This window comes from Siphateles boraxobius, unplaced genomic scaffold, assembly GCF_051911475.1.
Source record: "Siphateles boraxobius isolate OS27281-9 unplaced genomic scaffold, OSU_SipBor_1 206, whole genome shotgun sequence".
Classification (NCBI taxonomy): Eukaryota; Metazoa; Chordata; class Actinopteri; order Cypriniformes; family Leuciscidae; genus Siphateles; species Siphateles boraxobius.
The window spans coordinates 1-107,500 of record NW_027508818.1 but is presented as its reverse complement, the minus strand read 5'-3'; the positions used below and the strand labels follow the sequence as shown (position 1 = coordinate 107,500).

At 45.3% G+C, this 107,500-nt stretch overlaps 5 protein-coding genes across 6 annotated transcripts in view; all 5 read right to left on the bottom strand.

The window, feature by feature from the left end:
- Positions 1 to 5,901, bottom strand: part of pggt1b (protein geranylgeranyltransferase type I, beta subunit) — a 30,377-nt gene extending 24,476 nt beyond the window's left edge. The window contains exon 1 of the mRNA XM_077237690.1: positions 5,657 to 5,901. Coding sequence (XP_077093805.1) covers positions 5,657 to 5,772 — 116 coding nt within the window. The 5' untranslated portion in view covers positions 5,773 to 5,901. The remainder of the gene's footprint in view (positions 1 to 5,656) is intronic.
- ccdc112 (coiled-coil domain containing 112) lies at positions 5,870 to 36,336 on the bottom strand. The gene is made up of 11 exons (XM_077237689.1): positions 36,220 to 36,336; positions 35,545 to 35,642; positions 35,359 to 35,465; positions 34,647 to 34,736; positions 34,188 to 34,263; positions 32,634 to 32,780; positions 29,795 to 30,029; positions 26,602 to 27,012; positions 20,692 to 20,787; positions 19,493 to 19,611; positions 5,870 to 5,996 (listed from the first exon to the last, which is right to left on the bottom strand). The coding sequence occupies exons 2-11, from the start codon at positions 35,589 to 35,591 to the stop codon at positions 5,966 to 5,968; spliced, it is 1,359 nt and encodes a 452-aa protein (XP_077093804.1). The 5' UTR covers positions 35,592 to 35,642; positions 36,220 to 36,336; the 3' UTR covers positions 5,870 to 5,965.
- An 11,271-nt stretch (positions 36,337 to 47,607) lies between these two features.
- Positions 47,608 to 64,626, bottom strand: fem1c (fem-1 homolog c). Its single transcript, XM_077237680.1, has 4 exons — positions 64,023 to 64,626; positions 55,414 to 55,978; positions 51,286 to 52,259; positions 47,608 to 48,990 (listed from the first exon to the last, which is right to left on the bottom strand). Exons 2-4 carry the CDS (start codon positions 55,955 to 55,957, stop codon positions 48,664 to 48,666), a joined length of 1,845 nt encoding a protein of 614 aa, XP_077093795.1. The 5' UTR covers positions 55,958 to 55,978; positions 64,023 to 64,626; the 3' UTR covers positions 47,608 to 48,663.
- Positions 64,627 to 65,466: 840 nt separating this feature from the next.
- tmed7 (transmembrane p24 trafficking protein 7) lies at positions 65,467 to 76,665 on the bottom strand. Of its 2 annotated transcripts, none has more exons than XM_077237678.1 (4): positions 76,615 to 76,665; positions 76,224 to 76,390; positions 68,550 to 68,795; positions 65,467 to 66,066 (listed from the first exon to the last, which is right to left on the bottom strand). In XM_077237678.1, exons 2-4 carry the CDS (start codon positions 76,380 to 76,382, stop codon positions 65,830 to 65,832), a joined length of 642 nt encoding a protein of 213 aa, XP_077093793.1. In that variant the 5' UTR covers positions 76,383 to 76,390; positions 76,615 to 76,665; the 3' UTR covers positions 65,467 to 65,829. The 2 variants fall into 2 exon arrangements, with proteins under 2 accessions (XP_077093793.1, XP_077093794.1); XM_077237679.1 differs by having other exon boundaries at positions 76,507 to 76,630.
- A 13,513-nt stretch (positions 76,666 to 90,178) lies between these two features.
- cdo1 (cysteine dioxygenase, type I) lies at positions 90,179 to 104,778 on the bottom strand. The gene is made up of 5 exons (XM_077237677.1): positions 104,461 to 104,778; positions 102,687 to 102,764; positions 95,913 to 96,070; positions 94,676 to 94,845; positions 90,179 to 90,838 (listed from the first exon to the last, which is right to left on the bottom strand). Exons 1-5 carry the CDS (start codon positions 104,628 to 104,630, stop codon positions 90,809 to 90,811), a joined length of 606 nt encoding a protein of 201 aa, XP_077093792.1. The 5' UTR covers positions 104,631 to 104,778; the 3' UTR covers positions 90,179 to 90,808.
- Positions 104,779 to 107,500: the final 2,722 nt, after the last annotated feature.

Sequence of the window (107,500 nt, the reverse complement as noted above, 5' to 3'; positions counted from 1 at the left end):
CTATAGACACAAACACTATAGACACAAACAATATAGACACAAACACTATAGACACAAACACTATAGACACAAACACTATAGACACAGACCCTATAAACACAAACCCTATATACACAAACACTATAGACACAAACCCTATAGACACAAACACTATAGACACAAACACTATAGACAAACACTATAGACACAAACAATATAGACACAAACCCTATAAACACAAACCCTATATACACAAACACTATAGACACAAACCCTATAGACACAAACACTATAGACACAAACACTATAGACAAACACTATAGACACAAACACTATAGACACAAACACTATAGACACAAACACTATAGACACAAACACTATAGACACAAACACTATAGACACAGACACTATAGACACAAACACTATAGACACAAACAATATAGACACAAACAATATAGACACAAACACTATAGACACAAACACTATAGACACAAACAATATAGACACAAACACTATAGACACAAACACTATAGACACAAACAATATAGACACAAACACTATAGACACAAACCCTATAGACACAAACCCTATAGACACAAACACTATAGACACAAACACTATAGACACAAACAATATAGATACAAACACTATAGACACAAACACTATAGACACAAACACTATAAAGGGATGCACCGATCCGATACTCATTCTCTGCCGGATCAGGTATACGATGCCGATCCAAATCCAATTTTGTGCGTATACTATAGTGTTATTGTTAAGCCCAACAAAAGGCACAACAAAATTATGAAGCACAATAAAGTTTTCGTGCACTATATTATAAGTGTTCAGAAGCCATTCTATAGTATAATCTGTGGTAGAAATTAATATTTAAGTCGTTAAATTCAAGTTCACGCAAACTCTTCGCTCCGCTGTGGCTGTCAATCACACATACTCACTCACACACTAATTTTTCTGAAATTTAAAACTGTTAAAAGAAAAGGCTGAATAAACTATTGCATAGATAGATACTGTATAATACACTACACATCAATATGTTTTTCCTTGAGGCTCGGTTATACTCCAGCACGCGTGATTATTTTTCCCAAACCACTTCAGCGGGAATCCCCAGCCGATTCTTAAGTTTTCATTGGTCATGTCAATCACTGTACTGATTGCCTACACCAAACACTGATCCCTAAACCTACCCGTCACTGTAACCTAAACCAATGAAATCGGCTGCAGAGCGGGATTGCTGCTGAAGTGGTTTGGGAAAGAAAAATCATGCCTCCAGCGCGGACAGCACTGACTGAGATCCGCTCGGTGAACGCGTCCCACGCATGCGCAGTAGATCGGCGTAGGACGTCCGCAAGGAGCCTCCGCGCACACCCACCGATGACGATTTTTACGTGACGCGGACCCTCGCGGACGCGGAAAGTATAACACTAGCGTAATAGATAATAATACACTGTGATCCTCTGTCTGTGTACGTTGTATTATGCAAAAAAATTTTTTTAAAAAATAAATAAATAACACTATCTTGACTCGCTTCAAGTGCATCATTCTGCGCTCGGGATACGCATAAGCGCTTTGTGCCGCACTGTATCAAGCCTCATAGATATATACACTAGATGTGGCCTTGGCTACGGCAGTTCATTGGAACGAATGTGTCGATAGAGCCGCCATCATGGAACAGGGGAACACCTCCTCTTTAATGCATCAGCGTCAATGTAGGAAAAGCGGTAACGGAAATAAAATCATCATAAAGCGTCATGAATGCGATTTTCTAGTTTTTTTGGTTCGTTCCAACGGTCAGACATGCATTTATCATTGAGTCCTGAGAAATTGTAAAACATTTACAAAATTTCACATTCTTGTGAAATGTAATCCCTTGCTGTCTGGTTTTTAGATTTCGTTCGTGTGAACATCCATACGCAGCACAAAAGTCCGGCATCATCCATGAGTTCGAAGTACAGGCGGAGTTAGCAGCGTTACCTAGCTACTTAAGACCCGTTCCAAGATGGCGGCGGTTTTGACGCATGCTTAGAACCCCAAGGCGACATCTAGTGTATATATCTATGTTGAAGCCTTTCATATCATAATACTTTTGCGCAGTAAAAGATTATTAATAGACTATCTTGTTCCGTCCTATCATATGTTGCTGCCTCATTAATCAGCTGTGCTATACATTTTAAAAATCTCTTAATTTTATAGTAGGCTATAACCTAAATGTTTTTTAATCTTTTTTATTTCTGTGATCTTGTTTTTCATGAATGTGTTTTACAACAAATTCTACTTGATTTTAAAAAACGGCGCTGGTATCGGATCGGAAGATACTCAGAATTTTTGGTATCGGATCGGTTCTAAAAAATGGTATCGGTGCATCCCGACTATATAAACACTGCGGGTGGAGGAGTGTGTTCAGTCATCAGCGCTGTAAAACACACACTCATGATTAGGGCTGGGTATCGTTACAAAATTTTCGATACCGATACCTTGACTTCCATACCGGTTCCTGAACGATACTTTTTTCGATACCAATTTTATCAATATAACATTACCTAAAAAAAAAACTTTTATTTTTTCAGTTTGTTGACTTTTTTACACTCATATTTTGAGTCTGTAAAAAAGCACCAATGCTAAAGTTTTCTGTTTCCTAATCATGTATTCTTTACTTCAATGAGCTCATTGTTTCTGCCTTAACTTAATGCATTGTTTAACAATGAAACTGAATGAAAATTAATTGAAATGCATTACACACAGTCACCCCTGATAACAGATCACTCTAAATTGTAATTTAGACACATGCATTTTCTGTAAAGCTGCTTTGAAACGATATGTATTGTGAAAATGCTATACAAATAAATGTGAACTGAATTAAATATAGGCTACTGGGGTGCGGGATATATGCTCACGCTCAGCACACATGAAGCTTGCGTAAAGCACTGGCAGAAGTAGCCTAATGATTATGGATGTGTCGGGAAACGATAGCAAGGAGATATTTTAATTGTTTATTAATGAACAAGTGTTTCTAAACGTGTTGGCTGCAAGGATGATTATTGCGAATTTGCGATGCTGACTCGTCATCCCTGCAGTAGTGAACGCGCGCCTATATGGATTAGGTAATCAAACTATTTATTTCTAATTGTTTCGTTTAAAATTAGACATATTTTGAACATATATAGGACTATTTCTCATGTCTGTGATGCAAGTATCCTTACGCTGAGTTTTGGTTTATATGTGACGCGCTCCAGTTCTTGTAGTCGAAGGCGGATAAATGTTCTACTCTCGAGTGTATTCTGTGCGCTTTTAAGTGCAGATTTACAGTGTTACCGGTCTTGGCAGCAATTATCTTGTCGAAAATATTGCATCGTGTGCTTATGGCATCGAGTCGGGTACATAGGTACACTTTTGATCATTTCCACATATTTTCTATCTATCTGGGCGCGCGCGCGCGCACACACACACACACACACACACACACACACACTACAGCCACACGTGCGACGAGCCACGTCTCTGGGCAGACGCGTAAACTAGTGTTTTTCCGCCACAGCCAATCATGCTGCATGTTTATTGTTTCACTGACGTTGACGGGATTAACCACTTAGGTACCGAAACTTGGTACCGAAAAACAAGACATGTTTCGATACTCGGTAGTATCGAGTGCTCGAAGTGGGGCGGTACTCACTGGTACGCAGTACCGGCACTTCTACATTTTACTCTTAAGCGTACCCGCACTTTTTCTTGCGTACCGCTACTTCTCGCATGTAGCCGGTACTCAACCACTGACAGAAAAAGCGCCAGTGACACACCCGTTGATATACTTCGTTTGCAGTGCGTATGCAGTGCGTATTTTTTCCGCACCCATGTTAACAGGTTCGAGCTTTCACACAGCACGCGCATGCGGTCCGTCAATGCACTCCTGGTGCTGTGCGTATACAGCAGTGCAGAGATCGTTCCCAGTCTATGTGTGTATACAGCAGTGCAGAGATCGTTCCCAGTCTATGTGTGTATACAGCAGTGCAGAGATCGTTCCCAGTGTATTTCTGCTGTGCTGCACGCGCTGAATTAAAGTGACAGCTCATGGTTCGTGGTCAAAACACAGATTGACATGAAAATATAATAATCTCACCATAAATGCATTTAATTAAATAAAATGTAATAATCTAAATGTATTTTTGGACTTGCAGACTTGGAGGAGTTCCGTTTTCGCACGCATGTGCACACACGCACGACTTGTTTTAATAGGCTACATTTATGTTGTTAATAAATAACAACAAGTTTTGTTATAAGTGTTGTTTTTCACTGTAGAAATCTCAAATGTCATGATTTGCCAATGCAAGAGAGTACAGTCACCTTTCGCTTCCCACTTCAAGCACTGGTATCGAGGCAATTCGGTCGTACCTAAAAAGTACCGAACTCGGTACCCAGCCCTACTCATGGTAATAAGAGCAAACCAACAAGAAACACATCAGAACAGCGACCGAGGAAAAGTCGGAAAAATATACAAATAAATAAATAATATAAAAGATTGAAAAATTAACTAAAACAAATTTGACTCAACATTTGTAAGATATAAATTTTGATTTTTAAAATAAAACACATTACAGTACAGTCCTACAGAGAATAGATAAAAACACAATGTAACAATTGATAATATTAATTTTAGCTCAGCACTGATTGTACATGAAATTCTATAACTGACGTTTTAAATGTTCCAGTAAACAGTTTGAAAGTGCATTTTGATAATGTCATGTGATGTAGGAGCTTTAAACAGCGTAAGGAATCGACTCTGAATAAGGTTCATTTCTCTTCAAATGGAGTTTTATTGCGTAAAAATGAGGCTAAAGTCGAGGGTATCTGTGCAAACACTCAAAATACAGTTTCATACACCACATATTTACAGTAAATGAACATATCAATGATTCTTCAGCCACTAGAAGAACAATAATCATATTATAATGTACAATTATTACTGTATAATCAGATTAAAGGGAAACTTCACCCAAAAATGAAAATGTTGTCATCATTCATCATGTTGTTCCAAACCTGTGTGAGTTTATTCTGTTGGACACAAAAGAAGATATTTTGAAGAATGTTGAACCGAACAGCCTCTGACGATCGGAACAACATGGAGAACGACGACAACATTTACATTTTTGGGTGAACTTTCCCTTTAATAATGATTAATACACAATAATATTTTTATCCACCTGGCATAAGAACCAGGACTTTTTATTTGAAATTGATAATTATCACTGTATTATTATTAAGTCAAGTGGTAAAAATAATACAGATATGATTGCCTTTCTCTTTAAGGACAGTGAAATCCCACGTCATGACAGCTAGTGTTTATTATGTGATTTCAGTGTTTAATCACTGTATAAACATGGCTGTACATCATAAAATATACATCTATAATAATCAACTATATTGATCGATTAAAATGAAATGGAGAACACAATGATTTTATTATTTTAGTAAACACTTTTATATTTTCACTCTTTGTCGCTGCAACAGTTTACAACCTAACGCAGAAGAAACACACACGGATACAGTATCATCAGTTACAGAGGAGTGTGTGTGTGTGTGTGAGAGAGTGCTGGAGTGTGAAGCGCGGTGTCTCTGATGTGTGTGTGTGTGTGTGTGTGTGTGTGTGTGTGTGTGTGTGTGTTACCTGCTGGTCTCGTACGGCGCGTATCTCTCGGGCAACACGTGCAAGCAGCGCTGGAAGAAGCGCACGTGCCGCTCGCGCAGAAAATCTACCTGATCAAAATCCGCCATCATCATCATCACCACCACCACAGCATCAGGGAAACACTGCTGTCGGCGAGCCACTTCCGCTTCCGGTGCTCAAACACGCGCCAAAATAAGAGTCTCTGCTGCTGATCACACGAACTCTGCAAACCTCCATTATCCTGAAGAAAAACTTCCCCTAAACACGCAACATTTGAGTTCATTTGCTGCGGGAAGTGCAGAGGCTCTTTCACGAGTCTTGTCTCCATGCTGGAACAGCCCTGAGTGGAAACACACACACACACACACACACACACCAGGATCACCAGAGGAACAGAACACACTCACATTATAAGCAGGATGTGTACAGATAAAGAGTTTGCAATATTGTCAATAAATCACTGTTGAATCGCCTGTCTGCGATTCTGTCTCTGACTATTATTATGAATAAGGGACAAACGTCTGCGTTCAGCAATAATTTATTAGAAGCCATTATTGTTTCAATAGTTATCAATAAAGAAAACATATAAGTCAATATTATCAACAGGAATTAGAAAAGATAGAAAGAAAGAAGAGGAACAGATGTAGAATATATCAGTGAGAAGCTCATGTTTATGGTGGCTCTTCTGAACCTCTGGACTGTAATAATCACAATATCATGAACCTGTTTCACATGAATGTTGTAAATCTGCTGTGAAACTTTATGAATGATGAAGAACAGAAACAGAGACAGAGTCCAGCGCTGCATCTCGTTCACAGGATCCTGTTCGTTAACGTTGTATTTTGTGGCATGTAAAAGGTTTGTGTGTTAATGGGGGATTTGTGGAGTAAAAATCATAATGAGCATAATGTTTTTATTTTGAAGGGAAAAGATAAAATTGGTTCTCTTTCATCATCTCGTGTTCGAGATCCACCTATGGGAAGGGCATCCGTACCTGACCTCTGCAGAAGCATCCAATTGCACCAAGTCTGGCTAGACAGACAGAAGCGCGCAGCCAATGCCAGGTGAGGCCACACCCCCTCACCTAAGGGCATATAACATCTGGGCGCGCTGCTATTCCTCAGTTGACATTCGCTTCTCGCGATCTCTGCATCTCACAGCTCGGTTGGATTTTTACACTGCTCACCTCGTGTCTTCAGGAGGACATATCGACCAGATCAGCCTCCGCCGGACGTGACAGTTGTTTATTTTTCAACTACTGCTGCTTTGCATTCGGAGCCGCCCACGCTCTCGCTATTTTCACCGCTTCTCCTCGCGGCTGCCCGCCACGGATTTCTCCGTTTTCTTCGCTGGTATGTCACTGTCTAAGCCTGCAGCCTCTCCAGGGGATAGCATGTCACGGGCCTGCCCGGCCGCGTGTGGTGCCCTCATCGCAGCTAAGGATCTTCATCAGCTTTGCGTGGTCTGTTTGGGTCTTAAGCACGCTCGGGAAGCCCTTGAAAACCCGGAGAATTGCAGTTTCTGCCTCTTGCTGCCTAGGAAGCTGCTAAAACGCCGTCTTAAGGTGGCAGTGACACAGTGCACCGGGCTCAGCCCTTCTGACTCGGACGGGGGACACGGTGATGACGACGCGCTACCGGGGGCCTCCCGGGGCGCAACGTCTCTCGTCTGGGCTGACCAGCCCAATCCCGCCTTCCCCGAGGAGGACATCTTCGGGGACAACCTCACTCTCGTCCACGACCTGCCCGGTTCTGGCGAAGAGGAGGATGCGGCCATTCTTGGGGTTTCAGAGGACGAGGAGGCCATCCCGCCCTCTGGTGTTCCCCAGGCTACGGCCCACGCGGTTCTGCCTCAAGCCATCCTCCTGGAAGTGTGTGAGCGAGCGGCCGCTCGTCTCAACATCGAATGGCCGGCACCGCAGAGCGCCACCGACCAGGAGAGGGATATTTATGATGGGAAAGTGCTGGGACCCCCTCCCGGCCCGAGGAAACAACTCTTCCCCATCCTCCCGGCGTGCGCGAAGCACATGAGAAATTATTGGAGCGACCCGCTCGACTTCAAACACGGTCTCACGGGACTCGAGGTTAAGGACATGGCGGCGCACGGTATGGGCGAACCTCCCACCGTCGAACCTTCCATCGCCAGGCACCTTAACCCCGCTCAGGGCGGGCTGCTCGCTCCCCCCAAGCCGGTCTTGCCCAACAAGATGGACCGTTTTGCTGCCTCCGTTCACCAGGCAGCTTATAAGTCCTCGGCCGTGGCTGTCAGGGCCCTTAACGTTTCTTCGCTCCTCTCCGCCTACCAGGCGGAGATCCTTGAAGAGTTAGGGCAACAATTGGAAAAGGGAAATCCTTCTGAAACCCTGTGGAAGGAGATCCTAACGGTGAACGACCTCGTCCTCCGTAACGCTCGGCAGGCCGTCCAAGCTTGCGGGCGCTCCATGGCGCTTTCCGTGGTCGGAGAGCGCGCGCTCTGGCTGAACCTGTCGGGACTCCCTGACAGTGAGAAACGGCGCATCGCGGGCGCGCCGGTGGAGCCCGGCCGGGCTCTCTTCGGCCCCGCCGTCGCACTGATGCAACAACGGTGTGACGATAAGAAAAAGGAGGATGAGGCCTTCAAACTTTGCCTTCCTAGGAAGTCAGTCCCACGCCAGGCGCCCCCTGTGCGTTTGCCTAACCCACCGGCCACGGGACGACAGTTTCATCAGGGCAGAGAAAAGCCCCGCAACAAACCACCCCCTCGGCAACATAACCCAGCACCTACACACAAGCACTGGGGTAAGCCCGCTCCCGCCGCGGCCGCGGCCGGGAGACCTGCGAATTCCAACCCCACCGACTCGAAACGCAAGCGGCCTGCCTGATGTTCAGCCGATGGGGGCTTCGAGTCCATGTTCACGGGCCGCAAGCCCTTCGGACTCCCCTCCTCTTCTAGGACCCCCGTCCAAAAAACCCAGGGGGTCCCGCGGATGGGTCAGCTCTCCGTGTGTAAACGAGACTGCCCAGCTCGTGTGTTCGAGAGATGTGTGTTTTCCCCCCACGTTCAGGGGGCCCTTTGTAAGGGAAAGTTTAAGCTCAGTGACACCACACTGCCCACACTCTGTTCCCCTCACTCTCTCAATAAAGGCTTCGGCCCCAGTGTTTGCCCAACACAAAACACACAAAACACAAAAAAATACGAATCAAATGAATTCGTTTCGGTGGGAAAACCTCTCTCCGCAGAGAGAATTCATCTCACTGCAGAGAGAGGAAACCCCTCCGAACCCCTGCATGTCGCCTCTAGTGTACCCACTAGATGGCGCCATTGCATCACAAATAAACCTGTCGGTCTCACACAGCTCCGCTCTGGCCCGAGCGGGAGCTCTCGCGAGTCACGAAGCGGCTTGGCGAACCGTTTCAGCTCCCGAGTGGGTGATGCGTACAGTAATGCAGGGTTACAGATTGCAATTCGCAGTAAAACCCCCGCATTTCAACGGCATTCTCTTTTCTCACACGGAAGAGAACGCCTCTCACATTCTGAAAGAGGAAATTTCATCTCTCTTAAACAAGGGAGCGATTCAGGTGGTACCTCCCAATCTGATGAACCAGGGTTTTTATTCCCGTTATTTTCTGGTCCCGAAAAAAGGCGGCTCTCTCCGCCCTATCTTGGACCTTCGAGTGTTGAACAAACATTTGAGGAAATACAATTTCAGAATGCTGACACAAGGCGCACTCGCCCGTGCCATAAAACAGAACGACTGGTTCACATCAGTCGATCTGAAAGATGCTTTCTTTCACATAAGCATCTATCCTCCGCACAGGAAGTTTCTTCGTTTCGCCTACCAGGGCATATGTTACGAATTCACAGTTCTTCCGTTTGGACTCAGTTTGAGTCCCCGGTCTTTCTGTCTGTGCGCGGAGGCGGGCTTAGCACCTCTGAGAATATCAGGTCTGAGAATCCTGACTTATATAGACGATTGGCTCATCATAGCCGAATCAAAGGAGAAGGTGTTGCAGGACACCGACCGTGTGCTCGCGCACATCACATCGCTCGGGTTTCAAGTGAATGTGAGCAAGAGCAATTTCACGCCCAGTCAGAATGTCATTTTCTTGGGCTTGGAGTTGAATTCGGTCTCCATGCTAGCGCGCCTCTCTCAAGAGCGCGTTCGCTCTCTGATGAACTGTCTGACGCAGTTCAGAGAAGGGGCGAAAGTGCAATATCGCACATGTCTCAGGCTACAGGGTCTCATGGCTTCATCCACCCAAGTTGTGCCATTGGGACTTCTGAGGATGAGGGCGTTCATGAAATGGGTCTTGTCACTACATTTCAGCCCGATTCGCGACCTTTGCCGCTCGGTAACAGTGACACGCGCCTGCTCGGCGACCTTGCGCCACTGGGAGAGCGAGAACTTTTACGCACGGGGAACCCCTCTGGGGGCGGTTACGATGCGGAAAGTTGTGACGACAGATGCGTCCTTGACAGGCTGGGGTGCCACCCAGGAGGGCAGAACGGTGAACGGTCTGTGGCCAAACAGACTACGTTCAGCGCACATAAACTATTTAGAGCTTTTAACCATTTGGAAAGCTCTGAATCATTTTCTGCCTCGCCTGCAGGGACATCACGTTCTAGTACGGTGCGACAATACCACGGCTGTGGCTTATATCAACCGTCAGGGCGGCATGCGCTCGTCGAAACTCCACGCTCTAGCTTACAAGCTTTTGGTGTGGAGCAGACGGGTTTTCCTGTCGTTACGCGCAACTCACGTTCCGGGCATTCTGAACAGAGGTGCGGATCTGCTATCAAGGGGAAACCCAATCTACGGAGATTGGCGTCTTCACCCTCAGATAGTGGAAATGCTATGGATGAGATTCGGACGGGCGAGCGTAGATCTATTCGCCTCGCGCGAAAACTACCATTGTCCTATGTTCTTCTCTCTAAGGGACATGGACGCGCCCCTCGGGGTAGACGCACTGGCCCACCCATGGCCCAGAGTGCTCCTGTATGCTTTTCCTCCCCTGTGCCTGATAATTCCCTCATTGGCCAGGGTGAGAGAGCAGGGCCTGTCTCTCATTCTGATAGCACCCAGGTGGCCCAAGGCACCATGGCTGGCGGAGATAATTCCTCTGTTATACGCCGAGCCGTGGCACCTTCCCGTTCGCACGGATCTATTGTCCCAAGCCAACGGGGAGATTTACCACCCCCACCCGGACAGGGTGGCTCTCTGGGCCTGGCCCGTGAGAGGACGAACCTGAACGCACTTGGGCTTTCGCCGCGTGTGGTCGCCACTATTCAGAATGCCAGGGCCGTCTCTACACGGTCCTTATATGGCTGTAAGTGGCACGTGTTCGAAGGGTGGTGCGATGGGCGCGGTCTCACATCTTATCAGTGCTCAGTTCCTGATATTTTGTGTTTCCTTCAGGACCTCATGGAAAAAGGGAGGTCTTTTTCCACCATTAAGGTCTATTTGGCTGCGATTTCAGCCTGTCATGTGGGTTTTGAGGGCTCTACTGTCGGGCAGCACCCTCTAATCCGCAGATTCATGAAGGGTGCACGCCGCTCGTTGCCAGTCATCAGGAGAACTGTTCCGGAATGGGACCTCTCCATGGTGCTGGAAGCACTGTCTCAACATCCTTTTGAGCCCCTGGGGAGTATTTCCCTTAAGCTGCTGTCCTTCAAGACAGCTTTGCTCTTGGCCTTGGCATCTGCCAAACGTGTCAGTGAGCTACATGCACTCTCGGTTCACCCCTCGTGCACTAAGTTCTCCCTCAGTGGAGATAAGGTTTCCCTTAAGCCTAACCCGGCCTTCATGCCGAAGTGCTTCCCTGCGTTCACTTCGGAGGTGTTGGAGCTGTCCGCTTTTCACCCTCCACCTTTTACCTCTCTGGAGGATCAGAGGCTGAATGCTCTGTGTCCAGTCCGTGCTTTACAGGCTTATATGACCAGGACCAGCGCTTTCCGGAAGAGCGACCAGCTCTTTGTTTCATGGGCCCCTCCGCACAGAGGGAGTCCCATATCGAAGCAACGCCTCTCACATTGGGTTGTGGGCGCTATAACTATGGCTTATGAAGCAAAGGGAGTGCAGCCCCCAAGGGGCATCAGAGCTCATTCCACAAGGGGCTTAGCCGCCTCTTGGGCTTTGTTTAGGGGAGTGTCACTGCAGGACATCTGCTCCGCTGCCAGTTGGGCTTCTCCTCATACCTTTGTGCGTTACTACCGGCTGGATGTCACCAGAACCTCGGTAGCACATTCGGTTTTAGGGGTTGGGTCTTCTTAGCTCTTCCCTGTACCCTGTTGAAACCAATAAGAGTGAATGGCCCGGCTGGTCATGTTCATTCTTGCCACCAAACATTTACTTCCCGTTATGGGTTTAGTTTATGTGCCTTGGTGGGTTGGGGGTACTTTCATGTATGTGTCTCATGCATGCTTCATGTCCTGCGTGTCCACAGCAGTCGGTGTGGCGTCACCTTTGCAGGTTCATGATTAATGGACGTGTCAGGCACCGCCTCCCCGGGGTGACCGTCTTTCTCTGGCTTTCAGAACCTCACTGTGAGTGTATTGGGCAATCGGGGAGCTGTCCATGTCTCTCCCATAGGTGGATCTCGAACACGAGATGATGAAAGAGAACAATAGGTTACTATCGTAACCCCGGTTCTCTGAAACATCGAGTGGAGAGATCCACCAGCTTTGCCCCGCTTGCTGCACGAGAAGCGAATATACTTACTGAGGAATAGCAGCGCGCCCAGATGTTATATGCCCTTAGGTGAGGGGGTGTGGCCTCACCTGGCATTGGCTGCGCGCTTCTGTCTGTCTAGCCAGACTTGGTGCAATTGGATGCTTCTGCAGAGGTCAGGTACGGATGCCCTTCCCATAGGTGGATCTCTCCACTCGATGTTTCAGAGAACCGGGGTTACGATAGTAACCTATTGACTCTTGGGGTAAGATGGGCCACCAGAATCGAGCAGAATAATTCCATGAGTTAGATGTTCATTTCAGACATCATCGCTATTGAGTGTAATCATACAGTGTGAATTTATAAAACATGTAAATGTTCATAGAAATCATTGAATAAATGTAACTTTTCAGATTAATCTCTTTTACTGGGATTGTTTTATCTGTCATTGGTTAATCAATTGACCCTTCGCAGGGAGCTTGATTGACAGGAGATCTGACCAATCATACTTCGCCATCCGCCATTTTGTCCGACAAAGCAGTCAGGAGAGTTAGTAGATTAACATGGGAGGATTTGAACTTGAAAAACCGAATATACTGACGCCTTTCCGCGGTTAAAACAACATTCCTTCTTATGTTCATTCATGTTTATTTGATGCTATAAATGAACTAGAAGGAAGAGATGATCGGTTCACGAGCAGCTTTAACTGAGGCTCTACAGCGATCCGTCACGACACATTAAAGAGCCACAAAACGGTATTTATTGTTTAAATTTCTTTTTAAAAATGACCAAATTTGAAAGGTGAGACTTTGTTTAAAGTTTAATATCAAAAGTAACCTGGTCTGTCCTGTCTGTCAGCGTATTGTCAGTCTCCTCTCTGATCCGAGATGTATTTTTCACTGCGAGAGAACATGGTGTGTGCGTGAGAGCGGCGTAGCTTGTCGGACATAGCGACAGTAACTAAGGGGGGCGGGTCTTTGCGAAGGGTCAATTGTTCAACTAAATGGTTAAAATACTATTTAAAGGGTTGATAAAACACGATTTCACTTTTCTAACTTCAGCTAGTGTGTAATGTTGCTGGTTGAGCATAAACAACATCTGCAAAGTTACAGCGCTCTAAGTTGAAAGCAAGCGGAGATATTTGCTTTTAAAGAAATACATTTCGAAGGACTACAGCAAACGGCCGGTTTTGGACTACACCACATTCCTCCAGGGTTGCTGACGTCACTAACCCCAATATTTACATAAACCCCTTCTACGAGAATACGAAATAAAGAGTTATTGTGGTATAGGAGTTGTTGCCGCCGCAATGTCGTCGAAACGCTGTTATTTTCATCAGTGCCCGGTTTGCAGGTCCACTTTGTTCAGCCTTCCTAGGGTCGGGGGAGTTCGGGATCAATGGTTAATTATGACCCAAATCTCGCTCTCTGTGCTGCACATGTTACGGAGGAAAGCTTCCACAATCTTGGCGAGTTCAATGCAGGATTCGCACATCGGCTTGTGCTGAAAGATGGAGCAGTTCCAACTTTAAGAACAGAAGCTGTTGATTACGGGCCACAATCTTTAAGTATGATTTATTTTTCGTCTATGTGTTTTCCTGTAATAGTTCGTATTGTTAATTATACGTACCAAGGAATTAAACAATGGACAAAACTGTTTGGCTCTGCAAACCAGCTTTTTAAATGCTCATTCATAGTTAACGTTATCCGACAAACACCTAACGTTACACACTGTTTTTTATCTCAACAGCGAACTTGGAATTAGAGTAAATTATTCTTTGATTAGAGCTTTTATGTATTGTTTATCGCTTGTTTATCTACAGGCATGCTAAACATGGTTCTGTGTTTGATTTGGCTACTGTAGTAAAGCCAATGTTTAGTGTTCGTTTTGGGTTAATAGTTCTGGCGAAAGATATTTGGCTACAATCGTTTTAAAAATACAAAAGTAACGGTGGCATACAGTCAGTAACGATCACTATAGATCCGCAGTCTTTACTCAAAAAAATCCCTTTGAGAACTGTAGTATAATTTGTTAGAATGATTATATGAAATTCTTGTTTATGCTTATTTTTTGTAATACTATAATAATTAGTAATTAGAGTCCCGACTGTGAACAACTGTGAAGTGTGAACAACCCGACTGTGTCATCTCTTCATCATCATAATCACCATTACCTTCATCTTCATCATAATCACCATTATCTTCATCTTCATCATAATAGCCATTACCTTCATCTTCATCATCATCATAATCACCATTATCTTCATCTTCATCATCATCATAATCACCATTACCTTCATCATCATCATCTTCATCCTCATATTATTCATCATCCTCATCATCTCCATCATCATCATTGTCTTCTTCATCATCATCTTCATCTTCATCATCCTGCCCATGCTAAGCTGGTTTCTGGTTGTTCCTGTTCTCTTTCTAACATTCGTTGGGTATCTCACTATGGGAACGCCTCAGGCGTGACCGATCGCGGAAGCACCGATGACACCAAACGTGGCTGACCAATCACTGCAGCGATCAGGGAGTCCCGCCCCCCCCCCCTGAATAAAAATCTAATATTCTCCTGATCTCCTGTACCTGTGACAGGTGTGCAGCAGTGATACCCTAACGAGCTCATTATGATCTCCTGATCTCCTGTACCTGTGACAGGTGTGCAGCAGTGATACCCTAACGAGCTCATTATGATCTCCTGTACCTGTGACAGGTGTGCATCAGTGATACCCTAACAAGCTCATTATGATCTCCTGTACCTGTGACAGGTGTGCAGCAGTGATACCCTAACGAGCTCATTATGATCTCCTGATCTCCTGTACCTGTGACAGGTGTGCAGCAGTGATACCCTAACAAGCTCATTATGATCTCCTGTACCTGTGACAGGTGTGCATCAGTGATACCCTAACAAGCTCATTATGATCTCCTGTACCTGTGACAGGTGTGCAGCAGTGATACCCTAACGAGCTCATTATGATCTGCTGATCTCCTGTACCTGTGACAGGTGTGCAGCAGTGATACCCTAACAAGCTCATTATGATCTCCTGTACCTGTGACAGGTGTGCAGCAGTGATACCCTAACGAGCTCATTATGATCTCCTGTACCTGTGAAGGGTGTGCAGCAGTGATACCCTAACAAGCTCATTATGATCTCCTGTACCTGTGACAGGTGTGCAGCAGTGGTACCCTAACAAGCTCATTATGATCTCCTGATCTCCTGTACCTGTGACAGGTGTGCAGCAGTGATAACCTAACGAGCTCATTATGATCTCCTGTACCTGTGACAGGTGTGCAGCAGTGATACCCTAACGAGCTCATTATGATCTCCTGTACCTGTGACAGTTGTGCAGCAGTGATACCCTAACAAGCTCATTATGATCTCCTGTACCTGTGACAGGTGTGCAGCAGTGATACCCTAACAAGCTCATTATGATCTCCTGTACCTGTGACAGGTGTGCAGCAGTGATACCCTAACGAGCTCATTATGATCTCCTGTACCTGTGACAGGTGTGCAGCAGTGATACCCTAACGAGCTCATTATGATCTCCTGATCTCCTGTACCTGTGACAGGTGTGCAGCAGTGATACCCTAACGAGCTCATTATGATCTCCTGATCTCCTGTACCTGTGACAGGTGTGCAGCAGTGATACCCTAACGAGCTCATTATGATCTCCTGTACCTGTGACAGTTGTGCAGCAGTGATACCCTAACAAGCTCATTATGATCTCCTGTACCTGTGACAGGTGTGCAGCAGTGATACCCTAACGAGCTCATTATGATCTCCTGTACCTGTGACAGGTGTGCAGCAGTGATACCCTAACGAGCTCATTATGATCTCCTGTACCTGTGACAGGTGTGCAGCAGTGATACCCTAACAAGCTCATTATGATCTCCTGTACCTGTGACAGGTGTGCAGCAGTGATAACCTAACGAGCTCATTATGTTCTCCTGATCTCCTGTACCTGTGACAGGTGTGCAGCAGTGATACCCTAACAAGCTCATTATGATCTCCTGTACCTGTGACAGGTGTGCAGCAGTGATACCCTAACGAGCTCATTATGATCTCCTGTACCTGTGACAGGTGTGCAGCAGTGATACCCTAACAAGCTCATTATGATCTCCTGTACCTGTGACAGGTGTGCAGCAGTGATAACCTAACGAGCTCATTATGTTCTCCTGATCTCCTGTACCTGTGACAGGTGTGCAGCAGTGATACCCTAACAAGCTCATTATGATCTCCTGTACCTGTGACAGGTGTGCAGCAGTGATAACCTAACGAGCTCATTATGATCTCCTGTACCTGTGACAGGTGTGCAGCAGTGATACCCTAACGAGCTCATTATGATCTCCTGTACCTGTGACAGGTGTGCAGCAGTGATACCCTAACAAGCTCATTATGATCTCCTGTACCTGTGACAGGTGTGCAGCAGTGATAACCTAACGAGCTCATTATGATCTCCTGTACCTGTGACAGGTGTGCAGCAGTGATACCCTAACGAGCTCATTATGATCTCCTGTACCTGTGACAGGTGTGCATCAGTGATACCCTAACGAGCTCATTATGATCTCCTGATCTCCTGTACCTGTGACAGGTGTGCAGCAGTGATACCCTAACGAGCTCATTATGATCTCCTGTACCTGTGACAGGTGTGCAGCAGTGATACCCTAACAAGCTCATTATGATCTCCTGTACCTGTGACAGGTGTGCAGCAGTGATACCCTAACGAGCTCATTATGATCTCCTGTACCTGTGACAGGTGTGCAGCAGTGATACCCTAACAAGCTCATTATGATCTCCTGTACCTGTGACAGGTGTGCAGCAGTGATACCCTAACGAGCTCATTATGATCTCCTGTACCTGTGACAGGTGTGCAGCAGTGATACCCTAACGAGCTCATTATGATCTCCTGTACCTGTGACAGGTGTGCAGCAGTGATACCCTAACAAGCTCATTATGATCTCCTGTACCTGTGACAGGTGTGCAGCAGTGATACCCTAACGAGCTCATTATGATCTCCTGTACCTGTGAAGGGTGTGCAGCAGTGATACCCTAACAAGCTCATTATGATCTCCTGTACCTGTGACAGGTGTGCAGCAGTGATACCCTAACAAGCTCATTATGATCTCCTGTACCTGTGACAGGTGTGCAGCAGTGATACCCTAACGAGCTCATTATGATCTCCTGTACCTGTGACAGGTGTGCAGCAGTGATACCCTAACGAGCTCATTATGATCTCCTGTACCTGTGACAGGTGTGCAGCAGTGATACCCTAACGAGCTCATTATGATCTCCTGTACCTGTGACAGGTGTGCAGCAGTGATACCCTAACAAGCTCATTATGATCTCCTGTACCTGTGACAGGTGTGCAGCAGTGATAACCTAACGAGCTCATTATGATCTCCTGTACCTGTGACAGGTGTGCAGCAGTGATACCCTAACGAGCTCATTATGATCTCCTGTACCTGTGACAGGTGTGCATCAGTGATACCCTAACGAGCTCATTATGATCTCCTGATCTCCTGTACCTGTGACAGGTGTGCAGCAGTGATACCCTAACGAGCTCATTATGATCTCCTGTACCTGTGACAGGTGTGCAGCAGTGATACCCTAACAAGCTCATTATGATCTCCTGTACCTGTGACAGGTGTGCAGCAGTGATACCCTAACGAGCTCATTATGATCTCCTGTACCTGTGACAGGTGTGCAGCAGTGATACCCTAACGAGCTCATTATGATCTCCTGTACCTGTGACAGGTGTGCATCAGTGATACCCTAACGAGCTCATTATGATCTCCTGATCTCCTGTACCTGTGACAGGTGTGCAGCAGTGATACCCTAACGAGCTCATTATGATCTCCTGTACCTGTGACAGGTGTGCAGCAGTGATACCCTAACAAGCTCATTATGATCTCCTGTACCTGTGACAGGTGTGCAGCAGTGATACCCTAACAAGCTCATTATGATCTCCTGTACCTGTGACAGGTGTGCAGCAGTGATACCCTAACGAGCTCATTATGTTCTCCTGATCTCCTGTACCTGTGACAGGTGTGCAGCAGTGATACCCTAACAAGCTCATTATGTTCTCCTGATCTCCTGTACCTGTGACAGGTGTGCAGCAGTGATAACCTAACGAGCTCATTATGATCTCCTGTACCTGTGACAGGTGTGCAGCAGTGATACCCTAACGAGCTCATTATGATCTCCTGTACCTGTGACAGGTGTGCAGCAGTGATACCCTAACAAGCTCATTATGATCTCCTGTACCTGTGACAGGTGTGCAGCAGTGATACCCTAACAAGCTCATTATGATCTCCTGATCTCCTGTACCTGTGACGGGTGTGCAGCAGTGATACCCTAACGAGCTCATTATGATCTCCTGTACCTGTGACAGGTGTGCAGCAGTGATACCCTAACGAGCTCATTATGATCTCCTGTACCTGTGACAGGTGTGCAGCAGTGATACCCTAACGAGCTCATTATGATCTCCTGTACCTGTGACAGGTGTGCAGCAGTGATACCCTAACAAGCTCATTATGTTCTCCTGATCTCCTGTACCTGTGACAGGTGTGCAGGAGTGATACCCTAACAAGCTCATTATGATCTCCTGTACCTGTGACAGGTGTGCAGCAGTGATACCCTAACGAGCTCATTATGATCTCCTGTACCTGTGACAGGTGTGCAGCAGTGATACCCTAACAAGCTCATTATGATCTCCTGATCTCCTGTACCTGTGACAGGTGTGCAGGAGTGATACCCTAACAAGCTCATTATGATCTCCTGTACCTGTGACAGGTGTGCAGCAGTGATACCCTAACGAGCTCATTATGATCTCCTGTACCTGTGACAGGTGTGCAGCAGTGATACCCTAACAAGCTCATTATGATCTCCTGATCTCCTGTACCTGTGACAGGTGTGCAGGAGTGATACCCTAACAAGCTCATTATGATCTCCTGTACCTGTGACAGGTGTGCAGCAGTGATACCCTAACAAGCTCATTATGATCTCCTGATCTCCTGTACCTGTGACAGGTGTGCAGCAGTGATACCCTAACGAGCTCATTATGATCTCCTGTATCTGTGACAGGTGTGCAGCAGTGATACCCTAACGAGCTCATTATGATCTCCTGTACCTGTGACAGGTGTGCAGCAGTGATACCCTAACGAGCTCATTATGATCTCCTGTACCTGTGACAGGTGTGCAGCAGTGGAGCGGGTCCTGATCCCGACGGCCCGATGTTCCTCATGCGCTGCTCCCAGACTTCAGTGCGCCTCCACAGTCTGGAGGGATCGTGGCTCACCTCAACCTGACACACATGAAGTTAGTTTGTGTTAAAAGACTCTTTATATCCAGTAGTAATATTGATCTGACTGCACTGAAGCCTGGTTCACACGGCAGGATAATTAGGCCGATTTTAGCCCTGATTTACCCCTTCCGACAATCTTAAGTATGCTCCGATTATCGTAAAATAATCTGATCAGATATTCCTGCCGTGTGTGGTGTGTTAAGAGTGCTCTCGTCTGCTCGGAAGGACGTCGGGACCGCTCCGATCTCAAATCGGGGATATCCAACATGTTGGATTTTTTTGGCCGGATTTCTCCTGTTGTGGTGTCCCCCGGGGACAAACGAGCACGCAGCCTGTGGACTGTGGCGTGTAGCCAATCAGAAAGCGAGGTGACGAGGCGCCGGTAAACAAAATCAAAACAGCCGGCGGCATGGCGCACCAGAAAGTCCGGTGGACGTCGGAGATGGAGGACCAACTCGTCGACCTGTGGCAACACCGTGAATGTTTGTACAACGTTTCGTGTAAAGATTATCATAACCGAAATGACAAGGAGAGGAATTGGGCAGAAATTGCTGCAGCACTTGAGATACCAGGTAATGTTTATCTACACTACCCATCGCTAGCATGACGATAACATCCATTCATATAAATGTCTCGTGTCATGATTGTTTACTCTGAAGTCACGTTTGATCTCGAGGTATTTTGCGCGATTTTCAGTCTGACCTGGGAATGCTCGGGAGTCAAATCGGTTCGTGTGTGATGTGTTTATTTTGCCGTGTGGCTGCGCACCACACACTGTACGACCAAAACTGTTTGGAAAATCGGCCGACAATTTTAAAATCGTCCCGTGTGAACCAGGCTTGACGCTATCAGACGAGAACAAAACTGAGCTGATCTGAATAATGACTCTATTGTGCTTTTAGAACCGCATAATCTGAATATGCCTCGTAATTGATAAAGTTTGCATCACTGATTCTGTTATTTTCCTGTTTATCACTGTGAAGCAGCTTTTAAACGATCTTTACTGTATAAAGTGCTGTATAAGTAAAATAAGTCCACAGTGTAAGCTGTGCTTGTAAGATTGAGATTGATTCATCAAACCTTCTCCTTGAGCTTCTCCAGCGTCTGCTGCCGCTCCCAGCGCTCCTGCTCTTTACTCTGTTTCTCCTGGAGCTTTTCCTCCAGACGAACTGAATCCTGAGGAGATAAAGAACAGCAGTGTTTGGCGTTTCAGGATCTGCTGTATGGGATGATCACAAAGATCTCAGGATCATCAGATCTCAGGATCACACACACAGATTTCAGGATCATCAGATCTCAGGATGATCAGATCTCAGGATCATCACACACACAGATCTCAGGATCATCACACACACAGATCTCAGGATCATCAGATCTCAGGATCATCAATTCTCAGGATCACACACACACAAATCTCAGGATCACACACAGATCTCAGGATCATCAGATCTCAGGATCATCAGATCTCAGGATCACACACAGATCTCAGGATCATCAGATCTCAGGATCACACACACACAGATCTCAGGATCATCACACACACAGATCTCAGGATCATCACACACACACAGATCTCAGGATCATCAGATCTCAGGATCACACACAGATCTCAGGATCATCAATTCTCAGGATCACACACACACAGATCTCAGGATCATCACACACACAGATCTCAGGATCATCACACACACAGATCTCAGGATCATCACACACACAGATCTCAGGATCATCACACACACAGATCTCAGGATCATCAGATCTCAGGATCACACACACAGATTTCAGGATCATCAGATCTCAGGATCACACACACACAGATCTCAGGATCATCACACACACAGATCTCAGGATCATCACACACACAGATCTCAGGATCATCACACACACAGATCTCAGGATCATCACACACACACAGATCTCAGGATCATCAGATCTCAGGATCACACACAGATCTCAGGATCATCAATTCTCAGGATCACACACACACAGATCTCAGGATCATCACACACACAGATCTCAGGATCATCACACACGAAGATCTCAGGATCATCACACACACAGATCTCAGGATCATCACACACACACACAGATCTCAGGATCACACACACACAGATCTCAGGATCATCAGATCTCAGGATCACACACACACACAGATCTCAGGATCATCAGATCTCAGGATCACACACACACAGATCTCAGGATCATCACACACACAGATCTCAGGATCATCACACACACAGATCTCAGGATCACACACACACACACAGATCTCAGGATCATCACACACACAGATCTCAGGATCATCAATTCTCAGGATCACACACACACAGATCTCAGGATCATCACACACACAGATCTCAGGATCATCAATTCTCAGGATCACACACACACAGATCTCAGGATCACACACACACAGATCTCAGGATCATCAGATCTCAGGATCACACACACACAGATCTCAGGATCATCACACACACAGATCTCAGGATCATCACACACACAGTTCTCAGGATCATCACACACACACAGATCTCAGGATCATCAGATCTCAGGATCACACACACACAGATCTCAGGATCATCACACACACACAGATCTCAGGATCATCACACACACAGATCTCAGGATCATCACACACACAGATCTCAGGATCATCAGATCTCAGGATCATCACACACACACAGATCTCAGGATCATCAGATCTCAGGATCATCACACACACACAGATATCAGGATCACACACACATGATGAAGTCCTTGATAGATAATGCTCAGTTAATGATGACTACTGTATTGGACAGACCTCAAAATAGACCAATCACAACTCATAGCACACAAATTCTGTTGACATTCAAATTTAGTAGTCATCATTAACTGAGCATTATCTATCAAGGACTTCATCATGTGTGTGGCCCCTCAACTAAAGTGGTGACTATGTCACTGACCTAGACAAAGAACAAAGAAAACATAATGATCATGCATAATAAATCATAATTCATGATGATGTGCTCATCTTAGTTAATGTTTTAATTAAAGTGTTGTTCATCCATGAAGTCATGAATGAAAAACGTTGAACTTGTATTAGTTCCTGATGATTCATGAGATATTAATGCATGAATGAATGCAGAATTCATGATAATTCATGTACCCTTACCGTAAAGTGTTACCTTAAATGTTCAATTCTCTCTATACCTTTATCAGCTGTATAAAATAACTTCACAACTTTTACTTGCACTGATATACAGTAGCGAGACTTTTTCTTCTAGTTGTCCTCTTTCATAGACAGCTGTTTTCTTCTTGCTGTGTAAATTTGTTTAAATTCTTACTATTTTAATACTTTTATTTAATAAGTGAATTGCGCTGCTTCTCTCGCGAGAAATTAATCTCAGTTTCACTCTTTCTCAACGTGTGATTGGCCAGGGTTTCTGCAGGTTCACAAAATCAAATTTAAGACTTTTTAAGACCTTTTTAAGACCATTATGAATGAAATTTAAGACCTATATAACGACATAAAAAAACTTACAAAGGAGACGCTATTCTAAAGCGTGTAATGTTGGCCGTTTTATCTTTCTCGAACCTGAAGGATTTAGCGATGTCACAGTCCGGTAACATCGTTTGAAACAATTCCCCGATTTCCTCTTTCGCACAGTAGGACTGGTGTCTAGTCACCGTGTGGAGAACCCAGAGCACCTCCGCTTTTAGTGTTGTCTCTGATCCAAAAGCAATGTTAGATGTTTATCACTTTTTTCATGAGACTCCAGCACCAGCACATCAAATGTTCCCAATTTAATTGCTTTCTTGCATAAGAAGCAGTAGGCTTTAAATACGTTGTTTGCAACTGGCTTGCAAGTATCGCTAAACTTGCACTTCCCCATAACTGAATAAAATCCGTTTTACGTGTGTCTGTGGTATCCGAGAGACTCGCGCCAATAACACGAAAGCTCAAAGCTGATTGGCTGTTGCATGTTTTTCAATGAGCATTTCAATGAGATTTACATGGACGTAAGAAATTTAAGACATGTTTAAAATTATTTAAGACCTAGAACACAATACTTCAGCAAATTTAAGACTTTTTAAGGCCTTAAATTGTGATTTTGAAATTTTAGACTTTTTTAGACTTTTTGAGACCCCGCGGAAACCCTGTTGGCTGTTCGCTACTGATGTCTCACCTAAACTCCTAAACTCAGGATCAAAGCCTGGGTTGACAGAGAAAGTTGATGATCAGCATCATGTGACCAACAAAACCTGGTTGGATTGGTTTGGTTTTGTCAACTCGAAACTAATCCTGCAACCCTGAGTTTGTTCCACTACCATCATGGTACAGGCCCCAGATCTCAGGATAATCACACACACAGATCTCAGGATCATCACACACACAGATCTCAGGATAATCACACACACAGATCTCAGGATCATCACACACACAGACGTCAGGATCATCACACACACAGATCTCAGGATAATCACACACACAGATCTCAGGATAATCACACACACAGATCTCAGGATAATCACACACACAGATCTCAGGATAATCACACACACAGATCTCAGGATAATCACACACACAGATCTCAGGATCATCACACACACAGATCTCAGGATCATCACACACACAGACGTCAGGATCATCACACACACAGATCTCAGGATCATCACACACACAGATCTCAGGATCATCACACACACAGATCTCAGGATCATCACACACACAGATCTCAGGATCATCACACACACAGATCTCAGGATCATCACACACACAGATCTCAGGATCATCACACACACAGATCTCAGGATCATCACACACACAGATCTCAGGATCATCACACACACAGATCTCAGGATCATCACACACACAGATCTCAGGATCATCACACACACAGATCTCAGGATCATCACACACACACACAGATCTCAGGATCATCACACACACAGATCTCAGGATCATCACACACACAGATCTCAGGATCATCACACACACAGATCTCAGGATCATCACACACACAGATCTCAGGATCATCACACACACAGATCTCAGGATCATCACACACACAGATCTCAGGATCATCACACACACAGATCTCAGGATCATCACACACACAGATCTCAGGATCATCACACACACAGACGTCAGGATCATCACACACACAGATCTCAGGATCATCACACACACAGATCTCAGGATCATCACACACACAGATCTCAGGATCATCACACACACAGATCTCAGGATCATCACACACACAGATCTCAGGATCATCACACACACAGATCTCAGGATCATCACACACACACACAGATCTCAGGATCATCACACACACAGATCTCAGGATCATCACACACACAGATCTCAGGATCATCACACACACAGATCTCAGGATCATCACACACACAGATCTCAGGATCATCACACACACAGATCTCAGGATCATCACACACACAGATCTCAGGATCATCACACACACAGATCTCAGGATCATCACACACACAGATCTCAGGATCATCACACACACAGATCTCAGGATCATCACACAGACAGATCTCAGGATCATCACACACACAGATCTCAGGATCATCACACACACAGATCTCAGGATCATCACACACACAGATCTCAGGATCATCACACACACAGATCTCAGGATCATCACACACACACACAGATCTCAGGATCATCACACACACAGATCTCAGGATCATCACACACACAGATCTCAGGATCATCACACACACAGATCTCAGGATCATCACACACACAGATCTCAGGATCATCACACACACAGATCTCAGGATCATCACACACACAGATCTCAGGATCATCACACACACAGATCTCAGGATCATCACACACACAGATCTCAGGATCATCACACACACAGATCTCAGGATCATCACACAGACAGATCTCAGGATCATCACACACACAGATCTCAGGATCATCACACACACAGATCTCAGGATCATCACACACACACACAGATCTCAGGATCATCACACACACAGATCTCAGGATCATCACACACACAGACGTCAGGATCATCACACACACAGATCTCAGGATCATCACACACACAGATCTCAGGATCATCACACACACAGACGTCAGGATAATCACACACACAGATCTCAGGATCATCACACACACAGATCTCAGGATCATCACACACACAGATCTCAGGATCATCACACACACAGATCTCAGGATCATCACACACACAGATCTCAGGATCATCACACACACAGATCTCAGGATCATCACACACACAGATCTCAGGATCATCACACACACAGATCTCAGGATCATCACACACACAGATCTCAGGATCATCACACACACAGATCTCAGGATCATCACACACACAGACGTCAGGATCATCACACACACAGATCTCAGGATCATCTCACACACAGATCTCAGGATCATCACACACACAGATCTCAGGATCATCACACACACAGATCTCAGGATCATCACACACACAGATCTCAGGATCATCACACACACAGATCTCAGGATCATCACACACACAGACGTCAGGATCATCACACACACAGATCTCAGGATCATCACACACACAGATCTCAGGATCATCACACACACAGATCTCAGGATCATCACACACACAGATCTCAGGATCATCACACACACAGATCTCAGGATCATCACACACACAGATCTCAGGATCATCACACACACAGATCTCAGGATCATCACACACACAGATCTCAGGATCATCACACACACAGATCTCAGGATCATCACACACACAGATCTCAGGATCATCACACACACACAGATCTCAGGATCATCACACACACAGATCTCAGGATCATCACACACACAGATCTCAGGATCATCACACACACAGATCTCAGGATCATCACACACACAGATCTCAGGATCATCACACACACAGATCTCAGGATCACACACACACAGATCTCAGGATCATCACACACACAGATCTCAGGATCATCACACAGACTCACTCTGTCCTGGAAGCGTCTGATGGCCTCGTTCGCCCCGCGCTGTCTCTCCTCTCTCTCCGCTCTCCTCTTCTCCTCCTCCTCCATCAGACGTTGGTCCTCCTCCTCCTTCTTCTGCTGAACGAGAGCCTCGACCCGCAGCTTCACCTCCAGCTGGCGCCGCTGCTCTTCTTTAGCTCTCCTTCTCTGCAGGATCTGGTTCCTCAGCCGCTGCTCCTGCTCCTGCTCTCGCTCCTGTGTTCTCCGGCTCCTCCAGTTCTCGAGTCTCTCGGACGCCTCCCTGCGTCTCTGCTCCTGCTTCAGCTTCAGTCGCTCCTGCTCCTGCTCCTGGTCCGGCTCGGCTCCGGCTCGGTCCTGCTGATCTCTCTGCTGATCTCTCTCTCTCTGCTTTGCTTCCCTCCATCTCTGGACGGCCTGGAGGACCAACACACGAGGTTAGCGCTACACAATTATTGCCCATTTCCCCATCACATATTTCAGTAATCATCATAAACTAGGATCAACGACGACGCCAACTCCAGCCAAGACTTCAGATGACGCAACTCTGAATCAACATGCACCAATGCTACATTTTTCTATATACGTCAAAATCATTTGTTAACAAACAAGTATTCGTTACTTCAATGAGCTCATTGTTTCTGCCTTAAATTATTACATTGTTTAAAATAATATATTTTTAGCAAACATATTTTTGTATATGTACATTTCTGGAATACATAACTTAGTTTCCTCTGATAACAGATCACTCTAAATTGTAATGTGGACTCATTTTCTGTAAAGCTGCTTTGAAACTATGTTTATTGTGAAAAGCGCTATACAAATAAATGTGATTTGAATTGAATCATTGGAAAGCTTAAACACTCAAAATTAATCCTGTGGAAACTGTTTTGAAATTGGACAAACATGGAACGCGTTAACAAGGAAACGGTACTTTAAATCATGTTTGCTGGCCCCTCCCCCTAGTGGGCGCTGCATTGCACCAAGTGTTTGCCCAGGCAGCAACATGGTGTCGGCCCAGATGTGGCCCGGATCTGGAACACACGGCTTCCACACGCCCCGGATGTGGCCCAGATCTGGAACACACGCCTTCCACACGGCCCAGATGTGGCCCGGATCTGGAACACACGGCTTCCACACGGCCCAGATGTGGCCCGGATCTGGAACATATGGCTTCTACACGCCCCAGATGTGGCCCGGATCTGGGTCGACACTATTGGTGCTTCTCATTTCTTATTTGTGCATCCTCGTTTCCTTCCCTCGCTTCCTTTCCTAGCGTCTCAGCTCCTCCCCCTGTAGGTTGTGAGGGAAGGACGCAAGGAAAGAAAACGAGGTCGGAGGAATCGAATGAAAGCCTTTTGTATACATTGGAATACTTGATCACTCGAGCGTCACTTCACAGCGTCATCAGCAACGCTCAAAGCATCTGCCCTTATGTTGTTGAAGTTTGTTTATTTAAGAAATTCATAATGAATAATAATAAAGCAAGATACCCTGTTGAAATATGTGAGATGTGTAGTTTATATAAACTTCAAGGGTAAACTATAAATTAGAAAGATTGTGACCGATGTGAAGGGGGAGGAGAATGTATACGTGCGTCGCGTTTAGTCAATAAAACACTTCCGCATAGGCCTCGTTCATGACTCTAGTCCAGTCATTTTATGGAAAAAGGTTGAACAAATTGCAACAGAAGCAAACTCAACTGATTTTGTATCCTCAATATATCCTGAGTAAGGAAAAAAAGCCCAGAAGAATCCCATTAGGGGAAAGTTTCGAAAAAGAACCAAATAAATCCTATTCATTCTTTTTCTCACGTGAAAAGGGTAAAAATTTTAACCTTTAGATATCACCATGAAAATCACTGAGTTGATTACTTACATCAAGACAAACAAAAAATTTATTACAAGTTTTTTGAAATTGTTTGTTAACATGGACAAACGGTGCATAATATAATTACGTATTAGCTAATTTGCATAATAACCCAAACAGATCTAAACATTGAGTATAGCAGGTGAAAATGTCTTGTTGAATCTTGTTGAGATATAACAGTAAACTATTTAATATTAAGGTCTGAATGGAACACATTTAGGCTACCCATGAACATTAATACAGGAAGAAGTACTTTAGAAACCAGCCTTTATTAATTATTATTGCAGAGATGGGGTTTGGGCATTGAGTGCCTTGTGTACGTAACTAGATTTTTTGATCCAGACACTTTTTATTTCACCTACCTTTTGTCTTCTGCATTCTCCTTACCCGTGTCTCCTGTTCTTCCCTCAGACTCGTCCCCCAGAAACAGTCCCACTGACCCAGCCCCAAACCCCATCTCTGCAATAATAATTAATTAAGGCTGGTTTCTAAAGTACTTCTTCCTGTATTAATGTTCATGGGTAGCCTAAATGTGTTCCATTCAGACCTTAATATTAAATAGTTTACTGTTATATCTCAACAAGATTCAACAAGACATTTTCACCTGCTATACTCAATGTTTAGATCTGTTTGGGTTATTATGCAAATTAGCTAATACGTAATTATATTATGCACCGTTTGTCCATGTTAACAAACAATTTCAAAAAACTTGTAATAAATTTTTTGTTTGTCTTGATGTAAGTAATCAACTCAGTGATTTTCATGGTGATATCTAAAGGTTAAAATTTTTACCCTTTTCACGTGAGAAAAAGAATGAATAGGATTTATTTGGTTCTTTTTCGAAACTTTCCCCTAATGGGATTCTTCGGAGCTTTTTTTTCCTTACTCAGGATATATTGAGGATACAAAATCAGTTGAGTTTGCTTCTGTTGCAATTTGTTCAAAGTTGACCCCCATTTTGGCTTGAAATGACTGGACTACTTCCTCTGGAAGCCTCCTCACTCCTCGATCCTCGACTCCTCGCGCTGCAATTAGAGAATTAAGATGTCCTTCCAGATGGCTGTGCTTGGAGGACAGAGGAGCGAGGAGACGAGGAGGGATATTGAGAAGCACCCTATGTTGCTGTGTGGGTGATAGGGCCCCTAGACAGGGGCGCGGCTAGAAATGTTGGGCCCTATGAAAGAATATGAGGTTGGGCCCCCTACCCCACCCATTCCATTAATAAAATCGATCTCTGGGCGCCCCAAAAGTGTGTGGGCCCTTAGAATCGTCCTAACTTTTCCCCCCTTAGCGGCACCCCTGCCCCTAGAGGTCAGAGGTCAGCGCTCACCTCTCTCTTCTTCTCCTGCAGGCGCCGCAGCTCCAGGAACCACAGCTCGTGCTGCTTCAGGTCTTCCTCGCTCTTCCCAGGCAAATAAAGCCCTGCTTCCCGTATGAAGGAGTGTTTCCCGCTGTGCTTCGTCCACACGCTGAGGAAGCTCCGGTGGTCCAGCTCGTCCCAGCCGCCCCGTGAGCCTGTGCGCTGCAGGAACGAGTCCAGCGCCAACAGCTCCGCCGGGACACTCCTGACCTCCACAGGGACACGGACATTTACTACATTTACTGGAGGACTGCACTTAACTACACTTTTTGAGTATCTGTACTTTACTTGAGTATAATTTTTTTTGGAAACTTTTTACTTTAACTTCTACATTTGAAAGACAAATATTGTGCTTTTTACTCCACTACATTTCTGTCAAGTTCCTTGAGTAGAAAGTAGTTATGTTAGTTAAAGTAGTTACTATTCAGGGCATGATTTCTTTCCGCCTGTAAAACGTGATTGGATTGTTGCCGGAGACCGACAGCCTATCAGTAATCACTCTTAGGGTCACGTGTCGTGAAGTTCAGCGATTTCACATCGTTTTCTTTGAACAACAATAATCCACTGGATCAAGTGGAGGCAAAATAAACTTAGACCGATCCTCGGCGCATCCATGGCAAACCGCTCTTTCTGTTTCGCTGTTTGTTAAAGCAGTTTTGCTGTTACACAGATATGGTGGGTTTTAATCAGGATGGATTTTTACAGACTACTTGATTCAAATGTGCATGAATGGATACACACAGAGTGTGCACTTCTTTTGTGAAAGTGAAAGTGACACGTGATGGCAAAGTATGGTAACCCATACTTGGAATTTGACCTCTGCATTTAACCCATCCAAATAAGTGCACACACATTGGCCCTCATTTATCATTCTTGCGTAGAAACGGGCGTATATGTTGGCGTTAGATTATGCTTACACTCCTCTCACCGCCTGATTTATGAAGCTGTGCGTACCTCTGAAATCCAGGTGTACGCAATACCTGCCCATGATAAATGCCGCGGCTGAAAACGATCGTCATTAGAATAACACGCCCCTATATATTCAAGTCTCCGCTTCCCCCACGCCCTCATTTTACGCCATGGACACACGGAAGACGGCAAAGAGGAGACACTTCTCCGACGTGGAGATCGAGGCCGTTTCTCAATACCAAGTACGCAAACTTCGGACTTGCGTCCTTGGTAGTTCAGACTTGCGAAGTTCGACTCAGGAGAACGAACTCCCGAGGACGAGAGGACGCAAGTCCGGTTATTCTGCAAATGCAACAGCGGCGTTCTTGATCGCGTCACTCAGCTCGCTCTGGCTACTCCGGTTATCTCTTTATGTATATTTTAGGCAACAATAAAATGAAATATGGTATAATACAACTCTGCCTCTTTTCATCAACAATAAAACAAAATATGTAATAAAACACCACTCTGCCTCTTTTCATTTAAAAATTTTTTTTAAACATATTAATGGCCACACAAATTTGGTTCAGGCAACGTATATATTTATAACAACACGAAATATAAAACACAACCCTGCTTCTTTTTGTTTTCATTTTAAAAATATGAAACATTTATCATTAAAACTGACATCTAACTAACAGAGACAGGGTTGTGTCATTTTATTTGATTATACATGTAGGCTACATTGAAGAGAATGTATAGTAAAATATATATAAAAAATATTCTTTATATTTTAGAATATATAAATTTACACAACCCTGTCTCTTTTTTGTTAAATGTCAGAGGAGCCAGAGTCAGACTGGGGGAGGCCCACCGGACCCAAGCCTCCAGCTGACGCCGAACGAGGAGAATATTATTATGATTTTTATTATTATTGTTATTTAGAAGAAGAATGTCGTTATTATTATTATTTGTATTATTATTATTATTTAAAAGAAGAATGTCATTTTGAAACGTCAGGGTAAAGCACACAGGCTCGCAACTGAAGGAATACATATGCCTACAAATCAAATGCTTTGGTAAAGTCACACAAATTAAACATTGAAGTCCATGTTGCACAAAAATAAACACTGAAGTTTATAATTACTATGTTGTTGTTTTTTTCACAGTGGGTCATAATATGTCATATCTTTTAGTTTGTCAGTGCGTTTTGTGGTGTTAGGAATTGTTTTTCTGCGCATGTCCGCACTAACTCGAAACGTGCGTACATGTACACCACCTCCTGAGCTGGCGTAGGATTTGAGCGTGCCGTACGCCAACGTCCATATTGATAAATCTCAAAGTCACCGTGGTTTTGGGTGTACGCTGGAAATTTGGTGTACGCACTTTTGATAAATGAGGGCCATTAAGAGCAGAGTAGTGAGTAGTGAACACACACACACTGCAAACGTGGATACACACACCCGGAGCAGCGGGCAGCCTTGAGTGGCGCCCGGGGAGCGATTGGGGGTTAGGTGCCTCGCTCAAGGACACCTCAGTCATATTCCTGCAGGTACTGGAATCAAACCAGCAACCTTTGGGTCACCAGTCTAACTCTGCTACCATTAGGCCATGACTGCCCACAGACAGCCTGGGGTGGTAGGAGTGTTAAATATAAAAAAATGAAGACAATTCAGTTGTTTAATTTCTATAGGTTTTGTAACATTCTAAGCTCTTAATCCCACAGATTCTACTAACCGGTCGGTGTATTCACCGCTTCTGAGGGATAAGGCACTGTAACAATGCATTTACTTTATACTTTTGATACTCAAGTACTTTTAAAAACAAGTACTTCTGTACTTTTACTTGCAACTGAGTAATATTTGACCAGTAGTATCTGAACTTCACACAGTCTCTGACTGTAGTTGTGTATCTTGCGCACCTGTGTGTGTCGGCACTCCTGCGGGCCGGGCCGGCGCCGGGAACACGGACCTCGGCTCTCACAGGCACACGCCACGCCTCCGTCTTCCTCTCCAACACACTGATCTCCTGCCACACGATCCGCTCGTCCTTCAGCAGCTCCTCGAAACTACAGAGGTGTGTGTGTGTGTGTGTGTGAGAATCGACAGCAGCTCCTCGAAACTACAGAGGTGTGTGTGTGTGTGTGTGTGTGTGTGTGTGTGTGTGTGTGTGTGTGTGTGTGTGTGAATCTACAGCAGCTCCTCGAAACTACAGGGTGTTTGTGTGTGTGTTTGTGTGTGTGTGTGTGTGTGTGTGTGTGTGAGAATCTACAGCAGCTCCTCGAAACTACAGAGGTGTGTGTGTGTGTGTGTGTGTGTGTGTGTGTGTGTGTGTGTGTGTGTGTGTGTGTGTGTGAATCTACAGCAGCTCCTCGAAACTACAGGGTGTTTGTGTGTGTGTTTGTGTGTGTGTGTGTGTGTGAGAATCTACAGCAGCTCCTCGAAACTACAGAGGTGTGTGTGTGTGTGTGTGTGTGTGTGTGTGTGTGTGTGTGTGTGTGTGTGTGTGTGTGTGTGTGAGAATCTACAGCAGCTCCTCGAAACTACAGAGGTGTGTGTGTGTGTGTGTGTGTGTGTGTGTGTGTGTGTGTGTGTGTGTGTGTGTGTGTGTGTGAATCTACAGCAGCTCCTCGAAACTACAGGGTGTTTGTGTGTGTGTTTGTGTGTGTGTGTGTGTGTGTGAGAATCTACAGCAGCTCCTCGAAACTACAGAGGTGTGTGTGTGTGTGTGTGTGTGTGTGTGTGTGTGTGTGTGTGTGTGTGTGTGTGTGTGTGTGTGTGTGTGAGAATCTACAGCAGCTCCTCGAAACTGCAGAGGTGTGTGTGTGTGTGTGAGAATCTACAGCAGCTCCTCGAAACTGCAGAGGTGTGTGTGTGTGTGTGTGTGTGTGTGTGTGTGTGTGTGTGTGAGAATCTACAGCAGCTCCTCGAAACTACAGAGGTGTGTGTGTGTGTGTGTGTGTGTGTGAGAATCTACAGCAGCTCCTCGAAACTACAGAGGTGTGTGTGTGTGTGTGAGAATCTACAGCAGCTCCTCGAAACTACAGAGGTGTGTGTGTGTGTGTGTGTGTGTGAGAATCTACAGAAGCTCCTCGAAACTACAGAGGTGTGTGTGTGTGTGTGTGTGTGTGAGAATCTACAGAAGCTCCTCGAAACTACAGAGGTGTGTGTGTGTGTGTGTGTGTGTGTGTGTGTGTGTGTGTGTGAGAATCTACAGCAGCTCCTCGAAACTACAGAGGTGTGTGTGTGTGTGTGTGTGTGTGTGTGTGTCTGTGTGTGTGTGTGTGTGTGTGTGTGTGTGTGTGTGTGTGTGTGTGTGTGTGTGTGTGTGTGTGTGTGTGTCTGTGTGTGTGTGTGTGTGTGTGTGTGTGTGTGTGTGTGTGTCTGTGTGTGTGTGTGTGTGTGTGTGTGTGTGTGTGTGTGTGTGTGAGAGAGCGAAGCTACGGCACGAAACACATCTGAAACACGTCTCGTACCTTCGATGCTGTGTGTCTTTGAACATGTTGATGGACGTCTCAATGTCTGTCATGGTGTCTCTCAATCTGTCAACCACTGAAATTAAACACACCAGTTCTGTGGGAAACGGTTCTGAGTCAAATCTCCTTTATTTACAGCACTTTTAACAATATGGACTGTTTCAAAGCAGCTTTACAGAGATAACAGGAAAATAATGCCATAAAGTTTGTTTCCAGAAGAAAATAGCGTCACACACCAGCTTAAGTAAGTTCAGTGATGTTCATTTCTGCTGTAAAAAGTTATTACTTTAGTTAATTTCTATATACTGTATATATATATATATATAGCCTCTCTGGAGTAAACTGTGATGTCATCGCCCAATTCAGTTCAGTTCTCATATAATAGCCAATGCAGGAGATCAATATTATTTTTGAATATTAAATGAAATGTCCCCAATTTAATCTGATGGTCAGTCTTACCATCTGGAGACGGTTTGGTGTCCATGAGCTGCTGCTGGAACCTGAAGACGCCATTCTTGAGTTTCTGCAGCTGCTGCTGGACTTTCATGACTGATGGACAAACACTGATATTAATATTCCATCCTGAGACTGAAAGATCAACACACATTACTATGGAAGTCCATTTCTGCCACATAAGAAAAAAGACTCAAGCATTAGAAAACAAGTCTGTCGAGTCACATGACGTCCAGCCCCTCCTCTCTGGACGTCTGGAGGGATGAGTTGTGGGTGTGGTTGTATATTCTAGCTCCACCCATTAGGACCTGATTACATTCGCTGGATGTCTAGAGGAGGAGCGAGACAGAAGCTCCACCCATTTGTTCTGCAGAGACCTCTCTTGGTGTATCATAATTATTCTAAATTTTGAGATAAAAGTTGAAATTATGACATACTAAGTCATGATTATGAGATAAAAAAGCCGAAATTAAGAAAACTTTTTGTCATAATTTCTACTTTTGTCATCATTTCAACCCCAGACAGTTAGGTGTCTGCCCAGATCCGGCCCACATCTGGTACACACGGATTCCACACGGCCCAGATTTCATAAATATGACTTAGTACTTCATGTACTTTACAAAATGCATTTATTTGTTTATTGTGGCAGAAATGGCCTAACTGCACATAAACCCGTCAGTGAGGCGGGAAGCAGCAGGTCACGTGTGTGCGTGTTTACTGTCGGCGCGCAGGCGCAGATGCAGCTGATCGTTGAGCTCGTGAAACTCGCTGAAAGTCTCTCTGAGATCCTGTCGTCTGATCGCCTCGCGCTCCTCTTTACTCGCCCTGTGTGTATGAAGAGAGTAATGAACAATAAAGACACAAGAGACTCTCTGTTAAACAGAATATACATGAATTAACTCACAATCTTCTGAGACTTTCCGCTTCCCGTAGAAAATCCGAGGTAGGCATTCGGCCAAATGAACAGCGCGCCCGATCAAAGCGAGAGATGATCAATGTGAACTGCAGAATTCAATAATAATTAAGATAAAGCACCAACTATAATCATAACCATGTAGAGATATCGCGCTGAAATCATGTCAGTCAGCAGGAAATGATCCGTGGCGGCTTTGTTTGAACTGTTGCCATGGCAACGACTCATTTACAACTGCCCAAACTTCCTTAAAGCGACAGTTCACCCTTACATGAAAACTGTGCAAAAATAATGAGTTTCTTTCTTCTGTTGAACAACAAAGAAGATATTTTGAAGAATGTTGGTGACCAAAATCTGATGGCAGCCATTGACTTCAAGTCAAATCACCTTTATTTATTTAGCACTTTTTACAATACAGATTGTTTCAAAGCAGCTTTATGGAAGTAAAATAATGCCAAATGTTTTTGAAACAAAAAGCCTGATGAATTGTACTACTTGAAAAAAATATGCATTGCATTAACCCTGCTTGTATTTTAATGCATTGTATTTTTAGGGCTTGCATTTTCATGGGCTGAAATTTAGCATGGTTGAATAAGCTGCATATATTTAAATTCAAAACATTTCAAACAAATTTTCATTAGTAAAATTTCAATAATCCATATTCACCTTTCATATTTCACTTCCAAAATATTCAAACTGATTAAAAATACAACCTATAATATTCAACAGGCGGTTTTCGGTCCATTTTATTTCGCTTTGCAAATTCACTTCCTCTAATTCAGTGGTTCAAATTCGACAGTAAATTCAACTTTGACATCCAGGAAGTGCAGGAAAAGCAGTAGATTACCGATCATAATCTCCATCTGCTGTTAGTCGATCTCACCAGCAGGGGGTGCAAGCGCGTGTTGTTGACGAACACCAGAGCAACAGTTAGAGCAAGCCATTCATTCATAAACTCATTTACAACAATTGAGCATGCATTAAGTTTTTTGTGATGATTATCTAGGTCAGTATATATGCGGAGAAGATGATAAAGGCACAAAAGCTGTTTTTATGTTTCATTCATTAACTTCATTGTTACTTTCCTTGTGTTAGGCTACATGTTATCAACTTTTTCTACCATGAACGGGATTATAATCGGTTTCCCTCAATACCTCATCATACTCAAGGATTCCCCTTCCATCAGGACAAAACGACATAATATAATAGACAATTATATTTATATATATATATCAGCCCATACGATTGCTGGCCACTTCTTGTCATCCATAATCCAAAGATCGTCAGGTATTGCGTAGGGATCCGGCAAGATCTCACCATTGCTGAGAGTAAGTTTTTTAATATAATCGCCACGGTCGGAGGTACTACATAATCCATCGTCAAATCTTTGATTTACAGTACATTTACATTTATTCATTTAGCTGACGCTTTTATCCAAAGCGACTTACAATTGCTATATATGTCAGAGGTCAGACGCCTCTGGAGCAACTAGGGGTTAAGTGTCTTGCTCAGGGACACATTGGTGTCTCACAGTGGATTCGAACCCGGGTCTCTCACACCAAAGGCATGTGTCTTATCCACTGCGCCATCACCCGCCATCACCATCCTCTGGATCACCCCAGCCTCCACACACACACACACCCCAGGCTCCACACACACACACACCCCGGGCTCCACACACACACACACCCCAGGCTCCACACACACACACACCCCGGGCTCCACACACACACACACACACACACACACACACACACACACACACACACCCCGGGCTCCACACACACACACACACACACACCCCGGGCTCCACACACACACACACACCCCGGGCTCCACACACACACACACACACACCCCGGGCTCCACACACACACACACACACACACACACACACACACACACACACACACACACACACACACACACCCCGGGCTCCACACACACACACACACCCCGGGCTCCACACACACACACACCCCGGGCTCCACACACACACACACACACACACCCCGGGCTCCACACACACACACACACACACCCCGGGCTCCACACACACACACACCCCGGGCTCCACACACACACACACACACACACACCCCGGGCTCCACACACACACACACACACACACACACACACACACCCCGGGCTCCACACACACACACACACACACACACCCCGGGCTCCACACACACACACACACACACACACACACACACACACACACACACACACACCCCGGGCTCCACACACACACACCCCGGGCTCCACACACACACACCCCGGGCTCCACACACACACCCCGGGCTCCACACACACACACCCCGGGCTCCACACACACACACACACCCCGGGCTCCACACACACACACACACACACACACACACCCCGGGCTCCACACACACACACCCCGGGCTCCACACACACACACACACACACCCCGGGCTCCACACACACACACACACACCCCGGGCTCCACACACACACACACACACACACACACACACCCCGGGCTCCACACACACACACACACACACCCCGGGCTCCACACACACACACACACACACACACACACACACACACCCCGGGCTCCACACACACACACACACACACACACCCCGGGCTCCACACACACACACACACACACACACCCCGGGCTCCACACACACACACACACACACCCCGGGCTCCACACACACACACACACACACACACACCCCGGGCTCCACACACACACACACACACACCCCGGGCTCCACACACACACACACACACACCCCGGGCTCCACACACACACACACACACACACCCCGGGCTCCACACACACACACACCCCGGGCTCCACACACACACCCCGGGCTCCACACACACACACCCCGGGCTCCACACACACACACACACACACCCCGGGCTCCACACACACACACACACACACCCCGGGCTCCACACACACACACACACACACACCCCGGGCTCCACACACACACACACACACACACACCCCGGGCTCCACACACACACACACACACACACCCCGGGCTCCACACACACACACACACACACCCCGGGCTCCACACACACACACACACACACACACACACACCCCGGGCTCCACACACACACACACACACACACCCCGGGCTCCACACACACACACACACACACACACACACACACACACACACACACCCCGGGCTCCACACACACACACACACACACACCCCGGGCTCCACACACACACACACACCCCGGGCTCCACACACACAGACACACACCCCGGGCTCCACACACACACACACACACACACACCCCGGGCTCCACACACACACACACACACACACACACACACACCCCGGGCTCCACACACACACACACACACACACACACACCCCGGGCTCCACACACACACACACACACACACACACACACACACACACACACACCCCGGGCTCCACACACACACACACACACACACACCCCGGGCTCCACACACACACACACCCCGGGCTCCACACACACACACACCCCGGGCTCCACACACACACACACACACACACACACACCCCGGGCTCCACACACACACCCCGGGCTCCACACACACACACACACACACACACCCCGGGCTCCACACACACACACACCCCGGGCTCCACACACACACACACCCCGGGCTCCACACACACACACACACACACACACACACCCCGGGCTCCACACACACACACACACACACCCCGGGCTCCACACACACACACACCCCGGGCTCCACACACACACACACACACCCCGGGCTCCACACACACACACACACCCCGGGCTCCACACACACACACACACCCCGGGCTCCACACACACACACACACCCCGGGCTCCACACACACACCCCGGGCTCCACACACACACACACACACACACCCCGGGCTCCACACACACACCCCGGGCTCCACACATACACACACCCCGGGTTCCACACACACACACACCCCGGGCTCCACACACACACACACACACCCCGGGCTCCACACACACACACACACACACACCCCGGGCTCCACACACACACACACACACACACCCCGGGCTCCACACACACACCCCGGGCTCCACACACACACACACACACACACTCCGGGCTCCACACACACACACCCCAGGCTCCACACACACACCCCAGGCTCCACACACACACCCCAAGCTCCACACACACACCCCAAGCTCCACACACACACCCCAAGCTCCACACACACACCCCAAGCTCCACACACACCCCAGGCTCCACACACACCCCAGGCTCCACACACACCCCAGGCTCCACACACACACCCCAGGCTCCACACACACACCCCAAGCTCCACACACACACCCCAAGCTCCACACACACACCCCAAGCTCCACACACACCCCAGGCTCCACACACACCCCAGGCTCCACACACACCCCAGGCTCCACACACACCCCAAGCTCCACACACACCCCAGGCTCCACACACACCCCCCAGGCTCCACACACACCCCCCAGGCTCCACACACACCCCCCAGGCTCCACACACAAACACCCCAGGCTCTACACACACACCCCAGGCTCCACACACACACCCCAGGCTCCACACACACCCCCCAGGCTCCACACACAAACACCCCAGGCTCTACACACACACCCCAGGCTCCACACACACACACCCCAGGCTCCACACACACCCCAGGCTCCACACACACCCCAGGCTCCACACACACCCCAGGCTCCACACACACCCCAAGCTCCACACACACCCCAGGCTCCACACACACCCCAGGCTCCACACACACCCCAAGCTCCACACACACCCCAGGCTCCACACACACACCCCAGGCTCCACACACACACCCCAGGCTCCACACACACACCCCAGGCTCCACACACACACCCCAAGCTCCACACACACCCCAGGCTCCAGACACACCCCAGGCTCCACACACACCCCAAGCTCCACACACACCCCAGGCTCCAGACACACCCCAGGCTCCACACACACCCCAAGCTCCACACACACCCCAGGCTCCACACACACACCCCAGGCTCCACACACACACCCCAGGCTCCACACACACACACCCCAGGCTCCACACACACACCCCAAGCTCCACACACACCCCAGGCTCCACACACACCCCAAGCTCCACACACACCCCAGGCTCCACACACACCCCAAGCTCCACACACACTCCAGGCTCCACACACACCCCAAGCTCCACACACACCCCAGGCTCCACACACACCCCAGGCTCCACACACACCCCAAGCTCCACACACACCCCAAGCTCCACACACACCCCAGGCTCCACACACACCCCAAGCTCCACACACACCCCAGGCTCCACACACACCCCAAGCTCCACACACACCCCAGGCTCCACACACACCCCAGGCTCCACACACACCCCAAGCTCCACACACACCCCAGGCTCCACACACACCCCAGGCTCCACACACACCCCAAGCTCCACACACACCCCAGGCTCCACACACACCCCAAGCTCCACACACACCCCAAGCTCCACACACACCCCAGGCTCCACACACACCCCAGGCTCCACACACACCCCAGGCTCCACACACACCCCAGGCTACACAAAAACACTGGGCTAACCCACACCACAAAACATAACAAACTGTTCCAGCCAATAAGGGACAAGAAGGATTTGGGGGCGGGGTTTGGGGGGTTAGTGCGCAGATGAGGAGGGGGGGGTCTAGATCTCAAGATCTCAGATATCAGAGTGTGATGTTCTTCCGCTGACACGCACATGGATTCCAACTAGGGATGGCGAAAACTAAAAATTTTCTTGACCGACCACCGAGCCTCATTAGCCCGTTGAAACCGGTTAACTGATTAGTTTGAAATATGCCACGCTATTTGAAATAACAGCCATTTCGACCCGCGCCTGCAATTTCGCAACTCTGTCGCATCTCTCTCTGCCTCCCACTCACACACACACACACACACTGCCCCCCGCTCACACACACTGCCCCCCGCTCACACACACACAGACACACACTGCCCCCCGCTCACACACACACTGCCCCGGCGCCGACCTTCCACTCACGTCACTTTTTTTAAATTCCCTACAGTGCGAAACATTAATCCCGCAAAGTAGCCTACGCGGCGCCGAGGAACTTGTATGTAATCGGAGGACAAATGGCTCCTTAGTTTCGAAATGGTTTGGGTACAAGGTGATCGCGTTGAAAATAAAGGCGTTAGTCTAGCGTTAGAAGCTCATTTGAAACATTGCCGCGGCTCATTTAAGAAAATGGCAGCTCCGAAGAGTTTGAGGTAACGTTAGTGCTAACAATAATAAAGAAAGATGATGATCATCATCACCTTATCTGTAACCACTGAAATGTAGATGTAATGTATTTCCAAATCTAAGCCCATCTTATGTGGAGTGTTGCCTAATAGACTGGAACACGATAAAACCAATGGATAAAACAGGCACCTTCAGAATGCGTAAAAGACGCACCGTCTGAGACAGGTCTAACTCACTGTGTGCCTTCTAATAACGGACAGAACAAGTCGCGTTTTCAGGTGATACATCATAGATGATGTAGGCCTACTGTATAAGCACTGTATCACACAAGTTGCAACTTACTTTGTCATTTTTTTTGGTGAAATGGTCCCACACACTACTTTTCTTTGCACGCTTCATCCTGTCGTCTGCCCTGGCTCTAACCTCCAGTGTTTTAGCCTGTAGTTTACTTTTCGCAAACCTTGTGAGCGCGCGAACCCAAACGCTGTGACCTCGCGCCAAATGTTTTTATTGGTTTATTAAGTACAAACACGCGAGTTATGAAAAATTAAGGTTGAGAGATTTGTTCACTTCACACAAAAATATCTTGGAATGAGATGGCTAACTGTAGTAGCGTTCAGTCCACTGTCTATAATAGTCTAATTTAGAGATCACTTTTTTTTTAACCGACTACCAACAACTTTGATCTGTTAGCGTTGATACGGTCAACCATCGGTCAAACGGTCATCGGTTAGCATCCCTAATCCCAACACACCAACCACATGGATCCCAACACATGGATCCCAGCACACATCAAGCACACGGATCCCAGCACACATCAAGCACACGGATCCCAGAACACATCAAGCACACGGATCCCAGAACACGTCAAGCACACGGATCCCAGCACACATCAAGCACACGGATCCGAGAACACGTCAAGCACACATCAAGCACACCACACGTCAAGCACACGGATCCCAGCACACATCAAGCACACCACACGTCAAGCACACGGATCCCAGCACGTCAAGCACACGGATCCCAGAACACATCAAGCACACGGATCCCAGCACACATCAAGCACACGGATCCCAACACACATCAAGCACACGGATCCCAGCACGTCAAGCACACGGATCCCAGCACACATCAAGCACACGGATCCCAGAACACGTCAAGCACAGGGATCCCAGCACGTCAAGCACACGGATCCCAGAACACATCAAGCACACGGATCCCAGCGCACATCAAGCACACGGATCCCAACACACATCAAGCACATGGATCCCAGAACACGTCAAGCACACGGATCCCAGCACACATCAAGCACACGGATCCCAGCACACGTCAAGCTCACGGATCCCAGCACGTCAAGCACACGGATCCCAGAACACATCAAGCACACGGATCCCAGCACACATCAAGCACACGGATCCCAACACACATCAAGCACACGGATCCCAGCACGTCAAGCACACGGATCCCAGCACACATCAAGCACACGGATCCCAGAACACGCCAAGCATACGTCAAGCACACGGATCCCAGCACACGGATCCCAGCACACGACAAGCACACGGATCCCAGCACGTCAAGCACACGTCAAGCACACGGATCCCAGCACACGGATCCCAGCACACGACAAGCACACGTATGCCAGCACACGTATCCCAGCACACGTCAAGCACACGGATCCCAGCACACGTCAAGCACACGGATCTCAGCACGTCAAGCACACCACACGTCAAGCACACGGATCCCAGCACACTGATCCCAGCACACGTCAAGCACACGGATCCCAGCACACGTCAAGCACACGGATCCCAGCACGTCAAGCACACAGATCCCAGAACACGTCAAGCACACGGATCCCAGAACACGTCAAGCACACGGATCCCTGCACACATCAAGCACACCACACGTCAAGCACACGGATCCCAGAACACGTCAAGCACACGGATCCCTGCACACATCAAGCACACCACACGTCAAGCACACGGATCCCAGAACACATCAAGCACACGGATCCCAGCACACATCAAGCACACCACACGTCAAGCACACGGATCCCAGCACACATCAAGCACACCACACGTCAAGCACACGGATCCCAGCACGTCAAGCACACCACACGTCAAGCACACAGATCCCAGCACACGTCAAGCACACGGATCCCAGAACACATCAAGCACACGGATCCTAGCACACATCTAGCACACGGATCCCAGCACACATCAAGCACACGGATCCCAACACACATCAAGCACACGTATCCCAGCACGTCAAGCACACGGATCCCAGCACACATCAAGCAAACGGATCCCAGAACACGTCAAGCACACGGATCCCAGCTCGTAAAGCACACGCCAAGCACTCGGATCCCAGCACGCGGATCCCAGCTCGTAAAGCACACTTCAAGTACTCGGATCCCAGCACACGGATCCCAGCACACGACAAGCACACGGATCCCAGCACACGTATCCCAGCACACGTCAAGCACACGGATCCCGGCACGTCAAGCACACCACACGTCAAGCACACGGATCCCAGCACACGGATCCCAGCACACGTCAAGCACACGGATCCCAGCACACGTCAAGCACATGGATCCCAGCACACGTCAAGCACACGGATCCCAGCACACGGATCCCAGCACACGGCAGAGTTTCCGCTAGAAAAAAATGGTGCCGGTCAAAGTGACCGGCAGAGGTTTCGTTTTACTGACATTTTGATGATATGCCGGTCAAATATCGCCTCTTAATTAGTCAAGTTGAGGAAAACTGGAGGCAGTCTATGTAACTTAAAAAATTACATAATCAGACCTAATAGAATGCAACATGTTATTATTAGCTTAACTTTCAAATAAACGGAAAAAAACATGAACGTCCGATTGGCTGCCAACTGTTTTTTACGATGGTTTCACACACATTCACTTTTTGAAACATTGAGGCACGGATGTACCTAATACAAATAAATAAAACATCTCCAGTTAACTAGCAGATCATTCATTTAGTTTGCTATTAAATAAGAGATCTAGCAATAAAATCTTTTGTTTTTGAAATCAAGCAGAGCGCTCGTGTCCGCTGCTATCAGTTGCATGGACGACGCGCTGCGCGGGTTGCGCAATCTTCACTCGGACGCGGGTTTCAATCTATCGCCGTTGCGGAGACTCTCTATTCATTCCGGTGAAATCACAGAATAAAATGCACACAAACGTGTCCTTGCTTGATATAGACTAACTATGCACTGATGAACATATTCAGTTTTGATGAGAGAGAAAAAAAAACGAGTGCGCGGATTAGAACCACTGATCTATAGGCTATATGAGATGTTCCTGATTCACCATCGTCTGGCCTCTGGAAAAAAGCTTTTAAGGCTAGTCTGCCTGGGCCTGGCCATATTTGAAACGTCTCACTCAATCGTTCGTTGTTTAGGTCTATATTACAGCCGTTTTAGGCGTGCGCTTTATTTGAAATGCAGCATGCGATGTTGTTTCATACCTTTCAAACGGTAGAGCCTGTTCCTTTATATTTATAACATAGCCAAATATCGGTGTATTTTTGTTTTATACATTTTAGACTTATTCTCAAATTCAGATTGTGTTAGGGGGGCGGGATTATTAGGCAATTTTAATCGGACATTTTGACCGGACAGATTTAATTTTGTCGGACATTTCATTTTTTTACCGGCCAATGTCCGGTAATTACCGGACATCGGAAACCCTGGCACACGGATCCCAGCACGTCAAGCACACCACACATCAAGCACACGGATCCCAGCACGTCAAGCACACCACACGTCAAGCACACGGATCCCAGCACGTCAAGCACACCACACGTCAAGCACATGGATCCCAGCACGTCAAGCACACGGATCCCAGCACGTCAAGCACACCACACATCAAGCACACGGATCCCAGCACATCAAGCACACCACACATCAAGCATACGGATCCCAGCACGTCAAGCACACCACACGTCAAGCACACGGATCCCAGCACGTCAAGCACACGGATCCCAGAACACGTCAAGCACACGGATCCCAGAACACGTCAAGCACACCACACATCAAGCACACGGATCCCAGCACACGTCAAGCACACGGATCCCAGAACACGTCAACCACACCACACGTCAAGCACACGGATCCCAGCACACGTCAAGCACACCACACATCAAGCACACGGATCCCAGAACACGTCAAGCACACGGATCCCAGAACACGTCAAGCACACGGATCCCAGAACACGTCAAGCACACGGATCCCAGAACACGTCAAGCACACCACACGTCAAGCACACGGATCCCAGCACACGTCAAGCACACCACACATCAAGCACACGGATCCCAGAACACGTCAAGCACACGGATCCCAGAACACGTCAAGCACACCACACGTCAAGCACACGGATCCCAGAACACGTCAAGCACACGGATCCCAGAACACGTCAAGCACACCACACGTCAAGCACCCAGATCCCAGCGCACGTCAAGCACACCACACATCAAGCACACGGATCCCAGAACACGGATCCCAGATCACGTCAAGCACACGGAACCCAGCACACGGATCCCAGAACACGGATCCCAGCACACGTCAAGCACACGGATCCCAGCACACGCTCGTCTGCACCTGTGGAAACTGATGTAGGCCTTTATGTAGGACAGAATCTGAGCGGGACATTATTCAAGGTTATTTAAAGACATGACAAAAGTAGGCTAAGTGTCACGTGTCGACTCCCGAAAGAAAAACACAGAAAGTCAAGCGGTATGATCCTCAAGATTAATAGAAGACAGCAATATTGAAGATAATTGTCCATAAATCCAGCATTAGAGGTGGTGTGGTTTAGCAGTTAGATACGCATTTAAACCCTCTCATGTGTAAATCACTATATATGCCTGTCGTGCTCAAAGTTCACTGTATAAATACCACTTGATGTTTGTGATTCCAAGCTTTATGTCCCTCCAGCCTAAAGCATCTGATATGGACATTTTACTGATCTGTGGATCCTGAGAAATCAGGGTTTGGAAGAGTAAACGATGACAGAGATGACAGACTCGAGGAATATCTGACTGGATCTGGGATCTTTTTGAATGTTTGGGTTAGTGTTAGCAAGCCTAGCATCATGATTAAACACTACTGTAAATTGCTCTGCAACAAATAAAGCTTTTTGTTGTTTCCACTGAGACATTTCCAGGGTAAACGATTATAAAACAAGAAAAGGGTTTGAAGGATTTCATCCATCAGTTGTTGATTGGCTTGTGAAAAGTGAGTCCATGACAAGAGGACATTATGATTAAAGATTACACATATCAAAATAAATGCACAGATAACCATGTACAACAAGACCAAAAAGAAAGAAAATCGTTTCATTCTGACTTAAAGCATATTTCAATCGAGAAAGAGTGCAGACGGTCCCACGAGGAAATGAAGGAATGGAACACGGAGTCATCGCAAAACACTCTGAGCTCCGGCCAATCAGTCTTCAGAGATAGCAAGGAAAACAAGCGAATAATAAAACTCCTCCCATCACTCTATTTTCTAGACATATACACCCAAAAACACATTGACAAAATATAAAATCCCTTAAATGAGTAAAGCACTAGTTTCAGGTCATTAGCTGTGATGATACGGTCCTATGCAGGTGTTTCTGTCTGAAGAAGATTAAATCATCATCAAATGTAGTCATTGTAAAAGTGAAGTGAGCGTTGAGAAAAGCACTGATGTTTGTCACACGGCTGAATCTCTGTTTCTGATGCAGAAGTTAGGAGGGAAAATCAGGGACCAACACTCGAGTGCAACAGAGGTTTATTATCAATTATGCTCTAAGGACATCAACAAGCTTTATGCTATTGTAATATCAATATCAAATTTCACTGCAATAAAGTGCAAGTCCTTTTGACTGTACATTTGTTTCATTTACTAGTGTATTGTGCCTGTAAAATAATCAGAAGCCCTTGAGTTCAAACTGCACAAATGTAAAGTTGAACTTAAACTACACAGAGCTGAAGATTCATCATCATCATCATCATCACCACCACAAAATAAACTCGACTTCAAGCTAACGTCGGTACAATATTTCTATGTCTGATCAGTTCAGACGGGTAAACCGTTAAACTTCAGCTCATGCGGTGCAATAACTATAGGGCCAATGGTTTGGTTTTTACAGCTCGTCCGGGTTCAAAGATCAAAGATTCAAAAGAGACACACTTCCTCGGTCCTGACGGCTAAACAGGCGATTTAACCAGTTCATGATCGAGATTAGGAGACGGTGAAGAAATAGATTAATGTATAGTAACAAAAAAACAGGCATTGACATGAACACGTGGCACAATCCAGTAACACAGAACAGTCCCGATATACAGCCTGTGCATAGGAAGAATAAAAGCACTTATGGTATCTGCAAACATTAAGCACACATCATCATTGTAATGCTTGTTTATGCTGGAGGGGAGCGATGACAGCATTCCAGTCCACTGGAGAAACGGACCCAGCGCAGGGAACCGGCGGGTCGAGGACGGGTCTGGCGGGTCCTACCGTCTTTGCATAGAGATAGAAAGAGAAAGCAAACCTGTCGACAAGCGGCAAGAAACACAGAACAAATTCAACAAGAATCCAAGCAAAGATGGTAGGACTCTGTTGGAAGCGTTGCATGCCAATCAGCAGAGCCGGAGCCCAGCCAGAGCCCAGCCAGAGCCCAGCCAGAGCCCAGCCAGAGCCCAGCCAGAGCCCAGCCAGAGCCCAGCCAGAGCCCAGCCAGAGCCCAGCCAGAGCCCAGCCGGAGCCCAGCCGGAGCCCAGCCGGAGCCCAGCCGGAGCCCAGCCGGAGCCCAGCCGGAGCCGAGTCACTATCTGTGGAGGAGCACGAAGGCCTCGAGCCGCTCGGGGATGTTTCCGCGGTACGCCAGGCCGTGTTTGACGATGGCGCGCGCGGCCAGACACTGCAGGGTGGTGTGGTTGATGGGCTGGATCAGGTTCTTGGCCATCTCCTTCTCGTCCAGCAGATCGCAGGCCGTCTGCTTGAAGGAGTTGGTGCTGTCGAAGTGCGTGCCGCAGGAGATCAGCAGGTTCATGATGTCGGGGTGGTTGTTGGACGCCGCCACGTGGAGCGGGCTGTTGTCGTCCTGATCCCGAGAGTTCACGTCCGCGCCGCACTCCAGCAGGATCGACGTCACCTGGGAGGAGGGAGGGGCGTTTTCAAAAATACTGTATTCAAATATATGACCTCATAAAAATTTTATATTCAAATTTTCGTTTATTTAAATGACGTTTAACGAGAAAGAAGTTCTTTTTTAATTCATCAAGTTTACGATTCGGCAATTTACAAAATAACCTTATATGTTATATATATATTTTTTAATGTCTTCACCTAAAAAAAACTCAAGAACAAAAGTATCTAAGCTCAAGCAAGGCCAAGTTTCTAACAGAACTTTGTGTTTTCTGTTCTTAAACCGGACTCCCTCGACTAAACTTAAAGGAAGCGGATCATATGTCTGAGATAATTTTCTCATTAGAGGAATTATGATCATCTGGGCTCACTCGTGTTCGGCTGAGTGCCTGCAGTCGGGGATATGGACACTCTTTCCTCAGTCCACACGTGGTTTTATTATTGTGGTGGTGATATTGGCCCTCATTTATCATTCTTGCGTATATGTTGGCGTTAGATTATGCTTACACTCCTCTCACCGCCTGATTTATGAAGCTGTGCGTACCTCTGAAATCCAGGTGTACGCAATACCTGCCCATGATAAATGCCGCGGCTGAAAACGATCGTCATTAGAATAACACGCCCCTATATATTCAAGTCTCCGCTTCCCCCACGCCCTCATTTTACGCCATGGACACACGGAAGACGGCAAAGAGGAGACACTTCTCTGGAGATCGAGACCATCACCATCATGAAAAATTATTATTAAATCAAACAACAATATTGTTGATGATAAATTCAAAGTTAATTGTATTTTTTTTTTAAATTGTATTTTTAAATCCATCCATTTTTGTCTAAAAAACAACAACAAAACAAAAAAAACAAGAGAACATGCAACATATAATCAGGGACTCATACTATAAATGAATATAAATTAAATAAGTGCAACTGCATGAAATAAATAAAAGCCAAACAAAATAAATAGTAAAATAAATTAAATAGTAAAAATAAAATAAATATTTCCAATGTCACGTTCCAATATTGTCCACCACACAAAACAAATAATTTAAAAATAACACACAAATACAGTCCTTAAATACAACAATGTTAAAAATACATTTAGTAACACATTTAGGCTAATAGTCATTCGTGCCGAACTTGAAAAAAGTAATGATAACAATATTCTGGCCTACTATTAGGCTACGTGTTGTAGCCATTAACTAAGTGCATTTAGTTTCATACTTGTCAAAAAATTATAATGTTATTTTTTCCCCATCTATGTTGATTATGAAAAGTGAACATAGGCTAAGATAGGATGCGCAATATATCGGGAGACATGCTCAGACATGATTTTGGCCACTTAATTAAGTTTTGTAGAAAGCCTTTCTTTAAAGTGAATTTCGTTTTGTATAAATTGTATCTTAATTTTAATATTTTTTTCATCAACCAATTGCCTGGATTTAATAAATAAGAAGCAAATAGCAGACAATATAATCCTGAGTCATGACATGGAGGTGCGAGCGCGGTCCCTTGAATTGCACGTGAACTGGAGCGCATCTCATCACAAATTAACCGAAACTCAGTATATGCCTCACAGACATGAGGAATATATCTATAAAGAAAGCTTGAAATGTCTTTAAACAAAACAATTATAAACGAAAAGAAATAGGCTACTCTCTCTATAGGCGCGTTCACTACGGAGATGGTGATCATCAATTTCATCTTTGCAGACACAACACTAGTTTATTAATAGAAATAAAATACACATTTATTTTTAAAAATGGCGTTTATCGCGTTTTGGAAAAGAGCTCCTCATATCTTTTAGTTTGTCAGTGCGTTTTGTGGTGTTAGGAATTGTTTTTCTGCGCATTTCCGCACTAACTCGAAACGTGCGTACATGTACACCACCTCCTGAGCTGGCGTAGGATTTGAGCGTGCCGTACGCCAACGTCCATATTGATAAATATCAAAGTCACCGTGGTTTTGGGTGTACGCTGGAAATTTGGTGTACGCACTTTTGATAAATGAGGGCCATTATGATAACTCCGTTTCATTCATTCATTTGATCAAAGTGATTCAATTTTATAAGATCATTTTCATCAAAGTAATTCCAAACTTTGCGAGGAAGACGACGACATTATGAGATCAAATACAACCAATGCTCTACAGCGCCACCCAGTGCATTTAATCAGAACTGTGCGTTTTAGCACTTGGGATTTATCACGGATTCACTGCATTTACGGCCAGCAAAGCAACGTGCTAAAAATCAGTATTTTATTTTTCGAATGATAATTACAGATCGATTATTCATGTACAGCCCTACCTGGAAGGAGGGGAACTTGCAGACGGGGTATCGGCCCACACAGGTGGTGTTCCGGTCCACGGCCAGGTGAAGCGGGCTGAACCCGTTCTTCCCACATGCCTGCAGCTTCAGGAACTTGTAGATGGTCTCCTTCTTGAAGTGGTCCTGCTCCACGGCACACGGCACCTTCTCCAGCAGGCAGATGAGGTGCAGGATGATGGACAGAACCTTGCCGAGCTGGGTCGGGTCCGGGCCGGGCCTCTTCACGGCTCGCTCGATCTCCAGCACGCTCTTGCTGAGGATCTCCATGAGCTCGTCGAAGGACACGGAGGTTCCCAGCAGGCCCTTGGCCCGGTCCTGCAGCATGAAGGAGAAGAGTTCTGCGAAGGAGAGGAGGCTGCTGGCCGTCATCGGGCTCAGCGGGTCCAGGTTGTTCTGCTGCATGTCTAAGGCGTACTTCCACAGCTTGATGCATCTCTCGAAGTTCCCCGAGTCCGCGTACACGGCTCCCCGGTAGCGTATGTAGTAGGAGGTGTCGGGGTGCGCCGGGCCGAGGATGCGCTCTCGGATCAGCAGCGCCTGCATACGCATGTCGTCCGGGTCCGCGATCAGCGCCTCCAGCTCCTCTAAACTGTTCACTTCTCTGGTGTAATCGTAGGCCGGCACCGGCTTGGGTTCGTCCTTCGAGAGCACCTGGGTCGAGTCGCTGTGCCGCGAGTCCATGGCTCTCTTCCAGTACTTCAGCGCTCCCAGCAGATCCCGCTTCTTGTCCACGAACGTGGCGCCCAGCAGCTCCAGGGCATTGATGCGCTCGGCCCGGCCCGTGTGCGGGTGTGTCGTGAGGAAGTCCACGATGTTGGTGTGGCCCGTCACGCTGGCGGACAGCAGCGGAGTCATCCCGTACCCGTCCTTCTCCATGCCGGCGCCGTACTTCAGGAGCATCTTCATGATCTCCAGGCTCCCGGACTCGGCGCAGTCGTGGAGAGCCGTGTTCCCTGCGGGACAACAGGCCGTCAGAGACACACTGACCAACACAGCAAACACAACACACACGGCGCCGCACAGGGATACACTGCAAAAAACACTTTTCTTACTTAGTATTTTTGTCATGTTTCCAGTCCAAATATCTACAAATTCTTAAAGGGGTCGTCGGATGCCCATTTCCCACAAGTTGGTGTGTTTCTTATGGGTCTTAGTGTAAAGTTTGTAACATACTCTGGTTAAAATTCCTCAATGGTTGTGTAAAACACGCTTATTACCTCGTCAAACGCAGCTCTGTTCACAGCGACCATTTATTACCCCAGAAAACAAGACATAATATCTCATGGCATTTTACTCTTCTAGTAAATGCATCTTGATTTAAGAATTTTTTTTAGTTATTTGGACTGGGAACAAGACAAAAATACTTTGTTAAAAACTAAAAATACGTGTAATCACCATGGGAAAACTCAGAGTAAAACTGTGAACATTCATTTTATAACTGTACCATATTTCCCCTTTAATTTCTTTTATAACCGTTTTAATTTTCCTTTTTTTGTGATTATTTTCATTCCTTTCTGTAAAGCACTTTGAATCGCCATAGTGTGTGAAATGTGCTTTATAAATAAACTTGCCTTGCCGAAGAAAAGCATTTTTGCAGTGTAGATTTAAATGTGCTGCATAATAAGAAACCAAACGTACTCGCTTACAATCTGAAACATCGGGATGACCTGATCACAGTGAGTCTTATTGATAAAATCCAAAATATTGGCAATGCTGGGAATTTATGTATGCCATTCATATCTGGGAGAAACGCTGCTTCGTTCATATTTTGCCAGTTGTTCAAAGAGAATAAACATTTGTGTGAATGACTGACAACAACACAACAGAGTTAGGCCTGTTGCGATTCTTAACCGTCTGATTGTGATTATTTGATCTAAAGTCACAACAATTGTGCAGTTTACATTTTAATCAAAGCATTTGAAAAGGCTAAAGGTAAATAGCAACTAAAAGTCTTATTTTTGCCCCAGTTAAATGATATTTATACTGTGTAAATAGTGCCAGATTTTATGAGCACCTAAGTGTATTGTAGAATATTATAAAAAAATATCTCATAATAACAACATATTAAGTGTATATCATTATATTTGTAAAAATCATAAATGTCTGCTTCCTTTTTAGGACATTACTTGTCCCTGTCCCCATACCCGTTAAACACTGTATTCCCACTATTAAATCACATTTAGGCACTTTATTTCCACTTTTCCTAATTTTTGTGTGCTCTCTGTGCTGATAAACGAAAGGAAAAAGAACGAGTTCATAAACAGGCGGATTCAGACTCGGCGGCTCTCGCTCTCGGTTGATCCTGTTATCAGACAGGTTTCTCTGGTGAAAACAGCCTCTGGCGACAGGAGGCATTTCAAAAACGCTAGAATAATCAAAGGTCTTCATTTCAGACTGCATTATATTATTCATTTTTACAGCATTAAAGTAAATTTTTTATCGTCATCATCATTATTATATGCCTATGATTCCAAGAAAACAAATAACGTATCAGGCTGACATGAACAAAACAGAATTACATTTTTAAATCGCAGTCATTTGTATGACAATTAATCATCAGCACAAAGGCTTGCATAGCAGGGGTGTCACAATATATCTCAATTAAAAAATGCATCAATATGCATCATGGATAGTTTCAATGTATTGTGTATAGTTCAACCACAATTAAAATTACTGTATGAGAATAAAATTCAAGTTTTCAGAGATTTAGTGTCAGTACTACATTAAACTACTATATATAGTGTTGAATATAATGTATAATAATGTAATGGGGGATATTTGTGGCTCCTGATACTGTAACGCCAAATATCTGATGTTACCAGTAAAAAGTGGCCTACATTATTTTAAATATATCTAGTCAGTGACAGAGATAAAGCATTTTCATCTAAAATAATTCTGTATTTTCAGCTTCAGAATCATGAATATTGTTATTCTAGTGTCACTGTTGGGTTTCAGCAACAAGTCCAAGAGTATTAATTTACACACACAATGTAATATCAAATTTAGGATTTTAATCAACTACATTTTTTGTAAAGCCATTATCATGTTCAGTTTAATGTGACACTCGAGGTCGGCCAGATCTGAGGGGACTGGATCGGTTCCCTTCCTAGAGCTCCTCCTGTCCGATTTTAGGGAAAATCTGATCTATTGAAGACGTGTAATAGATTACTAAAGCGCGCCGAAAGAACTGCACAGACACAGTACAATCAACATGGGGAAATCTCACAGTAAAACAAGCAGCTGTGGACGACATGACGAGAAGATTATCCATGCATCATCTTTTTACTCTTTTAATTCCTTTTATAACCCTTTAAATTTTCCTTGCTTTTATTTTGTGATTATTTTAATTACTTTATGTGTAAAGCACTTTGAATTACCATAGTGTATAAAATGTGCTATATAAATAAACTTGCCTTGCCCATCATATGTCTTGAGTATCGTAATATCGTATCGAATCTAGTGATGTGACGGTGAGGATATTTTCCCACCGGTTAATCGAAGTGTGACAACACCGGCAAAAGTAAAATAAGCGCGTCCGCACGGGCATTCATAATGGTGCGGAGCAGCACTGTTTTGTTGTTGTGTTTTTCATTAAGAATAATAGGCTAATGAACTCAGAATAGAGCAAACGTTTTCCATAGGAATGAACTGAAGCGCCGGCTCTCTTCCGCTCGCTCCCGCGGACACGATCGGCCGTGCGCATTTTAGCTTCACTTTCAAATTAGCGCCAATTCTGGCGCAGATTGCTTGAATGCTTAGTTCTTTAGCCTATTATTCTTAATGAAAACCACAAAAACAAAACAGTGCAATGACAATGGCCCTTTTATATTTGGCTTTTACACCAAATGTTCCGCCATCCTCGTGTCCTTCAGCTCCTCGCTCTCGTGAGTAATGAGATCTGAATCCTGCGACTCTCGCTCTGCTCACGCTTTATTAAGCAGACTCGTTCAGTTTATTAGTGTCTGTTCTCCAAGCGAACTAAATAATCACATGGGCAAGTGATGTTACCGGTGCTGCTTCTGAACACCGACTGTCGTAGCAAGCCTAACTGAATGGTGACACGAGGCTATCGTTACACCCCTACAGCGGAGAGTTAGCGCCTGGTACCTTTGACGCTCTTGCGGTTGACGTCGGCTCCTCTCTCCAGCAGGAACTGCGCGATCTCCCGATGGCCTTTATAGCAGGAGATCATCAGACACGTGTGTCCGTGCCGGTTGGCCACCTCCAGGTCCGCCCTGTGCTCCACCAGGTAGCGCACGATGTCCAGGTGCCCGTCGAAGCAGGCGGCGCGCAGCGGGGTGGAGTTGGTGAGGGTGGTGTTGTTGACGGAGGCTCCGTGACCCAGTAAAGACTGCACCACCTTCAGGTGTCCGGCGGCCGAGGCGGCCCACAGCGGAGGCGCTCCCTCGATGATCTCGCCGTCAAAGTTCACGGAGCCGCCGAGCTCCACCGGCGCGCAGCAGCGCTCCATCAGGAACTCCACCAGCTCCAGGTGGCCGTAGCGGCTAGCCATCAGCAGCGGCGTCGCGCCGCTCGTCTTCTCCGCCATGAGCGTCAGCACCTCGTGATCGCTCTTGTTCTCCAGGAGCTTCTGGAGGAGTCGCAGTTTGCCGTCTCGGGCCGCGTTGAAAACAGCCGTTTTTAGATCCATGGCATAGAGTTGCTCTCTGTCCTGCAGACAAAATCACACACACGTTAATAGCGTCGTCAAAAGTACCGACTTCGGTGCTAAATTTTTAAAAACGTGCCGCTCTGGGCGCTGTTGAGCGGAATCGTAAACGCCTCTGATTGGCTGTTGTGTTCACGAGCTCATCGGATGTGTCTGCTATTGGCTGCAATGATCCGCACACGAGACCGTTTGTCTATCAGTGGACCAGTGTGTGTGTGTGTGTGTGTGTGTGTGTGTGTGTGCAAGCGCTCCCTGGAGAGCCTCATTGATGTATATTTAACATGGTTTTGAGGCACTGATCATTGTAGCCAATCACAGACATATCCGATGAGCGCGTGAACTAGTGTTGGGTCAATTCATGAACGATCTGTTCATTGCGTGCGTCACATGACAAATGAACCAAAGACTCAGATGCTAAATTAAATATTTATTTCCCCTGTAAATTACCTTTGGCTGCATTATAATGATTTCTTAATTCAAAATATGATCAAGATTGCATAGGTGGATGTTTTCGGGGAATTTGGCTGTTAAAAGCATAACATTTAAAGCCACTTAAATGAACAAAATGACTCGAATAAAGATTCACTCGAGTCAGTAAAACGATCCGAACTTCCCATTGACTGTCCTTGTGAATAACTACCTCAGTGATGGGGGTGTAACGATACACTCATGATTCGATACAGATCACGATACTGACCTCACAATGCGGTATTACAAGACTATGATAAAAAATTTTTTTTACTAAAAATACACTGTTGATTAAAATGATACATTTTATATTACATTGTGTGTGTAAATGAATGTTCTTGGACTTGTTGCTGAAACCCAACAGTGACACTAGAATAACAATATTCATGATTCTGAAGCTGAAAATACTGAATTATTTTAGATGAATATGCTTTATCTCTGTCACTGACTAATGTGACGGGATATATTGTGACGGATATATTGTGACGGGATATATTGTGACGGGATATATTGTGACGGGATATATTGTGACGGGATATATTGTGACGGGATATATTGTGACGGATATATTGTGACGGGATATATTGTGACGGGATATATTGTGACGGGATATATTGTGACGGGATATATTGTGACGGGATATATTGTGACGGATATATTGTGACGGATATATTGTGACGGATATATTGTGACGGATATATTGTGACGGATATATTGTGACGGGATATATTGTGACGGGATATATTGTGACGGGATATATTGTGACGGGATATATTGTGACGGATATATTGTGACGGATATATTGTGACGGATATATTGTGACGGGATATATTGTGACGGGATATATTGTGACGGGATATATTGTGACGGGATATATTGTGACGGATATATTGTGACGGGATATATTGTGACGGGATATATTGTGACGGATATATTGTGACGGGATATATTGTGACGGGATATATTGTGACGGGATATATTGTGACGGGATATATTGTGACGGGATATATTGTGACGGGATATATTGTGACGGATATATTGTGACGGGATATATTGTGACGGGATATATTGTGACGGATATATTGTGACGGGATATATTGTGACGGGATATATTGTGACGGGATATATTGTGACGGGATATATTGAGACGGATATATTGTGACGGATATATTGTGACGGGATATATTGTGACGGGATATATTGTGACGGGATATATTGTGACGGGATATATTGTGACGGGATATATTGTGACGGATATATTGTGACGGATATATTGTGACGGATATATTGTGACGGATATATTGTGACGGGATATATTGTGACGGGATATATTGTGACGGGATATATTGTGACGGATATATTGTGACGGATATATTGGGACGGGATATATTGTGACGGGATATATTGTGACGGGATATATTGTGACGGATATATTGTGACGGATATATTGTGACGGGATATATTGTGACGGGATATATTGTGACGGGATATATTGTGACGGATATATTGTGACGGATATATTTTGACGGGATATATTGTGACGGATATATTGTGACGGGATATATTGTGACGGATATATTGTGACGGATATATTGTGACGGGATATATTGTGACGGATATATTGTGACGGATATATTGGGACGGGATATATTGTGACGGGATATATTGTGACGGGATATATTGTGACGGATATATTGTGACGGATATATTGTGACGGATATATTGTGACGGGATATATTGTGACGGGATATATTGTGACGGGATATATTGTGACGGATATATTGTGACGGATATATTTTGACGGGATATATTGTGACGGATATATTGTGACGGGATATATTGTGACGGATATATTGTGACGGATATATTGTGACGGATATATTGTGACGGATATATTGTGACGGATATATTGGGACGGGATATATTGTGACGGGATATATTGTGACGGGATATATTGTGACGGATATATTGTGACGGATATATTGTGACGGGATATATTGTGACGGGATATATTGTGACGGGATATATTGTGACGGATATATTGTGACGGATATATTTTGACGGGATATATTGTGACGGATATATTGTGACGGGATATATTGTGACGGATATATTGTGACGGGATATATTGTGACGGATATATTGTGACGGATATATTGTGACGGGATATATTGTGACGGGATATATTGTGACGGGATATATTGTGACGGATATATTGTGACGGATATATTTTGACGGGATATATTGTGACGGATATATTGTGACGGGATATATTGTGACGGATATATTGTGACGGATATATTGTGACGGATATATTGTGACGGATATATTGTGACGGATATATTGGGACGGGATATATTGTGACGGGATATATTGTGACGGGATATATTGTGACGGATATATTGTGACGGATATATTGTGACGGGATATATTGTGACGGGATATATTGTGACGGGATATATTGTGACGGATATATTGTGACGGATATATTTTGACGGGATATATTGTGACGGATATATTGTGACGGGATATATTGTGACGGATATATTGTGACGGATATATTGTGACGGGATATATTGTGACGGATATATTGTGACGGATATATTGTGACGGATATATTGTGACGGGATATATTGTGACGGGATATATTGTGACGGGATATATTGTGACGGGATATATTGTGACGGGATATATTGTGACGGGATATATTGTGACGGATATATTGTGACGGGATATATTGTGACGGGATATATTGTGACGGATATAGTGTGACGGGATATATTGTGACGGATATATTGTGACGGATATATTGTGACGGGATATATTGTGACGGGATATATTGTGACGGGATATATTGTGACGGGATATATTGTGACGGATATATTGTGACGGGATATACTGTGACGGATATACTGTGACGGATATATTGTGACGGGATATATTGTGACGGGATATATTGTGACGGGATATATTGTGACGGGATATATTGTGACGGATATAGTGTGACGGGATATATTGTGACGGATATATTGTGACGGGATATATTGTGACGGGATATATTGTGACGGGATATATTGTGACGGGATATATTGTGACGGGATATATTGTGACGGATATAGTGTGACGGGATATATTGTGACGGATATATTGTGACGGATATATTGTGACGGGATATATTGTGACGGGATATATTGTGACGGATATATTGTGACGGGATATATTGTGACGGATATACTGTGACTGGATATATTGTGACGGATATACTGTGACGGATATACTGTGACGGGATATATTGTGACGGATATATTGTGACGGATATATTGTGACGGGATATATTGTGACGGATATATTGTGACGGGATATATTGTGACGGATATATTGTGACGGATATATTGTGACGGGATATATTGTGACGGATATATTGTGACGGATATATTGTGACGGGATATATTGTGACGGATATATTGTGACGGATATATTGTGACGGGATATATTGTGACGGGATATATTGTGACGGGATATATTGTGACGGGATATATTGTGACGGGATATATTGTGACGGATATAGTGTGACGGGATATATTGTGACGGATATATTGTGACGGATATATTGTGACGGGATATATTGTGACGGATATATTGTGACGGGATATATTGTGACGGATATATTGTGACGGATATATTGTGACGGGATATATTGTGACGGGATATATTGTGACGGGATATATTGTGACGGGATATATTGTGACGGATATATTGTGACGGATATATTGTGACGGGATATATTGTGACGGGATATATTGTGACGGGATATATTGTGACGGGATATATTGTGACGGGATATATTGTGACGGATATATTGTGACGGATATATTGTGACGGATATATTGTGACGGATATATTGTGACGGATATATTGTGACGGGATATATTGTGACGGGATATATTGTGACGGGATATATTGTGACGGGATATATTGTGACGGGATATATTGTGACGTGTGACGGGATATATTGTGACGGATATATTGTGACGGATATATTGTGACGGGATATATTGTGACGGGATATATTGTGACGGGATATATTGTGACGGGATATATTGTGACGGGATATATTGTGACGGGATATATTGTGACGGGATATATTGTGACGGGATATATTGTGACGGGATATATTGTGACGGATATATTGTGACGGATATATTGTGACGGGATATATTGTGACGGGATATATTGTGACGGATATATTGTGACGGATATATTGTGACGGATATATTGTGACGGGATATATTGTGACGGGATATATTGTGACGGATATATTGTGACGGGATATATTGTGACGGATATATTGTGACGGATATATTGTGACGGGATATATTGTGACGGGATATATTGTGACGTGTGACGGGATATATTGTGACGGATATATTGTGACGGATATATTGTGACGGGATATATTGTGACGGGATATATTGTGACGTGTGACGGGATATATTGTGACGGGTATATTGTGACGGGATATATTGTGACGGGATATATTGTGACGGGATATATTGTGACGGGATATATTGTGACGGGATATATTGTGACGGATATATTGTGACGGATATATTGTGACGGGATATATTGTGACGGGATATATTGTGACGGATATATTGTGACGGATATATTGTGACGGGATATATTGTGACGGGATATATTGTGACGGGATATATTGTGACGGGATATATTGTGACGTGTGACGGGATATATTGTGACGGATATATTGTGACGGGATATATTGTGACGGGATATATTGTGACGGGATATATTGTGACGGATATATTGTGACGGATATATTGTGACGGGATATATTGTGACGGATATATTGTGACGGATATATTGTGACGGGATATATTGTGACGGGATATATTGTGACGGGATATATTGTGACGGGATATATTGTGACGTGACGGGATATATTGTGACGGGATATATTGTGACGGGATATATTGTGACGGGATATATTGTGACGGGATATATTGTGACGGGATATATTGTGACGGGATATATTGTGACGTGACGGGATATATTGTGACGGGATATATTGTGACGGGATATATTGTGACGGGATATATTGTGACGGGATATATTGTGACGGGATATATTGTGACGGGATATATTGTGACGGGATATATTGTGACGGGATATATTGTGACGGGATATATTGTGACGGGATATATTGTGACGGGATATATTGTGACGGATATATTGTGACGTGACGGGATATATTGTGACGGGATATATTGTGACGGGATATATTGTGACGGGATATATTGTGACGGGATATATTGTGACGGGATATATTGTGACGGGATATATTGTGACGGGATATATTGTGACGGGATATATTGTGACGTGTGACGGGATATATTGTGACGGATATATTGTGACGGGATATATTGTGACGGGATATATTGTGACGGGATATATTGTGACGGGATATATTGTGACGGGATATATTGTGACGGGATATATTGTGACGGGATATATTGTGACGGGATATATTGTGACGGGATATATTGTGACGGGATATATTGTGACGGGATATATTGTGACGGGATATATTGTGACGGGATATATTGTGACGGGATATATTGTGACGGGATATATTGTGACGGGATATATTGTGACGGGATATATTGTGACGAGATATATTGTGACGGATATATTGTGACGGGATATATTGTGACGGATATATTGTGACGGGATATATTGTGACGTGATATATTGTGACGGGATATATTGTGACGGATATATTGTGACGGGATATATTGTGACGGATATATTGTGACGGATATATTGTGACGGATATATTGTGACGGGATATATTGTGACGGGATATATTGTGACGGGATATATTGTGACGGGATATATTGTGACGGGATATATTGTGACGTGATATATTGTGACGGGATATATTGTGACGTGATATATTGTGACGGATATATTGTGACGGGATATATTGTGACGGATATATTGTGACGGATATATTGTGACGGATATATTGTGACGGGATATATTGTGACGGATATATTGTGACGGATATATTGTGACGGATATATTGTGACGGATATATTGTGACGGGATATATTGTGACGGATATATTGTGACGGATATATTGTGACGGATATATTGTGACGGATATATTGTGACGGATATATTGTGACGGGATATATTGTGACGGATATATTGTGACGGATATATTGTGACGGATATATTGTGACGGGATATATTGTGACGGGATATATTGTGACGGATATATTGTGACGGATATATTGTGACGGATATATTGTGACGGATATATTGTGACGGGATATATTGTGACGGGATATATTGTGACGGATATATTGTGACGGATATATTGTGACGGGATATATTGTGACGGGATATATTGTGACGGGATATATTGTGACGGATATATTGTGACGGATATATTGTGACGGATATATTGTGACGGGATATATTGTGACGGATATATTGTGACGGATATATTGTGACGGGATATATTGTGACGGATATATTGTGACGGGATATATTGTGACGAGATATATTGTGATCATGGACTGATCCCCATATATTGTGACGGATATATTGTGACGGGATATATTGTGACGGGATATATTGTGACGGGATATATTGTGACAGCGCTAGTGTTTGAGGAATATTCTGTGTTAAACTAAAGCGGATTTACGGAGTGATTCTTCACTGAGAAACAGTCACACAGTAAATGATGGCAGAAGTGTTTGTGTATCAGGTGTAAATGTGCAATCATCAGAACAATGAAGCTTCAGGACTGTAATATTAAAAAATTCAATTAAATAATTAAAAAGTTAAATAATTATTGAGAAGACTAATCTTTTCAATAATTATTTAATGTTATCTAAAAGACACTTGATATTCAGTAATATTATTGATCTGACTGCAATTACACTATCAGATTTATTATTCTTGTATTCTGTAGAACTGCTTTATAACAGAATCGGACTAATTTTATAATTGATGAAATACAGTTATTGATCTGAACTGAATCAACAAGTCAAGTCAGCTTACAAATAGACAAATTCAGTCATTATTCAGATCTAAAACAGTGTCAATGTTGAAAGATTGGTCAATTATGAAACAAATCTGATTCAGCTATAAAACTATAAACTGAGCTGAATGATGTCATTAATCAGTCTTATGTTTGATGAAGTTTGCATCATTGATTCTGTTATTTCCGGATTATTACTGAGAATTTGAACTGTTATAGAAATAAAGCTGAGTTGACAAATAAATCATTTGAAATGTTTTTGTCACGTGACAATCTACGTATATAATCATATACTATACCAAGACGATCAATTATACAGTTTAGTGTCATTATATACACCAATATCTGACCAACACAGAGGGTCATTATTGTCATCAGTGTTTCATGTCATATTTCCTGCAATCATCAGCAGTGTTTATCTGCTCTTTTCCCCCATTAAACGGTGTTTATCTGCTGGTTTCCCTCATTAAACCGTGTTTTCCGCGGTTCCGAGGCCGCAGCTCTTACCGCTCGTGCTGATTGATCGTGTCCGTTACCGGGCCGCTGGTTCGGGGTTTCAGACACACAGACCCTCACGGTTCTTTAGCTCATGTCGAGTCCAAATAATACAAAAAGATAAAAATAGAGTCGCTGCGGCTCTTCCTCCCCCGCTTCCTGAAACATCGAGCGAGATCTTCCTCATCAAACACACGCGATGGTCACTGAGGCACAATCAGCTTCAGCAAATAAACATAATTCTGGCTTTATGTCCATTTCTGCCTGTAATCGGTGTGTTTCAGCTCGTCGAATCTGTTGCTCTACTGCTGGTTTTCCCCGTCAGTAACGGAAGGCCCCGCCCCCTGCAAGTGATTGACAGCCGGGCGGTCCAATCACGCTCCCGTTCAAACCTTCTCCATTTAAAGATAAACGAAAACAGTCACGACGCGAGACCGAGCGCTTTTAATAACGCGCACGCGCACATCACGTTTTTCGTGGATTTATCTAACAGTATTTTACTCAGTAATAATGAGCCTTGAGAGACTAAATGAACAGAAATGAACGAGGCGATTTGAAATGTTCCTCTAGATGTGGCTGTTGCCTGCAGTGTTTCCTCACAGCGCCGCTAGAGGCCACGCGAGAAACTGCAGCAGTGAATGATGAGCAGAGATTATACTGTACACTTCCTTTACTTGTGTTGTGTAAATACTTTGGCAATACTGTATGCAAACACAATAAAGCTCTTTAAAATTGACGAGTTTGACTAATTCTTGCAAATGAACGTCCAGAACACATTAAAAGTGTGTTTTCTGTTAGAACGGTGTGTGTTAGCGGCCGCTAAGTTAATAACTAATGATCTTTACAACAGAAGTGAATCAATCAAAACTAACTTTATCTGGACAATAACTTTATTCTAGATCTGCTGTAAAGCCTAAACAATCTCTGTAACTGTAATCTCCTATTATCACTGTAAAGCTGCTTTGAAAAGGTCTATATTGTTAAGGCGCTGTATAAATGGAGACTCGACTTGATACTGAACGTGTCTGTGCTATTTTGGAAACTATTAAAGAAACTGTAGGAAGAAAATGTTTGCTTTCATGCCAGAATAAAAGAATATGGCATTCAGAGGACAAGATGTGATTTAATTCTGAATAAACATGTATAGACATTACACCAATGTCTTGAAAAGAAAACAGTGACTAGGAAACATTAGCAAGGATGCCTGTCATATATGCATAATAGACATTATGAGTGATCATTAGAGATCTGCTTTACAGAGCGACTCAAACAGGACCAGTGCAATGCAAGAAACAATCCTCACACCAGAGATTTGCTGTAGTGTACACACATCTGAACCACACACAAGCACAACCAGATCTGAAAGGAATAAATGAAGCCGTTTTCAGCCTCCGCTGATCAGAAGTGCTGTGAATCACATGATGGAGAGACGGCGGGTTTAAGAAGAAGAGACTGAGACGTTCCTCCACACATTTATTAGCCCATTCAAACAGGGTAAAGAAATCAATGCACCACTATTAAAAAATAAACAGCTACTATAAAACACACATTACACCAGTGTCTTGAAAAGAAAACGATGACTAAGAAACATTAGCAAGGATGCCTGTTTTATACAACAAATAAAGCTCTCTTGCATTCAATAGTGGCTCTATGAAAACTGAACTAACGTTTGAAACATCATGTAATAATGAGTGATGATGATGATGATGATGATGATGATGATGAGCGGGTCTACACGACTCACATCCGCTTATGTTCACACACACGTCATGTGTAAAGTCAACACAAAATAAATAAGCGTCAGCGGCGGGCGGCTGGACTACGAGCCCAGGCGGGTGGTGGTGGTCTTCTTGTCGGAGAAGAAGCTCCTGAGCAGGAGCACCTGACTGATGCTCACCACCAGGAGGATGAAGGCCTCGCCCACGGACCAGAAGGCCACGCGAGTGTTGAGGTCCTCGGCCCGGCTGCGGCCCTGAGCCTCGCGCAGCCGGAAGTGGGTCTGGTAGTCGATCACAGACTTCAGGGCCTCGTGGATGGAGACGCAGGCCGACTCCATCTGAAACACAGCAGCACACAGGTCACATGATCACCTCAGGTCACGCGATCACCTCAGGTCACGCGATCACCTCAGGTCACATGATCACCTCAGGTCACGCGATCACCTCAGGTCACATGATCACCTCAGAGATCACCTCAGGTCACATGATCACCTCAGAGATCACCTCAGGTCACATGATCACCTGAGGAACTAAACCGCGTGATGCTCGTAGTGCTACATTATTATTATAATCTAATAACATTATTACCAATGTTGAAAACTGTTCATTTTTTGTGGAAACTGTGAAACATTTTATTTCTCAGGATTCTTTGATAAATAGAAAGTTCAAAAGAACAGCATTTATTTGAAATAATCTTTAGCAACATTATAAATGTCTTTACCGTCACTTTTGATCAATTTAATGTGTCTTTGATGAATCAAAGAATTGATTTTTGAAAAATCTTACTTACCCTAAACTGTTGAATGTTCATGTATGACGGTTTCCACAGAAATATGAACTATTTTCAACACTGATAATAATCATAAATGTTTGTTGAGCATCAAATCATCATATTATAGTGATTTCTGAAGGATCATGTGACACTGAAGACTGGAGTAATGATGCTGAAAATTCAGCTTTGATCACAGGAATAAATTACACTTTATTATATATTCACACAGAAAACAGCTGATTTAAGTTAGAATAATATTTCACAATATTACTGGGTTTGTTTTGTATTTTTAATCAAATAAATGCAGCCTTGGTGAGTAGAATAGACTTCTTCTTCTTAAAAACATTAAAAATCTTACCGATGCAAGACTCTTTCCGAAACAAAAAAAATTATTATTCAGAATTTTTAACCGTCACTGTAAACCTCGACCCATCCTGAATAAACCCGTTTATGGGAAATGTTCAATCCCAGTTTCTGCTGGTTCATAATATCAGTAACAATATATCCTGTCACAATATACATAAAACTACTATATATAGTGTTGAATATAATGCATAATAATGTAATGGGGGATATTTGTGGCTCCTGATACTGTAACGCCAAATATCTGATGTTACCAGTAAAAAGTGGCCTACATTATTTCAAATATATCTAGTCAGTGACAGAGATAAAGCATATTCATCTAAAATAATTCTGTATTTTCAGCTTCAGAATATGAATATTGTTATTCTGGTGTCACTGTTGGGTTTCAGCAACAAGTCCAAGAACATTCATTTACACACACAATGTAATATCAAATTTAGGATTTTAATCAACAGTGTATTTTTGTTAACCTTTTATCATTTGTTACGTGTCGTTTCACCCCTAAATATCAGCGTCACACGGACAATGGCTTTACACACTCGATCAGACTGGAGTGTTAGATATGAAGCCCAGGTGTGTGAGTGAGTGTGAGTGAGTGAGTGTGAGTGAGTGTGTGTGAGTGAGTGTGAGTGTGTGAGTGAGTGTGTGAGTGAGTGTGAGTGAGTGTGTGTGAGTGAGTGTGAGTGTGTGTGTGAGTGAGTGTGAGTGAGTGAGTGTGAGTGTGTGTGTGAGTGTGTGAGTGAGTGTGTGAGTGAGTGTGTGTGAGTGTGTGTGAGTGAGTGTGAGTGTGTGTGAGTAATGTGAGTGTGTGTGTGAGTGTGTGAGTGAGTGTGAGTGAGTGTGTGTGAGTGAGTGTGAGTGTGTGAGTGAGTGTGTGAGTGAGTGTGAGTGTGTGAGTGAGTGTGTGAGTGAGTGTGTGAGTGTGAGAGTGAGTGAGTGTGTGTGAGTGTGAGTGAGTGTGTGTGTGTGTGAGTGTGTGAGAGAGAGAGAGAGAGAGTGAGTGAGTGAGTCAGTGAGGAGTCAGTGAGTGAGTGTGTGAGTGAGTGCGTGTGTGTGAGTGCGTGTGTGTGAGTGAGTGTGTGAGTGAGTGTGTGAGTGAGTGTGAGTGAGTGTGTGTGAGTGAGTGTGAGTGTGTGTGTGAGTGTGTGAGTGAGTGTGAGTGAGTGTGTGTGAGTGAGTGTGAGTGTGTGAGTGAGTGTGAGTGAGTGAGTGTGAGTGTGTGTGTGAGTGTGTGAGTGAGTGTGTGAGTGTGTGAGTGAGTGTGTGTGAGTGTGTGTGAGTAATGTGAGTGTGTGTGTGAGTGTGTGAGTGAGTGTGAGTGAGTGTGTGTGAGTGAGTGTGAGTGTGTGTGTGAGTGAGTGTGAGTGTGTGAGTGAGTGTGTGAGTGTGAGAGTGAGTGAGTGTGTGTGAGTGTGAGTGAGTGTGTGTGTGTGTGAGTGTGTGAGAGAGAGAGAGAGAGAGTGAGTGAGTGAGTGAGTCAGTGAGGAGTCAGTGAGTGAGTGTGTGAGTGAGTGTGTGAGTGAGTGCGTGTGTGTGAGTGCGTGTGTGTGAGTGAGTGTGTGAGTGTGTGTGAGTGAGTATGTGTGAGTGAGTGTGTGTGAGAGTGTGTGAGTATGTGTGTGTGTGTGAGTGAGTGTGTGAGTGTGTGAGTATGTGAGTGTGTGTGTGTGAGTGAGTGTGTGTCACCTGCGTGAGCGCCGTGACCCGGTTCTCGTTGGGGAACAGCGGGGGATCGTCGCCCACTTGGAAGTCGAAGTACACGGTCTTGTGTGTGAAGGTGGAGAACTCGTTACTGAAGCAGAACTTGTGTGTGCCGTTCCTGGAGGCGGTGAAGGTGAAGCTGTCGTACTGTTTCTTCATCTCTTTATACAGGACCGTCCCGTCAGGGTCCTCGAGACGGCAGTCCACGTCATAGTGTCCGCCGGTGACCACCTGCACACACACACACACACACACACACACATTAGTGTCCGCCGGTGACCACCTGCACACACACACACACACACACCTACATTAGTGTCCGCCGGTGACCACCTGCACACACACACACACACACACACACACACACACACATTAGTGTCCGCCGGTGACCACCTGCACACACACACACACACACACATACATTAGTGTCCGCCGGTGACCACCTGCACACACACACACACACACACACACACACACACACACACACACACACACACACACATTAGTGTCCGCCGGTGACCACCTGCACACACACACACACACACACATACATTAGTGTCCGCCGGTGACCACCTGCACACACACACACACACACACACACACACACACACACACATTAGTGTCCGCCGGTGACCACCTGCACACACACACACACACACACACACATACATTAGTGTCCGCCGGTGACCACCTGCACACACACACACACACACACACACACACACACACACACACACATTAGTGTCCGCCGGTGACCACCTGCACACACACACACACACACACATACATTAGTGTCCGCCGGTGACCACCTGCACACACACACACACACACACACATACACACACACACACACATTAGTATCCGCCGGTGACCACCTGCACACACACACACACACATACATTAGTGTCCGCTGGTGACCACCTGCACACACACACACACACACACACACACACACACACACACATTAGTGTCCGCCGGTGACCACCTGCACACACACACACACACACACATTAGTGTCCGCCGGTGACCACCTGCACACACACACACACACATTAGTGTCCGCCGGTGACCACCTGCACACACACACACACACACACATTAGTGTCCGCCGGTGACCACCTGCACACACACACACACACACACACATTAGTGTCCGCCGGTGACCACCTGCACACACACACACACACACACACCTACATTAGTGTCCGCCGGTGACCACCTGCACACACACACACACACACACACACACACATTAGTATCCGCCGGTGACCACCTGCACACACACACACCTACATTAGTGTCCGCCGGTGACCACCTGCACACACACACACACACACCTACATTAGTGTCCGCCGGTGACCACCTGCACACACACACACACACACACACACACCTACATTAGTGTCCGCTGGTGACCACCTGCACACACACACACACACACACACACACACACACACACACACACCTACATTAGTGTCCGCTGGTGACCACCTGCACACACACACACACACACACACACACACCTACATTAGTGTCCGCCGGTGACCACCTGCACACACACACACACACACACACATACATTAGTGTCCGCTGGTGACCACCTGCACACACACACACACACACACACACACACACACACACACACACACACACCTACATTAGTGTCCGCCGGTGACCACCTGCACACACACACACACACACACATACATTAGTGTCCGCCGGTGATCACCTGCACACACACACACACACACACACATACATTAGTGTCCGCTGGTGACCACCTGCACACACACACACACACACACACACACATTAGTGTCCGCCGGTGACCACCTGCACACACACACACACACACACACACACCTACATTAGTGTCCGCCGGTGACCACCTGCACACACACACACACACACACATTAGTGTCCGCCGGTGACCACCTGCACACACACACACACACACACACACATTAGTGTCCGCCGGTGACCACCTGCACACACACACACACACACACACACACACACACACACATTAGTATCCGCCAGTGACCACCTGCACACGCACACACACACACACATACATTAGTGTCCGCTGGTGACCACCTGCACACACACACACACACACACACACACACACACATTAGTGTCCGCCGGTGACCACCTGCACACACACACACACACATTAGTGTCCGCCGGTGACCACCTGCACACACACACACACACACACACACATTAGTGTCCGCCGGTGACCACCTGCACACACACACACACACACACACACATATAAGTGTCCGCCAGTGACCACCTGCACACACACACACACACACACACACACATTAGTGTCCGCCGGTGACCACCTGCACACACACACACACACACACACACATATAAGTGTCCGCCAGTGACCACCTGCACACACACACACACACACACACACACACACATTAGTGTCCGCCGGTGACCACCTGCACACACACACACACACACACACACATTAGTGTCCGCCGGTGACCACCTGCACACACACACACACACACACATACATTAGTGTCCGCCGGTGACCACCTGCACACACACACACACACACACATTAGTGTCCGCCGGTGACCACCTGCACACACACACACACACACACACACACACACACACATTAGTATCCGCCAGTGACCACCTGCACACGCACACACACACACACATACATTAGTGTCCGCTGGTGACCACCTGCACACACACACACACACACACACACACACACACATTAGTGTCCGCCGGTGACCACCTGCACACACACACACACACATTAGTGTCCGCCGGTGACCACCTGCACACACACACACACACACACACACATTAGTGTCCGCCGGTGACCACCTGCACACACACACACACACACACACACATATAAGTGTCCGCCAGTGACCACCTGCACACACACACACACACACACACACACACATTAGTGTCCGCCGGTGACCACCTGCACACACACACACACACACACACACATATAAGTGTCCGCCAGTGACCACCTGCACACACACACACACACACACATTAGTGTCCGCCGGTGACCACCTGCACACACACACACACACACACACACATTAGTGTCCGCCGGTGACCACCTGCACACACACACACACACACACATACATTAGTGTCCGCCGGTGACCACCTGCACACACACACACACACACACATTAGTGTCCGCCGGTGACCACCTGCACACACACACACACACACACATTAGTATCCGCCAGTGACCACCTGCACACGCACACACACACACACATACATTAGTGTCCGCTGGTGACCACCTGCACACACACACACACACACACACACATTAGTGTCCGCTGGTGACCACCTGCACACGCACACACACACACACATACATTAGTGTCCGCTGGTGACCACCTGCACACACACACACACACACACATACATTAGTGTCCGCTGGTGACCACCTGCACACACACACACACACACACATACATTAGTGTCCGCCGGTGACCACCTGCACACACACACACACACACACATTAGTGTCCGCCGGTGACCACCTGCACACACACACACACACACACATTAGTATCCGCCAGTGACCACCTGCACACGCACACACACACACACATACATTAGTGTCCGCTGGTGACCACCTGCACACACACACACACACACACATACATTAGTGTCCGCTGGTGACCACCTGCACACACACACACACACACACATACATTAGTGTCCGCCGGTGACCACCTGCACACACACACACACACACACATTAGTGTCCGCCGGTGACCACCTGCACACACACACACACACACACATTAGTATCCGCCAGTGACCACCTGCACACGCACACACACACACACATACATTAGTGTCCGCTGGTGACCACCTGCACACACACACACACACACACATACATTAGTGTCCGCTGGTGACCACCTGCACACACACACACACACACACATACATTAGTGTCCGCTGGTGACCACCTGCACACACACACACACACACACATACATTAGTGTCCGCCGGTGACCACCTGCACACACACACACACACACACATTAGTGTCCGCCGGTGACCACCTGCACACACACACACACACACACATTAGTATCCGCCAGTGACCACCTGCACACGCACACACACACACACATACATTAGTGTCCGCTGGTGACCACCTGCACACACACACACACACACACACACATTAGTGTCCGCTGGTGACCACCTGCACACGCACACACACACACACATACATTAGTGTCCGCTGGTGACCACCTGCACACACACACACACACACACATACATTAGTGTCCGCTGGTGACCACCTGCACACACACACACACACACACATACATTAGTGTCCGCCGGTGACCACCTGCACACACACACACACACACACATTAGTGTCCGCCGGTGACCACCTGCACACACACACACACACACACATTAGTATCCGCCAGTGACCACCTGCACACGCACACACACACACACATACATTAGTGTCCGCCGGTGACCACCTGCACACACACACACACACATTAGTGTCCGCCGGTGACCACCTGCACACACACACACACACACACACACACATTAGTGTCCGCCGGTGACCACCTGCACACACACACACACACACACACACACACATTAGTGTCCGCCGGTGACCACCTGCACACACACACACACACACACACACACACATTAGTGTCCGCCGGTGACCACCTGCACACACACACACACACACACACACACACACACACACACACACACACACATAAGTGTCCGCCGATGACCACCTGCACACACACACACACACACACACACACATATAAGTGTCCGCCAGTGACCACCTGCACACACACACACACACACACACACACACATTAGTGTCCGCCGGTGACCACCTGCACACACACACACACACACACACACACACATATAAGTGTCCGCCAGTGACCACCTGCACACACACACACACACACACACACACATTAGTGTCCGCCGGTGACCACCTGCACACACACACACACACACACACATTAGTGTCCGCCGGTGACCACCTGCACACACACACACACACACACATTAGTGTCCGCCGGTGACCACCTGCACACACACACACACACACACACATTAGTGTCCGCCGGTGACCACCTGCACACACACACACACACACACATTAGTGTCCGCCGGTGACCACCTGCACACACACACACACACACACACATTAGTGTCCGCCGGTGACCACCTGCACACACACACACACACATACATTAGTGTCCGCCGGTGACCACCTGCACACACACACACACACACATACATTAGTGTCCGCCGGTGACCACCTGCACACACACACACACACACACATTAGTGTCCGCCGGTGACCACCTGCACACACACACACACACACACACATTAGTGTCCGCCGGTGACCACCTGCACACACACACACACACACACATACATTAGTGTCCGCCGGTGACCACCTGCACACACACACACACACACACATTAGTGTCCGCCGGTGACCACCTGCACACACACACACACACACACACATTAGTGTCCGCCGGTGACCACCTGCACACACACACACACACACACACATTAGTGTCCGCCGGTGACCACCTGCACACACACACACACACACACATACATTAGTGTCCGCCGGTGACCACCTGCACACACACACATACACACTAGAGGCTGACATTTTTTCGGGAATCCCACGGGTCAGGGGATTCCCGTGGGATTCCTGCAGGATGGGAGTCATCTTTGCTATCAATCACGGGATTTGGACGGTACAGGATAAATGGTTAACGGGAGCAGACGGGAGCGGGAATCAACCAATAGCAAAGACGACAAAAAAAGAAAAAAGTAAATGCATCATTTTGTAGTTTCCTTTTAATACGCCTACAATGTAACGCAATTAAAAAATAACTACACGACCCAGCCGTCCCAGAAGCCATCAGTGCTTTTTGTCACGGCTTACCGCCGAAATTCAAAGAGCAGTGATGGAGGGAGCTAACAGCCGCGGAGAAGTCGATGTGGCAAAAAATGATTTACAGCGCAAAGTCAGAAGTAATGACATGTCTATTAAGTTCACAGAACTGGTCGGAAATTCTGAAATATTAATTAAGTTTATGAGAGTAGAATGTGACGGTGATAGCACAATGTACGCTGCTTGTAAGACATGCTTAGTCTCAAGTACGCCAGTGATTCAGGGACGAGCGGTCTGAAGAAGCACACTTGCAAGGCAAATTCGGGAAAGAATCAGGCAAGCATCGCTTCGTTCATCAAGCGAAAATTGCCGTATATGGGAGCGGTACAGGAGCGGGAGTCAGTTTAAACAGGAGCGGGATGGGATGGGATTATTTTTTAAACTTTGGTCTGGGAGTGGGACGGGACAAGATTTCTTTCTATGGGAGTGGGACGGGACAGGAGTGAAAATCCACTCCCGTGTCATCCTCTAATACACACACATTAGTGTCCGCCGGTGACCACCTGCACACACACACACATTAGTGTCCGCCAGTGACCACCTGCACACACACACACATTAGTGTCCGCCGGTGACCACCTGCACACACACACACACACACACATTAGTGTCCGCCGGTGACCACCTGCACACACACACACATTAGTGTCCGCCAGTGACCACCTGCACACACACACACATTAGTGTCCGCCAGTGACCACCTGCACACACACACACATTAGTGTCCGCCGGTGACCGCCGGTGACCACCTGCACACACACACACATTAGTGTCCGCCAGTGACCACCTGCACACACACACACACACACACACACACACACACACACACACATACATTAGTGTCCGCTGGTGACCACCTGCACGCACACACACACACACACACACACACACACACACACACACACACATTAGTGTCCGCCAGTGACCACCTGCACACACACACACACACACACACACACATTAGTGTCCGCCAGTGACCACCTGCACACACACACACACACACACACACACACATTAGTGTCCGCCAGTGACCACCTGCACACACACACACACACACACACACACATACATTAGTGTCCGCCAGTGACCACCTGCACACACATACACACACACACACATTAGTGTCCGCCAGTGACCACCTGCACACACACACACACACACACACATTAGTGTCCGCCAGTGACCACCTGCACACACACACACACACACACACACACACACACACACATTAGTGTCCGCCAGTGACCACCTGCACACACACACACACACACACACATTAGTGTCCGCCAGTGACCACCTGCACACACACACACACACACATACATTAGTGTCCGCTGGTGACCACCTGCACGCACGCACACACACACACACACACACACACACACACATTAGTGTCCGCCAGTGACCACCTGCACACACACACACATTAGTGTCCGCCAGTGACCACCTGCACACACACACACACACACACACACACACACACACACATTAGTGTCCGCCAGTGACCACCTGCACACACACACACACACAGGCTTCGTTTACATGAAGGTGTTTTAGTTCGATCGAGCCGTCAATCCATTTACTAACGGATAATTTGGTTGCATGTTAACGTAGCCTGTTTGAATCCGGAGTCAGTCCGCATCCGGTACCTGGAACTCCAGTGTGCACTTGGTTCCGATGGTGATGTCCTCGTAGAAGCACTGCTTGGCGTTATCCGGGAGCTCGAACGTCAGTTCCGACGCGCAGATCCAACCGAACATCAGTGGGAGCAACAAGAGCCCGGACCCGAACCCGAACCCGGACCACATCTTCAGGCCTAAGGATCCACACAATAACACACAGGAAGCAGATCAATGAAGTGAGTTATTGTCTTATTGACTTATTGTCAACACGAACCCGTATGTCTATCGGCTCGGTTCCGCCCGAGCTCACCCAGATCAAACACACCCGCGGCTCTTATGTGACCGGATCGACCGATTCGACGGAGTAAAACATCGACTTTTCAGCAAATAACGATGGCTAATGATCAGTGCAGCTTACCTCGAAACCTTAACCGGAAGCAGGAAGTTTGTTGATAGCTGACGTTGCACGTACGTGCGTAACTACGTCACTAAACGTCACGGCGCAATCATGATTTTTTTTTAATTAATTAATATATTTTAAAAAATTAAATCATTTCAAATAACAAATAGGCAGTAACACATTATCATTGTTAAACACATTAACAATAAGACAACATAATAATAATATACAATAAATATATGAAAAGCAAGTTATAACAAAATAAATGGGGGGGGGGGGGGGTCAATAAATATTGCCACTGCCAGTAATTTAGAGAGTTTCAAGGCACTCCGCCTTTTTAATTGTTTTAAGAATTGAAATCAAATTTTAAAATCATTTTTAAATGCCGCAAAACATAGAGAAACTTGCGTAAGACGCAATTATGAGAGATGAGCAGCAGAGCCTTTCGATGTCGATGACATTATAAAGCTGTCAACTTTACTTGGTCAGTTGCATTGGAATAAAGCAAAAGTAACAGCAATTTTTCTATGATTTAAAAATGTGTGTGTGTGTGTGTGTGAGGGCAGCATCCCCTCAGTCTCCTCATGTGAGTGTGTGAGTGAGTCTGTGTGTGTGTGTATATGTGTGTGTGTCCACCAGAGGGCAGCATCCCCTCAGTCTCCTCATGCGTGTGTGTGTGTGTGTGTGTGTGTGTGTGTGTGTATGTGTGTGTGTGTGTGTGTGTGTGTGTGTGTGGGTGTGGGTGTGTGTGTGTGTGTGTGTGTCCACCAGAGGGCAGCATCCCCTCAGTCTCCTCATGTGAGTGTGTGTGTGTGTGTGTGGGTGTGGGTGTGGGTGTGTGTCCACCAGAGGGCAGCATCCCCTCAGTCTCCTCATGCGTGTGTGTGTGTGTGTGTGTGTGTGTGTGTGGGTGTGGGTGTGGGTGTGGGTGTGTGTGTGTGTCCACCAGAGGGCAGCATCCCCTCAGTCTCCTCATGCGAGTGTGGGTGTGTGTGTGTGTGTGTGTGTGTGTGTGTGTGGGTGTGTGTGTCCACCAGAGGGCAGCATCCCCTCAGTCTCCTCATGCGAGTGTGGGTGTGTGTGTGTGGGTGTGTGTGTGTGTGTGTGTGTGTGTGTGGGTGTGGGTGTGGGTGTGTGTGTGTGTGTCCACCAGAGGGCAGCATCCCCTCAATCTCCTCATGCAAGTGTGGGTGTGTGTGTGTGTGTGTGTGGGTGTGTGTGTGTGTGTGTGTGTGTGTGGGTGTGGGTGTGGGTGTGTGTGTGTGTCCACCAGAGGGCAGCATCCCCTCAGTCTCCTCATGCGAGTGTGGGTGTGTGTGTTGGGGGGGGGTGTGGGTGTGTGTGTCCACCAGAGGGCAGCATCCCCTCAGTCTCCTCATGCGTGTGTGTGTGGGTGTGTGGGTGTGTCCACCAGAGGGCAGCATCCCCTCAGTATCCTCATGTGAGTGTGTGAATGAGTGTGTGTGTGTGTGTGTATATGTGTGTGTCCACCAGAGGGCAGCATCCCCTCAGTCTCCTCATGCGTGTGTGTGTGTGAGTGTGTGTGTGTGTGTGTGTGTGGGTGTGGATGTGTCCACCAGAGGGCAGCATCTCCTCAGTCTCCTCATGCGAGTGTGTGTGTGTGTGTGTGTGTGTGTGTGTGTGTGTGTGTGTGTGTGTGTGTGTGTGTGTGTGTGTGTGTGTGTGTGTGTGTGTGTCCACCAGAGGGCAGCGTCCCCTCAGTCTCCTCATGATCTGATGATGTGGCATTGGGCAGTGTTTGGCTCTGGCTGGTTGTTAGCATAACCTGATAGCAAACAATCACAACTACAAAATCTGACTGCAGGAATCCACTGAAGAGGATCAACATTCACTGCAGACGAATGATGTTCTTCCTCAGTGTTTCTGTCTCGTTTTCCAGCACAAATATCTAAACATTCTTAAATCAAGATACATTTACTGGTGAAGCAAAATGACTGAAGATATTAAGACTGAAAAATGTATCAAAATGAAGTGAGTTTGTTTTTAATACAAGAACAAATATATGTCAGTGGAGTCAGAAAAATAATCTTGTTTTCCTTTGAATTAAAGGGATAGTTCACCCAAAAATGAAGATTAGTCCATGATTTACTCTCCCTCAAGTCATCCTAGGTGTATATGATATTCTTCTTTCAGACGAATACAATCATTTATATTAATCAGTTATATTAAAAATGTCCTGGCTCTTCCAAGCTTTATAATGGCAGTGAATGGCAGTAAGTTTTTTGAAGACCATCATAAGTGTGTGTCCCCTCCGCCCGGGTCTCCGACGTGAGAGTCAGGCGCTCCAGCAAGAGGCTGAAGACTGCAGCACCGTCTCTGAACCGGCTCGAACCCAAGAGCAGATCCAACAGTGTTTACTGGACAAACATCAAAGTAAAAGGAAACAATATTAGATCAGGCAGTCGAGCCACCGAGCATTAGGAGAGACGATCCCGTAGTCCAAGGAGACAGGAGAGTGTCAAGAGGCAGGGTCAGAACCAGCAATCACAGTCCAAGGAACAGGGCAGAATAATCCAGGTACAGGCAAAGGTCCAATAACAGAGGCAAATCATAAAATGGTTGAGGACCAGAGAACTTGACAAGACTAAATATAACCATATTTGAATGGCTGGAGGATAGGGTTAGGTCCTAACCCTAATTCGTGCTGGGGACTCAGGTGAGGAGTGTGTAAGAGCACTGGGGACTCAGGTGAGAGGTGTGTAAGAGTGCTGGAGACTCAGCTGAGGAGTGTGTAGGAGCACTGGGGACTCAGGTGAGGAGTGTGTAAGTGCGCTGGGGACTCAGGTGAGGAGTGTGTAAGAGCGCTGGGGACTCAGGTGAGGAGTTTGTAAGAGTGCTGGGGACTCAGGTGAGGAGTGTGTAGGAGCACTGGGGAATCAGGTGAGGAGTGTGTAAGAGCGCTGGGGACTCAGGTGAGGAGTGTGTAAGAGCGCTGGGGACTCAGGTGAGGAGTGTGTAAGAGTGCTGGAGACTCAGCTGAGGAGTGTGTAGGAGCACTGGGGACTCAGGTGAGAGGTGTGTAAGAGCGCTGGGGACTCAGGTGAGGAGTGTGTATGAGTGCTGGGGACTCAGGTGAGGAGTGTGTAAGAGTGCTAAGGACTCAGGTGAGGAGTGTGTAAGAGCGCTGGGGACTCAGGTGAGGAGTGTGCTAGAGCGCTGGGGACTCAGGTGAGGAGTGTGTTAGAGCGCTGGGGACTCAGGTGAGGAGTGTGTAAGAGCGCTGGGGACTCAGGTGAGGAGTGTGTAAGAGTGCTGGGGACTCAGGTGAGGAGTGTGTTAGAGCGTTGGGGACTCAGGTGAGGAGTGTGTAAGAGCGGTGGGGTGAGGAGTGTGTAAGAGCGCTGGGGACTCAGTTGAGGAGTGTGTAAGAGCGCTGGGGACTCAGGTGAGGAGTGTGTAAGAGCGGTGGGGTGAGGAGTGTGTTAGAGCGCTGAGGCACTCAGGTGAGGAGTGTGTTAGAGCGCTGGGGACTCAGGTGAGGAGTGTGTAAGAGCGCTGGGGACTCAGGTGAGGAGTGTGTAAGAGCGCTGGGGACTCAGTTGAGGAGTGTGTAAGAGCTCTGGGGACTCAGGTGAGGAGTGTGTAAGAGTGCTGGAGACTCAGGTGAGGAGTGTGTAAGAGCGCTGGGGACTCAGGTACGGAGTGTGTGAGAGCGCTGGGGACTCAGGTGAGGAGTGTGTATGAGCGCTGGGGACTCAGGTGAGGAGTGTGTAAGAGCTCTGGGGACTCAGGTGAGGAGTGTGTAAGAGTGCTGGAGACTCAGGTGAGGAGTGTGTAAGAGCGCTGGGGACTCAGGTACGGAGTGTGTGAGAGCGCTGGGGCTCAGGTGAGGAATGTGTAAGAGCGCTGGGGACTCAGGTACGGAGTGTGTAAGAGTGCTGGGGACTCAGGTGAGAAGTGTGTAAGAGCGCTGGGGACTCAGGTGAGAGGTGTGTAAGAGCGCTGGGGACTCAGGTGAGGGGTGTGTAAGAGCGCTGGGGACTCAGGTGAGGGGTGTGTAAGAGCGCTGGGGACTCAGGTGAGGAGTGTGTAAGAGCGCTGGGGACTCTGGTGAGGGGTGTGTAAGAATTCAAATTCAAATTCAAATTTATTTATAAAGCACTGAATAAAACAACACAGTTGACCATAGTGCTGTACAAGCAGTAAAACAGTGAGCAGAGAAAAGACAAATAAAAGATATATATATATATCCATATATCTAAATAGGTAGTATAAACTTAATAAAAACATTCAACAACATATATTTATAAAAAAATGACACTAGCACCCTTCACACTTATCTTAATCGAACGCTATCATAAAAAAATATGTTTTCAGATGGATTTTAAACTGACTGAGTGTAGGAAGGTCCCTAATATATAAAGGTAAACTGTTCCATAGTTTAGGGGCTGCGACCGCAAATGCGCGATCCCCTCTAGTCTTCATCTTTGACCGAGGAACAGCAAGACGTTTTTTAAATTATGATCGTAGCGATCTCATTGACTTTTGTTCCTGTATTAGATCAGCAATATAAGATGGGGCTAACCCATGTAGAGATTTAAATACAAATAGCAGAATTTTAAAATGAATCCTAAAAGTGACAGGCAACCAATGTAATGATTTTAACACCGGAGTAATATGATCGAATTTGCGAGTGCCTGTCAGCAATCTTGCAGCCGCATTTTGGACCATCTGTAGTCTATCTAGAACTTTATTTTGGGCACCATAATATAACGAGTTGCAGTAATCTAATCTTGTAGTGATAAATGCATGAATTATTTTTTCCAGATCTTTGTGAGATAAAAAAGGCTTAATTTTTGAAATCATCCTCAATTTAGAAAAACTTGTTCTAACGATTTCATTTATTTGTTTGTCAAATTTAAGTGCACTATCACAAATCATCCCCAGATTTTTTACATGTTGTTTTCTAAACAGGCTCAGAGGACCCAGCTCGGTTTCAACTGTGTTATCAAGATCAGAGGGACCAAAAAGAATCAATTCTGTTTTCGATTCATTAAGGCTCAGGAAATTTGTAGACATCCAAGCCTTGACTTCATTTAAACATGCCAACAATCTTTCCATGGCAGTGGAGTCCTTTGACTTAAGTGGTATATACAGCTGTGTATCGTCTGCATAGCAGTGGAATGACACTCTGTATTTACGCAAGATTGAGCCCAAAGGGAGCATATAAAAAGAAAAAAGAAGTGGTGCTAAAACGGACCCTTGTGGAAGGCCACATGATAAAGATCTCGAAACTGATGTGCAGTCACCCATACGAACAGAGAATCGTCTATTTAAGAGATAGGACTTAAACCAATTTAAGGCATTTCCAGAAATGCCTACACATGTTTCAAGCCGGGATATAAGAATATTATGGTCAACCGTATCGAACGCCGCTGTGAGATCCAACAGCAGGAGAACGGTCACATTCCCTTGATCGGTGGCCAAAAAGATGTCATTAAAAACCTTCAATAACACTGTTTCTGTGCTATGGTGCTTCTTAAATCCTGACTGAAGTACTTCACCAACATGATTTTCATCAATAAATACCTCTAATTGAATCAGAACACATTTCTCTAAGATCTTTGCCAGAAATGGAAGTTTTGAGATAGGTCTATAATTGCAAAGAGCGCTCGTATCTAGATTTTCTTTTTTCAGCAAAGGCTGGACTACAGCATGTTTACAATACTCAGGAACAATCCCTGAAAGTAAACTTTTATTTATTATAGAAACCATATATGGGCCAACTGATTCTATGGTTTGCTTTAACAGAGGTGTTGGAATAATGTCTTGGGGAGCAGATGTAGACTTCATCTTAGAAACAATGATGTTAAAAGTATAGATAGAAATAGGCTAAAATTGCGATAAATTGACGATGGTTTCTAGTGCATATGATGGCACAAATGTACACTGCTGTATATTATTCCGAACTTCTGATATGCGATCGACAAAGAAGTGTGAAAAACTTTCACATAAATCAATTGACAGAACCGGAGGTGCCTCTAATTTAGGATTCAAAACAGAATCAATTGTTGAGAAAAGAAATCGCGGATTTTGGCGATTTTTCTCAATAGCATTTGCAAAGAAGCTCGTCCTAGCAGATTTTACAGCCCGTTGAAATTTAGACAGCGAGTCTTTCAACATTTCATAGGAGATTTGCAACTTATCTTTCTTCCATTTCCGTTCACATCTTCTACATTCCCTTCTTAGGGATCTAGTTTGTCCATTCAACCATGGAGTTGGTTTGTGTTTACTGGTAAGAGCGCTGGGGACTCAGGTGAGGAGTGTGTAAGAGGGCTGGGGACTCAGGTGAGGAGTGTGTAAGAGCACTGGGGACTCAGGTGAGGAGTGTGTAAGAGCACTGGGGACTCAGGTGAGGAGTGTGTTAGAGCGTTGGGGACTCAGGTGAGGAGTGTGTAAGAGCGCTGGGGTGAGGAGTGTGTAAGAGCGCTGGGGACTCAGTTGAGGAGTGTGTAAGAGCGCTGGGGACTCAGGTGAGGAGTGTGTAAGAGCACTGGGGACTCAGGTGAGGAGTGTGTAAGAGCACTGGGGACTCAGGTGAGGAGTGTGTTAGAGCGCTGGGGACTCAGGTGAGGAGTGTGTAAGAGCGCTGGGGACTCAGGTGAGGAGTGTGTAAGAGCACTGGGGACTCAGGTGAGGAGTGTGTAAGAGCACTGGGGACTCAGGTGAGGAGTGTGTTAGAGCGTTGGGGACTCAGGTGAGGAGTGTGTAAGAGCGCTGGGGTGAGGAGTGTGTAAGAGCGCTGGGGACTCAGTTGAGGAGTGTGTAAGAGCGCTGGGGACTCAGGTGAGGAGTGTGTAAGAGCACTGGGGACTCAGGTGAGGAGTGTGTAAGAGCGCTGGGGACTCAGGTGAGGAGTGTGTAAGAGCGCTGGGGACTCAGGTGAGGAGTGTGTAAGAGCGCTGGGGACTCAGGTGAGGAGTGTCTAAGAGCACTGGGGACTCAGGTACGGAGTGTGCAAGAGCGCTGGGGCTCAGGTGAGGAATGTGTAAGAGCGCTGGGGACTCAGGTACGGAGTGTGTAAGAGTGCTGGGGACTCAGGTGAGAAGTGTGTAAGAGCGCTGGGGACTCAGGTGAGAGGTGTGTAAGAGCGCTGGGGACTCAGGTGAGGGGTGTGTAAGAGCGCTGGGGACTCAGCTGAGGAGTGTGTAAGAGCGCTGGGGACTCAGGTGAGGGGTGTGTAAGAGCGCTGGGGACTCAGGTGAGGAGTGTGTTAGAGCGCTGGGGACTCAGGTGAGGAGTGTGTAAGAGTGCTGGGGACTCAGGTGAGGAGTGTGTAAGAGCACTGGGGACTCAGGTGAGGAGTGTGTAAGAGCACTGGGGACTCAGGTGAGGAGTGTGTAAGAATGCTGGGGACTCAGGTGAGGAGTGTGTAAGAGCACTGGGGAATCAGGTGAGGAGTGTGTAAGAGCGCTGGGGACTCAGGTGAGAGGTGTGTAAGAGCGCTGAGGACTCAGGTGAGGAGTGTGTAAGACCACTGGGGACTCAGGTGAGGAGTGTGTAAGACCGCTGGGGACTCAGGTGAGAGGTGTGTAAGAGCGCAGGGGACTCATTTACGGAGTGTTTAAGAGCGCTGGGGCTCAGGTGAGGAATGTGTTAGAGCGCTGGGGACTCAGGTACGGAGTGTGTAAGAGTGCTGGGGACTCAGGTGAGAAGTGTGTAAGAGCGCTGGGGACTCAGGTGAGAGGTGTGTAAAAGCGCTGGGGAATCAGGTGAGGGGTGTGTAAGAGCGCTGGGGACTCAGGTGAGGAGTGTGTAAGAATGCTGGGGACTCAGGTGAGGAGTGTGTAAGAGTGCTGGGGACTCAGGTGAGAAGTGTGTAAGAGCGCTGGGGACTCATGTGAGAGGTGTGTAAGAGCGCTGGGGACTCAGGTTAGGGGTGTGTAAGAGCGCTGGGGACTCAGGTGAGGAGTGTGTAAGAGCGCTGGGGACTCAGGTGAGGGGTGTGTAAGAGCGCTGGGGACTCAGGTGAGGAGTGTGTAAGAGGGCTGGGGACTTAGGTGAGGAGTGTGTTAGAGCGCTGGGGACTCAGGTGAGGAGTGTGTAAGAGCGCTGGGGACTCAGGTGAGGAGTGTGTAAGAGCACTGGGGACTCAGGTGAGGAGTGTGTAAGAGCACTGGGGACTCAGGTGAGGAGTGTGTAAGAATGCTGGGGACTCAGGTGAGGAGTGTGTAAGAGCACTGGGGAATCAGGTGAGGAGTGTGTAAGAGCGCTGGTGACTCAGATGAGAGGTGTGTAAGAGCGCTGAGGACTCAGGTGAGGAGTGTGTAAAAAAGCTGTGCATTTACTGAATGAGTACTGTGCCACTGTTCGTCCGACTGTTTGCACTGTATTTTATTTTATGTTTTAATTATTCTGATTTCTGTATTTTATCTTTTATTCTAAACTGTTTTAATTATTCTGATTTCTTTTGATTATTTTAATTTCTTCTATGTAAAGCACTTTGAATTACCATTGTGTATGAAATGTGCTATATAAATAAACTTGCCTTGCCTTGCCTGTAAGACCACTGGGGACTCAGGTGAGGAGTGTGTAAGACCGCTGGGGACTCAGGTGAGAGGTGTGGAAGAGCGCAGGGGACTCAGGTACGGAGTGTGTAAGAGCGCTGGGGCTCAGGTGAGGAATGTGTAAGAGCGCTGGGGACTCAGGTACGGAGTGTGTAAGAGTGCTGGGGACTCAGGTGAGAAGTGTGTAAGAGCGCTGGGGACTCAGGTGAGAGGTGTGTAAGAGCGCTGGGGACTCAGGTGAGGGGTGTGTAAGAGCGCTGGGGACTCAGGTGAGGAGTGTGTAAGAGCGCTGGGGACTCAGGTGAGGGGTGTGTAAGAGCGCTGGGGACTCAGTTGAGGAGTGTGTAAGAGCGCTGGGGACTCAGGTGAGGAGTGTGTAAGAGCACTGGGGACTCAGGTGAGGAGTGTGTAAGAGCGCTGGGGACTCAGGTGAGGAGTGTGTTAGAGAGCTGGGGACTCAGGTGAGGAGTGTGTAAGAGCGCTGGGGACTCAGGTGAGGAGTGTGTAAGAGCACTGGGGACTCAGGTGAGGAGTGTGTAAGAGCACTGGGGACTCAGGTGAGGAGTGTGTAAGAATGCTGGGGACTCAGGTGAGGAGTGTGTAAGAGCACTGGGGAATCAGGTGAGGAGTGTGTAAGAGCACTGGGGACTCAGGTGAGGAGTGTGTAAGACCACTGGGGACTCAGGTGAGGAGTGTGTAAGACCGCTGGGGACTCAGGTGAGAGGTGTGTAAGAGCGCTGGGGACTCAGGTTAGGAGTGTGTAAGACCACTGGGGACTCAGGTGAGGAGTGTGTTAGAGCGCTTGGGACTCAGGTGAGGAGTGTGTAAGAGCGCTGGGGACTCAGGTGAGGAGTGTGTATGAGCGCTGGGGACTCAGGTGAGGAGTGTGTATGAGCGCTGGGGACTCAGGTGAGGAGTGTGTAAGAGTGCTAAGGACTCAGGTGAGGAATGTGTTAGAGCGCTGGGGACTCAGGTGAGGAGTGTGTAAGAGCGCTGGGGACTCAGGTGAGAAGTGTGTAAGAGGGCTGGGGACTCAGGTGAGAGGTGTGTAAGAGCGCTGGGGACTCAGGTGAGGAGTGTGTAAGAGCGCTGATTACAGTGCAGCTGTGGAGATATACAGGGAAACATAACCAAGAGACAAAGCAGGAAGAGCAATGCTCAAACTCAAGTCCTGACACTGTCACTAGAGCTCCTACTGAGATCAGAGGAGTGAGGTTTACCAGATACAATTTATATAGAGACATGCCACTTCCTCAATCCTCAATACAACTATATAGGGAAAACCCGTAACGCCAAAGATGGCGGTTGTGTGCACATGTCCCGCCCCTCCCGCTGGAAAGCCAATCGTCTGCTTTTAACAGTCAAGCCGGGAAACATTTAAGCTTATCGTCTGGTTCCACTGATGCATGCGCACAGTTGAAGTTTGCGACAGCGGAGACGATAAAGTATAACCTGTGGGGAAAAAGGTGTTTTTAACCTTATTTTGGGGCAAAGTCATCAAACTTTTTCAGCGATTTTTATCATATTTTACTGCTGTTTCTATACATGCAGTTTTTATGTCCCGTGACCAGTGAAAGTGCAGTTCTGACTCTCTGCCCATTCATTTAGATAGGAGCCTGGTCTTGATAGTCCGAAATAGCTGCCTGGAGGCGTTGCCAAGATGGTGGCCGAGTGGCATGACTTGCCTAAAAGGACTTTGGGTTTACTCACACAGCAACTATAGCTGGTGATGTCCAGAAGACAGGGCTTTGATCAGCGTGAGAACGAGGCCCTCTCACTGACCCAATGTTAGGGTTAGGCCCTCACACTGACCAAGGGTTTTGCCCTCTCACTGACCCAGGGTTAGGATTAGACCCTCTCACTGACTCAGGGTTAGGCTTAGGCCATCTCACTGATCCAGGGGTAGGCTTAGGCCCTCACACTGACCAAGGGTTTTGCCCTCTCACTGACCCAGGGTTAGGATTAGACCCTCTCACTGACTCAGGGTTAGGCTTAGGCCATCTCACTGATCCAGGGGTAGGCTTAGGCCCTCTCACTGACCCAGGGTTAGGCTTAGGCCCTCACACTGACCCAGGGTTTGGCCCTCTCACTGACCCAGGGTTAGGATTAGGCCCTCTCACTGACCCAGGGTTAGGATTAGGCCCTCTCACTGACCCAGGGTTAGGCTTAGAACCTCTCACTGACCCAGGGTTAGACTTAGGCCCCTCACTGACCCAGGGTTAGGGATAGACCCTCTCACTGACCCAGGGTAAGGCTTAGGCCCTCTCACTGACCCAGGGTTAGGCTTAGAACCTCTCACTGACCCAGGGTTAGACTTAGGCCCCTCACTGACCCAGGGTTAGGGATAGACCCTCTCACTGACCCAGGGTTAGGCTTAGGCCCTCTCACTGACCCAGGCACCCGTCGCTTCTGGAGTGTTTTTAGGGGCAGGTTGTCTCCAACTCACACACTTTTCCCATCCTGCACTGCAATTGAAGAAACATTTGGTTGTTTTGTGTGTCATTTTTACTGTACAATTGACAAATCAAACGATACGATCAGAGATTCTTATTCTTGCCTGTGAATATGTTGAGAAAGGTTTATTGATGATTTCTGCTGTTCAGCATTATTATTCCTGATCTCACAAGAAAATCACATTTTTGGTTTGGGATTTTTGGAGCTGTGACTCCATAATGAAGAAGAATGAAATCCTCCTTCTGAACTCCTCTAGTGAATAACAGCTGCTTCTCTTATTAATGTCATACACACACACACACACACACACACACACACACACACACACACACACACACACACACACACACACACACACACACACACACAGTGTTTATTGTTGCTGTTTAGGTGCTTTATCTGAATGGTCTGTAACACACACACACACACACACACACACATACCTTATCTTGGGTGTGTTTTCATAACAACAGAACACAGAAAGGTGGATGATTTGATAATTTGGGAAGCACAAACTGTGAATGTTCACTCCTGCAGATATGGACAGATAAATTCACTGAGAGCTGATGATCAATAACTGTCAATCATCGATTCCTATGGGAAGGTATTACAGTTTTTCTTGATTGCCCAATTTCCCATATAAATACACGTTTCTCAAAACTCTACTCAAAAATGTTCTAATTTTGCACAGGAAAACACAACCACACAATATAATTGCCCTAACTCAAGAGTCACACTGTGAACTCAAACAGCACACATTTATCATGTGTAAACATTATCAAAACTGATGACGCTCCAATCAGAATCTCAGGATTTGGATGTTGAATACGGATGCTGAATTATTTTATTTTTTTACTGTACTGTAATTGACAGTAAACTACTGTATTGCATACCAAGTTCATATTTAATTATTTGGTATTTGACCTTTTATTTCTATCACTTTTCATCTACTGAAAGATCTATTTAAAGAATTAATGAAAATAAACTTTTCTTAAAGATTATGGTGAATTGTTTCATGAATTGTGTGTTATCAGCAATCAAGAAAAACTGTAATAATCTTCTACCTTTGATACAGTTTCTGTGATGAGGAAAAAACACAGTCATAATGTTTTATGGGTGTTTTCCTAACTGCACTGATATGATAGTGATGAAAACATTGGGTTAAGAAACCCGACGGGACCTTTTCTCTCGACATCAGTGACGGCCCGGCGTATCCCAGAAGCCCCTGCTGTGCTGGCGATACGTGACTGAAGTCTGTTCTCAGAGGCTCAATGTGCTGCTGTATTGATTTTGTTGGCACATTATTAATACGGCCGTCCAATGACACACACGTTACGCAACTCGACATTTGGCACAAGAGTGCATGAAGAAAACCCTTTTCCAGCACGAGAGAACAGAGTCACACTGATCAGAAGCTTCCAGACTCTGACAGAGCAAAGCAGCTTCGGTCAAAATAAAGCGAATAAATGATGCAAACTTCATCTAATATGAGACAGAAGAAAGTAGAGCTCATTATTCAGCTCAAGTTTAGTTCTCGTTTGTGTCAGTGCAGTCAGATCATTACCCAGCAAGCAATGCTGCTTTTAAAAACCGTCCACACACAGCCTGATGTCGAGGATAAACAAGACCAAATTTGGGCTGTCAGTGAAAATGTAATAGACGTCTAAACCATCGTCCAAGAATAGACTAGTCATCAATTAAATAACAAAGAAATGAAATGAGTGAAGAAATGAAACCAAACACCTTGTAATCACTGTTGACTTTACTTACATGATGGAAATATATCAAACATCTCGCAAGTTATTTTGGCAAAGACGCCAAATTCAAGGTTATTTTGTCTAGAAGTGTGTTACTCATATTAACACACACATACTATATCGGGTCAGTAGTTAACCGGTGAAATGACGGCTATTGTTTGCTGGGTATTATTAATGGATATTAAGTGTTGTTTAAACCCCTCAACAGGAAGTGAGTGATGCTGTGAATAATAATAGCACTTCAGTTGTTATTGGAAACTGCCCTTGATTTTCTTTGAATGATAATTTTCCTCTGTAGCTTCGAGTTCATTCCTGAAAATATGATCCAGTATAAGAACTTCTGCAGTGAAACACAGCCAACAAAAATATGTTCAAAAAATCATGTGCTATGAAATTTATGAAAGCGTTATTTCTCAATATTCCCTGAATGAAAAAAAAAAAAATCAGGTTAGGGTTAATGTTAAATGGGTTAGAAAAGGTTCAGGGAACATTCCATTGCATCATTCTTCAAACATCATGGGAACATTACTTCTGAACAAACTGAAACAAGTAATAATTAAAAAAAAAAAAGTTAGACAAACGTCCAGCTAAAATGTTTCAGAAACTCTCCATGAATGAAGTATTAATAATGTTTTTGTGCTAACGTTTAGAGAACATTATTAAAGACCAGGTAACTTTGAAAAAACATTCTGTTACTGTAAGAATGTTGGTTCATTACTTTTTAGAACAAGGACAAGACGTTCCCTGTTCTCCGAGACGAGCTCCAACACGAGCAGCTTCACTTCAGATCAATAACCAGAGTTATGAGAACTCGAGCAGTTGAAGACAAAAAAAAAACACATGTGGCTAAATGTTTTTTTTATTAACTTGTTAAGACAAAAAAGTCATTTCCAGATAAGATTCAGGTCCATTTTAAATAAAAGCTCCAGTTTAAAAATGCAGAGACTATAGACATCAATTACCGACAGCAAGATTCATAAAAATAAACTCTTCCATTCAAACATTCATCTGGAAAGTGAATAAAAAAGCATGTGGAGATTGCAAGCCTGTGATTATCTACACACACACACACACACACACACACACACACACCGATCGATGGAGAGCAAGTGCTGCGTTTCAGAGCGTTTCAGGACAGCGCTTTCAGAGAGACAAAGGGTTTCTTCTCATAAATTACAGACTTCCAACAAACAGCCCTCGTCCCGTACGAGCACAAAGAGCGATTACACAGGTCACAGACACACAGGAATGCTGGGAGAATGGCTTCTCCTCCAACAAAGAGCGGATTGACGCGCGACTCATTCAGCAGCGCTAGCCAGCGTTAAACTAGGGCACGATTAAGCAACTTCAATCCCCACCGAGACCCTCTTCTCTTCCCACTGTCCTCTGCCAATCTTAAAAAGTGTTGGATCAAGTTTTAAACATCATTTATGTGGAAATTTGGCCGTGAGATCCATCGTCGTTCTCGCCGCCTCAGTTGTTTTCCTGTGAAACGGTTGTTTCCTGTAAAAGACGACAAAAAAAGCGGTCAAACAAAAGCACAAACTTCTAATTCACAGAATTAAAACTTAAAAGCGAGTGAATGACGAGCTCATTGGCGCTTTGCTATCTTATCTTATCAAAGCACAGCGCTGATGTTGAAACTATTTTGTCCAGACAGCGATTTGGTCAAAGTAAAGTTATGCAAGCTGTAAATGCAGATAAGTCTGGCAGAAGTGGAGCACATGTGGAAGATATTATCCTGCAGGATCAGACGTTACGTCACGGAGCGTTCAGGGCTTTACACACTCCGACTGAAGCCACACAACATCACTCCTAACACATCGATAACAGCTTATCTTCAGATAAATACATATTAACTTTCCAGCCTGAGACTCTTTCAAAGGGGTCCAGTTCATTCAGATTCACCTGACTGATCTTATCGGATCGTTTGAGGCTCGTTTCTTAAAAGGTCATGAGATGTGATCTGATATGTACAGGCTGCACATCAATGAAAACACTAAAAGCACTCATACATTTTACCAATAAGTTGAAATTGGTTATTTTTGCGTTTTTATTAACAATTTCGTTCTTCCGGGTTGAAAAGCAAAGTCAAAGCATTGTGAGGGTGCGGTAGAAGATGAATGTGAGGAAGAAAAGAGCCGGAGCGTGTGATTGGCTGAATGTGAGGAAGAAGAGAGCCGGAGCGTGTGATTGGCTGAATGTGAGGAAGAAGAGAGCCGGAGCGTGTGATTGGCTGAATGTGAGGAAGAAGAGAGCCGGAGCGTGTGATTGGCTGAATGTGAGGAAGAAGAGAGCCGGAGCGTGTGATTGGCTGAATACGAGGTAGAAGCGAGCCGGAGCGTGTGATTGGCTGAATGTGAGGAAGAAGAGAGCCGGAGTGTGTGATTGGCTGAATGTGAGGAAGAAGCGAGCCGGAGCGTGTGATTGGCTGAATGTGAGGTAGAAGCGAGCCGGAGCGTGTGATTGGCTGAATGTGAGGAAGAAGCGAGCCGGAGGGCGTGATTGGCTGAATGTGAGGAAGAAGTGAGCCGGAGGGTGTGATTGGCTGAATGTGAGGAAGAAGAGAGCCGGAGCGTGTGATTGGCTGAATTTGAGGAAGAAGCGAGCCGGAGCGTGTGATTGGCTGAATGTGAGGTAGAAGCGAGCCGGAGGGTGTGATTGGCTGAATGTGAGGAAGAAAAGAGCCGGAGCGTGTGATTGGCTGAATGTGAGGAAGAAGCGAGCCGGAGGGCGTGATTGGCTGAATACGAGGAAGAAGAGAGCCGGAGCGTGTGATTGGCTGAATGTGAGGTAGAAGCGAGCCGGAGCGTGTGAATGGCTGAATGTGAGGAAGAAGAGAGCCGGAGCGTGTGATTGGCTGAATGTGAGGTAGGGGTGGTGATGGCGCAGTGGATAAGACACATGCCTTTGGTGTGAGAGACCCGGGTTCGAATCCACTGTGAGACACCAATGTGTCCCTGAGCAAGACACTTAACCCCTAGTTGCTCCAGAGGCGTGCGACCTCTGACATACATAGCCATTGTAAGTCGCTTTGGATAAAAGCGTCAGCTAAACGAATAAAAAAAAATTTTAAAAAAAAATGTGAGGAAGAAGAGAGCCGGAGCGTGTGATTGGCTGAATGTGAGGTAGAAGCGAGCCGTAGCGTGTGATTGGCTGAATGTGAGGAAGAAGCGAGCCGGAGGGTGTGATTGGCTGAATGTGAGGAAGAAGTGAGCCGGAGGGTGTGATTGGCTGAATGTGAGGAAGAAGAGAGCCGGAGCGTGTGATTGGCTGAATTTGAGGAAGAAGCGAGCCGGAGCGTGTGATTGGCTGAATGTGAGGTAGAAGCGAGCCGGAGGGTGTGATTGGCTGAATGTGAGGAAGAAAAGAGCCGGAGCGTGTGATTGGCTGAATGTGAGGAAGAAGCGAGCCGGAGGGCGTGATTGGCTGAACGTGAGGAAGAAGAGAGCCGGAGCGTGTGATTGGCTGAATGTGAGGTAGAAGCGAGCCGGAGCGTGTGATTGGCTGAATGTGAGGAAGAAGAGAGCCGGAGCGTGTGATTGGCTGAATGTGAGGAAGAAGAGAGCCGGAGCGTGTGATTGGCTGAATGAGAGGTAGAAGCGAGCCGGAGCGTGTGATTGGCTGAATGTGAGGAAGAAGAAAGCCGGAGCGTGTGATTGGCTGAATGTGAGGAAGAAAAGAGCCGGAGCGTGTGATTGGCTGAATGTGAGGTAGAAGCGAGCCGGAGCGTGTGATTGGCTGAATGTGAGGTAGGGGTGGTGATGGCGCAGTGGATAAGACGCATGCCTTTGGTGTGAGAGACCCGGGTTCGAATCCACTGTGAGACACCAATGTGTCCCTGAGCAAGACACTTAACCCCTAATTGCTCCAGAGGCGTGCGACCTCTGACATACATAGCCATTGTAAGTCGCTTTGGATAAAAGCGTCAGCTAAACGAATAAAAAAAAATTTAAAAAAAAAATGTGAGGAAGAAGAGAGCCGGAGCGTGTGATTGGCTGAATGTGAGGTAGAAGCGAGCCGGAGCGTGTGATTGGCTGAATGTGAGGAAGAAGAGAGCCGGAAGAAGCAGAGGGTGTGATTGGCTGAATGTGAGGAAGAAGCGAGCCGGAGCGTGTGATTGGCTGAATGTGAGGAAGAAGCGAGCCGGAGTGTGTGATTGGCTGAATGTGAGGAAGAAGAGAGCCGGAGCGTGTGATTGGCTGTATGTGAGGAAGAAGAGAGCCGGAGCGTGTGATTGGCTGAATGTGAGGTAGGGGTGGTGATGGCGCAGTGGATAAGACGCATGCCTTTGGTGTGAGAGACCCGGGTTCGAATCCACTGTGAGACACCAATGTGTCCCTGAGCAAGACACAGAAGAGAGCCGGATCGTGTGATTGGCTGAATGTGAGGAAGAAGCGAGCTGGAGTGTGTGATTGGCTGAATGTGAGGAAGAAGAGAGCCGGAGTGTGTGATTGGCTGAATGTGATCGCGCTAGAACGCTTGTTTTTCAGCGGGAATGCAAATTAAAATAGCACTTAACCATGAACACAAAAGCCACACCACACAAATGGCTTTTAATTGGTTTATTTCATTAGCAAACATGTCATTATAATTAATTTTTTTCCATCGATCAATTTTCTGCAAAAATAATGATCGACATGCTTGTTTGCTTTGAGGCCCCTTTGAATAAAGTTTTAAAAAAGACCAAGCATTCGATCCACGTCAGAGCATCTACTCTTCCACTTTTCCACAGCTTTATACACACATTTCTAGAGAATGTTTACAACTTTGAGGTGTGAACGACCAGGATAAAACGGAGGTTTCATGACACTTTAAGGTCGACATGAAATAAAAACAAACAGTGTTTTTTTATGGAATATTGCAGTATTTATCATAAATGATTTATGGGTGCACATCATTATTGTGTTAATAATCTTACATTTACATTTATTCATTTAGCTGACGCTTTTATCCAAAGCGACATACAATTGCTATGTATGTCAGAGGTCGCACGCCTCTGGAGCAACTAGGGGTTAAGTGTCTTGCTCAGGGACACATTGGTGTCTCACAGTGGATTCGAACCCGGGTCTCTCACACCAAAGGCATGTGTCTTATCCACTGCGCCATCACCATCTTGAATCAGAATAGCAATAGCCAATAGCAAATCACAACCATCCAATAATCCAATAAATTCCCCACGAACACAATCAAGCCCCGCCCACATGCGTTCTTGTTCCAGAAGCGCTTCACTCGGATATTCGACACAATAGAATAGAAAAGACTTCCGTTTCATGATGACTTTAAAGCAAACACACATTCGACTAATGAAACGAGGATGAAGGACTCTCGCACACTTACATAAGGTGTCCTCTCCCCGTATCGGCTCCAGAAGGTCATCCCCACAGCGTTGCGGTGTCCGGTGCGCTGGTCGAAGGTCTGGCAGGCCTGGAACGGGGGACTATAGAGGTGAAGACTGACCGCGCTCTCAGTGTGACTCACGTTCTCCACGCGGTGAAGCCCGATGGAGTCTGGAACAGGGAAGAGTTTCAGCTCATGCAGCTCAAAATTCAAATTGTCTTATCAGTTGCAAAAAAGCATTGTTGATGAATATAATCTATTAATAAGAAATGAACACTTTTGGTCAGAGATAAGATCAGGGATTTATTCTACTTTATGATTTGTTTCTGGTTTCCTTTGCAACAAATGATGTGCTTTGTTAAACACTGTTACAAAGACCACAAACTCATATAAAAAAACAAGAGTCAAACTGCCCAACTAAATGAAACACTGATCACAATAATGGTGACCAAAACAACAACATCTAAACCTCTGTTAATTCTCAAAAATAACCTCTGCAGATGAAAGGCAGAAATAAAGTCAAATTGGTTATTAAAAAGTAAAGCTGATAATGCTGTTTGCTATTTTAGTCATGTGATCTTCTTCTTCATGTTTTTTGGTGGTTCGGGCATTACCGCCACCTACTGTGAACTCGATCGAGAGACTCTAACCACTAACCCACTTCCCATCTTCCTCTATGCTTCAGCCAGCGCTGTGTGTTCAGCTCCCCTGGCTTGGAAAAAAATAATTATATATATATTCTCAAATCCTATAGTCATGTGATCCTGTCATGTGTTCCCTTTTATGTGTCAATTTCTTATTGGTTCATTGAATCATTGTGCACAGGTGTCCCTTGTCTTGTCATTAGTCCTTGTAAATGTTTTCCTTGTTACTTTGCCAAGTATTGTTACGTGTAACCGCTGTTGGGAAGCGTCACATCCATGTTCACGTTTTGAGTTTCACGGCATGCCTTTGTTTTACATTTGATCTTATTTTGAGTATTAATAAACTGCACTTCGGTTCAACAACTTGCCATCAGTGGACTAAATGTTACAGTGTTTCTTTTTTCTGATCTTGTTGTTTCTCTTTCCTTCAGTTTATTGTTGACAGCAGGTGTTCATCATTCATACTCAATTATGCTTTAACACTCTTTAGAGTGTGACCATATGTATTCAGAGCTAACTTTAATTTAACTCTGGGATTTTGCTGAGCACAGATCCTTTATGCTTAAGAGTGTAATGTAATGTTATTTTCTCACCGTTGATGTAAGCGCACTGGTTCTCCAGCAGGACCCGCTGGGATTTCTGCACCATCCCGGCCGGAAGTTTGCGATCCGGCCACTCGAACAGCGTCTCCTTGAGCTGACCCTGCAGGAGCTTCATGAAGCAGTGCGCGTCTGTGTGATCGTGGATACTGCTGTGAGGAGCAAACACAGCAAACTCAGAGTGTGTGTGTGTGTGGGTGTGTGTGTTCGAGCGTCTGTGTGATGGTAGATACTGCTGTGAGGAGCAAACACAGCAAACTCAGAGTGTGTGTGTGTGTGGGTGTGTGTGTTCGAGCGTCTGTGTGATGGTGGATACTGCTGTGAGGAGCAAACATAGCAAACTCAGAGTCAAGTCAAGTCAAATATATTTATATAGCGCTTTTCACAATACAGATTGTATCAAAGCTGCTTCACAGTATCAATCAAAACAACTTAACAATGTTTGTTTATTACTGGAAAAAAAGACATCCAAGTTTGGTAGAGCTAATCAATGGTATGATTGGTTAATTAATTTGAATATCCCCAACTGAGCAAGCCAAAGGCAACAGTGGCAAGGAATCGAAAAACTCCATCCAGTGACCTAATGGTGTCCTAACACCCCATCAAATGACCCAATGGAGAAAAAAAAACCTTTGGAGAACCTAGGCTCAGTCGGGGGCCAGTTCTCCTCTGGCGTTTATGAACTAGAGGCCGAATTTACAGTAACTGTAAGATAAAAATGTATATGAATGCCTGGCTAAATAGATGCGTCTTCAGTCTAGTTTTAAACTGGGAGAGAGAGTCTGAGCTACGAACAATATCAGGAAGGCTATTCCAGAGCTTCAGAGCTAAATGTGAAAATGCTCTTCCTCCTTTGGTGAATCTGGATATCCTAGGAATGACCAGAAGCCACGAATCTAGTGATCTTAAAGAGCGCGATTGATTGTAAGGCGATAGAAGATCCGTTAAATAGACTGGAGCTAAACCATTTAGAGCTTTATAAGTCAAAAGCAATATCTTGTATTTAATACGGAACTTTATAGGTAACCAATGAAGTGATGATAAAATTGGTGTTATATGATCATATTTTCTTGATCTAGTAAGAACTCTAGCGGCTGCATTTTGGACTGTAGCTTGTTTATTGAGGATGCAGGACAACCAGCTAATAAAGCATTACAGTAATCTAGTCTCGAGGTCATGAATGCATGAACTAACTTTTCTGCATCAGAGACTGATAGCATATTACGTAGCTTAGCAATGTTTCTAAGGTGGAAAAAGGCTGTTTTTGTAACATATGAAATATGCTTTTCAAAAGACAGGTTGTGGTCTAGTATATCACACAGGTCTTTTACTGTAGCGGATAAAGTAACAGGGCATCCTACTATGTTAAAGTCGTGCTGTGAAGGGTTTTGTGGACGGTTTTTAGAACCCATAAGTATTATCTCTGTCTTGTCTGGATTTAATAAAAGAAAATTACGCGTCATCCAATGTTTTATATCATATATATTTGAGTGTCATCAGCATAACAATGGAAACTAATTCCATGTTTCCTTAGAATATTACAATATAAGTGGCAGCATATATATTGAGAATCATAAAGGGCCTAACACAGATCCCGGCGGCACTCCATAGTTAGCCGAAGTTATAATCGATTTTTCTCCATTTAAGTAGACGAAATGGTAGCGGTCAGATAAGTATGACCTGAACCAGCTTAATGCTTGTCCTTGAACACCAGTGTAATTTTGTAGTCGATCTAAGAGGATTGTGTGATCTATAGTGTCGAACGCAGCACTAAGATCAAGTAAAACTAGTACTGAGATACAGCCTTGGTCCGAAGCTAAAAGTAAATCATTTGTGATTCTAACAAGCGCAGTTTCAGTGCTATGATGTGGCCTGAATCCAGACTGAAACTTTTCATAGATGTCGTTTTCTTGCAAGAAAGAGCCGAGTTGAGCAGACACAACTTTTTCTAGTATTTTTGACATAAATGGAAGATTCGAAATGGGTCTGTAATTTGCTAGGTTATTTGGATGTAATTGTGGTTTCTTAATAAGAGGTTTTATAACTGCCAGCTTGAACGTTCTTGGAACATGACCTAAAGATGAAGATGAGTTAATAATATTGAGAAGAGGCTCTTCCACTATAGGTAACACTTCTTTCAGTAGTTCAGTTGGTATAGGATCTAATAAACATGTTGTTGTTTTAGATGAAGTGATAAGTTTATTTAACTCTTTTTGTTCTATGGTTGTAAAGCATTGTAATTGTTCTTGCGGGGTGATAATTGCGGCTGAATTATAAGGCGCGAGCAGAGATCGAACGTTTACGATTTTGATTCTGATGCTTTCAATTTTCTCGGTGAAGAAGTTCATGAAATCATTACTACTAAACTGTAACGAGGTATTTTGTTCAGACGACGTCTGTTTATTTGTTAGTCTAGCCACGGTATTAAATAAAAACCTTGGATTATTTCGGTTGTTTTCTATTAATTTGCTGAGGTGCTCAGCCCTGGCCGTTTTAAGTGCCTTTTTATAACGTGACGTGTGTGTGTGTGTGGGTGTGTGTGTGAGCATCTGTGTGATGGTGGATACTGCTGTGAGGAGCAAACACAGCAAACTCAGAGTGTGTCTGTGTGTGAGTGTGTCTGTGTGTGAGTGTGTATGTGTGTGTGTGTGTGTGTGTGTGTGTGTGTGTGTGTGTGTGTGTGTGTGTGTGTGTGTGTGTGTGTGTGTGAGCGTCTGTGTGATCGTGGATACTGCAGCAGTGGAGCCAAACACAGCAAACTCAGTGTGTGTGAGTGTGTGTATGTGTGAGTGTTTGTGTTTGTGTGGTCGTGGATACTGCAGCAGTGGAGCCAAACACAGCAAACTCAGTGTGTGTGAGTGAGTAAGTGACCACATTTTTCCATCTTATAAATATATATCTAAATTAAAAATGCAGAAAAGTTGGTTCATGCGTTCATGACATCAAGGCTAGATTGTTGTAATGCTCTACTGGGTGGTTGCCCTGCACGCTTAATAAACAAACTACAGCTGGACCAAAACGCAGCCGCTAGAGTTCTTACCAGAACCAGGAAGTACGACCATATTAGCCCGGTTCTGTCAACACTGCATTGGCTCCCTATTAAACATCGTATACATTTTAAAATATTGCTGATTACTTACAAAGCACGTCTATTGCGATCTCAAAATTCCGGCCAGTTGATAATACCTAGAATTAGTGTTGTCAAAAGACTCGGTACTTCGGTAATGTATTTGCTCTGGAGAGCAGAACAGCGGTGTAGGGGTCATCGTCGCCGTACTGGGGTCCACAGACCCTCCGGAGGCGTTCCCAGTTTACCATTTGCTCCAGGAGCTGCGCCTGGATGACGGCCGATTTCAGCGGTACTTCCGCCTGTCCCGCGCCCAGTTTGATGACCTGTTGTCCCGCATCGGAGCGAGGATCACCCTCGCCCTCACCCTCCTAATCTGTCTTTTATTTTTGTTTTGATGATAAATGGAGCCGGCCTTCAAAAGTGATTAGACTGTCCTGTGATTTTTTTTCTCTCACACAACACTGTCCAGAAACGAACTATGTTCTTGCACTAAAGTATGTTGGTTGTCTTAACATTAGAATAATAATGTATAATATAATCTAGATTAGATATGGAATAAATAGCATTCAATACAAAATTAATATGTCTCATTGAAATCAAGTTTATATGTGATAAAATATTTACTTCACCACGTGACAGCAGCAAGCAGGCTCCTGATAGGTTAACGCGCCGCGAACTGACGCCAAAGTTTTTCAACTTGGGCGTTAGACGCGAATTTGCGTCAATCGCGCCTCAGTAAACGCCTCATTCGCACCGCAGGACCTCTAGACGCGTCGTTACATTGACTAACCCCTTATTTACCCCTTACTAACCCCTTATTTACCCCTTACTAACCCCTTATTTATACTGCACAGGTCTGCGGCACATTACGGCTCCGACGCGGTTTTATTCTGTCCTCCACGCTGTGCCAACTCACACCAGGAGCATTTCAGAAGCGAAGCGACTGAATGCGTGAGACTACGTGATTTGTCTGTCCGATGTGGTTTTTCTTGATTTTTGGGTTTCTACCTTACAGTCTATGGCTTCTATCAAGGATATATTGGTGTGCAATACAACAGGGAGTCTGCACAGGGTGTTTATTTTGAAATTGACAGTGTTTCCTTACTTTTATTTTGTATTTACGGTGCGGCTTGGACGGGGCGCGGAGAGCCGCTTCTGAAACGCGCCGCGTCACGGCTGGTGTAAACACAAGCATTGACTAGAGTGGCCGCAATTAGCTCCGGTTGCCGTGTCGCAGTCATAATGCGCCGCTGACGTGTGCAGTGTAAATAAGGGGTTAACATTGAAATCACTCGCGCCAGACGCTCTATTCGCGTTGGGTGTGAACGCGCCATAATAGAAGCGATGCGGCGCGGCAGCACTTGTGGAAAGAAGAAAGAGGTGCAAACTGTGCTTTCCACGATGACGAGGAAGTATCAGCAAAGAATTAATTGATTTATAGCCCTTGCATTAGCTTTACTACTAGATATATTTATGGAGATGATAAATAAAAACGGGTGCGGTTGTATCGGGGTAGTTTCACGAGTACGAGCAGTATCGGACCAACACCCCAGTACTGGCATCAGTATCGGTGCATCCCTATTAATGTCATTAATATCAGTCCGTCAGAAAAGCAGTTCTAGGCTTACTCTTGCCTGGATAACTCTTAGCAGGTTTAAAAAGCCCTTTTAAAATTAAATATGAACGCAGTTTTGGATTAAATAAAAGTACAGGGAAGTCAAATAAAACACGTTTTATCTCCTGTACAGTTCAGTAACACTACAATAATACACCATTCATTAACACTGCTTAATGCATTATCTAGCATCAACACATTGAGTGAACCATCTCTTCAACCTTGAATAATTACGGTTCCCGTGGCGGTTTCTGTATTTTTAAGGCCAGACACGTGGTTTGTTGAGGCTTGGTTTGTAAAGAAAGACTGCAAGCCTGCACACATATATATGCAAACGCGCATATCTATAGACTGAACACATAATACGCATGTGCCGTCATAGTTTTCACAGATTCACGTTTTTTTAAGTTTGCGCAGAGATAACTTTTTTTTTTCAACATTTTTCAGGGCTTGTACCTTGGAATCTATAATATGGTTTGCGTTCTCGAGCCACCAGGATTTTTTTATTTTAAGTTAATAACTAATGATCGTTGCGATGGAAGAGAATTTATTCAAAACTAACTTTACCTGGACAATAACTTTATTCTAGATCTGCTGTAAAGCCTAAACTCTGGAACAGTCTTCCTAACATTGTCCGGGAAGCAGACACAGTCTTTAAATCTAGATTAAAAACACCTGGCATTCATAAAGAAAATTATACATTCCTATTATTCAAATCAGTTAAATGATTGTTAGTCTGGCATCTACGCTTGTTTTAGTCTTTCTGTTTATTCCGAGGTTAACTGTAATCAGCCGTATCCGGGCCGTATCCAGATCAGATGGTGGACCTGCGCCTGGACACGGCCACAACGCATCCCTGAAGTGTCAGCAGACTCTCATCGACACGACAGCATCGGCACTGATCCTCAAACTCTCCATACGCGTGTGACTCCGGTCTTCAACCAGATGAACTGCATAATAATCTGAATGTTCTGATCCAATCTGACTTCTGTAATGCCTGAATCATAATCATAATCATAATCATACACTGTTGGTTCGTTGGCCAGAGGAGAACTGAGACTGATTCTGGTTTCTCACAAGAGTTTTTCTCCATTCTGTCACTGATGGAGTTTTAGTTCCTTCACTGTCGCCTTTGGCTTTTGTCTTGCTTATTTGGGGACATTTAATTTAATATTCATCAATATTATTGATCTCCTGCATTGACACTATTATACAAGAACTGAACTGAGCTGGACGATGACATCACGGTTTACTCCAGAGCGGCTGTATATATATATAAATGAAGTAAATCAAAAAAAAAATTACAACAGAAATGAACATCACTGAACTTACTTAAGCTGGACTGTGACGCTATTTTCTTCTGGAAACAAACTCTGTTGCATTATTTTCCTGTTATCTCTGTAAAGCTGCTTTGAAACACTGTGTGTTGTAAAAAGCGCTGTATAAATAAAGGAGAATTGAGTCTGTGTGTGTGAGTGTGTCTGTGTGTGTGAGTAGGTGTGTGTGTGTGTGTGTGTGTGTGTCTGTTTGTGTGAGTGAGTGTGTGTGTGTGTGTGTGTGTGTGTGTGTGTGTGTGTCACAACTATCTCTGCGCTTCTTCAGCAGAGAGAGAGTGTGTGTGTGTGTGTGTGTGTGTGTCTGTGTGTGTGAGTGAGTGTGTGTGTGTGTGTGTGTGTGTCTGTTTGTGTGAGTGAGTGTGTGTGTGTGTGTGTGTCTGTTTGTGTGAGTGTGTGTGTGTGTGTGTGTGTGTCTGTTTGTGTGAGTGAGTGTGTGTGTGAGTGCCAAGATGAGCAAGAAATCAGGAGTTCTGTTTGTTATACTTTTATGAGGAGTTTATCTCAGACTCAATCTGCTCCATTTTGCATTTGTTAAGGGCTTTCAATATAATCTCTCTTTATGACTGAACTAATCACAAGACATTGGACTCTTCCATTATCAGCCTGTTAATATCTCTAATTCATTGACGCATGTGTTCTGCTTGTTTAATTATTGATCGATAAATGACTCTAGACTTTAGTTGTGCAGTTTGAACAGTAAATACAGACGGAAGCCTCAGTGTGTGTGTGTGTGTGTGTGTGTTTACCTGCCGTGTCCTTCACCCCAGCACAGGATCATCAGGTTGAACTTTCCGTTTCCCTCATCCACCAGATTCCTGGTGTACCTGTACAGACACGCTTCATCAGACTAAGTCATAAAAATGAGATTAAAAAGTAATAACTAAATAAAAGTCGAAATTAACCCTCTGCTGTTCCTCACTCAAAAACGACCAGATTTTTTTATTTCAATGAAATTATCGTACTATATTTTAGATCGTTTTTTTATATAATATTTTTTCATATTTATATTTTTAGGAGATTTTACTGTACTAAATTACATTTATGGAATAGTTATGATCCATTTATTACCTGTTATTCACTTTTTGAGCACAGTCACAGACGATGTGAAATGAAATGTGTTAAACTGTGGAAAACCTCGAATGTTTTGAAGCACAGACTGAAGTTTCTCTCTTTCTAACGGAGACACGGACAGATTATTGATGAAGCGAACGAAAATAATTATAGATGTTTATTAAGTTTATTGTTATGAAAAATGCACAAAAATACTATTTTCAATGTTTATATGAACTATATTTCAAAGCATGTCTTGATCTAAACCTCTGAGAAAAGCCATGAATCAAACGAGTTTTGGTTTCCAAGTTTCCGATTCGCTCATTTTGGACCTCGAGCAGCACAAGTGTCTTTTCAGGATCATCTAACCTTTTCTAATCATATCCATGATGTGTTCATAATCAAGTGCCAAAACCCTTTCCAAGTTTCATACCATTCTGATGAAGTAAAAAGTTCTAAAACACAAAACGTACATTTTTATGTCACAAATAACCAAACAGCACCAGAGGGTTAAGTCATAATTTTGACTTTTAAAATCTCACCTTTTAATCTCTTATGACTGAGCACATAATAGTTATGACTTTTGTATCATCATTTCGACTTTTGTCATAATTATTATGATTAACAAAAGCATGAATATTTCTTATGTCGCAGAAATGGGCTTTCAGACAGTTTTTTTAAAAAAAGAATTCCTTCCTATACGAGTTGATTTTGTTGATTAATGATGATTTATTAATAAAATCACAGTTTGTTGTTGCTGCTGGTGAATGAATGAACCCTCACACACTGCAGGAATCACTTGCTACTCCTACGCATATGGATTTCAGTAAATTGAGTGAATGAGATAAAGAGAACAGTTTGTGTCGAACAGTCTAGAGAGATTAGTTCCATGTGTCGGGAATGTGTGTTTTGTTTTTTGCTGGAATGAGAGGAGCGGGTGTGCGCCTGGAGCCGCGCTCTGATTGGCCAGCGAAGCCCCACCCATGAAACAAACCCCGCCCATGAAAGAAGCCCCGCCCCTTCCAAACATCAACCTATTCTGAGCCCATCGCATCAACTCAAAAACACCGTGAAGAAACCGGACTTGCATTTGATTAAAATCGAGCAATAGAATCATCATTCGAGACCTATTATTCTCTAAACAAAAGAATAACATTACCTGTGGGATAATTGGAGTAAAAGGCGATTAGTTAAAGTCTAATTATCTGTTTGTTTTTACATCTGAGGCTTAGAGGCAGACTGAGAAGTTTACAGCATAAAATTAACACGCAATCTTTACGTTTTGAAAAAACTGTCATTTTTCAGTTGTGTTTAATATATATATATATATATATAGGGTATACATATAACCTGGTGATTGTACACCTAAATGCGTAATATTAGCAGAGTATAGCAAAATAACTGCCTAACATTATTTAGTAATAAATTACAAGTAATATCGATAATAGCAACAACAATAATAATAATTACCTGTACTGGTCAAATTTGGCGAATTTCATCCACTCCTGAGGTTTACTTTCATACGCTTCCATGATGCTCTGCACTTCCTCCACATTAACAGAGTCACTTTCAAATATCTCGTGCAGAGTTTTAATCAGATCATCCAGGGTTTCTGGCTTGATTACTTCAGTCTGCTCCATCTTAGCGGTTCTTCTGCGGTTCGAGTCTCGCGGAGGGAGTTTTTATATCGATGTTTAATGGACTGAACCACTGCGAGCGAGAGGGGGGTCCGCGGCCGAACCCACAGCTTTACTGCTCTAACCGTGTGTGAACACACACTCCCAGCCGTGAAGGAGTTATTACACACACTGCCACTGCTTATAATAAATATATTGTTGTTTCTTCATCGGTCTTTACCAAACGACCACCCCTTTTACAATTTGGATCGACACGGTTTTTTATTCAGTACGTTGAATTATGTTATTACAGTAATTTATATTTGTTACACTGATATTTCTAAATTGGTACCTTCACACATACAGTAAAAAGATAAAAAGCGTCATATTGAATACATTTTTTGATGCAAAAAGGGTCGATTTTTCCACGTGCCAATATTGTTTAGAAATAATAATGCAGATTCTTTAGAGATGTTATAGAATCTTTAATAGAAAGGAACACCAGCAGATGAACTGACGGAAAATAAGTAAATCAATAAATAATGAGGGAATATTTAATTATTTGTTTGTTTTAAAATTACAGCATGCTATTCTGTTGTAAAGTCGATCGTTTGCGTTTATTAGTGTGTGATCTTGCGCCATCATGTGGCCGATCAGGACAAATCAGGTTTAATTACAGTGTTTTTATTCGCTGTGGTACTATTGTCACAAGGTGTACATTTTCAAAACTCTTAGAGCTAATATCACAACAGATCATCAAAAGTGCACTTTCAAAACATTTTAGCATATTTTCAGTTGTGTTAGTACAATACACAAAATCACAAAGTAAGTGTTTTATCTAATATAAATGTTTCATTCACAGTAACTGCCTTTCATAATGCCGTTATGGAATATTTGTAATGTCTGCCTGCCATTGTAATGAAATAGCAATAACAATATCACTAATGAAGTTAGAAAGCATTAGCTTATATGTGCAACAAACAACTGTGAATGTTCAGTTTACATGTGCCACATTTCTACAAATATGTGCAGTATAAATAAAAGTGTTTAGTCCCACTTTATTAGGTGTCTTTAACTACTATTTACTGACATTAAAATTTATAATTTGACACAATGCACTAATAAGTTTTTACATTGTACTCATATTTTACAGTTTTTTTCAACTGCTCACACACAAAGTTCACACTTGTCACACAAATCCTGAAAGCTGACACTCAAACACCAGAAACACACACCGAATCTGCAAAACATACACTCATTCTCGGCCTTCGACTCAGTTTTTAATGTCATAAAACACTATTTGCAAACCACAACACACAAATCTCTATTTAACATACAAAAATCTAACAGGAAGTCTCTTGATTTCCTTTTTCAAACACAATCTTTTAAAATGCCACAGTAATTCATCAGAGCCTCACACACACACACACACACACACACACACACACACACACACACACACACACACACTCACACTCACACTCACACACACACACACTCACACTCACACACACACACACACACACACACACACACACACACACACACACACACACACACACACACTCACACACACACACACACTCACACTCACACACACACACACACACACACACACACACACACACACACACACACACACACACACACACTCATACACACACACACACACACACACACACACACACACACACACACACACACACACACACACACACACACACATGTGCAAACACTCATCACTTTACTGAACACCAGGCCTATAAAAGGTCAAAGGTCGAGTTATGGGGTTTTCGGACTGTGTAATACTGTATTCAAAACCACAAACGCTTACAGTAACAAAATAAATAGTTTGGTTTCAATCTTGCTTTCAAGTTTACCGTTAATTTTTCAACATCTCTCTGACAATTACTTTCAGTCTTGTACAGAAATGAACACAGGAGTTCATGAAAGAAGAGCTTTAGCTTTTGAATATGTGTGTATACTTTAATATAACCAAAATATACAGTTTTTTACAATTGCTAACACACAATTTTGCAAACTATGCTGGTTTTATCAAAATACTTAACCCAATTCACAAAACCACACACCCAAACTGCAAAATACCTCATATCTCCTGCAAAATGAAGCACTGCAACCAAAACTACATATAGCATTATCCAAATCAAACTTTTGCACGAAATGGTACACACTTCATTTATATTAGCAGATTTTTGTCTAACCAACTACACACTGTTGGGCATAATGAAAAGCACTCTCATCTTTAGTATGCTTTGCCATAATACTAAAATAGTTCAAATTGTAGAAAATTCAGAAATATGACAGAAATATTTGCAGATACACACACATGCTGTTGAAACATTTATTATTTTATTTTTCCCCAAACAAGTCATTGCAACATATACACAGCAGATATATTTACATTGGCCTGAACAAAAATATGCTCACAAGAAACAGTAAAATGAAAATCAAAATTGCAGAAAAAATAAATATATAAAAAAGAGGCAAGAAAAATAATTAGGCAGCATCTTGCCGCACAGCTGGGTCAGGCCACATCACAGGCCACATCACAGGCCACATCACAGGCAATATCTTCCCTTGCCAGACATCGAGGGAAGAAGCGCCTTGAGTTCCTTATCCATCCCTGAATCACACCCACATCAATCTCCTCATGCCTCTTCCATAGCCTGCACGGAGGCATGCGCACAAAGGGCTGCCGGTCGTATACCTTCCACCGCCATGCTGAAAATAACTCTTCTAGGGCTCCTACTCTTCCTCTTTCCTCCTCCTCCTTCTCTTCCTCCTCCTCTTCCTCCTCCTCCTTCTCTTCCCCCTCCTTCTCTTCCTCCTCCTCTTCCTCCTCCTCCTTCTCTTCCCCCTCCTCTTTCTCTTCT

What these genes read in the sequence shown, in the direction of transcription:
- ccdc112 (XM_077237689.1), bottom strand. Translation starts at nt 35,591, where the DNA reads ATGCCTACCTCGGATTTTCTACGGGAAGCGGAAAGTCTCAGAAGATT. An exon ending in AAAGACACACAGCATCGAAG is followed by an intron (nt 32,781 to 34,187) that starts GTACGAGACGTG and finishes ACACCTCTGTAG; the next exon opens with TTTCGAGGAGCTGCTGAAGG. An exon ending in CTGCTGCACACCTGTCACAG is followed by an intron (nt 5,997 to 19,492) that starts GTACAGGAGATC and finishes GTTTCCACTCAG; the next exon opens with GGCTGTTCCAGCATGGAGAC.
- tmed7 (XM_077237678.1), bottom strand. Translation starts at nt 76,382, where the DNA reads ATGTGGTCCGGGTTCGGGTTCGGGTCCGGGCTCTTGTTGCTCCCACTG. An exon ending in AGTGCACACTGGAGTTCCAG is followed by an intron (nt 68,796 to 76,223) that starts GTACCGGATGCG and finishes GTGTGTGTGCAG; the next exon opens with GTGGTCACCGGCGGACACTA. An exon ending in GGGTCACGGCGCTCACGCAG is followed by an intron (nt 66,067 to 68,549) that starts GTGACACACACT and finishes GCTGTGTTTCAG; the next exon opens with ATGGAGTCGGCCTGCGTCTC.
- cdo1 (XM_077237677.1), bottom strand. Translation starts at nt 104,630, where the DNA reads ATGGAGCAGACTGAAGTAATCAAGCCAGAAACCCTGGATGATCTGATT. An exon ending in GCCAAATTTGACCAGTACAG is followed by an intron (nt 102,765 to 104,460) that starts GTAATTATTATT and finishes GTGTCTGTACAG; the next exon opens with GTACACCAGGAATCTGGTGG. An exon ending in ACGGGGAGAGGACACCTTAT is followed by an intron (nt 90,839 to 94,675) that starts GTAAGTGTGCGA and finishes CGTCTTTTACAG; the next exon opens with GAAACAACCGTTTCACAGGA.
- fem1c (XM_077237680.1), bottom strand. Translation starts at nt 55,957, where the DNA reads ATGGATCTAAAAACGGCTGTTTTCAACGCGGCCCGAGACGGCAAACTG. An exon ending in CAACCGCAAGAGCGTCAAAG is followed by an intron (nt 52,260 to 55,413) that starts GTACCAGGCGCT and finishes GTTGTCCCGCAG; the next exon opens with GGAACACGGCTCTCCACGAC. An exon ending in GCAAGTTCCCCTCCTTCCAG is followed by an intron (nt 48,991 to 51,285) that starts GTAGGGCTGTAC and finishes CCCTCCTCCCAG; the next exon opens with GTGACGTCGATCCTGCTGGA.